Here is a 144,179-nt window from a genome sequence, read left to right on the forward strand (position 1 = left end):
ATACAGTTAAATAACTGCAGGAAAGGTTAGAATTAAATATAGGAAACTTGATCTAAATTAAACTCACAGTATTAATATACTTAGTATAAGCCATTAACTGAAAGATAATCTGCACAGGCTCGTTATTTAGGTGAAGTGTCATAGCAATAGAGATTTTACCCTCCTTAGAGAATCTTATAGGTTACCTACGATTTCAATTTGCAATGTGCAGTTCATGATCAAACTTTAAAATGTGTGTGCGTGAGGTAGGTGAATGAAGGAGGAAATGGGGAACTGGATTCCTGTACCTGGAAAGATCGAACAACTCCTAGGTTCATGGGTCTTATTATCAAGCTTAAGGGTTTACTTACCTTAACCTGAGCACCTTAGGAAGCAGTAAAGGACTTTAAGCTGCCAAGTGATGGGTCAGATGAATTTGGAAGATATTTCTACAGCAACTCCATTTCACAAAGTATGTTTTGTACACTCTTATAATTGGGGTCTGGAATATCCCCTGGAGGCCTATGTGTTAGGGCCTTTGTCCCCACCTTGGTGCTATTGAGGAGTGGTGGTACTTTAAGAGAGATGGCCCCTAGGAGGAGGCGTTCAGGTCATTGGAACGGGTGTATCCTGAGAGGGAGTTGTAGGACCCTGGTGGCTTTCTCTTTCTCTTTATGCTCTCTACCATTCAGGGAACTGTATTTCTCCATTACATGCTGCTGCCACGATGTGTCACTTCTACCACCAGAGGTTTAAAAGTTTCTACCCAATCACAGTCTTGAGCCTCCCATATTGTGAGTCAAAATCAACCTTTTCTCTTCATAAATTATCTCAGTTAACAGTGATACAAAGCTAACGAACACAAACACACACATACACACACAATGTGTGTGCACTTCGCCTCGTTTAACGTTCTCTAGGCTAAGTACTGTTTTGCAGCTTAGGACTTTCATCAACTGAGACATTAATTAACCAAGGCCAAAGAGCTAATAAAGCTGTGGCCAGGATGGAGCAGAATCAAGGTCTTTGTTTTATATTACCATCTGGGTGTGTTTACTGTAGTCAGATAAAACACACACACACAGTTGGCATGAGGCAAAAGTTGGAGGCAAAATAACAGATGAAAAGTAAGTTGTGTCCAGCAGGAGCTAGCACTAAATGATTATTGGATGTAGCTCTATATTTGTTGCTTTTTGTTTCCTTATTCTAAACCAGTTGTGCTGTTTGTTGTTGTTGTTGTTGTTGTTTGTGTGTTTTATTTTGCCAGTCCTGGGGCTTGATGAACTCAGGGTCTGGGTACTGTCCCTGAGCTTCTTGTGCTCAAGGCTAGCACTCTACCACTTGAGCCATAGCACTACTTCTGGCTTTTTCTGCTTATGTGGTACTGAGGAATTGAACCCAGGGTTTCATGCATGCTAGGTAAGCACACTACTGTTGTGCCAAGTCACGAGACCACCACAAAGAAGACCACCGAGACTCAGACATTACAAAATGCAAAAGCAAGGCAAGGCTTTATTTAAGCGAGCTGCAACTCGGGCCTCGTCCTACCCACTGACACAGTGGAGGTTAGGAGGGAGCCTCGAGCTGCGATTATACAGAGCTTATAAAGGCAAAAGACAAAGTTACAGCAATCAGGTGTTTAAGCAAGCAAAATTATGGGTATAATTCTGATTGTCTCAGGGCTCGAGGTATTCTAGGGGCAGTTAGAGTTAAGCGTTCCCAGTCAGAGTTATTAAGCTTGTCCTGGGTTTGCTCACAGGGCCTGCTTATTTTCAGGTTCACGTGGTAAAGTGGGGTTCACATGGTAAAGTGGGGCCTGACTTCAAAGTCTGGCACTTCACTGCCACTAAACCACATTCCCAACCCCAGTTATGCTGTTGTATCCAAGTTATTCTTCCTAATAGAAGTGGTTTTCAACCCATAGACCAAGACCTATGGGGTTCAAAGGTTATTGTGTGCAAGTAATCAAAATTCAATATGCATTTCATAATGGATATCAAAAGGACTATCCTCTGTTTTACAGACTCCAAAATCTTTAGAAATTATTTCCTATTCAAACATGCCTTTTTATAGTTTGAAGATGAAATGTTGCCTACAGACTCATGGGTTGAATGCTTGTTCAGCTGGTGCCACTATTTTGGGAGGTAGAGGAAACTAGGAGGTAGAGCTGACCTGGAGGTAGTGGTGTGCCTTTGAAAGTTTTATTTGGGCCAGGCCTCTTCCTGTTTCCTGTCCACCATGAGGTCAGTAGCCTTTGCCACATGCTTCCACTACTGCCATGTTATGCTTCATTACAGGGCCAGAACCAATGCAGCCAAGGTCTATGGATTGAGACTTCTGAAACTGTGAACTAAAATGACTCTTTCTCCTCTTCATTTATTTATGTCAAATATTTCATTACAGCAATTCAAAATCTGGCTAATAAATCTTCCATAGTTAAGGTTGTAAATTCCCAAGGATAGGCATGGGTTGTTGAGGCTGAGGGTGGTGATAGAGTTTAGGTGTTAAAGGCTTCGTGGGAACTGGATGCCAAGGGCTCATATCTGTAATCCTAGTTATTCAGGAGGCTGACCTTTTAAGGATCTTGGTTGAAAGCCAGGAAAGTTCATGAGACTCTTATTTCCAATTAACTACCAAAAAGCTAGAAGAGGACCTGTGGCTCAAAGCAGTGGAGTGCTAGACTTGAGCACAAAAGTTCAGGGGCAGTGACCAGACCCTGAGTTCAAGCCTCAAGACACCCCTTCCCCCAGTCTCCACATACCACCAGAGGCTCTGTAGGAAAGAAGGGATTCTAGTACCTTCATATGCATGTGCCACATCATCCTGAGTCAGGACAGGAGTAGATGAAGAGAGAGAAGTCAGAAAGAATTTTGTATTTTCCTACCAAGTAAAGCATTCTAGCTCCAAAGACTGGGGGTTATTTTTGGTCTTATGGTCAGAATTCAGATGACACCATAAGCTATCCAAACTGATGATTTCAAAATAATAGTATGTGGACAAAAATCCAGGGACTCACCTACATTTCACGTTGTAAGCAGGAAAGGAATGGTTGAAGCTCCACCTGGGGCCTGAGCTGGAGAAACAAGAAAAAGGAATGAGAGAGATGACTAAGTGCTCTGGGTATGGCAAAAGCCAGTGAACAATTGCAACTTTTATTCCCTCATTTGTGAAATAGAGCTAACACTGCTTTTGTTTAAATGAACAGATTTATGTACTCATTCCCAAAGTAGAAACTTTGTATCAGTAGTTACCACACTTTTATGTTTGTTTTTACTTCTTTTTTTAAAAGTATAGGTTGGGGCTGGGAATATGGCCTAGTGGCAAGAGTGTTTGCCTCTTATATGTGAAGCCCTGAGTTTATAGTGAAGCCCTGGGTTTGATTCCTCAGCACCATATATATAGAAAAGGCCAGAAGTGGTGCTGTGGCTCAAGTTAGCAGAGTGCTAGCCTTGAGCAAAAAGAAGCCAGGGACAGTGCTCAGGACCAAAGTCCAAGCCCCAGGACTGGCCAAAAAAAAAAAAAAAAAAAAAGTATAGGTTATAGGGATTAACTCAGGGATTAACTGGATGCCATCCCTGAGCCTCTCTGTGCTCAAGGCTTGCATTCTATCACTTGAGCCACAGCATCACTTCCAGTTTCTGAGTGGTTAATTGGAGATAAGAGTCTCATGGGGAATTTGCTGCCCAGGCAGGCTTCAAACCATGATCTTCATAGCTCAGCCTCCTGAGTAGCTAGGATTACAGGCATGAGCCACCAGTGCCTGAATATGTTTTTAGTTTTTGATCCAATATTCCCACTTCTAGGAACTTAAGCTAAAGCTATGCCTCCTCCAATATTGCACACACATGCACATAGGCATGTGTATATGTGTGTGTATTTTTCTTGAGACAGGTACTATGTTATTCAAAGTAGTCTCAAATTTCTGGCTCAAATAATCCTCCTGCCTCAGCTGCTTGAGTAGCTGGGACTATAAGCATGAGACATCATGTTGGGCTCTTATTAGTTTTTTATTGTTGTACAATACATTTTACCACAAGTTTTCTAGCTTATAAAAACAACCAGTTAGCCCACAGTTCTGTAGCTCGGAAGTCTAGCATGGTGTGGCTCAGTTCCTTGCTTAGGGTACTACAAAACTGAAATGAAGGTGTTAGTTGGACTAAGCTCCAGCTAGAGCACTAAGGAAGATGATCTAGTTGCTTCTGGTAGAAGGGTGAGCTTTGTTTCTTTTCTTGCTTTCACTATCTTTAGGCCTGTGTGTTCATTCTTTGCTATAAGACTCCTTCAACAATAAGCATAAGCTACAGTACCTAAAATCCTTGTGATTTGAATCTTCCCACTATTTCTGTGATCAGCTAATGAATGCTTGGGTTTTTTGTTTTTTTTTTTTTTTTCCAATCCTGAGGCTTGAACTCAGGAGCTAGGCACTGTCTTCTTTTTCTCAAGGCTAGCACTCTACCACTTGAGCCACAGTGCTACTTCTGGCTTTTTCTGTTTATGTGGTACTGAGGAATTGAACCCAGGGCTTCATGCATGCTGGGCAAGCACTCTACCACTAAGCCACATTCCCAGCCCAACACTTGGCTTTTGATGGGTGCTTATTATGTAATGAGTTTGGATCTGCTTTGGTCTCCGGTGTAATGGTGAGGTGTTGCAGTAGGGGCCTAATGGCGGATAATTAGATCATGGGAAGGGAATCTCCATCCTCCTGGAGTTTAATGCCGCCTCTCTGGTATAGTTAGGTCTCATGAGACTGGATTAATTCCTGGGCGAATGGATTGTTAGAAAGTAATTCTGGTTTCTCTGCTGGCTGTAGTTTATTTCCTCTCTTGCCATGTGGGCTTCTTTGTTCGGAATTGAGGCTGTATTCTCTTATGATATGATATCATCCACCAAGTTGTGATGTCATCTACCAAGTTGTGATGTAGCTTGTTGCTCTTTAATACATGACATGCTACTTGGACTTTCCAGCTACAAGAATCTAGAATGAAATAAAAATATCTCTCTCCTTCTCTTTTTAATACATTATCTAGCATCAGGCAACACAAAATGGCCTAAGGGCTTAGATGGGCCCATAAGCTAGTTTCTCTATCATAGGGCTGGTTTATTTGGAATCTCATTGCATATGCAAAATCCTTTCACAGCAGTAGCTAGATTACTCTTGAGTTCCTGGGAGAAGAGATGTGAATAACACATGGCAAGAATCTTGGGGCCATCTTAGAATTCTGACTGTCACCCCATAGGAAGGTGACTGGATGATTTGGGGTCTGGTCAGTACCATGAAGAACCATGCTGCAGTAATTAAGGGTGAAGGTGGCCTCTATGAACTCTCATGTTACACATTTTTAAGTAGAAAATTTTTCATGTAAAGAAGGGGAAGTAAAAGCCAGGTACTGGTGGCTCATATCTGTAATCCTAGCTACTTGGGAGGCTGAGACCTGAGGATCACCATTAAAAGCCAACCTGGGCAGGAAAGTCCATTAGACTCTTCTCCAACTAACCACCAGAAAACCAGAAGTGGAGCTATGTCTCAAAGTGGCAGAGCATGAGCCTTGAACACAAGACCCCAGGGACAATGCCCAGGCCCTGAGTTCAAGCCCCACAACTAGAAATTGATGCAAATTAAAATAACTATAATACTGTAAGAAATGAATATCATAATCTTTAATTAGTGCGCTTTTTAATCGATAGTAAAAAGCAACTTTGGAGCACAGTATACTAACTGCACATAAGTTAGAAGGCTATTATAAAGGCATAAAGAAAGGTAATCTTGAACCTAAACGTTTGTTTCTGGTGGTACTACTGTGTGTTAGATAAACTATGTTTTTGTGTAAATTGCAGGACAGAAAAAAAAAGAATAAATTTATAGATACTGGTCAGGACCAGGGTTTTTTACCACAGGAGATAGAGGATACAGATACAGAAAAGGAAGGCTTGAATGAGCCCTATGTTATTGGATTTTAAAATATATCTGGGAAAACTATTCATTTTTATGTAGATCAACATAAAAGGAAAACTAGTGTAAAAAGGTGTAAGGTATTTTATAATAAAACTGTAAAGGTGAAATATGCAAGGGACTGGGAATGTGGCTTAGTGGTAGAGTGCTTGTCTAGCGTGCACGAAGCCCTGGGTTCAATTCACCACACATATAGAAAAAGCAGGAAGTAGGGCTGTGGCTCAAGTGGTAGAGTGCCAGCCTTGAGCAAAAAGAGGCCAGGGACAGTGCTCAGGTCCTGAGTTCAAGCCCCAGGTTTGACAAAAGAAAAACAAAAAAGAAAAAGGAATACACGGGAAGATGTGGGGAGAACGAGAAAGTTTTGTGCCAGAAAACTCAAGGATTGATAAGGCACTTGAAAGGACACAGGAATCAAGTGAGAGTTTCCACTGGAAGTACCCGGATCTAGTGAGGGCAATGACGTCACTGAAGGGCTGGGGCCCCCCCCCCGGAAGTAAAGCGAAGTAAGGGAAAAACAGGGCTTTTCCGCATTAAAACTTTTTAACACAAATCGAATCATAAGGAGACAATTCCAGAACGCCATGCAGTCTGCAGGCCGACTGGCCTTGCACTTCAAACACGACGAAGTTTTTGTAAAGTGATGTGAAATCAAATGTATCAGATTAACCCATAGTAGATCCGGAACTGAATATAGGTGTGGATATACGTGACATTTTGGGACAGCAAAGGAAATACAAATATGTATATTGTAGCGGATGCTCTTCACAGTCCGTTTCCTTCAGTGTTTCGGTTGATTTGTACATTTTCAAACCAAACAACGAGGGTACAGAAAAAAATGAGCAAGTTTACTTCCTTTGGATGGCGGAGGCTCACGTGGACAGAGAACCACCCGCCTCAGAAGGCTCCCACGTTTTCCTCAAACAGGGGAATCGCAGGTGCTTCCCGGGTTCCCCAGCCTGGATCCGGCCTGGGCCCCGCCCCTCCGCGGACCACTAATTGCAGGCGCCGGGCGTACCCCGGGCGGGGCTGGCGCTGATAATAACCAATAGGAGACGAGGTGGGCGTGGTCTTATATGGGCGGGGCCTGGGCGGGGCCACTGGCTGGCTCGGGGCAGCTCCTAGGTTTCTCAGCCTTTTCTTGTCTCCTGCACCACTGCCCCAACCGGCCGCGGCAGAGTCTGAGTGTGAAGCTGTGGAAGGCAGCCGTCGCGGGGTAAGTTCCTGGCTGGCGATTCCTTCCGCGTTCCCTTTCTTTGCCATGCTTGGGGAGGGTGGTTGGGGCCTCGTTCTCCCGGAAAGCGACCTCCGGGCGCGCGTGCTCAAGGCTGCCGGTGCTCTCGGTTGGCTTGGTGCGGGCGCGAGGTTCCCGGGGCTGGGTCCCCCTCTCTCGGTTGTTGCGGGAGCTGCTGTGGATGGTAGCGGGGCATTTCCTCTCCCGACGTCGTGAGGATGCCGGCTTGAAGCCGATTCTGGCTGCTTGGTGTTTGCACCGTATCTGCAGCCGTTAGTTCCTCCTCCCGGGGTGTCCTCCTACTCCTGGGCCCCAGCGTCCGGTGCAGCCTCCGCACCCGTGGGCTTCCTACGCTGGGGAGGACAGGAATTGCTCGGGGAGCAAGCCAGGTTGGCTCACATTTGCAAGAAGCATCTGGATGAATGTGCTCGGAAAGTTTTAAGGTCTTTGTGGGCGTGATGTCTTTCCAAATAATCTGCTGCATTGTTCCTGCGCAAGAAGAGCAGAGCGATGTTGGAACTGCCCAGCAGAGGATGCATTCCTCCAGCTTGTGTAGTGAGGAAGCTTGGAAGCCTTGCAAATGGCCTTGGCTTAGCTGTTGGTGCTGCTAACTTTTGGGCTCCGGGTTAATTCAAGTAAAGTGAGACTGAATTTTCTAGGTTGCTTTAAAAAAATACTAGTAAGGGGCTTGAATTGAGGGCCTGGGTGCTTGCTGTCTCTTAGCTGCTTTGCTCAAGGCTGGCACTCTACCATTTGAGTCACAGCTCCACTTTCGGCTTTGTGCTGGCTAATTGGGAGATGAGAAGCTCACAATTTTTTTCTGCTCCGCCTGGTTTCGAACCAGGATGATTACAGGCATGAGCCATCAGCACCCCGCTAAGATTTCTTTAAAACTTGAACTTTCGGGCTGGGGGTATGGACTAGTGGCAAGAGAGCTTGCCTCGTATACATGAGGCCCTGGGTTCAATTCCCCAGCACCACATATATAGAAAAGGCCAGAAGTGGCGCTGTGACTCAAGTGGCAGAGTGCTAGCCTTGAGCAAAAAAGAAACCAGGGACAGTGCTCAGGCCCTGAGTCCAAGGACCAGGACTGGCAAAAAAAAACAACAAAAACACTTGAACTTCCTAAGTCTGTGCAGACTTTTTTTTTCAAACATTTTTTTGCACTCTGAAAAAAGAATAGGAAATAAGAAATGTTCATGAAAGGGCAGTAAGATTAATTACAGTTTAAGACTGCTGAAAAGAGAACACCAAGTAAACTGAAAGAATTTGTGAAGAATTATATAAGAGAAACTTGAGAAGCTTTCAGAAGTTCCAGCAGCAACTACTGAACTCAACTCCCTCTCTTTATAGCTGTACAAATAAGGTCAGATAATAATAATATTGTGTAACCATAGGAGATAATATATAGTAGAGAGGATGGGTAGCGTAACTGTATATCTTTTCTTGTTGTTGTTACAGGCCTAAAGTTTGAACTCAGGGGCTAGGTACTGTCCCTGACCTTTTGTGCTCAAGGCTAGCACTGCTTGAGCCATGCTGCAATTCTTGCTGTTTGGTGGTTAATTGTAGATAAGTGTCTCAGGGCCTTTCCTGCCTGACCTGCTTGGAACTGGAAACTGCAATTCTCAGATCTCAGCTTCCTGAGTTGCTAGGTTTACAGGCTTGAGTATGTGTGTATGAATATTGAGTATGGTACTCATGCTCTTGCTTAGCTTTTTCTTCTTAATGCTGGAACTTGAGTGGCATTTTAGCTTTGATTTTTTCCCCTGGATAATTGGAAATAACTGATTAACTGGAGATGCTAATTAAATGACTGTCGTTGATCTTGGATCCTCAGATCTCTGCCTCCTGAGTAGCTAGTGTAGTAGTCATGAGCCAATAGCACTCAGCTTAACCATATATCTTAAGTGTAAGGAGAATCTTTGAAGCTCTTAATTTGTGTAGATATTTCTGTTCAGAAGGTACTTAAAGATAAGCTGTGCTGCATCACTCCAGAAAAATTCCATGTTTACCCTCCCATGTGCTTTTGTGGTATGAGGAATTGAACCCAGGGCTTCCTCTGTACTAGACAATTGCCCTTTCTCTGAGCTACGCCCCCAAACCACATTTGTGTGTGCGTGTGTGCGCATGTGTGTGCACGCGCACGTGCTAGTTTTAGGGCTTGAACTCAAGTATTGGGCTCCTTAGCTTTTTCATTCAAGGCTTGTGTATTACCACTTGAGCCACAGCTCTACTTGTGGTTAATTGGAGATGAGAGTCTCAGACTTTATACTCTGGGCTGACTTTGAACTGTGACCCTTAGATCTCCCACTCTTGAGTAGGTAGCTAGGCTATCACCAGTATTTTTTTTTTTTTAATTACTATTATGTGGTACTAAGGAATTGGAACCCAGGGCCTCATGCATGCTAGGCAAGCACTCTGCCACTAAACTACAATCCCAGTCAGTATTTTTTTTTCCTAACCAGCCTTGGAAAGCCAGTATTTGGCTACAAAGCGGAAATATGTGATACCCTTCAGAGAAGCATTGGTTTGAATGCCCTGTAGCAGTGACTTAAGAAAGGCCAGGTTTCTTCTCAGAGGCTTGTTGCTTCTGTTGGGAAGTATGGTTGGATAGTGACACCTATTTCATAGGGTTGTGAGGATTAAATCAAGTCCTTTGTGTGCAAAATGTATAGCATTGACATCAAATATCCAGTAATGACAACTGATACTAGAATTGTGATCTTGCTGATAGTTCATACCTGTAATTCTAGCCATTCAGTAGGCTGAGATCTGTAGGAACAGGATTTGAAGCCACTCACTCCTGGCAGAAGAGTCCAAGAGATTTCATTTCCAGCAAAAAGCTGGGCTGAAAGTGTGACTCAAGTGGTAGAGCACCAGCCATGAGTAAGAAGGCCAAGCACATGCAAGTCCTTGAATTTAAGCCTTAGTACCAATACACACACACACACACACACACACACACACACACACTCCACCCCCACCATGAGCAACAAACCACCTAAAATTGTGTTTATAATGCGACAAAGAAAAGCGAGTCAGATTTAGTCTGATTTAAGAGTGTGAGCAAAACAGGCGGCCAGTGGGAAGTGATCTACAATCTGTTGCTGACCCTGGATTTTGGTCTGTTATAATCCCTTCCCTGATCTCATGCTGAGATGCTGCCCAAACACAGTTGGTCACAAAGAACACAGTCTCTGATTGGCTTGGCCTATCATTCTTCCTACTTCAGTAGAAAGATTTCTGAAAACTTAGTTGGAAGTTAAGGAATGTGTAGGAGGAGATCTCTAAGAGTTGGCTTACCAGAGATTGCAGCCCCAAATGACAGACGCTCGCCTATGCCAGTAGAGTTTACCAAACACCAACTCACCTGTTCTAGCCTTGGCTTGAACCTCTTCGCCTTTGCATGTCGTTCACCACCCTAGGCTTTCTGGTGCTTAGTGTAAGTCCATTTTTTTTTTTCTCAGCTAACATTAACTGAGGAAGGCTTATAGTCTTACTACTCAGGGTCTAATCTTAGTTTCTGGAAAGGAAAAGAGATGAATCAAGTAGTTCTTAACCTCCCTAGATTTTTAAATTTTTTTTGGCAGTACTAGGAATTAAACTCACGGCCTCATGCTTGATAGGCTAGTGAAATTCCACTTGAGTCATAACACCCAGCCAAACTTTTTTTTTTTTGAGATGGTATCTAGTGAACTTTTCTACTCAAGCCAGCTTTGAACCTCATTCTCCCAGACCTCGGCCTCCCAAGTAGCTCATATGAGCCACCAGCACCTAGCTGACTCTTTAAAATTGTTATCTTTAAGTAGTTGTACAAAGGGATGTCAACTCAATATATCAGTTTATGGGTGTAATACATCTTTGTGGTACTGAAGATTTAATTTAGGGTGAGGCAAGTACTATACTACTTGAGCCACATCCCAGCTTTATAAAGTATTTTCTCACAGTTCACACAGGGATGCAGATATATAGTGGATACTCATTTGTAGGAGATATTTTATTCTTGCAGTATATCTCAAAGCTAATGAGTGAAACCACGAGAAGGCAATTGAACATTTGCTCCAGTTGAGTGTGCATATACTCACTCAAAATTTGATAACAAGACTTATGGTAGAAAAGGTAGCCTAAAACTAGTGACAGAAGCCAGGTGCTGGTGGTTCATGCCTGTAATCTGAGCTACACAGGAGGTAGAGATCTAAGGATTTTGGTTGAAAGCCAGCCTCGTCAGGGAAGTCTGTGAGACTCTTATCTCCAGTAAATTACTGAGAAAGCTGGAACTGGCACTGTGGCTCAATTGGTAGAGCGCTAGCTTTAAGCACAAAGAAGCTCAGGGACAGCACCCAGGCCCTGAGCTCAAGCCCCAGGACTAGCAAAACAAGGGGGCTGGGAATATGGCCTAGTGGTAAAGTTCTCTCCTCGTATACATGAAGCCCTAGGTTCGATTCCCCAGCACCGCATATATAGAAAAAAGCCAGAAGTGGCGCTGTGGCTCAAGTGCTAGAGTGTTAGCCTTGAGCAAAAAGAAGCCAGAGGGGCTGGGGATATGGCCTAGTGGCAAGAGCGCTTGCCTCGTATACTTGAAGCCCTGGGTTCGATTCCCCAGCACCACATATACAGAAAATGGCCAGAAGTGGCGCTGTGACTCAAGTGGCAGAGTGCTAGCCTTGAGCAAAAAGAAGCCAGGGACAGTGCTCAGACCCTGAGTCCAAGGCCCAGGACTGGCAAAAAAAAAAAAAAAAAAAAAAAGAAGCCAGAGACAGTGTTCAGGCCCTCAGTTCAAGCCCCAGGACTGACAAAAAGACAACCCCCCCCCCCCCCCAAAAAAAAACCTAGGGACAGAAAACTAGAAAGTTAGTGAGGTGACATGAGGTTAAAAGTTAATGCCATGAGGGTCTAGTGTTGTACAGTTAATTTTTAAATGGATCTGTTATAAATCCATAAGCTTTTGCTGACATTTCAGAGGCTGCATGTGCATGTGTGTGTTCCCACATGGTAATTGTGGAAAATAGTGTCTTCTAAATAAGATGAATTACCAGGCATGTTTGTAAATGCCTGAGTTCCCATGCAGGAGGCTGAGGCAGGAGGATTGCCTGTTCATTTAACATTAATCATAGGTTAAAATGAACTGCTTAAAAATAGGAATTTAAGTAATCCCAGTGTTTCCTGGTATAAATGGGCCATCATTTATTTATTTCAGTAGTTTCAGGACCCCCTGGAATGAGAATCACATGGAGGGGGGCAGGCATGTTGGGGAAAGCTGCTTAATGGTTTCCTTTGGGGCTAATAAAATGTATTGGGCATGAGACAGAATGGTGGTTGCATACTTTGTGACTATGCTGAGTGTCCTTTAGGTCACTTCTAAGTGGTTTATTTTATGTTATGGGATTTCATGTTTTTTAAAAAAGCATGGGAAATCAGGAGTCAGTGTTCATACCTATAATCTCTCTTTTTTTTTTTTGCCAGTCCTGGGGCTTGGACTCCGGACCTGAGCGCTGTCCCTGGCTTCTTTTTTGCTCAAGGCCAGCACTCTACTACTTGAGCCACAGCGCCACTTTTGGCTGTTTTCTGTATACGTGGTGCTGGGGAATTGAACCCAAGGTTTCCTGTATAGGAGGCAAGCACTCTTGCCACTCAGCCATATCCCCAGCCCCATACCTATAATCTTAACTATTCAAGACTCTAAGTCCTGAGGATCGAATTTTGGGGCCTGCCTTGGCAGACATATCCAAGAGACTGTTATCTCCAGATAACCAGCAAAAAGGCTGAAAGTGGGAGAGCACCAGACTTTAGCAAAAAGGCTAAGCTTGTTCAAGCCCAGTTCCTGCACACATTAAAAAAATACATAGAAGAGCTTGAGAAAAAGTTCACAAACACTATTGTGTTCATTGCTGTATGGCATACTGTTTGTTGGAAAAGTAAATGAGTGCTCTTCTGAATATTTTAAAGATTTTTTCCCTTAAATTAGGCTTGTTGTTGTTGTTGTTATTTATAAAATATGCCCTGTCAGCCATAATCATTTCAATTCTCCTTAATTGAAATGAATGGAACATCTTTAATCGTCACATCTTCCTTGTGGGTTCTTTATTTTTAAAATGTTTTCACTGGTTTTGGATTGTGTATGCCCCAAGGTTGCAAGTATAAAGATGACAGCAGGGCTGGGAATATGGCCTAGTGGTAGAGTGCTCGCCTCACATACATGAAGCCCTGGGTTCGATTCCTCAGCACCACATATATAGAAAAAAGCCAGAAGTGGCACTGTGGCTCAAGTGGCAGAGTGCTAGCCTTGAGCAAAAAGAAGCCAGGGACAGTGCTCAGGCCCTTAGTTCAGGCCTCAGGACTGGCAAAAAACAAAAAACAAAACAAAGATGAGAGCACTTAGAGTCTGAGCTTGGGGTAGTCAGTCCCAGCCGGCTTGCACCACCTGTGTGGCCTTAGGCTAGGCACCCAATGTGCCTGGGTTTATGATCTGTTTGTGAGAATGGTAGAACTTGGCTTCCTAGCCTGTGGGTGGTTTTTTTGAGGGGGGGAGGGCTCTGAAAGCAGTTCTGTGGGACAAGATTGGTTACAGAACTTCCATGAGCCACTGTTATGTAACGAGTGTTTGGCTTTTCAGTTCAGCAGTCAGCAAAACAAAAACGAGTTTAGGAAGTTACCACTGGATGGTAAATGAATGATTAGATTTACTAATGTCTGTTTTTATAGACATTATCATGATCATAGTAACATTATGATTTAATTGATATCTTAGCTGTGAATTCAGTAAGGGCCAAGACTGAGTTGGCATTAAAGGTTTCCAGAGCCATTAGGGAGCTAAGAGGAGTATTGAGACAGGTACTGACATATATAAAGCATACAATGACTTTCAGTTTCTCTGTCTGGGGGAGCTTGTAACTACTCTGAATTTGGTTAACCGCCACACGTGAGGACTAATGTGTTTCATTTCCAAAGGGTCCATCTCTGGACTCCTGTGTTTCCTGTTAATTTAAGGAAGTCTTGGGCTTGTTGGAGCTGACATTCTGGGCCAGAGTGATTTGTGGTAGGTTCTGGACAGGTAGACTTGGGAAATTACTAAACACAAGCAAAATAAAAAACGCTGGGCACATAAGCCAGACATAGGGGGCTCGTGCCTGTAGTCCTAGCTACTCAGGTGGCTGAGATCTGAGGATCACAGTTCAGAGTTATCATGCGCAGAAAAATCTGTGAGACTTTTACCTCCAATTAACCAGAAAAAAGCTGAAAGTGGAGTTGTGACTCAAGTGACAAGCCTTGAGTGAAAAAGCTCAGGGCCAGTGCCCCAGCTGAGTTCAACAGCTTGCAGACCCTTTTGTGATTATGCAGGAACTGGGGCAAAGTGTAAATGTGTAGCACAGCGAACAAGGACAGAAAGTTGGAATGCAACATTTAGTGAGTATCTTTAACAGATATGCTATTTAACTCCCACCAGAGCCATTCAAGCCAGGCATTTCACTTACCTAAGTGGCCTCCTGTTAACTGGTTGCATTGTTAACTGGTGTGGTGATGCTGTTCAGGCCCAGGAGGAAGACCCCTAACCTCAGAGGTTCGCTGGAACTTTTCTAGGAAGGGGTGTGTAACTTTGACTTGACTCTCTCTTGTTGTGCCAAAGCTGTCTCCCAGCTTGTAACGTAATATGGCTGAGTGAGCTGACATTTACAGAGTGTACACTACAAGTAGATTATGGCCATTTTAAGTAATTGTCGTTTATCATATGACGCAGGTCTATAACCTTTTCCTGCTCCAGTGCACCCCAGGGGATGTGATGCCTTCCTTTAGGGGCTCACTGAGACAGTGGCAAATGAATAGCCAATATTTATTATAGGAAGAGGTACAGATCTAAGATAATATAGACTGAAAGCATACTTGGGTATCAAGGAATCAACCCAGCAGATATTTTGATTGCTGAATGAAAATTAAGGCCACTGATGAAGTAAGATTAATATGTACGGATCTAGGTCAGATGCTGGTGACTTACACCTGTAATCCTAGATGCTCAGGAGGCTGAGATCTGAGGATCCAGGTTTGAAGATAGCCCAGGAAGTAAAGCTTATGAGACTCTTACCTCTAAATGTCCAGCAAAAAGCCAGAGTGGATCTATGTCTCAAGAGTTAGAGCAGCAGCCTTGAGCAAAGTAGCTAAAGAACAGTGCCCAGGTCTTGAATTCAAGCCTTAGTACTGGCATAAAAAAAAAAAAGAAAGAAGGGAGAGAGGAAGGGAGGGGAAAGAAATTGCTGGTCTAGGGCTTAGAAGGTGGGGATACTTTGCTTTATTAAGGTGAGACTCACTTTGGGGACTGATGCGAGGGTCTTCAGTGGTAGCCCCTGATAGCACTCCCTAAATAATACCCAGGGAAAGACTAGAGAAGAAGGCATCTGTGTGAAGAGTTACAACTTTGAATCATCTTCTTTTTGTGTCTAGGAAAGTCCTTTCGGAGGTGATGTTTGCATAATTCGAAGGCGAAGGGACACCAGAAATGTCAGCCCTCAACTGGAAGCCCTTTGTCTATGGAGGGCTGGCCTCCATCACAGCCGAATGCGGTAAGGAGCCCGGGACCCTGAAGTTGACTTACTTGCCCCATGGGACAGCATTTGAAACCTAAGGTTGATGCTTGGTGCTTTGTTTCATTTTGTTGAGACAAGGTTTCCAAGTAGTCCAGGCTGTTTGGGAACTCATGATTGTCCTACTTCAGTCTCCCAAGTGCTGGGATTACTGGCATGAACAAGTGCAGAATATGAGCTTGTACAAACATTAACCTCAAAATTCAGAAACACTTTCTATGTTATGTTTTGAAGACCTAATAGGCATTTTGGCTACTTATTAGCAGCTTAGAGTTGAAAGTTCAGAGAGGGGAAAGTTGAGCCTGTTGATCTGCTCATGAATGCTGTTTGGATTACGTCTGGCTCTGTTTTCCTTATCCTTCCTCCACTTTGCCCTTTTCAATCCATTTGGCTGTAAAAAAAAAAGTTTGGGAAGCTCTAGCGTCTCCTGGAGCCAGATTAGATGAACTATACTTGTTCAGTCACTTTTTAACCTTGTGATTGTCTGTATTCTGCTGCTGATTTCATCATCATCAGAGGCTCATATCTGACCCTAGTTGTCCCTGTGTTTAATGCTCTGAATCATTTATTCCACACACATTGATTGAGCCAGGTACCAGTGGCTCATGTCTGTAGTCCTAGCTACTCAGAAGGCAGATCTGAGGATCAAGGTCTGAATCCAGCCTGGGCATATCTACCCATGCGACTCTTATTTCTGATTAACCAGTAAAAAGTCAGAAGTAGAGACGTGGCCCAAGTGGTAGTATGCTATCCTTGAGGGATAAAGCTAAGGAACAGTGCCTAGGTCCTGACTTCAAGCCCCAGTGTGTGTACACACACACTCACTTACAAACAAAGCACATGGATTGAGCAGCTCTGAGTCCTTTGCTGGGCTGGACATGTCATTTGTTCAGTTATCTTGTACCTCTCATAATCGCCTACCCACCAGCTTAGGTCCTCTCTGAGTTTTCAGTAAATTCACTGATGAATTTCAATGTATGATTCATCTTACTCACTGAATTAACATTGGCCTTATGAATCAAAGTTACCATCTGAAAGATAGGTTTTATATATTTGGCCCAACTGTTAGGTATGATATTAATTTACTTACATTATTCAATTTAGTTTTGAACTATACAACAGTCCTTCCATCTGGGTCTGATGGCACTCACCACTTGTAAGGCCAACATGGGGGAGGCTGAGGCAGGAGAATTGTGGATTTGGGCCCAGCCTGAGCTACATAGCAAGCCCCTGTCTCCAACTCAAACCAAAAGCATAACAAAAACACCACCACCCCTATTCCTTCTTAAGTGAGAATTCCTTCAAGAAATCAACTTGCTTACCTCTTTTTGGTTATATTGAACCCAATTTTAGTCTAAACATACATCATGAATATTAACTTTGGGATCATGAATATTAACTTTGGTGTTTACATGGATTTTCTATTTGTGTAATTGACTCTGTTTACCTACTTTCTGTAGTAATGCAGCCTCCTCAGATAATTTACAGGATAAGATGAGATAGATAAAAATCTAAGTCAAGAAAAAATGTGCTGGGAATATAGCTCAGTGGCAGACAGCTTGCTCAGCATATGTAAGGTCCTGGGTTTGACCCCTAGCCCTGCAAGGAAGGAGGCCGGGAAGGCAGGAGGGAGGGAGGAAAGGGCGAGAAAGACACATTTATGTTTTTTGTTTTGTTTTAATCTTTTTTTGTGTGTGTAAATGTCAGTCCTGAGGTTGAACTAAAGGCCTGAGCCCTATCCCTTAGTTTCTTTTTTGCTCAAACTTTTTGAGCAAAAAAACCCCCCAAAACCCAAAGCAAAACCCTGTGGCACATGAGCTACAGCTCCACTTCCAGCTTTTTGCGGCCTAATTGGAGATAAAGAGTCTCCAGGACTTTCCTGCCTGGGCTGGCTTGGAACAACCTCACAGATCTCAGCTTCCTGAGTAGCTAGGATTACAGAGATGAGCCACCAGCGCCCCACTATTAATCTTTTTTTAAGAGGAAAAAGACTGCATAGGGTGTGCCATTTCTTAATGCTTCCTCCTCCACAGTATAGCCTGAATAGCTCCCGAGTAATGCATCGTTATGGGTACTTAGTGAAGTTTCTTTAACCTTTAAAGGCACATTTCCAATTGATTTAACCAAGACACGACTTCAGATTCAAGGCCAGACAAATGATGCCAACTTCCGAGAAATTAGGTACCGAGGGATGCTGCATGCGCTGGTGCGGATTGGCCGGGAAGAGGGCCTGAAGGCCCTGTACTCCGGGTGAGTGAAGACTGTGTGCTTCTGTTTCTCTGCCGACCCTTTGAGGTGTATTGGAAAACAATAACAATAACAATATTGGTAGATTCCAACATTTTAATTTAAACTCTATTTTCTATATATGTTATGTAGCAATTGTTTTGGTGAAATGATGTGTTTATTATACTTGAGTGCAGACAACCATGCAAAAAATGGCATTTGTTTAAAACAGCCTGCTAATCGAGTTTTCACTCTTGGAAAGAAGAGCCCTTTCTCTTAGTTATTCTGAGTGATTGAGGTTTTGCCATAATGAAAATGCTATAGTGTACACTGAACTGCTTTTCTGACATTCAGCCTTGAGTGGACCATTGCTCTGTTGGGCTTTTTCCTGATTTTTTTTTTTTTTTTTGGCCAGTCCTGGGACTTGGACTCAGGGCCTGAGTACTGTCCCTGGCTTCTTTTTGCTCAAGGCTAGCACTCTGCCACTTGAGCCACAGCGCCACTTCTGGCCATTTTCTGTATATGTGGTGCTGGAGAATTGAACCCAGGGCCTCATGTATACAAGGCAAGCACTCTTGCCACTAGGCCATATCCCCAGCCCCTTTTTCCTGATTTTTTTTCTGGGACTTGGCTTGAACTCTTACTTGGCTTTTTTCCTTCAAGGCTGGCACTCTACCATTTGAGCAATAGCTCCATGTCTGGCTTTTTGCTAGCTAATTGGAGATGAGAGTTTCACAGACTTTCCTGCTGGGACTGGCTTTAAATCATGATCCTTAGATCTCAGAGTACTGGAGTAGCTAGGGTTACAAGCATGAGCCGAAGATTGCCCAGCTTCCTGACTCTGCCTTGAACTTATTTCAGTATTGTGCTATGAAAACTTTTAGGAAAAGAAAATACTAGATAGGGGTGCCCAAGGTATTGGAGACGAGCTCCCGAGCAATAGTAGGATTATTTTTGGTGCTTGTGCTAAACCTAGCCCAGGTGTGTTTTCCCAAGTGCTTTGTGCTGAGAAGGGATGTACTGAGAATCCATGCAAGTGTAGTTTGAATTGGGTGTGGTGGCTCACACCTGTCATCTCAGCTTCTCAGGAAGCAGAGGTAGGGAGAGAAGTAGGGAGGATCAAGATTCAGGCTTGCCTGGACAAGTGTGGAGACCCTGGACAGGAGGGAAAAACTGGGAGAGAGCAAGGAAAGAGATGACAATGTCCAAAAAGAAATGTACTCTTTTTCTGACTTATGTAACTGTAACCCCTCTGTACATGGCCTTTCTATTTGTTTATTTGGTTTTTGTTTTTGTTGCCAGTCCTGGGGCATGGACTCAGGGCCTGAGCACTTTCCCTGGCTTCTTTTTGCTCAAGGCTACCACTCTACCTCTTGAGCCACAGCGCCACTTCCAGCTTTTTTCTATATATGTGGTGCTGAGGAATCGAACCCAGGGCTTCATGTATACGAGGCGAGCACTTTACCACTAGGCCATATTCCCAGCCCCTACATCGCCTTTCTAATAACAATAAAATAGGGGGGAAAAAGTGAGACCCTATCCAAAAAAAATAGCTAAAGCTTTAAAAAGGGCTTGGGGGAATGGCTCAAGTGATAGATTACTATTAAGTATGAGCCCCTGAGTTCTGAACTTGTATCATCACAAAAGCCACGCCCCCCCAAAACAAACAAACAAACTGTGTGGTTGGATCATGTTGATCTCCTTGAGGATTTGAGTGACTTTTAGATGTTTTTTGTCCCCCTGAATGGTGGTTTGACAGGATCGCCCCTGCAATGCTCCGCCAGGCCTCCTATGGTACCATCAAGATTGGCACTTATCAGAGCTTGAAGAGGTTGTTCGTGGAACGCCCAGAAGGTGAGAATCTGTCTTCTACCTGGGAACAGCCTATGGCTGTTGATAATCCCCCCCTCCTTGATCTTGAACTCAGGGCTTGGGTGCTGTCTCTGAGCTTTTGAGCTCAAGTCTAGTGCTCTACCACTTGAGCCACAGCTCTACTTCTAGCTTTTTTTTCTTTCCTTTTCCTTTTTTGTTGGTTTATAGGAGATAAAGAGTCTTATGGACTTTCCTGCCTGGGCTGGCTTTGAAACATGATCCTCAGATTTCAACCTCTTGAATAGCTAGAATTACAGGCCTGAGCCACCTGTGCCTGGCTTGTTGATCTTTTCATTTCAGTGTTTTTGGGAGGGAATTTCTTCCTCTTGTAATCTTATCATGGCACAAGAGAATGTCTGGGTATAAAGTCTCAACAAATTGTGCTTGTGGGAAATCAGGTATCAGTCAGACTAGGTGATATGTTGTTACCTTTTTTTTTTCTGCCATTCCTGGGCCTTGGACTCAGCTTCTTGGACTCAGCTATCCCTGGCTTCTTTTTGCTCAAGGCTAGCACTCTGCCACTTGGGCCACAGAGCCACTTCTGGCCATTTTCTATATATGTGGTGCTGGGGAATCGAACTCAGGGCTTCATGTATACGAGGCAAGCACTCTTGCCACTAGGCCATATTCCCAGCCCCATGTTGTTACCTTTTAATCTAACATTTAAACATTTTTTAAAATCCTGTGTATTATCACCTGCTTTTTCAAGGAGGAGGAGGGGGAGGGGGAGGGGGAGGAATTAAGTACTTTCTTAGTGTTAAGATCTCTGTATTCTTTTTTTTTTTTTTTTTTTTTTGGCCAGTCCTGGGCCTTGGACTCAGAGCCTGAGCACCTTCCCTGGCTTCTTCCCGCTCAAGGCTAGCACTCTGCCACCTGAGCCACAGCACCCCTTCTGGCCGTTTTCCATATATGTGGTGCTGGGGAATCAAACCGAGAGCTTCATGTGTAGGAGGCAAGCACTCTTGCCACTAGGCCATATTCCCAGCCCAAGATCTTTGTATTCTTTTACTTTTATTGGTGCCCGTACTGGGGCTTGAACTCAGGGCCTCTTGCTGTCACTTGGCTTTTCCTGCTCATAGCTGGCGCTTGGCCACTTGAGCTATGCTTTCAGTTCCAAGAACTCTGTGTTCTAATACTCTATGGCTGGTTGGTTCTTGGGCTTTGATTTAATCCATGAAATTGCTTCTCTCTGTTCCCTTCAAATGAGATGGCTCACCAGTCCCTGTTACACAAGAGTGATGAACAAGAACATTGAAAGTACTTTGATGTATGTCAAACTAAATACATATCATGTACTTTAGAAATTTCCTGTGCCCAATACATCCTCATCATATTCTGGTTTCTCTTCAGACTGTATAAATCTTTCACCTTTTACCTATACATCCTCGTGTTATCTCCTGGGATTTTTTCTTACTCTCCCAACAAGTTTGCCTCATTTTAATCATGAAGCTCTGAAGAAACACAAAATTAAATTGGTACATAGTTCCTCACTTTGCATGATGATTCCAATTGAGTTTTAGATGTCAAGAAATTTGGCCAAGCAGAATCCCTTTATCAGCAGCATTCCTTTTTAAATTGCTTGATTCATAGAGCACACCTGTCTTCATTCTGAGGCGAATGAGTTGTGTGTTAATGAGGTACACAGGAAGAATTCCATGTGTATGAAAAATCAAATACTTTGTCTTTGTTTACAGATGAAACTCTGCTGATCAATGTCATATGTGGAATTCTTTCTGGAGTCATATCTTCAGCCATTGCCAATCCAACTGATGTGCTAAAAGTAAGCTGTGCTTAGCTATATCTTAGGGACACATCCCACATTTTCCTTCCCTTTCTCTTTCCTTTCCTTTTTTCTTTCTTTACTTCAAGCCAGGGTCTCATTTACCCAGGCCAGCCTTGAACTTTCAGTCTTTTTGAACTCTCTCTCAAGTAGTGGGATTATTGACTTATATCAGCATTCTGGTCCTACATCCAACATTTTCTTATTGGGAGCAGCATTCAGATAATGAAATCATGTACCTATAACATAGGTGAGTCTGTTCATAACTTATGCCATAATACAGTCTCTTAATTGTTTACTAAGTGGATTTCACACTGATACAGATGAGTCCAAAGTAGAATTCATTTTGGAGACAAGATTTTTAGCGATTGAGCGAAAAAGAAAATTTAAATGTGGATATATTTGAGTTTTTTGTTCTTAAAAATCCCCTTGTTTTATTGCTTCATTAAAGCCAGATGGGATAGCACAATGCCATGTCAGGCATGCTGGTAGTCTCAGCTACCTGGGAAATGGAGATTGGGAAGATTGTGATTCTAGGCAAACTAAGGCAAAAATTAGAATACTCCCTCTCAGCAAACATGCCAGGATGATGATAGATATTTGTAATCACAGATGTGCAGGAGGCATTGGTTGGAGGATCATAGTCCTGTGTAAAAATGCTAAGACCCTATCTGAAAAGTATTTAATGTGAAAAGAGCTGGAGGTATGGCTCAAGTGATAGAACATCTGCCTTGCAAACATGAGACCCTGAGTTCTAACCCCAGTATTGCCCCCTGCCACAACAGAAGATGGGTTACCAGCTGTGGAGATATACACCTGTAATCCCAGCTCTAGGGGAGGCAGAGACAGGAAGACTGTGAGCTGAAGTTCAACCCAGGCAAAGTTAGTAAGTCTCTGTCTAAGTAACAAAATATTAACAAAAGGCCTGGGGTAAGTTGAACTTACTGAGAATACTAGCAGTAACCTCCTTAAATCCTTTTTGGAATAAGACCAGGGAATAACTAGATTAAAAACTTCCATATGAATTACTTCCTGAGCTCTCTTATAGTACCCCTCCAACCACTACTATTTCACTAGTCTTCTATGTTTCTACTCTATTCAGTATGCTGGGCATTCCACAAGTGGAAAGAGACCACAGATTTATTTTATATTGCAGTAAAAGAACTAGAGGGAAAATAGCTGTACTTCTACTAACTTCTTAAATATATCTCGGGGCTTAAAGAAAGAAATGCCTTGTATTTTAGTTTATTTTCTCATATTAGGGTGGCACCACATAATTTCTTTAGAAGTGGTGATTATATTTTCTTTCTGATTATAAGGTGCTAATTTAGTGTGAAACTCCTTTTTATTTTTAGGAAAGTAAGGCACTGAGCACCTGTGGCTTGTACCTATAATCCTACCTACACAGGAGGCTGAGATCTGGGAACCACAGTTCTAAGTCTGCCAAGGCAGATACATCTGTGAGACTCTTATCTCCAAATAACCACCAAAAAGCTGGGAGTAGAGGTGTTGCAAATGGTAGGGCATCAGCTGTGAGTGGAAAAAGCCATGATAGAGTGTGAGGCCCAAAGATGAAGCCCCAGAACTGGAAAAAAAAAAAAAAAAGTTGGTAGGGTAAAGAGCTACATCAACCATGTATCGGTGGCTGTTTTTTTTTTTTTTTTTTTTTTTTTTTTTTTTTTTGGCCAGTCCTGGGCCTTGGACTCAGGGCCTGAGCACTGTCCCTGGCTTCTTTTTGCTCAAGGCTAGCACTCCGCCACTTGAGCCACAGCGCCGCTTCTGGCCGTTTTCTGTATATGTGGTGCTGGGGAATCGAACCTAGGGCCTCGTGTATCCGAGGCAGGCACTCTTGCCACTAGGCTATATCCCCAGCCCATTGGTGGCTGTTTTGATGGTCACTAGTAAGTTCAAGTGCATCAGAGTGTAACAGCATCACGTGGCTATCCTCGTGCCTGTATACCTTTTGGTCCAGTGGGTTGGAATTACTAATGGCTTGGAGCAAGTTCAGAACCATGTTTACTGGATGTATCTGAGTTCAGTAGATAACTAATTAATCACATCAAGCCTTCAGAATTTTCATCACTTTTTATTTCCTGTTTAGTAACCTAAAGTGAAATATATTGTTTTGTCTTTCCCAAAGCACCCCACCCCTCTCTCTCTCTCTCTCTTTCCCTTTTGTTCTAGTCTTGAGGCTTGAACTCTGGGCCTAGCACTGTCCCTAAGCTTTTTATGCTCATGGTTAGCTCTCTACACTTGAGCCACAGCTCCACTTCTGGGTTTTTTGGTGGTTAATTGGAGATAAGAGTCTCATGAACTTTTCTTCCCAGGCTGGTTTTGAACCTTGATCCTTAGATCTCAGCCTCCTGAGTAAATAGGATTACAGATATGAGCCACTAGAGCTTGGCTTCCAACCCCCATTTTTTTTTTTGAGACTTAGTAAAGGTGTATATAGCATTCTACTAGGTACTTTGTAGAAATTTCAGAGTTCCTAAGAACTAATGCTTTAGTCTACTGAGGACATTTTAAAGTAGCATTACAGCCATATTTATATCAAGTTTGTCCTAAGAGTTGTTAAGCGACAGCTAAAATGATTGTCAGAAGTGGGTGGTGGTGGTGGTGGTGGTGAGTGTACTGGCTTCCTTCTCATGTTGGTCTTTAAATAATCTCTAGATCCGGATGCAAGCACAGAGCAATAATCTCCAAGGAGGGATGATAGGCAACTTCATTCACATTTATCAGCAAGAAGGAACAAGAGGGTTATGGAAGGTAAGCTAGAAGGACAGATCCAACCCATTCACTTCTTAACTTTCCCTCTGTTTAAAATTTGTCCTATTTTTGTGTGTGTGTTGGGGGGGGGGTTGGTTGTGGGGCTTGAACTCTACTACTTTTTTTTTTTTTGCCAGTTCTGGGGCTTGAACTCAGGGCATGAGCATTGTCTCTGGCTTCTTTTTGCTCAAGACTAGTACTCTATCCCTTGAGCCACAGCACCACTTCTGGCCTTTTCTATATCTGTGGTGCTGAGGAATCGAATCCAGGGCTTCGTGTATATGAGGCAAGCACTTTTGCCACTAGGCCATATTCCCAGCCCCTGCTCTCCCACTTCGAGTCACAGCACCACTTCTGGTTTTCTGGTGGTGAATTGGAGATAAGAATCTCATTTGCTGCCTGGGCTGTCATTGAACTGTGATCCTCAGATCGCAGCCTACTGAGTAGCTAGGTTTACAGATATGAGCCACTAGAGCTTGGTGTGAGCCACTGGTGCCTGGCTATTATTTAAATCTTTATGGAGAATGTTTTGGGGTTCCAGTTCTGTTGAGTGATTGTTCAATATGGTTTTGGGGCTATTAAATGAAGTCAATTTTTAGTGCTGGTGTGGTGTGCTGTTTCTGGGTATGTTAGTGAGTCTGTAGCTCATAGAATAGATCCAGCATGTCATCCAGGATGACTCTTCAGTATGATAAGGGAACTAGAGCCTCTGAGAAGTGAATTGGTCCTGGTCAAGATTTGCCCCAAGACTACATAGTGCTAGAGTCAGAACTAGACCTTAGAGTTTTTGAGCTTTTTGAGTGTTCCCTGTGGGTTTTATTACTGTGTCACTCTACATTTCTATCTACTAACAGGAGCATATAAAACTTGGTTGTGGATGGGTGCTTGTGGCTCACTCCTGTAATCCTATCTACTCCAGAGGCTGAGATCCCAGGATCATGGTTCAAAGCCAGCCCAGGCAGGAAAGTCTATGAGACTCTTACCTTCAATTAACCACCATAAAACTGGAAGTAGTGCTGTGGCTCAAAGTGGTAGAGTGCTAGCCTTGAGCAAAAATTGCTCAGAGACAGCCCTTTGGCCCTGAGTTCAAGCTCTATGACTGACAAAAGAAACAAACCAACAATCAAAAGTCTTGGTTGTAATTTGTACAATGGAAACCTTTGAAGACTTGTGTTCTATAGAGCAGTGTCTCAGTCATCTCATTTTCCATGTTTTACCCAGGGCGTGTCCCTCACGGCACAGAGGGCTGCCATCGTTGTTGGTGTGGAGCTTCCGGTCTATGACATCACCAAGAAACATCTGATGCTCTCGGGTCTCATGGGAGACACTGTTTATACCCACTTTCTGTATGTTTATGGATTAAAAAATTATTATTAAATAGTTGTACAAAGGCATTATAATGCTGTAAGTCAGGTTATAAATACAGTGCTTTTTGGATAATGTCACCTCTTACTTGTTCTCTCCCATTTTCCCCCTGTGATCCCTACCTACAGGTTAGCATGAGTTTAGGGTGGAGATAAGAGTATAAATTTATAAAAAGGAGTTTATTATAAAAGTATTTGCATATTTGTAAAAATACACCAGTGATCAAACAAAATTTAAAGACCTTATCCCTCTGTAGGCATTGTTGATAGTTTGGCATACAGTATGTCTGCAGCAGTGTATTACCTATGTTTTTGTGGTACTGGGGTTTGAACCCATGGCCTTGCACTTGCTAAGCAGATGTTCTGCTGCTGAGCAATGGCTCTAACCCTTTTCTTTTTCTGCTGGTTATTTTTGAGATAGCATAGGCCTGAAAGGAGTACCTACTGCCTCAGCTTCCCAAGTGCTGAGATTAAAAGTGTGTACCACAATGCCTGGCTCAACTTTGTTTTTAACAGCTATAGATGATCAGACTGTATGAATTTATTATAGATTATTTTATCCATTAGTGGTGTATATGACTGCCATGTCATGTGTATATTTATTAAAGTGTGGAGGCTATTCTGATTGCTACCACTAGGGGGAACACTATTGGCATTAAGTGGGAGGAGGCATTGAGCAATGTATACAGGTAAATACCATGTTGCAATTTCAGCTATTCCAGAGGCAGAGGTAGGATGATCAGAGTCTGGAGCCGACCCAGGAAAAAGCAGGAGACCCTATTTGAAACACAAACTAAGTAAAAGGACTGATGGGCTGGAGGCATGGCTCAAGTAATATAAGCAAGCAAGCCAAGCAGTTTTGAAGCCTCAAGTTCAAGCCTCTGTCCCGATAGGGAGGACATGGCCTAGCCAGGGCAAGCATGAAAGGAAAGAGGAAGGAAGAAAGGGAGGGAGGGAGAGAGGGAGGGAGAAAAAAGTATGAGAGGAAGAAAGGGAAGGGGAAAAGGAAGAAAGGAAGGAAAGAAAAGATAGTCTAAGCTAAACTATAATGTTTGTTAAGATGGGTGAATTCATTGCATTTATGTTTATAATGTTTTCAAATTTATGGGGACATAATCCCATCATGAATAGAAAAGCATCTTTCCAGAGATAGTCTGAGTGCAGTTTTGCATTTGAAAAGTGTCTGTCCAGAGATAGTCTGAGTGCAGTTTTGCATTTGCCTTATCTGGAAAAATGTTTGCAGTGCTTCGCCTATGATTGGCTTAAACTTGGCTGCCTGTTACAAGAGCGTACTATCAGGTTATTTGTACATAAAATTATAGTCTATTCAGTTACGTACTGAGGCAGCTTTAGGCTCAATGCAATTTAGTTTAACAACACCTAGTGAGTTCTGTTGTAAAACAGAAAGTCCAGTTGATTTTGTGTTCGATCTGTAGGAACAATAGGAACTTGATCTGGCTAGCATTTCTCTGACCCCCTACTACTCCTACTCAGATATCAAATGTAATAGATCACCTTTGGAGGCTGCTCCTTCATCTTCCACTGAATGTTTTTACTTATTGATTGTTACTTTCTACATCAGAGGTGTTCTTAGCTGTAACGAGTTTATAAGCCAAATGGTCAGTACTACATTTAAGAAGTTTGCATTCCGTATTTAATTTCACATAGTTTGGCAAGGAGGCTGTTTTCTGCCTTTGGCAGTAGTAGTTTTGGCTAAGTAGTGGTTGACTTGTTTTTTTTTTTCAAATCCTGTCATCATAGCTCAAGCTTCACCTGTGGTCTTGTTGGGGCCCTGGCCTCAAACCCTGTGGATGTTGTGAGAACTCGAATGATGAATCAGAGAGTCCTTCGAGACGCCAGCTGCTCTGGCTACACTGGTACCTTGGATTGCTTGTTACAGGTGAGGATGGGCATGTCTGTACACGTCTGTGCAGAGTTGTAACTTGTATGCATATTAGTATTGTGACTTAAGTAATTGAGTTATGACAGCTAATAACTAAGATGAAGCCAGTAGCTGATGACTCATACTTAATTATCTTAACTACTCACACAGCTGACACCTGAGAATCATGGTTCGAAGCCAGCCTGGGCAGACAAATCTAGACTCTTATTTCCAATTAACTAGCAAAAAGCCAGAAATGATTAAGTAGATTTGATTACAGAAACTAATATTATCTAAATGATAGACAAAAAGGAGAAAAAAAAGCCATAAGTGAAGGTATAGCCTCAAGAAGTAGAGCCCCAGTTGTGAGCAAAAAAAGCTACTTGAGAGCTCAAACTTCTGAGTTCGAGCCCTACCTAGTACAAACAAACAATCGTTGAGTGCTATTCTAAAGCCCTTAGATACACATATGGCACCCATTTGGGCCACATTAGGGTGAGCTTTTTTGTTGTTGTTTGAGCTACAGACACAGGCCACCCCAACCTAGTTGAGGTTAACTTTGACAAACACAAAAATATAGTTGAATATTGAGAAATAAAAGCTCATTTTCTGTTTCCTCTGCTCTGAAGGGCAATAAAATAGTGATGTATTCTGTACATACAGAACTGTTTCCAAAATCCCCCTTCTGCATGTGAAGTGGGATTGGAGGTGAGTCAGTTGTGCAGACTCCTCTCTCAAAGGAGCACATTAAAGGTCTTCAGTAACTCTCCATTCCAATACTGGGGCTTCCTAGACAAACATTGCCCCCTGTCTTCTCATTGGATAGCCAACTTTTGGGAACTAGGGACCACCTCTTCCCATTCCCTGGCATGATGCTAGCACATCCGTATTCAAGGATTGCTTTAATAAAGCAAGAAATGGTTTATTATTTTTAAGGTGAAATAGGTTTGCTTCAATGTCATTAATGAAAAATGGTGGTCAACTAGGTAAAGACCTCAGTGCTGCTGTTGCTTCTGCCACAAATATCTTCTTTTTTCCACTTTTAAAAAATTACCATCACTTAGCTGAACAAAGAGAAGTTCATTTTGACATGAAACATGACCAGTATGACCATACATGACCATAAATGTGTACAATACAGACTCATCTCCTTTGTTACTTTCTTACCTCTCTTCCTCTATCTTATCTCCTTTATCCATCCAGTAATTTAGAAAGTAGACATTTCTGTTTTGTTTTGTTTTGTTTTTTTTGCCAGTCCTGGGCCTTGGACTCAGGGCCTGAGCACTGTCCCTGGCTTCTTTTTGCTCAAGGCTAGCACTCTGCCACTTGAGCCACAGCGCCCCTTCTGGCCGTTTTCTATATATGTGGTGCTGGGGAATTGAACCCAGGGCCTCATATATACGAGGCAAGCACTCTTGCCACTAGGCCATATCCCCAGCCCAGAAAGTAGACATTTCTGAATGATGTCTTTCAGGGGGGCAGATACTAGGGTTTGAACTTAAAGCCTTGGATAGCAAATACTCTACCACTTGAGCCACATTCCCTGTTCTCTGAATGAAATCTTTACTATCATCACACCTTTATTTCTGTTAAGAAGCTCCAATGGCATGGAAGCAAATGCGCCTATTGAGATTCAATCTAATTTCCTGTTCATTCAACATCATGTGAGGTTCTTTCTATCTCTTTATTTACTTGTGCTGATACTGGTCCATAAACTCCGGGCCTCATACTCTTTCTTGGCTTTTTTGCTCACTGCTGGCACTCTGCCACTTGAATCACAGCTGAACTTCCACCTGTTTGCTGGTTAATTGGAGGTAAGAGTTGGCTTGGGTTTGCCCGGGCTGAATCTGAGCAATGATTCTCAGATCTTAGCCCCCTGAGTAGCTAGCATGATAGGTATGGGTCACTGATGCTTGACTTTTTTTTTTTTTAAGTGTATATCCTACAAGGGGACTTCACTATGGTAATCTCACTTCCATATAATTTAATCAGATTGCTGGGCACCGGTGACTCATGCCTGTAATCCTAGCTAATTTAGGAGGCCGAGATCTGAGGATCACAATTCAAAGCCAGCCTGGGCAAGAAAGTCCATGAGATTCTTTATCTCCAATTAACCACCAGAAAACTGGAAGTGGTGTAGTTGCTCAAAGTGGAGGAGTACTAGCCTTGAGTAAAAAAAGCTCAGAGACAGCACCTAGGCTCTGAATTCAAGCCCCATGACCAACAGCAACAAAAAAATAATTTAATCAGATTAACCTCATCTGTTGCCCTCATTCCCTGTCTGTTGTTCAGTAGCCTTTAGTGAGTCACACATAGACACCAAGCATGGATATTATAGAGGGCAAATATTTCTGAAGGGTCCATCCACTCAACCACTGAGCCAAAACCCTAGCCAGGATTTAATTTTTAAGAAAGTAGTCTGACAGTATTTAGCATTCAATATAATTGGGAGGTTGAGCACTAAATCTTTTTCTCTTTTTTCCTTTTTAACAGACATGGAAGAATGAAGGATTTTTTGCCCTGTATAAAGGGTTTTGGCCAAATTGGCTGAGGCTTGGTCCCTGGAATATCATTGTATCCTTTTCTGTTGTAGTGGATTTGGAAAAAAAATATGTAGCAAAGAATACTGCTTATATAAACTATCAAATTATGAACTTAAAAGTTCTTATCCTTGTGACTTCTGACTCTTAAGCCAGTTTCTGTTTTAGGAAATATAAATGCTGGACACTATGACCTTAGTTTAATGATATAAATTATCAAAATGAATTACCTTTCAGCTAGGCATTGTGGGCTCACATTTATAATCCTAGCTACTCAGGAGGCTGAGAAAGGCTTGATTCAAGGTGAGCTTGAGCAGAAATGTTTACAAGATCTTATCTTGACAAACAAAAGCAAAAAGCAAGGCTGGATGTATGGCTCAAGTGGTAGAACACCAGTGGGTAGCAAGTGAGAGGTTCTGAGTTTAAACCCCAGTACTACCAAATAATAATAATTATTATAATAATTTGATAATTATTGAAAGGTAATAATGCAATAAAATATCTCACTGGCTTCTGCTGTATGAACTGCAGGAATTCATAATTTCAGAGAGACAAGGATTGACATTTCTAGCTGCTCGGGGGAAGGATGTGGTTAGACCCAAGAATATTTCCTGTAGAGACTGCCAGAAGATAACTACACAGGAATTAGCTGTGGGGTTGTTCGGCTGGCCTGAACTCTGCAGTCACAAGAAAGCCAGGGGCAGGAAAGGGCAGAATTAAGGAGAAATGTTAGGGGTGTGTGTGTGTGTGTGTGTGTGTGTGTGTGTGTGTGTGTGTGTGTGTGTGTGTGTGTTCCAGTCCCGGGGCTCGAATCAGGGCCTGGGCACTGTCCCTGAGCTTCTTTTGCTCAAGGCTAGCACTCTACCATTGAGCCACAGGTCCACTTAAAGCTCTTATGGTAGTTAATTGGAGATAAGAGCTTCATGGATTTTCCTGTTGGGCTGTCTTTGAGCTACAGTCATCAGATCTTAGCCTCCTGAGTAGCTAGGATTTCATGTGTGAGCCACTGGCACCTGGCTGGGCCATTTCTTTTTATCTCTTTCTCCCTCCAAAGCAAGGCTTACCAAGGAAGTTTTCTAGGGCTCACTGCTTTAGGAAAGTCTTTGCACCTCAGCATTGGCACAAAAAACAATCAAATCTCAGCTATGGTCTTTCTGTTCCAAAGTGACCTTGGACACATTTATGGGATGGTAGCTTGAGGTGGTTTAGTATGGGCTTCCTGAGTTTGATCAGGTCTGTGGCATAGGTCTGCCCATACATACCTGTGGGTATGCAAATTGGTAGTCTGCTTTTATACTTGGAGTTGAGAAGATCACACTTAATGAAGGGTTCATTTGGCAGCCTTAACCCGTAACTCCAGTTCTTTGTGACCTATGAGCAGCTGAAGAAACTGGACTTGTGACACAAGGACAAGGCCACCTGAGACGACCATCTGAAAGTGCAAACTTCTGCAGTAGTTGAGCTTTCTGTATTCCACTCTACTTCTTGCTTGGCTCATCACAGGTCTGGGATGGGAGCCACAGATGAAGACTGGGTTTGTTCAGATTGTTTTGTGTCGGCATCACATGCTCTTCACTAGTGCTAATGGCTTGAATGGTAACCTCCAAACACCAGTCCTTACCATTGAAGTGCCCTTTCACATCCAAGATCATACACAGACATACATATTTCTTGTTAAAGAACACTTGCAAAAAAGAATACAGGAGCTGTATGTTGTTTTCTTTCGGAAGAGTAGCTTCTGCTGCTACTTCTCTCAGGCTGTTCTGAGAAAGCACTGGAAACCATGTGATGCAGCCTTTGCGAGGATGTTGCTGTTTCTGAGCTGCTAGGAGCTCGTGCTGCTTGTCACCTGAAGATATTTCAGGCCGTGGAGACCTGGACTTTTTAATTCCAGGTACAGACAGTGCTGGAAGTAGATCCTCAGAGTTTTGCACTGCTTTAAAATTTCCTACTTCGTCAGGATCTCTCACTTATAGTAAGTGATTTTTAAGCCTTTACCTTTGTGAGGAATTGTTGAAATATGTTAACACCTAATCCAGGGTGATGTGATGTGTTGGCTGTAAAGGTACCAGTTGTATGTTGTTTATGTTGTTTTGGTGTATGTTGCTAGAAGGTATTTCAAGCTGTTTGACTTCTGTCTTAGGTAATGTTTTAGGAATTGATTGTATTATTCTTTTAAAAATTCTTCTTGTGCTAGCATTGGTTTCAGCTTATGGTCTTGAGCTTTTTGCTCAAGGCTGGTGCCCTACTACTTGAGTTACAGCTCTACTTCCAGCTTTTTGGTGATTAATTGGAGGTAAGAGTCTCATGGATTTCCATGCCTGGGCTGGATTTGAACCATGATCCACAGATCTCAGCCTCCTCAGTAGCTTGGATTACAGCTGTGAGCTACTAGTGCCACACCATTTTTTCTTTTCTTGAAAAAAAAAAGAATGTATTTGCATATATTATTTGTATGGAGGGGGAGTTTCCTTGTGACATTTCTATAGATGCTTCCAGTGGACTCCATCACCCTCACACCTTCCATCACTTTTAGCCCCTCCTTAGAAACAATTTTAACTGGATTCACTGTTTTCATATAGGTATAGTCTACTGTATCCATCCTCAGTCACCCTCCCCCTCTAGCTGGTACCCATCTCCAACACTTGTTTTATTTTCCTGTCATTTCTTTCAGTGTATATGAATTGTACCAAAGGGTTTAAAAAACAATTTTATACCCTTCTTTCCCTCTCTCTCCCTTCCTTCTTTCCTTCCTTCCTTCCTTTCCTTTCCCTCCCTCCCTCCCTCCCTCCCTCCCTCCCTCCCTCCCTCCCTCCCTCCCTCCCTCCCTCCCTTTCTCCCTCCCTTCCTTCCTTCCATGCTGGGGATTGAAACCAGGGCCTCATATAAGGAAAGCTCTTCTCCACTACTGAAGCTATAGCCCTAGCCTCAAACAATATCTTTTTATCTAGTTTCTGATAAGGTACATGCTTTTGTCCTTCTAATGATAGGAAAGATCGTTTTTCTTGCTTATCCTTTTCCTTCTTTCTTGTTTTCCTTACATTTTCAAAGTGAAAGATGGCTTTTAGAGCCCCAAGAACCTTCTCCCTGAAGAAGGCTGGTAGAGGACTAGATTCCCAGCCTACTCTTTCATGACTTGTGGTGCTGGGATGGAACTCAGTGCCTTATGCATTTCAGGCAAGCACTGTGGACTTTACCCTAGCCCCAGGTCTGCCTTTGAGAACCACACACTAACTTGAGCTCTAGGCAGGCTACTTCTGTATTATGTGCTATGCAAATTTCCAGTTTCCAATTTTCCATAATCTTGGGGATCATGCAGTTTTTCTCCCAATCATTTCCACTTTGTCTTCTTTGCTGATGTTTCCTTTGAAAAAGGACTTTGTGAAGCAGAATTTTATTTCTGAAAGTAAGACAAGAGTCTTGAAAAGACTAAGGCAAAAATCATTAAAAAGAGAGATCATTGGTAAAGGCTCTTTGGTGGCTCACAGGTGTTTAGACCAATAAATCCACATCTTCCTGGTGGACACTAGATGGCAGTAGAGCCCCTGAGCTCCTGCAGGTCTTGCTGCTGGCCCTGAACTACATGTTAAAAAAAAAGATCCTTTTTTTTTTCTTATCAGAACATTCCATTAAGCAATAGACTTTCTGTTGAGAATCTTTCATTTGTGAGTTCTTTTAATTAAAAGGATTTCTTCTTTTGAGCTACTTTCCTAAAATGTTGAAAATACTTTACTTTTTTAAAAGTATGTTTGTCACTTCTGAAATAGAAATAAATACATCTTAAAGATGGCTGGGGTCTGGGGGGCTGGGAATATGGCTTAGTGGTAGAGTGCTTGCCTAGCATGCACGAAGCCCTGGGTTCAATTCATCAGTGCCACATAAACAGAAAAAGCTAGAAGTGGTGCTGTGGCTCAAGTGGTAGAGTGCTAGCCTTGAACAAAAGAAGCTCAGGAACAGTGCTCAGGCCCTGAATTCAAGCCCCAGGACTGGCAAAAAAAAGAGAGCTGTATGAAGATGGGCAAATGTCAGACGATATTATCACTTTATTCAAATTATGGACAAAAAAATTTACTGTAAAACTTCAGCACATTTTAAGACAAAAATATGGTATAGATTTATTAAGTGCCTTATAGAACAGGATCTTAACCTGCCTTTTCTGCTTCCTGGAGTTAATGCAAGGCTGGAATTTTTGACCAGAAAACAACTTAAGGCATTGGGGAACTTGATCCTCTTGTTTTCTGGGTCTTGTTACACCCTTCTCTTCCTTTGGCTATGTGCTCAGATATGGCAAAGGGATTTCTAAATTTTGTTTCATTATTTTTCTTTTTGTTTTATTTTGTGTGTGTGTATGTGTGTGCATGCGTTCGCTTGCGTGCTGATACTGGGACTTGAACTCAGGGCATTTTTCTGGTTAATTGGAGATTAAGAATCTTGTGGACTTTTTTTTCCTGGGCTGGCTTTGAACCATGATTCTCTGATCTCAGCCATCTGAGTAGCTAGGGTTACAGGTGTAAGTCACCAATGTTCAGTAGTGTTTGTTTTGTTTTCACTTTATGACTAAGTTGAAGGAAATGTTTTGCTTCTTGGTTTCTTTATGAAGTTGTGAGCTCAAGGTGCTAAGCATTTCTGATCAGTAATACTAAAGAATGGCTCCTACTCATCTTTAACCATGTGCTAGAAGTGGTCTATGTTATGTAGAACATACCTTCTTTATATGCTTTTATACTTCATGCCCTTTATTTAAGCATTGTAGGAATATGTAGTGTAAACCTTATTTCCTTTATTTAATAAAAATGGAATACCATATAAAATGCAATGGCTGTGGTTATTTCTTTTTTTTTTGGTCCAAGACTGGGACTTGAACTTGGTACTTGATACGTTTACTCATTGGCTAGTGCTCTACCAATTGAGCCACATCTCCAACCCTTGGTTATTTCTTTCCTCCTCCTCCCCCTTTCCTCCCTCTCCTTCCCTGTTCACCGACATTTAGACAAAGGCAAACCCCAGAGAGTTCAGAAGGTGGGGTGGATGCAGTATGTGTGGGAGTGACTGGTCATTTCATCGCATGAAGAACTTGGTGGGATCGTCTTCCTCACTGCCAGGTACTTGTGAGACACACACACACCACACCCCCGCCTCTCCATCATACAAAACACGCTGTGGCTCCGTGGAGGCCAGTGAACTTGACTGTGACATGTGTTGGCAAGGCAGCACATTCACACCATTGATGCAGTGATAGCAGTGTTGTAAACTGTTACGTCCTCTTTGTCCTTCTTCCAAGGTAGGGCGGTGTTGGAGGAAAGAGCTTGGTTCCATGTCAGCCATGCGGGGACAGCTGTGAAGTAGCTGGCCCCCTACAAAGGTGCTCTGGAAGTGAGAGCAGGCTATTGCAGAGCTGAGAGAGGTGAGTCTCTCTGATTTCCCCACTGTCAGGATGGATCCCTGACTCCTCCTCCTTCCCTTTCTCTCTCATGACCTGGAACATTCCTACTCACTCATTCCCAAGACATTTGCCTATTTCCAGGGACTTAATCTAAGACACCGCTAGGTGAGGAGCCTAAAGAAGCAAAGGCATGACTGGTATGTGGAATGTTCAGGCATCAGGAGCAGAGAGTAGAGAGGTCACCATTGGTGCCTTTACAGCAACTAAACTAGGCTATAGTGTACTCTTCTCAAATTAGAACCTGTCAGAACATTTTTTAAATGTCTTTTCATTTCAATAACTTACTCTTTTTTTTAACTTGAGTTGTGCAGAGGGGTTTTGATTCAACAAGTCAGATTATGAGTACAATGCATCTTGATCAATGTCACCTCTTTCATTATTCTCCGTCAATTGACTTTTAAAAAACTACAATTAATGCAGCTGGACACCAGTGGCTTATGCCTGTAATGCTAGCTGCTCAGGAGGCTGAGATCTGAGGATCTCAGTTCAAAGCCAGCCTGGGCAGGAAAGTCTGTAAGACTTTCCAGTTAACCAGCAAAAAGCCAGAAGTGAGACTGTGGCACGAGTGGTAGAGATTTAGTCTTGAGTAAAAAACATCAAGACCCTGAGTTCTAGCACCTGTACTGGTGCAAGTACACAGACGCACACGTGCATGCGTGCACACACACCATATGAATGCATATTCTGAATCACTAATGTTACATAGTTGATAGTTGATTATTCTCCTAGGATTTCAGCTTCTACCCTTTTTCTTTATGCATATAAGACTATTTTAATCAAACTACTGAAAAACTAATAGATTATTTTAATATGTCAATGATCTGCAGATGAACTACTGGGTTTAGAGGCTTCTTGTACGATTCAAATTGTAGAGGACCAGTATGTGGCTAGGATGATCTAACCCCATTGAACCCCAAAGAAGCTGTGTAGCCATGGCCCATGTCATTTTCATGTTGCCTTCAGTGATTGACTTCTTTGGCAAAACAATGTCTTCCATGTCATTAATGGCATCTATTTCAATGTTACTGGTAACACATTGTTGTACGTTAAACTTCTGTTGGCATGTAACTTGCAAATCTACTTTTGTATACCCATAAACTTATGCCAGATTTTATTCTTGTTTCTACTTGGGCAACACAATATAATTATTTATATCAATGTTGGGGATCAACATTTTTTTTTAAACCAGGGCTTGAACTTAGGATCTTAGATGCTCTATTCATTTTCTTGCTCATGGATGATGCTCTAACTACCATTTGAGCCACACTTCCAGCCCAGCTTTTTTCTGGATAATTGGAAATAGAGTCTTACAAGCTTTTCTGCTAGCTTCCATCTGTCATCCTCCAAGTCTCAGGCTCTCGAGTGGCTCAGATTACTTGCATGGGGCACTGGCATCTGGCTGAGATCTGCAGTTTTTAAAACGAACATTGTGCATCATCACTCAACTTGCAGATTCTCTGAAGGAATACAAAGATCACTGGTCTCCTCTAGGATATCTAAGCTATCACCATGAGAGACAAAGATACAAATACAATGTCTTTGACTTGTAGGAGAGGTTTGGCTGGTCATTAACTTTTCTTTCAGCTCTAAATTCTATTCTTACAAGGTCAGAGTCCTCCTGGAGGAACATACCAAGCAGTGATGTGTGCTGTTTCTACTTTGAGATGACTTGTCAGATGACTGTCAATACTACTGGAAGGAGGCTTCTAGATGCTCTGATTTGGGGGTGGGGGGAACAGGGAGAGGCCTCATAACTTGCTGGCTCTGGCCCATGGCAATGTTTCTTTATAAGATATATGAGAAGAGGTCCTCAGAATCACTCAAGGGCTTCTCAGTGTAGTTGGCTCCTTATTTGTAGTCCTTCCCCCCCACCCCCAAACCCCTGGAAAAGCCCCTGTGGCTGTGCAGACTGAATCCTGGGGTGTATCATGGAAAAATAATTTGAGAGCAGCTGAGTATGCTGTTCTTGGGAAATTCTCAGTATGGTTCTGAAAGATGCTGTACAGTAGAGATGAAGTCCTTGGAGCCATGGAAGACCAACCTGTAGAATTCCAGAGAGTGAAAAATTCAAATAACTCAGGTGTTTCCCCTAGTTTCTCTTTTTCCTCTCCTCCTATTCATTTCTTCCTTTTCCTTTTCTTCCTCTTTCTCCATTCTTCAGTCATTGAAATCTAGGTTTGCAGGCCCTCACAGCCCCCAGTGAGGCAAGTTCTGGGATTATTTTATTCTGGGCACATTTCACACTTAGAGACACTGAGTTTAAATTGCCCACAGGCATGCGTGGAGGCACCCAGGGTGCTCATTCTTGGGTGGTGGGATTAGGGAAAATGAGGCTTGGTAAACGGCAGCCAGGAATTAAAAAACAACCAAACAAACCAAACAAAACTCAGCCTAAAGCAAATGCAGGAGACTGATCTTCACCCATCAACTTCCCTGAAGATTAAGAGACCAAGGTCATTTTAGTGGAAAATGAGGCAGGATAGCCTAGGGAAAATAAGGTAAATGGCATCCAAGAATTTAGAAACAGAATATTTAGGAACATAACACTATCTTCTTTTTTTTTTTTTTTTTTTTTGCCAGTCCTGGGCCTTGGACTCAGGGCCTGAGCACTTGTCCCTGGCTTCTTTTTGCTCAAGGCTAGCATCTGCCACTTGAGCCACAGCGCCACTTCTGGCCTTTTTCTATATATGTAGTGCCAGGGAATCGAACCCAGGGCTTCATATATACAAGGCAAGCACTCTTGCCACTAGACCATATTCCCCTATCTTCTTTGTTTTAACTCTTGGATTCCTTCTTAAGATGCAGTATTAGCACAAGGGGTGCGGGGAGAGCAAGAGCAGTTTTCTCCATCTGACCTTGCTTGCTGGCCCCAAACAATGTGCTTTAAAAACTGAGAAAGGACATCATACAAAAGCTAGTACCCTGGAGACGAAGATACTTGGGCACAAATCCTCTGGGCACAGTGTGCACATCTCAAAGGATACACATTTGTGGCAGGATGCATTCTATCTCAAGGAGAAACACCAGTTTAAAAAATATATGGCAGAACATTCTTTCCTAAAAGGGATGTCCAAATATAATAGTCATATACTTAAAGTACAGGTCAGCTTCAGAGACCCTGAGCCCAAATAGTAACAATAAGAGTGATAAGGAACAAAGATAAACACCCATGTGCATAACACCCCTCATCATATAAATACCCCTGCCGTCAAAGGGCCCAGGGTGTGTCTCCCTTTGAGAACGCCACACTCTGTTAGAATGTACCTTTCGGCTTGTCTGTTTGCTGCTTGCTTACTTACTCAATAAAGCTCTGCCAAGTTTTCTTACCATTATGATGTCCAGAAATTCTTATTCTGTGATTGAAGTCAAGGACCCTAAGTGAAGACACTCTGCTTTTAGAGGGAAACATCACAAACCCTCCCGTCTCCAGTGACAGTAGACCGTGCGGCCCACCTCCTAAATGCCTTTGGCAGCACAGACCAGGGGACTGGCAAATGTTGGGAATGGTCTGAGCCACTGGTCCCCTTCCTTCCCCTCCCCTCCCCAACTCTTCTCCTCCCCTCTCCTCTGGTCCCTGTCCCCCCTCCTTCCTTTCTTTTCTGTGCTGGGGGTTGGACTGAAGACTGCCTCACCCTTACTAAGTTAGTGTTCTACCACTTTGAACCATCCCCTTCCCCCTCTAGCTCTTTTGCTTTGACTTATTTTTTCAGATAAGGTCTTGTGCTAACTTTCCAAGCTTGGCCTTGGGTATATCCTCTTCCATCTAGCTGGGATTTCAGGAATGGAGACTGATGCCCGGCTTCTCCCTTTAGGCAGATCTAGTCTAGCAATAGTACTTAAGCACCTTTGGTAGATATTTGTAAGTTAAAATAATTTCCTAGGACCCAGTAGCATAGAAAACACATATTGCCAAGGCATGCTAACCTTGAAATAGAGCAGAAATCTCTATTTCCACTCAGGCCTAAGGGCTCTGAGCCAACAGGGCCTAGCCCTCACCCCAGAGGTGACTCAGAGCACAGGAATAGATACTGTGTGCATTTGGGTAGGTGTTAATAGAGTACTAAGTGTGAACATAAATATGCATGCTTTTAGGACATATTCAAGTTTTCAGCAGAATTGGAACTAAAATTTACTTTGATCTCTTAATTTTTAAGCAATTCTTTTTATTTTTTTCATTTACAATTTTGAATTATTGTAGAGGCGATATACAGAGGGATTACAGTTATATAAGTCAGCTAATAAGTACATTGCTTTTTGGACAATGTCACCCTAGCAATCTCTCTGTCTCTCTGTTTTTCCCTCCTATCCCAACCCACAAGTTGTATAGTTCATTTTTAACACGGTGTCTAGTGAGTATCACTGCTGTACTTGTTTACCCTTTGTCCCACCATTTCTGTGCCTCCCCCTACACTCCCAAAGATGAATAAATGAACAAATAAGACAAAAAAGAAAACAAAACAGCAAAAAAGAAAAAAAAGCTTATTGTTTCCATTTCTTGGAGTTTACTTCGATAATTATTATTTTGTATGGTCAGATGCACCTAGATATTGTGCCTTTATGTTCCTCTCCTAGGAAATAATTTTTTTCCAAATTTTTATTATCAAACTGATGTACAGAGAGGTTACAGTTTCATACGTTAGGCATTGGATACATTACTTGTACTGTTTGTTACCTCGTCCTTCATATCCCCACACCCTCCTCCCCCTTTCCCTTTCCCCCCATGAGGTGTTAAGTTCACTTACACCAAACAGTTTTGCAAGTATTGCTTTTGTAGTTGTTTTTTTTTTTAACCCTGTGTCTTTCAATTTTGGTATTCCCTTTCAATTTCCTAGTTCTAATACCAGTATACATGGTTTCCAATATACTCAGATGAGATTACAGAGATAGTGTAGGTACAACCACAGGAAGGTGATACAAGAACATCATCAATAATAGAAGCTACAGATACACATGGGAAGTTGAAAATAGTTACAACTGTGATATAACAATTGTTTCCATAACATGGAGTTCATTTCACTTAGCATCATCTTATGTGTTCATAAGGGTATAGCTATTGGGCTCTTGTGATCCTCTGCTGTGGCTTGCCTAAACCTGTACTAATTATCTAGGAAATTATTTTTAAAATACACATCCTAAAGTAATGAAGACTTTGTCCCACTGTTTTCTAATTTCTCTGCCAGAGGATAAGTACTGATAACCATGTGCTATGAATACTTGGAGACCTTTTTTTTTTTTGGCCAGTCTTAGAGCTTGGAGTCGGGGCCTGGACTCTGTCCCTGGTTTCTTTTTGCTCAAGGCTAGGACTCTACCACTTGAGCCACAGCACCACTTCTGGCTTTTTCTGTTTTATGTGGTGCTGAGGAATCGAACCCAGGGCTTCATATATGCAAGGCAAGCTCTCTACTACTAAGCTATATTCCTAGCCCCTTGGAGACCTTTTTATGTGTGAATGTTAAAAATAAAAAATGTGATTACACTAACATTGTTTACCAGCTTCCTTTTTTAAATCTTTATTGTCAGACTGATGTACAGAGAGGTTACAGTTTCATTCGTTAGGCACTGGGTACATTTCTTGTACTGTTTGTTACCTCCTCCCTCATTCCCCCCTTCCTTACTGCTTTTTTTTTTTGCCAGTCCTGGACCTTGGACTCAGGGCCTGAGCACTGTCCCTGGCTTCTTTTTGCTCAAGGCTGGCACTCTACCACTTGAGCCACAGCGCCATTTCTAGCCGTTTTCTATATATGTGATGCTGGGGAATCGAACCCAGGGCTTTATGTATACTAGGCAAGCACTCTTGCCACTAGGCCATATTCCCAGCCCCCAGCTTCCTTTTTTATATGCAAATGCATCTTCTTTATTTTGCCTACTTTAATGTGCAGACTTCAACTTAAATTTTGTACTTAATAGATGAGGGAGGGGATGGGGCTTGAAGTCCTTGTTTCCTGCTCAAGACATAACTGAAGAGAGGAAAACCCACTAGACATCAGCAGAGGGAGCCAGATGGGACCAGGCCAGTTGAGGCTGCTATAGGAGTCATGGGGATATTATGCAGAGAGCACAGGTTTCTATGGGAGAAGTGTCTTCATAGGGGGAGGGAAATATCATCAGGAAAAGTAGTGCCTGGTACCTTGGCTGACACTTCATCCATGCCCAGGCCATGCTTGATCATGTGCTTGATGTGATGGAGTGGGTCTGAATGTCCTCAAGGGAAACACTTGAACGAGCAACATGCTTCACACAGCATCTAATGAGCATGTAATTCACTAAAATACATAGTGAATTTTCTCTTATGTCAATACTTACATATTTTCTTCCTTTTCTCCACTCCAATTGCTGAGAGATAATGGAAACACATTGCACATACATATGCATGCTACACATATTTAGGAGTCCTAGTGCACTTTGGTCAGTATTGGTAGTGTATATATTAGGGTATCACTTCTGAAAGTTTCTTTTTGCCTCTAGGTAATCCATACAGTAATATAAGCAGAATCTATACAATGCTTCATTGCTGGGCAATTAACTCATTTTTCTCTGTACTGGGATTTGAATGTAGAACCTTGAGCTTCTTAGGCAGGTACTCTACCATTTGAGCAATGCTTTTCATCATTTTTTCTTCAGTTTTTTTTTTCTTTCCTTTTTTGTGCCAGTCCTGGGGCTTGAAAGCCTAGGTACTACTCTTGGGCTTTTTTTTTTTTTTCCCCCTTAAGCTAGTAGTCTATGCAACTGATCCACAGCTCTACTTCTGGCTTTTTGCTGGTTAACTGGAGATATGAGTCTCATGAACTTCCCTGATCTGGCTGCTTTTGAACCGTGATCTTTGGATCTCAGCCTCCTGAGTAGCTAGAATTACAACATAAGCCACCATGCTTGGCTTCTTTAGTTACTTTATAAATATTTTAGTTGTTTTTTAAATAGGTTCTTGTATTTATGTCTGGGCAGGAATGGACTGTATTTTTAGTAATTTACATTACCTGTATATCTGGCACACCATTGTGTCCATTTAAAAAAAATTGGTTGTGATGGGCCCTCACAAATATTTTGCCTTGAAAGGTATCAAACCATGATCCATCTTATTTCCACCTCTGTTGTAGCTAAGATGTACAGGCATGAATCACCATGCCTAGAAAATTTCGTTTCTTTTAAATAATTGCATAGTAGGGATCTGTGGCAGATTAAAAATGCTGTGATTTTTTTTTTTTTCTTTCTGCTTCTCCCATGGTGAGGTGGATCAAATTCCCTCCCCTTCCCATCTGGCTCCCAGAGACTTGTCACTCAATTCACGCTAGGGAGAGCAGGAGGAACTAGAGTCTCGGAGACCCTGTGAAGATGTGGCATTGACCAGTCCCCAGCTATCCAGCTGTAACCACTTGAATCATTCCAGCCATTGGCCTCACCCAATGGAGATTCCTGTCCCCCCAAAATCATGAAAAGTTATAATAAATAGTGGTTAAGATATGATTCTTGGACTCACTGTGATTTTGCAGACATAGATATCAGGAACCACGAATTACTGATCCAATTCTTCGACGTTGGATTTTTAGATATATCCGACATATGTCTGAATTTTTTTTGAGTGTTTCACAAACTAGTTTCTGACAAGAAAATTTTTGGATGTTGGAGATGTTATGCTTTTGGTGTTGATCTAAGCTGGGGGGATGGGGGGAGGAACTGTCTGTGTGAAATTCACTCCATCCATCAGCAAAGCCCCCTGTCGGCTGAATGACTTCCGGCAAGTTGTCAATAACCCGAACCACACGTAACAATAAAGTTATTGTTGTTGAGGCAGAGACTTCCGGTAGGGGCATTTCTATTTCCGTCTGAGCCAGTCTCCTTTACCTCCTTCTTCTGTATCTCAACCGGAAGTATTTGTATCCCGTTTAAAGACACGTCTGTTCTGGTTTAGGTCCCGCCCCCACGCCGTAGGAGCGTTTCCGGGGTCAGGGCACTCCGGCGCCCCGCCCCGCAGCTGCCGCGGCGCTGGAACCCTCGGTTCTCCCGGAAGTGGCCTGGGTCTCTCCGTCGGGGTCGCCTCCGCCGTGCTGCAGCTGCCGCGGGCCGCGGGGGCGATGGCGGGGGCGGGCGCGATGGCGGAGGCGGCGCTGCTCCCGCCGCCCGAGGCTGCGGCCGAGCGGGACGCTCGGGAAAAGCTGGCTCTCTGGGATCGGAGACTCGACAGTACGGCGCCTCTGACCGACCGGCAGACGGACTCGGTGCTAGAGCTGAAGGCGGCGGCGGAAAACCTGCCGGTGCCGTCCCAGGTGAGGTGATGGCTGAACCGGACGGGGGACCGGAGTCCCCGGGGGGTGACCCTCGCCGTCCTCCGCGCCAAGTCTTCGGCCGCTCCTCGGCGGCCACCGTGGCAGATCCGGGGCGGGAGGGGGTGGCGGGCGCTCAGGCCGCGGGTCCTCGTGACCCCCGCTGTCAGCCTCGCCCCGTGGGCCTCGCGACCCCACCTTGCCCGCGGAGGACGGCGGTGGCGTCCGGGAGCAGTGCCCGGCTGCGCCCGGCTCTCCGGGCTGCGCGGGACGGTTGGTCCCGAGCCTTGCTTGGGGCATCTTGCTCCACGGTCTCCCTCGTGTCTGCTGCTCACCGCATCTCCCTGTAAGGGCACGGAAGCCGGGGGTCTTGGCAGCGGGACGCTCTTCAGCGGGGTCCATTGCCCACCGTCATGATCTAGCTTCCTTGTCCCTGGGAGAACCTGGCGAGGTGGGGACCAAATCTCGGTCCTCAGTGGCACTTCCCTTCGTGGCGCTTCGAGCTCTCGAGATGGTCAACGTGTAGGTTATGGGAGGTCGTGTGTTTAACCTGTTTCAAAGCAATGAAAGTTGTTTGCCTTGCCATGTGGAATCAGGACATTATTAAATAATGTTTCTCGTCCTTTTTTTCATCCACTCTCCGCCGGGATGTTGTGTGTGTTTTTTGCACATGCGATTCAGTTCAACTAGTTAAATTGGCAGAAAGTCTGTTTTATGAGTTGTCAGATGTTTGCTAATCTTTCTGGTTTTGAGGGCCAGGTGTGGGAACATTATTTTATTATAAGCAAGGGTAGTGTTGATAATTGGAAGCATTCTTTTTATACGACCTAGAATTTAAGTCCAAATGCGGATTTAGAGGTTCGTGTTGACCTTTGTCTGCCCTCAAAACTTGAGGTGTAATTGGAAAGTTCTCTCGCCTTTACTGTTGTGTGTCTTCGCCTTTACTGTTGTATGCACTGCCATAAAAGCAGGTATTCTTCCTTGAGTGTGTCTGTTTACTTCTAGGATATTAACCAGGAAGTGTGTCTTAAGTAGTAAATCTTCTTCCTCCTGGCTCTTAAGGTCTTTAATGTTTTGGAAATAGAAGTTTTTTTTTTGTTTTGGTTTATTTGTGCTGAGGCTGGAGCCCAGGACCCTGTGCATGATAGGCAAGTATCTTAACGTTGAGCTACATTTCATTCTGTTTGTAATTGGTTCCGGTTATTGCTGTAGCAGGATGTCCTGCATTTATATCACATGGGGAAAGGGACTTATTCTATTTGTATTGATTACGTTGGGTTATTTAAGTTTTTATTCTCTTTGAGCTTGGAGTGAAGGAAATGGAATTTTGTTGTTTTCACCCCATTCTTATTTATGTAATGATCCCTATCATTAGTTACATGCACTTACTGAAAATATACATGCTCACTCTTAGCTAGGAATTACAGATAGAGGCAAAATGAGATACTAGCTTCATGGAGGGATATATTGTGAGGATTATGAAGATGTACTGAAAAGAACAAAGTACATTGAGTTATCCATGAGATAAGAAAAAAAGAAGAGATGAGGTATGCCTTTTTCAGGAAGACCTAAAAGAGGAGGAGAAGCCTTTCTAAGTAAGTTTAGAGTGAAAGCTGGTGATAGAGGGCAAGCATCCATCCTTGAAGGGACTAAAGAAGTCACATTCCAGCCAGAGGGAGAAGAGTTGCAAGGTCATGGATGGGGAATGTGCAAGATCAAGTCTTCAGTGAGGGGCTTCTGGTTCATGCAGCCTTGGTATTGTATTCCTGTGAGAAGGAAATATCTTGTTCTTTTCTGACTCTGGAGTCCGAGGGGACTATCCAGCACTTTATAGCTCTCATATCCTTTCAGTAATTGTGTCTGGTGAAGATTTTGGAATTAATTTTCTATCCCTTTTGTCACATTTTTGGTGTGGAAGATGAATGCCTCAGTTTTCATTTTGCTCACCAATACATTTCCAAAGACACTTTTCTGTAGTGTGTCACAGTTTGCATGACATAAATCACTTCCTGAATAATTGGAACTGGGCAGGTTAGTAAAATAGCAGGAGGGTAGCTCAGGCTGAGTAAATACCATAAAGCTAGTAACTTTAGAAAATAGTCTCCTTATTTATAAAGAACCAGTCCTTATCTTGTAAAGTTGTGGGGTTTTTTTTCCTTAAGAAGTTATACTTTTTTTTTTTAATATCAAAGACTTTTGGTAGACTAGCTTCTTGTATTCAGGGATTTTTTTTTTCCCCTTGCTGAGTTTAGTAATTCTTTTTAAAAATTTTAATTTTTTTCTCTTCAAATGGTTGTACAAGGGCTGGGAATATGGCCTAGTGGCAAGAGTGCTTGCCTCACATACATGAAGCCCTGGGTTCGATTCTCCAGCACCACATATATAGAAAACGGCCAGAAGCAGCTCTGTGGCTCAAGTGGCAGAGTGCTGGCCTTGAGCAAAAAGAAGCCGGGGACGGTGCTCAGGCCCTGAGCCCAAGCCATAGGACAGGCCAAAAAAAACAAAACAAAAAACCAAATCAAATGGTTGTACAAAGGCATTAGGCAGTGTATCTTGATCAGAGTCATCCCTTCCATCAGTCTCCCCCTCCAACTACCCCATTCCTCACCAGCAACATCAATTGAATTTAGTAATTCTTGATGAAATGCTAAAAACAATATGCCTTGAAATAACTTACTCTTACAGCTGTTGTTTTCTTGTGGGTGATGTGACCTTAGATGCAATATTTTGCTTCTGGAAGGCTTTATTTTCTCCTGTATAAAATGGGATCTATCTGATGGTGAGTTGTGAGAATTAAGTGTAGTATGTAAAATGCGCATGCCCAGCTGTTTCCTATGTTACAGCGCTGGTGTGCCTTTCTTCAAATGATGAATGCCTTAAAGGCCTACATGCCACTGCTGTGATCCCGATCCTGAACTGGTATAGACGTCACTCAGACCAACAGTGAGGTGCCTTAAAGAGGTTCTGATACTCCATATCTACTTCAATGATTTGCTTAAGGAAAGTAATATCAGGTTTCAATTAGGAAATGAATTGATCACGTAGATTGTAAAAGTGATTTTCTCCTGTTCAGAATTCTGCAAGAAGTAGAGCTTGGGAGAGGACGGTATTTTTGTCTTTGCCTGGACCTGCTGACTTGCAGAGCTTTGCTTGGATGGTTTCTTATAATTATTATTTAGTGTGTTACTGTCTCCCTTTGCATAAGCTCTACAGTAGCTCTGTAGCACTACTGAACAAGGTCTGTGCTCTTGTGTGTCTGTTAGTAACTGGTTGTTTCACTGGAAGTCAGGACAGTGGGAGTGAGCTGGAGGTAATGAGTCACCTCTTCTTCAGAACTAAAAGATCTTTGTCACTTTATTCCAACTCAGATCATCTTCAGCTGTCTTCAGGGGTACAGATATTTGTGTTACATAGTGAGAATTAGGGGCAGAGAGTGAGAACCTATGCATTATTAAAGCAGTCCCAAGCCAAGTCACAGGTATGTTTAGAGGTAGTCAGAAGTGGCATTAGGTGAAGTGGCATCAGGTGGTACCATAGTCTACTGTCTCATGATTGCTCAGGTGGGGTTCAGAAGAAGTTGAGGGGAGCAGACACAAGTCATTCACTGCTACCTGGCTGGTGGCCTACCCTGATCTTTTGGCTGCTCTTTTTGGGGCAGGTTCACATTTGCCACAGATGATAAGATGGCCTTGCTTTTCACAAATTGCTTCAATCTGTGGTAAATCCTGTTCTTCCTTGAGGTGATTGCAAAGAGATTGAAGGAGAGAATGGCTTAGATCAAAGGACAGAAATGAAATGCAAAGTTGGGGACTGGGTACCCAGATTTTGTCCTGCTTTTAAGTTGTTTCTTAAAAGGGAACATATTCTCTTATGTTATTAACAAGCATCCTATTTTGTTATTTTAAAATATCATATTTTGAAGTGTTTGCATGGTAGCTTCTTTTGTGCTTGATTTGAGGGAAATGGTTCTGTATTTGGAAGAATAAGGGAACAGGAAGCCTTCTCCTGTTTCTGGTATTTAAAGTTCTTATGATAGAAAAGTAACTAGTATTTGTGCTTGAAATAATCGAATTAACTGTTTGATAAATTCAAATGATTGTATTTACTCATAATATCTAGGTTGCAGAATATGCGAATTGGGTTATCTATAACCGCCTCCCAAGTATTGGGCGCGCGCGCATGCGCACGCGTGTGTGTGTGTGTGTGTGTGTGTGTTCTGGGGCTTGAACTCAGGGCTGCCCCTTAGCCTTTTTGCTCAAGGTTAGTGCTTTCCTGTTTGAGCTCCACTTCTGGATTTTTGCTGCTAATTGGAAAAAAAGAGTTTCTGCCTGGGCTTCCAACTGTGATCCTCAGATCTCAGCTTCCTGAGTAGCTGGGATTATAGGGATGAACTATCAGTGCCTGGCAAGAGATTGTATTTTTCCCTCTCCCCACAGTGACTCTTCTTCTGTGCTCTCTCTCAGATTGGCAGTTTGCTGCCTTTTTTTTCCAGTGGCCTATATGGCTTCTGTGTGTGCCCCGTTTTCCCAAGCACTTTCCCTCTTCCTGGACTGTACTGCCTTATACCCTCACTCACGGCAGCCAGTGGAGGTCCAGCTTCCTTAGATGCCATAGTTATTTTAAGCTGCCTGCTTATCCTGAAGCCTCAGTTCAGATGGATTTAAAAATATTTATGACTTTGTAGATTAATTAGCTTTTACTTGTTGTTAGGCTGCAACCAACACTTTTTAGCTCACTTCATCTTTTGGGAGTGTTTTTCAAATGTGAGCCTGATGTGCAATTCTTTTCCCCCTAGATGTTGCATAACCATGTCAATATAACTTCATAAATGAATTTTGCTATGACTTACAGAACTACATTTAAATTAAATTTAATATAAATTGTTTGGTTGTGGGGCTTGAACTCAGGGCCTGGGCACTGTCCCTTGAGCTTCTTTGTGCTCAAGGCTAGCGCTCTCCCACTTGAGCCACAGTGCCACTTCCAGTTTTTGAGTGGTTAATTGGAGATAAGAGTCTCATGGTGACTTTTCTGTCAGGGCTGTCTTTGAACCATGATCCTCAGATCTCAGCCTCCTGAGTAGCTAGGATTACCTGAGTGAGCTACTGGCACCTGGCTAAATTTTACTATTAATGCAATATTTTGACGTTAACCTAGTGATTAGTCTGTTCCCAATAAACAGTATACATTTGGATTTATAATGTGATAGTTAAATTGCTGAAAATAGGAATAATTACTAGGGCTGGGAATATGGCCTAGTGGCAAGAGTGCTTACCTCATATACATGAAGCCCTGGGTTTGATTCCTCAGTACCACATACATAGAAAACGGCCAGAAGTGGTGCTGTGGCTCAAGTGGCAGAGTGCTAGCCTTGAGCAAAAAGAAGCCAGGGACAGTAGTCAGGCATAGGACTGGCTAAACAAACAAACAAAAACCCATTACTAATAGCAGTGGCTCAAATTTATTGAGTAATTACTATGCAGAGGTTTTTTGGGTTTAGCGCTTTACATGCTGCATTGTCTCTGGTGGGCAATATCCCCTCTTTACAAAGACAGCTCCTTGTTAATTGGGGTGGTTCCACAGAGCAAGCGTAGATCCTGTTGAATGTCACACAGCTCCCTCTGTCCTGCAGAACTCACAGTGGCAGCACACAGTTGCTCTGACACTTTATACTCAACATAGATTCTCACTGGGTTTGAGAAACTTAATTCTTGATGGGGCCCAGTCCTTTTATACTTGGATTATGTTACTATTCAAGAAGAGTTTATACAAATAAGAGATGCCCTAATAAGACATATTTGCCTACAGCTTGGAGCGGAGAGAAAGTGTCAAGGACCTCTCTGATCACATTCTTTCTGTAGCTTTCTAGCACTTCCAAGAAGCTAGTTTTTTACATCTATTTTTTCTGCCTTGCTCTTCACAGTTATTTCATGATACAGATACTGTATATCAGATAAAGGGAAGATATTGAGGATTAGTAAAATTAAGTAATTTCCCACTTTTATACAGCTTGTAAGAGCAGTTTGCAAATCAGGTTGCCTCTAAGTGTACTTCACCATGCCTTAGATGTAGTCTTATTAGAACCCATATTTAAAAAAAAATCCCATATTAAGGGGTCATGTTTCTATATTAGTGGTGATGCATTTTGCATCTCCTGTGTTTCAGCTTTGAAGAGAGAATAGTCCTTTCAGATGAAACATCTGTATTTAGAGAAAGACAGAAAGCAGTTTCTTAAGGTCTTGGATTATGTCTTATATTAATTAACCTTAAATGCTATGAACTAAAGACAGAACTGGAATTGAACCTAAAACTGATAAGAACAGATACACTTGATCTTAGCCAAAAGTTTGAGAAGCAATGGAATTGAACCTAAAAAAGAAATCAGTTCTATTTTCCCTAGCATTTGCTCTGTCCTTTCTATTAGGTCTAAAAGCAGTTTGTATGTAGAACTTTATTCAGGTAAGTTAATACCTGAGCTATCTGGGCCAGCCTGACCAGGATCCTCTTGAGCACTTACTTGTTTGGCTGCTCTTGCAGAGAAGCACAGCTACTCATACACCTTTGAAAAACAGTCCTCCTTTGTAGGATGTTTGTCCTCTTCCACTAAATGCACAGTGTCTGGAATGACACTTGTGGCGTGGTGAGGGAGGAAGGGGGACTCTCCTAGCCAGCCAGATCAGCTGAATCAACCCTGATCAGTGGAGTGACAGATGTCACAGTCAGATTGCCTTCAAATCCCATGATACTCTTGTTTATGCTTCCTGTGTAGTGACACACATGGTTGACATGGGTGGAAGTGGGGGAGGAGGAATTACAAACTGTTTTTCCCCAGGCTGGCCTCAAAGGACAATCTTTCTGATCTCTACCTCCTAGGTAGTAACATTGCAGGTGTGAGCCACCATGTTCAGCTTCTGAGCTATGCTTACTAGTGGAGAACTGGAAAGTACTTAGAAGTGTAGTGATGTGAAAGTGAGGTCTTGTCCTTGGGGCTTTTCTGAAATTGATAGGAAGCTCGGAAATTCTTTCCATTCCGGTATAATTTCAAAATCTGTAGTGAGAGTGTAGGTGAGATGTGTAGTTGGAAATGATAGGAAAGGTAGACTTTGTTGGCTAATGTTTGGGTGTGGTTGGTCAGGCTTTTGTGTTAAGTCTTGGAAGTGCAAGCTACTTTTAACAGCTCATAGATTTTCCTTTTGCTAGTAGTTCACAAGAGATTCAAGAAAGAAAATGTGTGGATAAATACAGATTCACCAGCTAACTCAAAATCACACTTTGCTAGTCCCACAATGGGATGTTGGTGGTGCTCTCTTTGAGCTTTGCTCTAAGGCTGGTAATCTATGACTTCAGCCACAGCTCTACTTTCAGCTTTTTGGTGGTTAATTGGAGATAAGAGTCTCATCAACTTTCCTGCCCCAGACTGGCTTTGAACCTGGAACCTCAGTATCAGATTTGAGCCCCTAGCTAGTATTATAGGCCTGAGCCACCAGTATCGGGTTATGTTTACATTATAAGAGTAACATTTAACATGGAGAGGGCCTCATTAAATGTGTTAGTACTAATGACATTTATTAATCTCATATGATATCCTTTTATCTTTAAAAACAACTGAGGTGCATGCAAACCATCTTGAGTTAAATTCAGAGAACTTTGATGTTGCTTAAGTATCTGTCTTTTTTCAAGCTTCCAATGGATGACTTGTGCAGTTTACCATCCCAATTGCTGTTCACTGAGCCGGCTTCAGTAGTGCCTGAGTCTACAGAAGACATCCTTTTGAAGGGCTTCACTTCCTTAGAAATGGGAGATGAAAGAATCGAGACTGCACAGCAGGTAAATGAATGTACCTTTTCTTTTTTTTTTTTTGCTGGTCCTGGGGCTTGAACTCAGGGCTTAGTCACTATCCCTGTGCCTCTTTGTTTTAAGTCCATCTGATGCACACTCAGGCAATAAAAATAAAATATTCCAGGGTATATATTGTTAGATTGATTGTGTGTGTGTGTGGGGGGGGGGGGAACTTCACTCTTCCTAGGCAAATTTTCTGCCATTTGAGCCATGTCCCTCCAACTCCCAGCCCCTTTTGCTTTCTAGAATAACTGTGTACCTAATCTTATATAACAAAATCTTGATGAAAATTAAATGGGCTGATGCTTGTAGATGTGGCGTATGGCAACACACATTAAGTGCTCTCTAAATGATAGTCAAAGTGCATGGCAGACCTTCATTCATATCCTTGACACTGACTTCTGTCTTTTAAATTGTACATTTATTTTTATTATCTTGTACAGAGGGGTTTCAGTTCAACTTGTTTGTTTATACTTGATACCGACTTCTGTTCTAGAATTGAACAAGGTAATCTGTACCTGTTGTAATGGTAAAGGCCATGTTCTTTGTTCTTTTTATACAGGAAGGTTTCATTGTGACATTTCCACACATGTAAACAATAGACTGGGATCAACCTTACCTTCTCTCTTACTCTCCCCTCCTCCGTTTTAGAAACAATTTCAACCATAGCCATCCTCACTCACCCTCTTCATTAGCCCTCTCTTTTGTAGGTACCCAGCTTCCATCAGTGCTTGTTTTACTTGCCTGTCATTCTTTTTTGTTTTTTAAGTATGTGTTCTACCAAGGAATTTTATTGTTTCAGGTGTGTATATATTATATTGTACAAATCTGCAATACTGTTTTTTCTTTCTTCCCAAGCCCTCTGCTGATCAATAGCTGTCATTGAGATTCCTTATGCTATCTTCATACATAGTTGCAATGTATTTCAAAATCATTCACCCCCAATCTTTCTTTTCTCCCCTCAAGTGCCCCTTAATTTCTTAACATCCATATTCTTAAATGTCTAATAATATTTTTGAGTTTATACATATATATATATATATATATATTTTTTTTTTTGCCAGTCCTGGGCCTTGGACTCAGGGCCTGAGCACTGTCCCTGGCTTCCTTTTGCTCAAGGCTAGCACTCTGCCACTTGAGCCACAGCGCCACTTCTGGCCATTTTCTATATATGTGGTGCTGGGGAATCGAACCCAGGGCTTCATGTATACGAGGCAAGCACTCTTGCCACTAGGCCATATTCCCAGCCCCACTTTTATATTTCTTATTAGATAATAATTTCTTATTAGATAATCTATATTTATCTAAAGCCCTATTTTATTCGTATTGGTGGCAAATTAGTAAGTTGTGTTAGTCTGTTACTTGGGGAGAACATTTAGTTTTTAGATATTATTTCTTTCATGCTGTTCCTTATTTGTCTCTGGAAATGACCAATATTTTTAATATCCTTTTCTTAGCATATAGGTATTGTGTTTGTATTATATATGCTTAAACCTAATTATTGATGAGTGAACTTAAACAATACAACCTAGCTATCCTTTTGATTCATAGTTCAGCATGTAGTCGCTTTTCCTCTTTTTTTCAATTTGGTTGATAACATAGTACTTTTTTTTTTTTCCAGTTTTTCTCATGGTTTGCAAAGCTGCAAACTCAGATGGATCAGGATGAAGGAACTAAATATAGGTATGTGTGGCTCTTGTATTTGTTAGATATCTTAATTTTTAGTCATCTCAACATTTCTTATTCTCTATCTTTAAATAAAGTTGCAAAGAAGTTCTTTAACAGCGACATTTTCCTTTAAGAGTAGCCAGAGAAAGGATTTTGGTCATTATAATTGCCATTAGAATTTATGATATTATTTTTTCTTCTTAAAGGACTGAGTTCAGGTAGGTGTTTCACAAGCATCTTGAGAAGTGTTTGTTGGCTTTCTACAGAGAAATGTCTGCAAAAGACGGAGGATGGCATCTAGATTGGGTGTAACTGTGCATTCCATTGTGTGTTCTGATAACATGGGAAAAAGTGACCCTGTACAGTTTCTGGCTGATTTTGTGACTGTAGGTTCCACATTAATTTTCAACACTTATTGAAGCCTTTTATTGTGTAGACATTGTATTAGGCTCTTTGATATATATGATCTCCCTTAATCTCCATAGCATCTCTGTGAGGAGAGATATTACTAATTCCCATTTCACAAATGTGCACACTAAGGCCTGGAAATAAGTGAGCAGTTCATTATTTAGATTTAGGCAGAGCTGGAATTTGAGCTCTCATTTTCTAACTCAAATCCAGAATTCTTTCTACAACATGACATCATGTTTCAAAAATGGCAGTGATCTGTAGGATTGACCTTACTTGCTGCCTTGGGATGTTTTTGTGTTTCTGTCTTTGAAAGTTGAGCCAGTGATTTATTGCTTTGCATGGGAAAAGCCAGGTTAAGCCTTTAAAATTACTTCCTTTTATTGCTTACATTATTGAGACAATTAATGAGGTAAATTTTGCTGTATTTCTGAGTAGAATCAGCTTTTGTTAAGGAGATCACACTTTCCTTCTGAAATTCAAGCATTTTTGGAAAAACGATGTTTTATTGTTTGTTGACTATGGTTATACTGGGGGAAAATATTATTGCCAATCCCCTTTTGGTTCTGTTTTCTAGACAGATGAGGGATTACTTGTCTGGGTTTCAGGAGCAGTGTGATGCTATACTGACTGAAGTGAACAGTGCCCTGCAGCACCTGGAGTCACTGCAGGAGCAGTATCTTTTTGTGTCCAATAAAACAGGAACTCTCCATGAGGCTTGTGAACAGCTCCTAAAAGAACAGGTAACTGGGAATAAGGGAGAGGGCAGCGGTTATGTTGACCATTGTGTTTTTGAGTAGATGAATATAATTTAGTAATTTTCTTAATTTATAGATGTTGAACATTACTGTGCATGAGACCTGTGCTAATAAGCATTTAGGTGGCTACAAAGCTATCTCACTTTCATTAATAATAAGCCTATGTAAACAGGCACAGGCAAGCTTTTCAGTTTTTATTGTTAGGTCTCAGTACAGTTTCGGAGTGTAGTAGATGATGTTCTGATTTGCTCTGCTCACTCTACTAGTGATATTTTTCAGACACTCAGGATGACTGTAGCAGATCATCTGATAAGTGTTATACCTAAACTCATGACTTAGAGCCAGAGCATTAAAGTTACTATATTTATCTTAGGATTGCTTCTATATCTATTTTTATGTGTTTTTAAAAATATAAATGTCTGGGCTGGGAATATGGCCTAGTGGCAAGAGTGCTTGCCTCCTATACATGAAGCCCTGGGTTCGATTCCCCAGCACCATATATATAAAAAATTGCCCGAAGTGGCGCTGTGGCTCAAGTGGCAGAGTGCTAGCCTTGAGCAAAAAGAAGCCAGGGACAGTGCTCAGGCCCCGAGTCCAAGCCCCAGGACTGGCAAAAATAAATAAATAAAAAAAAATATATATATATGTCTAAAAAAAGTAATTTAGGGTTGAAAATGGTCTTATATATTCTTATAATAATTGATTTTTCTCTTTTAAAAATGCAAGTCGGAACTTGTTGATCTGGCTGAAAACATTCAGCAAAAACTTTCCTATTTCAATGAATTGGAAACTATTAACACAGTAAGTGATTTTTTACTTTTTTATGAAGTTATTTTTATTTTGTATTACCTCCTTTTAGTACAGTCTTCTAACTTTTAAATTGACTTGAGTAATATTTTAACTTAATAAGAGACATTTGTAGCCAAGGATTATATATTACCTGTTATACAATTTTCATTATTATTTAAGTAATATTTTTTAAATTGTATTATTATTAAAATATCTTTGTTGGTTATCCCTTCCAGCATCTTTTCTGTAAGCTGTGAACATTATGAGAAGAAATACTCAATTTTAAATCTTTCTGTGATTATGCTGCTATAATAGTAGTTATAGCATTAAAATATTCTCATATTTTAATTTGAAGAAACATAATCCCGATAAAGTATCCATAATTCCAAATAATGGCTAGTACAGGCTGCTGTGTAAATTATATTTCTATATGTTCCTGACTCAAAAGTTATAGTAATTATATGTAAAGTATGTTATTAAAATAATTATTACTACTGTTTAATAAATACAGTAATAAAACTAACAACCAGTTAGCATGGAGTGCAGTGGAGATGGATTTACTGATATGATACTTGTATATCAAGACAATTGTCTAGTAATATTTGGCTTTTTTTTTTGTAGTTCTGGGGATTCAACCCAGACCTTCGTTTTAGGCAGGTGCTTTATAGTGGAACCACTTCCTTCCCACTGCCAACCATAACCTTGATTTTCATATGTGAATGCTAAACATAATATGAGCACTATAAGTATTCAAAAGTGGAATAATCATAAACTCTAAGTTGTAGAAAGTAGGGCTGGGGGGCTGGGAATATGGCTTAGTGGTAAAGTGCTCGTCTTGTATACATGAAGCCCTGGGTTCGAGTCCTCAGAACCACGTACGTATAAAAATCCAGAAGTGGTGCTGTGGATCAAGTGATAGAGTACTAGCCTTGAGCAAGAAGAAGCCAGGGACAGTGCTCAGGCCCTGAGTTCAAGCCCCAGGACTGGCAAAAAACCCCAAACCAGACAAAGTAGGGATAGGTATTTGATGTATTATTTCTACTTAAGTGTAGTTTGTAATAAAAATATTTGCTGGTTCATACAGGATTCCATTAAAATTTATTAGGTATAAACTGAATTATATCAGTATTGCTATTTATTCTTTATTATTATACATGGACTTCACTTGAAGATAATTTTGATGAGTTTTAAAATGTATTGTTAAAATATTAGTACACTATATTAGATCTAAAGGAAATAAGTTAATTCTAATTCATGATTTCAACTTTTACCTTTTTTGTCAATAACTTTTTTTTCCGTATGAAGAAACTGAATTCTCCTACGTTATCTGTGAATAGTGAAGGATTTATACCTATGCTGGCCAAACTAGATGATTGTATAATGTATATCTCATCTCATGTAAGTTTTTTTGGGGGGGGTAGTACGGGGATTTGAACTCAGGGCTTTGTGATCACTAGACGGGTGTTATAACACTTGAAACATGCATGCGATTTTAAGAAATCTTAACATTCCTGTTTCATAACTTCTACTATAAAATAGTAATTCTTTTCTCTGGGGGAAAAAATGGCCATCCCTTCTATCCATGGCTTCTGCATCTGTGGATTCAACCACAGACTGAACTATGTGGAAGACTTAGGAAAAAATAAACTGAGTATGCACTTTTTTGTTATTGTTGTCCCCTCAACAATAAGTGTGCCCAACTGTTCATAGCATTCACATTGTATTAGGTATTGCATGAAATCTACAGATGTTCATCTGAAGTATGTGAGAGGGCACACATAGATTATATGGAAGATATACCATTTTATGTAAGGGACTTGAGCATCCACAGTTTTGATAACCCTGAGGGTTCTGCAACTAACCCTTTTAGGGTTGAATACTCAACATGTAGTATTTGTCACCTGTTGGACAACAGCAGCAATAAGGCCTTTGCTATCAGGAATGGTATTAAAAGTGCTTTCAAATAGTCTATGGTGAGCTCAAACAGTATAAATCTTTAGAAAGACCAAGTCAAAGCCCAACAAAATAAGCACCAGGAAATGAGTACTTGTAAGAGGTGGGGGTGGGGCCAGTGGTAGAGGGGTGGATGAGGGGAGGAATGAGAGGAGATGTAGTCAAGAATTCACTGTTCACACTACAGAATTAAGAATAAGGGAAAGGGTGGATTGAAGTGGGGGTAAAATGTTGAAGGGGCAACAAGATGCATTGTATTCATGAATTGCTTTGTTAAATGGCAAAAAAATTTAATATGTACTCTATTAAATTGAGAAAAGTGAGGGAAAGGATGGGTTGGGAGGGATGAGTTGGAATGTTGAAAGGGATAGGACCTATTGTGTGAGTCTCCAGGTCTGTGGGTTACTGAAAATATATTTTGCTCAAGACTGCAAATAATGGTATTTATGGGAACAGAGGATTTGGCTGTGACTAAATTCTTACTGTAATCATCTCAATCAGCTCATGAGTTATAAAAACTTACATCTACTTATTTTGAATAATTGTATAAAAGATTTTCAGTTCTACAAATTAGATCACTCACACTGCGTCTTTACCAGTGTCTCCCCCATCTTTTCCAGTCCCATTCTTACCTTCAGGCTATGGATTTCAGCTTTTACATAATGTCCATTGAACATAATGATTGCATTTGCTCACTCTTCCACTGTCCCTTCCCATGCTATTCCCTCTCTCCAGTCTGCTTGTTGTTCCCTTCCCTCAGAATCCTAAACATGTTTCATCTTCCTGCTATTCATTTCGCATAAACCTTTATTTTGAACTTCATATATTGCTTTATATAAAGGATTGCTTTTTGGAATTTTTTTTTTTTTTTTTTTGGCCAGTCCTAGGCTGTGAACTCAGGGCCTGAGCACTGTCCCTGGTTTCCTTTTTGCTCAAGGCTATCACTCTGCCCCTTGAGCCACAGCGCCACTTCTGGCCATTTTCCGTATATGTGGTGCTGAGGAATCAAACCCAGGGCCTCATGTATACGAGGCAAGCACTCTTGCCACTAGGCCATATTCCCAGCCCCTTTTTGGAATTTTTGAAATTGTCATTATAAAGGCAATGGACAGGGGTTACAGTTATATAAGTCAGGTAAAGACTGTATTTCATTTTGGACAATGTTACCTCTTCCCTAGTTCTCTCCCAGTTTTCCCTCCCATCCCCTTTAAAGCTTGTTTATTTGGTCAACATTTTATTTCTTCTTTGTCAATTTTTCTCTTTGTTTTGCAGCCTAATTTTAAAGATTATCCTGTATACTTACTGAAGTTTAAACAATGTCTTTCTAAAGCTTTGCACCTCATGAAGACATACACTGTGAATACGCTACAGACTCTCACAAATCAGTTGCTAAAAAGGGTGAGTTACTCTCAAGAGCAGCTCGTGTTTTTGATCCACTTATCTACAGTAGAAAACAACCTAGTTACAGTATATGCTAGGTAAAAAATTAACAGGCCCTTAGGAAGGTTAGAAGATAAGAGTAGAGTTAGCTAGGATAGTCATTGAGTTGTAGTTCTTTTCTACGAAAATAAAACTAAACAAAGGATATATTTTATTTTTTAAGAATACTTTCTAAAGACCTGTAGATTTTTTTTTTGCCAGTGCTGGGGTTTGGGCACTGTTCCTGAGTTTCTTTTTGCTCAAGGCTATAGCACTCTACCACCTGAACCACAGCACCACTTCTGGCTTTTTCTGTTTTTGTGGTACTAAGGAATAAAATCCAGGACTTTATGCATGCTGGGCAAGCACTCTACCACTACGCCATATTCTCAGCCCCTTGTAGTGTGTTCTTGATCTTAAAATTCAAAGCCAGTGATTTTGGTTTGCATTTTTCTATTCTCATTGCTCTTAAATGACATTGATAGCTAAATTATCAGTAAGTTTAGGAAACTGATTTATAATAAATGTAAGTACTTTCTCTGCTAGCGCTTTATTGTTGAACTTTACTGAAGATTTGTGAGTATATTATGGTAATTTGTAGGTGTACTGTACCTCAGAAAGGTTAAGTAATTTGTCCAATCTTACATGCAATAAATAGCCGTATGAATTCTAATTTAGGTCTGTTAACTGCCAAATCAAGTAACATAGAATAAATCTTAAATATAAAGGGAGAGACATGGGCTGGGGATATAGCCTAGTGGCAAGAGTGCCTGCCTCATATACACGAGGCCCTAGGTTCGATTCCCCAGCACCACATATACAGAAAACGGCCAGAAGCGGCGCTGTGGCTCAAGTGGCAGAGTGCTAGCCTTGAGCGGGAAGAAGCCAGGGACAGTTCTCAGGCCCTGAGTCCAAGGCCCAGGACTGGCAAAAAAAAAAAAAAAAAAAAAAAGGGAGAGACATGACAGTTCTTAATTATTTCTCATTTGTAGCAATAAAATTATGTAATTTGTCTTTGAGATTTTTCTAAGCTTTTAGTTAGTCCAGAGGCCATATAGTAGATAATATGAAATGTTTATTATTACATTTTCTGAATCTTGCTTTGTTTGCTAATTATGCTCCTCAATGTTTCTTTAGGATCCTTCATCTGTACATAATGCAGACAATGCCTTTACACTGTTTTATGTGAAATTTCGAGCTGCTGCCCCCAAAGTCAGAGTAAGTCCATTGGCATAAATAAAATATTGCCATGAAATATTCTCAACCAGCCCTTTGGAAGTCCTTTGCTTATCTCAGGGATGTGAACAGGAATGAAAAGAAGGCATTATTTCACATTTCAATGTTTATCATAGAGATGTAGAGATGTCCACAGAAGAGGAAACATCTTGTTGTTCCTGTCATGCTTAGGAAGGTTTCTTGATGCAAGTGAATCTTTAATTTATAATGGAGAGGGTTGATAAGGATATTTTATATAGAAAACATTGCAGGGAAGCTGCAGAGCCAAAAAAAAAAGGTGTTTGGGAAGAATCCATGTATTTGTTGTGACAGGAATGCAGGATGTTAATAGGTGTGATGAAAAGGCAGGAAAGGTGACAGAGCAATCAGATCCAAGCCTGGGTCTGTAAAGTATAAAAACAAGTAGTTTGTCTTTAAGATACCTTCTGTGTTTAAGATCCTAAGTGTGATATCTACCCATCTTTTTTTTCCTTCCTTCCTTCCTTCCTTCCTTCCTCCCTCCCTCCCTCCCTCCCTCCCTCCCTCCCTCCCTCCCTCCCTCCCTCCCTTCCTTTTCCTTTGTCCTGAACTCAAGGAGCCTTTTCAAGCTCAAGGATAGCACCCTGCCTCTTGAGCCATAGCTCTACTTCTGGCTTTTTGGTGGTTAATTGGAGTTAATAGTCTCATGGGCTTTCTTCCCTGGCCTAGCTTTGAACCATGATCCTCAGATCTTAGCTTCTTGAATAACTAGGATTACAGGTGTAAGCTTCCAGCACCCAGTTGGAAAAATATTTTAAGTGAAATGTAAAAATAGTAAGCAGATATTCCATCCCCCCCCCAAAAAAAAGTAGAAAAACATTGTTGGAAAAATTTTAGAGAGAGAAAAACTGAGGACTTAAAACTTAATTTTCTAAACTCTGAATAGCAAAAACAAAGGCTGAAATGGAGATGTTTGTACAATTAAAAAGATTAACATTTTTAGTGTGTTGTATTTATCAGTCAGTATAAGAAGATGAATATTAATAAATGACCAAATTACAGAATATGTGAAAAATGCATTTAAGGTTTAGTTTTTTTCTTTTGTCTGTCAGAAATAGGCAAATGAGGGAATATGGCCTAGTGGCAAGAGTGCTTGCCTCATATACATGAAGCACTGGGTTCGATTCCCCAGCACCACATATATAGAAAACGGCCTGAAGTGGCGCTGTGGCTCAAGTGGCAGAGTGCTAGCCTTGAGCAAAAAGAAGCCAGGGACAGTGCTCAGACCCTGAGTTCAAGGCCCAGGACCGGCAAAAAAAAAAAAAAAGAAAAGTTAGTGATTTTGGGGTCTGGGGATATGGCCTAGTGGCAAGAGTGCTTGCCTCTTACACATGAAGCCCTGGGTTCGATTCCTCAGCGCCACGTATATAGAAAACGGCCGGAAGTGGCACTGACAGAGTACTAGCCTTAAGCAAAAAGAAGCCAGGGACAGTCAGTGCTGAAGCCCTGAGTTCAAGCCCCACGACTGGCAAAAAAATTAAAAAAAAATCAGAAATAGGCAAATGAAAGTATAATATAGTAGGGCTTGAAGGATTTGATGAGAGGCAGTACTCCTGATGGTGATGTAAATGAATTTTAGCAGCACACATCAAAGCCCGTAAAGGACATCTCTCCTGACCCGTATTGGGACCTTCACTACCAGTGTTCGAACAGAAGGAAGTATGATCTCAGGGAGGCGAACTAGAGCTTGTCAAGGCTTAATCAGCAGTGATAGAACTTGAACTCCTTGGTTTCACTCCATACACCTAACCAGTTTTGAGGATTCTTTAGAAACACCTTAAATTTCTAAACAGTAGAATTGTTGACTTACAGTCCATCACTCAGTATGATAATATATAGCCAACTTCACATAATGTTTTACATGCTATGTATAATGATTGCGATATGGAAGATTATTTAATGATGGTAATGTTATTTTTTAAAAGGTAAGAATATAAAACTGAGTATATAGTATAATTCTAATTTATTTATTTTTGCTCAAGGCTAGCACTCTGCCAACTTGAGCCACGGAGCCACTTCTGGCCTTTTCTATATATGTGGGGCTGAGGAATTGAACCTAGGGCTTCATGTATACCAGGCAAGCATTCTTGCCACTAGGCTATATTTCCAGTCCTCAATTCTAGTTTTTAAAAATAAATATAAAAACTGCTGGTATGAAATATTAAGTGTCATACCTTTTAAATACATAGGTGATTTTTATGGCTTTAACCTTTTGAGCCACAACTCCATTCTGGATTTTTAAGGGTTAATCGGAGGTAAGACTCTCACAGGGTCTTTTCTTCCTGGGCTGGCTTTGAATCGTGATCCTCAGATCACAGCTTCCTGAGTAACTAGGATTACAAGCATGAGCCACTGGCACCTGGCATAGTTTTAAACTTTTTAATATTTATATTTTTTAAGTGAATATGTGACACAGTTATAGTCAGAAAGTAATGAAAAGTACAGTTGAAATAGATAGGTTTGTATTTTTCTTTATTCTGCAGACTCTTATTGAACAGATAGAACAACGATCTGAAAAAATACCTGAGTGAGTACCTAGATTCCACATTATCTTGTATTTTTGCAAACCTGGTTATGTTCCCAATATTTTCTGAGTAGTTTCCTTCAAGCTTGTTCTTATATCTTATAACCTGTTTTGAGGAGCAAGGTTTCAGACTTGACTTAGCAAATTTAAATGGTGGCATTATTTCACATAGCAGAGGAGTTCCCTTTCATTTGGGCAGACATGAGGTCTTTTCTGTGTGTGTGTGTGTGTGTGTGTGTGTGTGTGTGTGTATGTGTATGTGTGTGTGTGTGTGTGTGTGTGTGTGTGTGTGTGTGTGTGTACATGTGCCTGCATGCCTATACTGGGCTTGAATGTAAAGCTCATGCTCTAGCTTGGTGTTGTTTTGCTCAAGGCTGGTGCTCTGCCACTCTGTATACAACTTCACTTCTGTCTTTTTCTGGTTAATTTGAGATAAGAGTCTCTTGAACTTTTTTACTCAGGCTGGCTTCAAACCTTGATTCTTAGGTCTTAGTCTTCTGAGTAGCTAGGATTACAAGCATGAATCACTAGCACCTGGCAAGGTCTCTATTTGTGCAAAAAAAAAAAAAAGGAAAACAAATACAGCTCATTTTGTTCTTTTAAAATTATACTTGTTGAGTGCTGGTGGCTCACACCTGTAATCTTATCTACACAAGGAGGGTGAGATCTGAGGATCGCAGTTCAAAGCCAGCCCTGGCAGGAAAGTCTCTGAGATTTTTTTATATTCAATTAATGACCAGAAAACCAGAAATGGAGCTGTGACTCAAAGTGATAGAGTGCTAGCCTTGAGCAAAAGAGCTCATGTACAATGCCCAGACTGAGTTCAAGCCCTACAACCCACCAAAAATAGAATAATTATAATTAACTAAAGATTTTTAAAAATCTTGTCAATGACTCTCAAAAACAAGTCGTACCATCACTTCATTATGGTGCTGCTTTACATCTATATTTCTAACCACTTAATGTGGGCTATAAGAGATGACCATTATTGCATTAGAGGCTTGGCAACCTATTCTTTTATGCTAGTCCCAGGGCTTGAACTCAGAACCTTGCACTCTCATTTGGGTTTCTTCCTAACGGTTAGTACTCTACCACTTGAGTCATTCTTTCAGTTCAGCTTTTTGTTCATTAATTGGAATAGAGTCTTTGGACTATTTTTTTTTTTTGGACTTTTTAACTTAGACCCACTTCAGATCATCATCTTCCTGATCTATAAATAGCTAGGATTGCAAGTGGGAGCCACTGGTTGTTTAGCCCTATTCTGGTATTTAAAATCAGATTTAATTTACATATCTAAAATCAAAAGTTCCCACCATAATTTTATTTTATTTACCTTCCACCAGATACCAGCACCTGCTAAATGATATCCACCAGTGTTACCTTGATCAACGGGAACTCCTTTTGGGTCCTAGTATTGCATGTACTGTCACAGAATTAACTAGCCAGAACAACAGAGATCATTGTGCCTTGGTAAGTTTCTACCTATTTTATTTTAACGTTGTCTTTCTTAGATCTATTTTTGTGTCTTACCTGATTTGCCTATCTCTTGTAGTAAAGTTTTGCTCAATTGGATTGTGTCCTTGATATTTCTGAGAAGTTGCCTCAAAACTAATTTTGTACCACATAATTTATTTTAGGAACATGCCTTTAGTTTCCATATCAACAAATTAATTTTGTTTATCAGGTATGGCAAACTAGTTTACCCTACTCAACTCTGCAAAGTATTTTCATTTCATTTTATTTTAATTATTTTTTGTGCCAGTCTTGAGGCTTGAACTTGGGGCTTGGGTGGTATCCCTGACCTTTCTTTTTTTTTTTTTTTTGCCAGTCCTGGGCTTGGACTCAGGGCCTGAGCACTGTCCCTGGCTTCTTTTTGCTCAAGGCTAGCACTCTGCCACTTTATCCACAGTGCCACTTCTGGCTGTTTTTTATATATGTGGTGCTGGGGAATCGAACCCAGGGCTTCATGTATACAAGGCAAGCACTCTTGCCACTAGGCCATATTCCTAGCCTCCCTGAGCTTTTGTACTCAAAGCTTGTGCTCTGCCACTGGAGCTATTGCTCTACTTCTGGAACTGGAAAGAAGAGTCTCAGGGACTTTCATATCCGGACTGGTTTTGAACCATGATCCTCAGATTTCTGCCTCTTGAGTGAGTAGCTAGGATTAGCATAGTTTTTGATGGGGAAATACCTGCTGGTTTAGTGTGATTGTAATTCATACTCTAGAAAAATACATAAAGGAGAGTCTTTTTTTGTGTACCCTTCTAACTAGAAAATTAATTTGTGTTCATTATTAAAAGTTTAGAAAATAAAGCATTAAGAAAATTAAGGGCGGGCTGGGGATATAGCCTAGTGGCAAGAGTGCCTGCCTCGGATACACGAGGCCCTAGGTTCGATTCCCCAGCACCACATATACAGAAAACGGCCAGAAGCGGCGCTGTGGCTCAAGTGGCAGAGTGCTAGCCTTGAGCGGGAAGAAGCCAGGGACAGTGCTCAGGCCCTGAGTCCAAGGCCCAGGACTGGCCAAAAAAAAAAAAAAGAAAATTAAGGGCTCGGGATGTAGCTAGAATGGGAAAGTGCCTTTTAGCAAGGCCTTATGCTCAAATTTTAATATCCCCTCAGTTCACCTACCAAAAAAGGGAAGATTACCTATAATCCCAGTTTGCAGTTGTCCATTAAAAACCAACAGTTTTCTGTTGTTTGATAAGTTGTTTTTTAAGTACTTGTGCATGTATACACATCTCTGGAGTTATCACAACAAAACCTCTTTTTCATGTATGCTAATAAAACATGAAAAATAAATGCATGTGCATGATCCCTTTGCAAGTGAAGTGTAGAATTTATTTAATAAGTTCTGGAAATGTGTGTGTTGACTGTAGGTGGTGTGTGTTTGTTTATTGCAGGTTCGCAGTGGCTGTGCCTTTATGGTCCATGTTTGCCAGGATGAGCACCAACTTTATAATGAATTTTTTACAAAGCCGACATCAAAATTAGAGTAGGTGGTACATGGAATCTAGCTCTTGTTAAGATTTATTCCACAATTAACTTCAGTGTGTTAACTTTTCTGTGTATGTGAACAGAGTATTGTCAGGTGGGAGAATGATTCTTTCTTGAATTAAATGTGCAGTTGAACGGCCAACATGTTTTCATGTTCTCTATAGTACAATTGTGGAGACAGTTGCAATTGTGAAATGACAGCAAGAATTCTCTTCAGGGAACTAAGCCCTGAGAGTCTCCACCAAGTCAGTCATTACTTCTCCTTTAAAAATCTGTGATTCTGATATGAAGGACACTAAAACATAGATATTGTTGAATAATGCTTTTCTTAATTTTCTCTAAATGTCTTTCAGATTCACTGTCAGACACTTGATTTCTCCATGCTGGCTATTTTAACTCTTCTAAAATTCTAGGATTATAATGAGGAAGAGAAAAATGTGTTTTATGGTTTTGGTTTGGGCAATCACTTGGTGAAATACTGTGCATAGAAGAGTACTGTTGACCATATGACAGATATTGACAGCCTAAATTTTCTTTTCAAATATTTCAAGTTTCTCTGTCTTTAGTATAGGTCAGGGTACTTTGAGTTTTGTATATATAAACATATTTTGTATATTTAAAACATGTCTGTGTTCTTTTTCCCCCCCTGGGGGAAAATACCATTTGATTTGCAATGAAGTAGAATGTAAAAGGCAATCAGATCAAGAGAAATAATTTTTCTTTTGAAAAGAAAAGCTGGGCACTGGTGGCTCAGGCCTGTAATCCTAGCTAGCTAATCAGGAGACTGAGATCTGAGGATTGAGGTTTGAAGCCAGCCAGCATAGGAAAGTCCATGAGACTCTTGTCTCTACTTAAATACAGAAAAGGCCAAAGGTAGAGAGCTGTGGCTCAGCTAGGTAGAGCATAGCCTTGAGCATTAAAGCTCAGGGATAGTGCTCAGGCCCAGAATTCAAGCTCCAGGACTAGAAAAAAGAAAAAAAGACATAGTTATTGATCAGATAAATAAAAGCTGTAATAGATTGACTTTTGGTTGGGGGTAGCTAATTTAAATTAGCTGCTGTAGGTAGCCTATAGATTTTGAGCTTTTAAAGCAAAAACAGTTCATAGAATTACTCTTTTCCTTTCACTTCTCATTCTGTGATATTCTAGATAATATTTTTCAGTATGTGTTTATTATTTTGTCAAGAAGAAATCAATAAAGCTTTTAAAGTTAGAAAAATCCTGAAAAGATTACTGTTCATAATCATATTTTATTTCATTTTAGTGAGCTTTTGGAGAAACTGTGTGTGTCATTGTATGATGTCTTCAGGCCATTGATCATTCACGTTATTCATTTAGAGACTTTATCAGAACTTTGTGGGATTCTTAAAAATGAAGTTCTTGAGGATCACGTACAGAATAATGGTAAATACAGAGAAGTGATCATTTTAAGGATATTTAAAATTATATCTATGGCAATGTGGATTTGAAAAATATTAGATTATTATTTTATCTCTCACCCTATATCTAAATATTTACTATTTTTGAATTGTTTGGTGGTACTGAAAATTGAACCCAGAGCTTTGCTTTTTCCAGACAACTATCTTATCACTTTAGCTGCAGTCCCTAACCCTTTTGCATTTATTTTGTTTTTGAGATATGGTCTCCCTAACTGTTTCCAGAACTGGCATTGTATTCTCAAACCTCTTGCCTATGTCTGATCTTTCTTCCTATGTGTCTTGCATAGCTGGGATGACAAGCTCATGCCACCATACCTAGTTTCAGACTCACTATTCATATTGATAAAAGTACTTTTGAATGCAGGGCCTGGGTTCTGCTGTTCCTGTGCCTCTCTGTGCTCAAGGCTAGTGCTCTACCACTTGAGCCATAGTGCCACATTGGACTTTTTCTGTTTATGTGGTACTGAGGAATTGAACCTGGGGCTTCATGTATGCCAGGCAAGCACACTACCACTAAGCCATAGTCCCAGCCTGATAAAAATACTTTACTATAGAGTCTCAGGAAGAAAGGTTAAGAGTCAGTTTATTTCCTTTGGATTAAGTTAATTCTTTTGCAGTACTGAGTTTGAAACTAGTGCCTTGAACATGCTAGAGAAACATTTTGTCACTTGAGTACATGCCTAGCCTTTTCATTTTTATTTTGTTTTTGAGGTGTGGTCTTGCTACATTTGCTCAGGCTAGCTTCAGACTCCTAAATATTCGTGCTTTTTCCTGCTTAGTAACTGGTTTTAGAGGCATGCACCACTATGCCCTGCTTATTCCCAATTTTAAAATTAAGGTTTTTAAAGTCATCAAGTCGTGCAGGAATAGCATGCAGCTATAATCTGCAGCAAAAGTAATTTATGCTGTTTCTGAACAATTTAGTAATACCTTTGCTTATTTAGACATAGTTTCATAAATTAAAGAAATGAATGCTTGCACTTTTTTTTTTATTAGCTGAACAACTGGGAGCATTTGCAGCTGGAGTAAAGCAAATGTTGGAAGATGTACAAGAACGGCTTGTGTACCGAACACATATCTACATTCAGACTGATATCACAGGCTACAAACCAGCTCCTGGAGACCTGGCGTATCCCGATAAGCTAGTCATGATGGAGGTAGAGTTTGCCAACTCCATCTGCTTTCTGTCTCCACATAGCTTTTCTGTTTTATATTAGTTAAAATAGGATTTTTTTCTTTTAAATTCTCCATGCCATAGTACTCATAGGAAATAAAACTTTTTTTAAAAAGTCATTTTTTTTTTGTCTTTAAGTTACATTTTCTATTCGGTTCTTTCCTCTTTGCCAGGACATATTCATTCTGTGTGTGTGTGGGGGGGGTGGTGCACGTGCATATGCACGTACATGTGTGCATGCGTTTGTGTGCATGGGTATGGGTGTGTGTGTGGGAGTGCACGTGGGTGTGGGTGCATGGTACTATGGATTTTTGACCCAGGGCTTCTTGCCAGGGCCTTATCCTTGGCAAGTGCTGTACTTAAGGGACATCTTCCAGGTTTTTGTTTATATTTTGCTTTTGAGATAGGGGCTTGTTAACTTTGCCTGCTGAGTAGCTGATATTACAGATAAACACTACCATGCCAAGCTTTATTCTTACTTTATAAATTGAATTGCTATGTCCTGCAAATTTTCTTTGTAAGTTGTATAGAAGAAGGAGCCATAACATAAGAAGCCACTATAGTTGATGTTTACATTCAGCCTACATTTAAATTTCCTTAGTTGTTCTTCAGATGTCTTTTGTAAGGAGACTAAAAAGTATATAAAGAAGTGAAATCCACAAAAGATAGCTGTGTTGCATTTGTTTTTCTGGTCTGTCTGATCTTTTTCAATCAAATTAAGATTATTTCTCCTCCTTTGATTTTTATTTTCATGTCACTGAGTTTTTAGAAGAAACCAGACCACTTTTATTGTAAAATGTACCACATTATAGAAATCTTTTTGGTAAGAATGCTAATAAAAATCTGTGTGTGCTTTCTACTTTATTACATCAAAGGCACATAATGTGAGGTTGTTTTACTAATTGGTAAGGTGATGATTATGAAAGTGAATTTTCCCCGTTGTAATTAATAAATACTTATGGTGTGATGCTTTGCTTTTATGTTAGTTCCTTAATGTCTTTCAGCTAGTTCTTATTGCCAAGCACTGCTGAAAACTAATGTTCCTTGTGGTTTCTCTTTGCAGCAAATTGCACAGAGTTTGAAGGATGAACAAAAGAAGGTACCTTCAGAAGCTTCATTTTCAGATATTCAGTTAGAAGAAGCAGAGTCTAACAGTCTAAAAAAATCTGGTATGTTATATGATGTTTTAACTTCCAGCATTTATTCCTTCAGTTAAAAAACATTGAAGACTTGGGTCCCTAGCACGAAAAACAGCTTATGCTTTTGAGGAGTCATTGGTTATGGGGGGAACTTGAACCCCTGGATATCATTCAGTGTGACTGAAAACTTGATTGGATGCACAGGAAGCCCTTAAACCACATGTGGTCTTTGGGGAGTGCAAATTAGGAAGATGTGCTGTGAGTAAAGGCAGGTAAGGCCAGTGTGAGGTGTGGCGTTTGAAAGCTGGAGGCAAAGAAGTCAGATTAAGATCTTAGAATAGCAGGTAGGAAGGCATGCAGGAATGGAAGATTATGGCTGCTTTGGGAACATCCAGTGGCTTGGTGTGTTTGGGCCCAGGTTATATGTGGGGATGGGAAGGAACAGGTAGAGCAGGCCAGCTGTAGTATGTGTTGTATGAGGGTGTGAGCTTTGGGTCTAGCTAGTATAATGTATCATGTATAATGTATAATGATTGCAATATCAGATTTGCATTCTGTGAACATATTAGTGGCTAGGACTGGGGCAAAATATGAATAGACAGATATGTGGGATAGTTTGCATTTTGCAAGGAGAAAGGAGTAATTACTAGAGTAATTTTGATACTACACTAGATAATTTGAGAGACTTCTTATCAAGCCATAGTTGGGCGTATGGTGTAAGCCTGTCACCTCAGTTATTATAGGAAGCCTAAAATAGGCAGATTGTCCTCCAAGTAGGAATCTAGGAAGGTTAAAAAATAACCAGCACAGGGACCAGGAGTTTGGCCTAGTGGTAGAGTCCTTTTCTAGCATGTATGACACTCAGTTCCTCAGTACCACATAGATAGGAAAAGTTGGAAGTGACCCTGTGGCTCAGCTGGTAGAGGGCCAACCTTGAGCAAAAGCAGCTCAGGGACAGTGCCCAGGCCTTGGGGCCAGGGCTGGCACCAAAAAAAAAAAAAAAAGAGTTGTGGGAGAAGCTCTGTTGGTGTGGCTCTCATCTTAGAAGAGTGATGCAGGACAGACTTACCTTTATTTTTTTTGGCCAGTCCTGGGGCTTGGACTCAGGGCCTGAGCACTGTCCCTGGCTTCTTTTTGCTCAAGGCTAGCACTCTGCCACTTGAGCCACAGCGCCACTTCTGGCCATTTTCTGTATATGTGGTGCTGGGGAATCGAACCCAGGGCCTCATGTATATGAGGCAGGCACTCTTGCCACTAGGCCATATCCCCAGCCCATACTTACCTTTGATAACACTTGAGGAAGTAACTTTTTTTTTTTTTTTGCTTTGAAAGTTTTTCTTTTTTTCTTTTTTTTTTTTTTTTTTACTGACGTACAGAGAGGTTACAGTATCATACGTTGGGCATTGGATACATTTCTTGTACTGTTTGTTGCCTTGTCCCTCATGCCCCCCTCCCTCCCCCCCCTTTCCCTCCCCCCCCAGGTGTTCAGTTCACTTACACCAAACAGTTTTGCAAGTATTGCTTTTGTAGTTATTTCTCTTTTTTTACCCTGTGTCTCTCGAATTTGGTATTCCCTTTGAATTTCCTACTTCCAATACCAGTAAACACGGTTTCCAATATACTCAGATAAGATTACAGAGATAGTGTAGGTACAAACATAGGAAGGTGATACAAAACATCAATAATAGAAACTACACATACACATAGGACGTTGAAAGTAGTTACAACTGTGATATATCACTTGTTTCCATAACATGGAGTTCATGTCACTTAGCATCATCTTATGTGTTTCTAAGTGTATAGCTATTGGGCCTTGTGATGCTCTGCTATGGCTTGCCTAAACCTGTACTAATTATTCCCAATAAGGGAGGCCATAGAGTCCATGTTTCTTTGGGTCTGGCTCACTTCACTTAGTATAACTTTTTCCAAGTCCTTCCATTTCCTTACAAATGGAACAATGTCATTCTTTCTGATAGAGGCATAAAATTCCATTGTGTAAATGTACCACATTTTCCTGATCCATTCATCTATGGAGGGGCATCTGGGTTGGTTCCAGCTTCTCGCTATGACAAATTGTGCTGCGATGAACATTGTTGTGCTGGTGGCATTACTGTGATTTTGTTTGTGGGCTTTTGGATAGATACCCAACAGTGGGGCTGCTGGGTCATAGGGGAGTTCTATATTGAGCCTTCTGAGGAATCTCCATACTGCTTGCCAGAGTGGCTGAACCAGTTTACATTCCCACCAACAATGAAGTAGGGTTCCCTTTTGGCCACATCCCCTCCAACAATTGTTATTATTAGTTTTCTTGATATATGACATTCTTGCTGGGGTGAGATGGAATCTCAATGTTGTTTTGATTTGCATTTCCTTTATGGCCAGTGATGTAGAGCATTTTTTCATATGTCTATTGGCCATTCTCATTTCCTCATCAGAGAAGTTTCTTTGCAAGTCTTTAGCCCACTTGATGAGGGGGCTATTGGTTCTTTGCGGTTTTGTTTTGGAAGAAGGTAATTTTTTTAGTTCTGCATATATTTTAGAGATGAGGCCTTTGTCTGTTGAATGTCTGGTAAAGATCTTCTCCCAGTCTGTGGGCTTTCTGCTTATCTTGAGAGCTATGTCCTTTGCCGTGCAGAAGCTCTGGAGTTTGATGCAGTCCCATTTGTCCAACCTTTCTTTGATTTGTAGCCTTTCAGGGTCTTTGTTAAGGAAGTTCTGTCCTGTGCCAAGGAGCCCAAGTGTTTCTCCTACTCCTTCCTTTAGTGTCTTCAGGGTGCCTGTTTTGATTTCAAGGTCTTTAATCCATTTGGAATTGATTTTGGTGCAGGGTGATATATAAGGATCTAGTTTTAGTTTGTTGCATGTGTTGAGCCAGTTTTGCCAGCACCACTTGTTAAAGAGGCTATCTTTCTTCCATACTATTGTTTTAGCTCCTTTATCAAAGATTAAGTAGGCATAGTTCTGTGGGTTTAATTCTGGGTCTTCAATTCTGTTCCATTGGTCTTCAGGCCTGTTCCGGTGCCAATACCAAGCTGTTTTTATTACTATAGCTTTATAATACAGCTTGAAGTTGGGTATTGTAATTCCTCCAGCACTGTTCTTTCTGCTTAGGAGTGTTTTTGCTATTCTAGGTCTTTTATTGTTCCATATGAATTTCTGGATTGCTTCCTCTATTTCATTAAAGAATGGTGTTGGGATATTAATGGGTATTGCATTGAATTTGTAGATAGCCTTTGGCAATATTGCCATTTTGATTATATTAATCCTCCCAATCCAGGAGCATGGGAGGTTTTTCCATTTTCTTAGTTCTGACTTAATTTCATTTTTCAAGCTTTTAAAGTTCTCTTCAAAGAGGTCTTTCACTTCTTTGGTTAAGGTTATTCCTAGGTATTTTATGTTTTTGGGGGCTATTGCAAAAGGAGTTGCTTTCCTGATTTCAGCCTTGGTCTTCGGGTTGTTAGCATAGAGAAAGGCCGTTGATTTTTGAAGGTTTATTTTATATCCTGCAACTTTGCCAAAGTTTTGTATCAGCTCTAGTAGCTTGGGGGTAGAGTCTATGGGATTGAGGAAGTAACTTTGAGACTTGTATTTTCTTCCCTGAACTCCTGTCACCATTTCACTAGTACCATACACTGTTTAGATGGCCATATATGTCTTGTAACTTTCAACTCAACAGTTGTTTAACTGTTGTATTTTTTTCATTGTTTTATTTATGGCAGTTAATTTTTTCACTGTTAAACAAGCAGGCTTCTGGTTTCCCGTTACTCAGCCACATTTGTTTCATTGGACTTTTGGGGGCACATTTTTGGCTCTTTATTTTGAAGGAGGCATTCTGCAAATAGTAAAATCCTTAGCAAAATATACTCTCCTAAATATTCTCCCCCTTTTTGTGGCATTGGTATTGGAGTTTGAGTTAATGGCCTAGTGCTTGCTAGGAGGTACTCTACCACTTAATCTAGTTCTTGTTTGCCTTTTTTTTTTTTTTTTTTTGGCTGGTCCTGGGGCTTAAACTCGGGGCCTGGGCACTGTCCCTGAGCCTCTCTGCTCTCTGGTCTCAAGGCTAGCACTCTACCTCTTGAGCCACAGTGCCACTTCTGGCTTTTCTGTTTATGTGGTACTGAGGAATTGAACCCAGAGCTTCATGCATGCTAGGCAAGCACTCTACCACTAAGCCACACTCCCAGCTCTCCTCTCCCCTTTTATTAGAGGGATTTTTTTTTTTTGCCTGTGTTATCTGTATCTCCACACTTAGGTTTTTATTGATTGAGGTGGGCTTTTATGAATCTTTTTTTGGTGGCACTAGGGCTTGAACCTGGTCCTCATGCTTGTAAGGCAGGTGTTCTACTACTTGATCTTCTTTTTGCTTGTGGTATTTTCAAGGTAGAGTCTCATTTTATGCTGGGACTGGCCTGAGTTGTAATCCTCCTATTTATGTTTCCATGTTTTGCTACCATGCCTAGCCATTGTATTTTTCTGTAGTTAGAATTACTTGCAGGCCATTGATTAAGAGGGACTGCCATGACTTTTTATGCTTGGCTGGCCTCCAGCTGCAGTCCCCTGATTTCTGCCTCCCAAGTAGCTGGGATTATAGGCTTGAGCCCCTGGACCTGACTTCTAAATAGTCTTTGTTCCAGTTTGTTTCTGTATTTTTTCTTTAGTAAAGTTCATGCAAAGTAGATCTTAAAGTGAGGCATTGTTATGGAGGAAATATAAAATTCTACATGTTGCATGCCTTTATAGTTTTCCAAGCTATAAAGTAAAAGTGCTAAGACTCAGCCTTTCCCTCCTTCTCTCCCTACAAAGCCATGTCATAAAACTCCTAGCTGTTTGAGCTACACCCAGCCCTTTTTGCTTTATTTATTTTTTATAAGGTCTTGTGTTTTTTGTCCAGGGTCAGTATTGGTCTTACCTAAGCCTTCTTGAAGCTTGGGACCAAAGATGTGTACCTAGTGCCTTGCTTTTTGGTTGGGATAGAGTCTTGTTAACTCTTTGGCATGGCTGGCCTTGAACCTCTGTCTGTTGCTCTGTTTCCCAAACAGATGTCATTACAGGCTTATATCACTATCTCCTTATATCTCCTTTGCTTTGTCTCCTTGTCATTCTCCTACTTCTATGGCTCTTACTTCCTCCTACCTCACCAAATAGAGACCAGCCTCCTAGAATCTGGCTGTATTCTATTATATATACATATATATATATATATGTGTGTGTGTGTGTGTATATATATACATATGCTGTTTATCGAATCTGTAAACATTCGCATTTTGCATAAAAAACAAGTGCACTAAACATATGTGAGACACACACATACTCTCTCTCTGAGACTCTCTTAAGAGTTTTTATTTCCTTTGTTAAATCTTACCTTATCACTGGTTTAAATTTCTTAGGATATTCTTGACTAAAGATGAAGAAGGAGAAAACATACCTTTGAGCTATTGATAGCTAATGAGAATAAGTTTATAGTTACCATGTAAATTATTTTATGACAGACTTCTGCATGCATGAATTATATGTTTTCTTTCTTTTTTTTTCCTCTTGGCTTTTAGCTTCAACAGAATCCCTCAATCCTAGATCACAGACCACGATTTCTCCAGCAGATCTGCATGGGATGTGGTATCCTACAGTTCGAAGAACTCTTGTCTGTCTCTCCAAATTATACAGATGTATAGATGTAAGTGTGCACATCCTTTTACCTTTACTGTGAATTACTTTTTCATCTGGAATACTTAAAAATTTTAATTTACTAAGATCTTGATTCAGTGTTTTGTTTGCTATTCTTAGAATCAGTTTTAGATAAAACAAGATTTATCTAAATTAGAGATTCTTTATCTTGAGCATTCTGTAGATCCCTATAATCCACTAATGGTGGACTTTGGAGAGTTTCTGAACACCCTAGAATTATGGGTTATGTTAATATTTTTGAGAAGACTATTAGTTTCCATCAATTTGTTAATTTTTTAAATTGTTATAAAGGTAATGTACAGAGGAGTCACAGGTAAGTCAGGGAAGAGTATATTTCTTTTGGACAATTTCACCACTTCCCTCACTCACATTTTTTTCCTCCTATACTTCCCTCTTCTTAGTGTATAATTCATTTTCAACATAGTGTCCAGTGAGTACAGTAAGTTTCCATCAATTCTTCTTTTTTTTTTTGGCCTGTACTGGGGATTGAACTCAGGGCCTGGGGTCTGTCCCTGATCCTCTGTGCTCAGGGCCAGCACTCTACTCCTTGAGCCACAGGGTCATTTCTGGTTTTTTTTTTTGAGTAGTTTATTAGAGATAAGAGTCTCACAGAAAGTCCTGCATGATCTGGCTTCAATCCATGATCCTCCTGAGTAGTTAAGATTACAGATGTGAGCCATTGGTGCCTGGCTCCATCAATTCTTTTTTTTTTTTTGCCAGTCTTGGGGCTTGATCTCAGGGCCTGAGCACTGTCCTTGGCTTCTTTTTGCTCAAGGCTAGCACTCTACCACTTGAGCCACAGTGCCACTTCTGGCTTTTTCTATATATGTGGTGCTGAAGAGTTGAACCCAGGCCTTCATGTATGCAAGGCAAGCACTCAACCACTAGGCCATATATTCCCAGCCCTCCATCAATTCTTTTTTTTTTTTTTGGCCAGTCCTGGGCCTTGGACTCAGGGCCTGAGCACTGTCCCTGGCTTCTTCCCGCTCAAGGCTAGCACTCTGCCACTTGAGCCACAGAGCCGCTTCTGGCCGTTTTCTGTATATGTGGTGCTGGGGAATCGAACCTAGGGCCTCGTGTATCCGAGGCAGGCACTCTTGCCACTAGGCTATATCCCCAGCCCTCCATCAATTCTTAATGAGCCCATTACCATAAATAGGTTTAAAGCTAGTGATGCATTTGTCTGCTATAGTTTGTAGATGAGAAAAAGATGCAGAAAGGTTAAGCAATCCATCCATCATTTTTTATGAAATTCAGATGCAGTAATGTAGAGTGTGTTGTTTGTGATGAGTTCTCTGTATATAGTCTGGGCTGGTCTCAAATTTGTGATACTTCAGTTTCAGCCTTCTTCTGAAGGCTGAAATTGTAAGCAATGCACCACCCCTTCCTCTTTTCTGTAAAGTAGTTTTGCTCTCACTTTGAATCAGCATCCTTAATTGTTTTAAGATTAATATATGTCTAGCAAGTAACTTGCTGAGGGTACTTTTTTAAAGCCCCATCTTAAACTGTACATTGATTTCAGGGAATAGAGTAATTTTAGGACTCTGGTCTAATGATATGGTTGTCATTCTCTGCAACAGTACATCTGTTTACAGATTTTCTTTTTTTTTTTCAAATTTTTATTATCAAACTGATGTACAGAGAGGTTACAGTTTCATACGTTAGGCATTGGATACATTACTTGTACTGTTTGTTACCTTGTCCTCATACCCTCCTCCCTCCTCCCCCTTTCCCTTTCCCCTCCGAGGTGTTCAGTTCACTTTCACCAAACAGTTTTGCAAATATTGCTTTTGTAGTTGTTTGTCTTTTTTTTTACCCTGTGTCTCTCAATTTTGGTATTCCCTTTCAATTTCCTAGTTCTAATACCAGTATACATGGTTTCCAATATACTCAGATAAGATTACAGAGATAGTGTAGGTACAACCACTGGAAGGTGATACAAGAACATCATCAATAATAGAAGCTACAGATACAGATGGGACATTGAAAGTAGTTACAACTGTGATATAACAATCGTTTCCATAACATGGAGTTCATTTCACTTAGCATCATCTTATGTGTTCATAAGGGTATAGCTATTGGGCTCTTGTGATGCTCTGCTATGACTTGCCTAAACCTGTACTAATTATTCCCAATAAGGGAGACCATAGAGTCCATGTTTCTTTGGGTCCGGCTCACTTCACTTAGTATAATTTTTTCCAAGTCCTTCCATTTCCTGTGTACAGATTTTCTAGGGATGGTATGTTTATAAACAAAACTGGTTTACTTACTGATCAAAGGTGAGGAAGGCAAACCCCGAAAAATTACCTCAGAGCTGTAAGCTAGCAGGAGACCATGATAGGTTACGGCAGAGCAGTAAGTCAGTATCAGTAGCAGACAGCCTTAATCCCTCTTTCCTACATTGGCCTCTAGAGGGAGAAGCAGTACAAAAAGAGAGTAACATCCAGTAGAGGTCAGGACTAGACCAATGTCTTGTACATAGGCATCCCCATCAATTCAATCTCATAGAACAGAGACTGAGACAGAAGCAAGGGGACTGATGAGAATCGTGGTCTGCACAACATGCTACACCTTGGGAAGACAAAAGAAATGACAAAACTAACTTGAGATTCCTACTTCACATGCTTGTATAACCTAGTTTCCTTTTTCCTCTTGATTATGTAAAAATTTCACCACCTCCGTTAGAATTCTTTGTGTTTATACACAATATTGTAACATCTATTTTGCTATTATTTTATTGGCTAGCCTCCCATCATTGAACATTTGTATTTCTTCTCTCTTTTTTCCCTCCCTCCCTCCCTTCCTCCCTCCTTCCCTCCCTCTCTCCCTCCTTTCTTGCTTGCTTACTTTCATGGTACTATAATGAAGATCTCTGTGCTTGAATCTTACAACTCACAGTATTGGTTAATTACCTGGGATAAAGTTTTTGTTTTTGTCAATCATAGGGCTTGATATTGGGCCTGGGTGTGGTCCCTGAGTTCTTTTGCTTAAGGCTATAGTGCTCTACCATTTTGTGCCACAGTGCCACTCCAGTTTTCTGGTGGTTAATTGGAGATACTTCTTACCAACTTTCCTGCTCCAGCAGCTAGGATTACAGGCATGAGCCACCAACACCCAACTTGGGATAAAGTTTTGAACAGTATTTACTTAAGATTTATTTTATTTTTTTCTTTATTGTCAAAGTGAAGTACAGAGGGGTTACAGTTTCATATGTAAGTCAGTGAGTACATTTCTTGTTCACCTTGTACCTCCTCCCTCGTTTTTCCTCTACCTCCCCCCTCCCCCTTAAGATTTCTTTTATAGTTTTTCTTTTCTTTTTCTGGTCAGGGTCAGTTGTGGTGCTTGGTGCTGTCCCTGAGCTCTTCAGCTCAAGGCTAGCTCTCTACCACTTGAGCCACAGTGCTACTTCCTGTTTTCTGGTGGTTAATTGGAGATGAGTCTCCCGGACTTTCCTGCCCATGTTGGCTTTGAACCACAATTGTCATATCTCAGCCTCCTGAGTAGCTAGGATTATAGGTATAAACCATTGGTGCCTCACTTTTTATAGTTTTAAAGCTTTAAAACATATCCCCATAAGTGAGATTATGCTGGAGTCAGAACCCTGCTTGCTTGTTAACCTCTGCCCTACTCAGCATCTAGCTCAGTGTGTGTGGCATGGAATAGTGCTAGTACATATTTATTGAAGAAGCATATGACGAGTTCTAGAACTGTGTGCATGGTTTTAAAACCATGTGTTGGTCTAGAAAGATTGCACAGGAATAGAAAACTCTAGGAGAAATGGAACCAGTAATAGATTAATCCAGTGATGAAAGCAAATAACATTGTGGCCTTCAGGGCCTAGGGGATTTCCTTTTAATTGTTTTTAATTGCCACAATTGTTTTGTGATGCTAATGATTTTTTTTTTTTAATTCCACCAGAGGGCTGTGTTCCAAGGATTATCACAGGAAGCATTGTCTGCCTGCATTCAGTCCTTACTGGGAGCATCAGAGTCTATCACCAAAAACAAGGTTTGATGAAATGTTAGGAGAAACTTTATTACCTATAATAATACTGCACAATATATTCTTTATATACATGAGAATGTAAAGCCAGTTTGGCAGTGAGATTTGTTTAACATGATTGGATTTTGAGGTCCTTTGAGAGAAACTAGCATTTCATTGTAGTGCTCAATAAAGACTACTGTATCAAAAGTGCTAACGTATCAAAAATGGTACTTGCATCATAAATTCTATAGGGTGAAGGATTCTAGATAACTGCCTTAGCAATTGGGGAAATGGTACTATGGTATCCTTGTAATATCAAGAGAAGTATTTTTAAGGAAACAGCAATTTAATCATCCCTTTAATATTGTTTTAAGTAGTTCAATGGCCTTATCTGGAGGAAATCAGCCTGTCAGTTCTGAGCACAGGCAGCTGTAACCCTTAAGTTGTATGAGTGCAAGTATTTCCCATGACTGCATGGCTTACCGTTTTTTAGTCAGGATGGGTTTAGAAGTGGGAAGCTTCTGGTATGTGCTGCTTTCATGGCCTTGTCAGGAAGTAGAACATGATCAGCAGTGTTGCTCTGCTTACCTCTCCACTTAAAACTCCTGTTGCCTATAGGAAAAGAGCCATGGGCTTTTTAACAGACTCATTTTCACTGTTGCTTGGAGTGTTCAAACCCTGTAACTTACATATTTGCAAACTTGGGTTTCAACTTTAAGTCTTAGACAAGTTAAAAAAAGTCTTATCAGAAGAATTTGACATTTTGTTGCTAGAAAAGCTTTCCCTTTGTGTGTGACCACTCAATTTCTCTATTTGTAGAATGGAGAATTGAGTGAAATTTTGATATAGGGACTAGAAGAGGATAGAGAATAAAGTTATAGATGAACAAGTTTTAATTAGTACTCATGGAATAACTAAGGATTATTGTTGATTAATAACATGTTTTATAAATATGTTCCTGTTTGATTTGATCCTGTGATTTCTATTTTTCTGTCTTACAATTTAGACTCAGATTGATGGACAACTTTTCTTAATTAAGCATCTTTTGATTCTTCGTGAACAAATTGCTCCATTTCACACTGAATTCACCATTAAGGAAATTTCCCTGGACCTCAAGAAAACTAGAGGTACTTGTTCTGGCTGACACAGTTGGTTGTTTGACCTATCCAAGTGTGTCAGCACAGGTTATAGGTTTATTTTATGTTCATCTGCAATTTTTTTTTGCATGCTTTGCTTGCTAAGTATGTTATTTCTTCATACTAAATTGACTTGTCAGTATCCTAATTACTTCTAACTAGCTTTATTTTCTTGGTGAGGGAAGCTATATCTGAGCATTTTAAGTTCTGATACAGGATTACCTCCCTTAGGTTCATTCACATTTTATTATAACCAGTTAGAAAATGAAAAGTCAGTCTAATAGTTACCTACTAAAAAGGTAATATGTATCAGCTAATTGGAATGATTTTTATTTGAGTTTATTAACTTGCTTGTAAAAGTTCCTGAAGCTAGATAAAACAGAAGAAATGCTTGAGACAGGTTTTGTTCTTGTTTGTCACTTCCTGGCTCTTACGTAAATATTAGATAAATATTTTAGCATTCCTACTCTACCTTCCTAGATAAAAGGAGCACAATGAAGGTGTCATGATACTTTTACTGATAATCAAAATCATTAAGCATGACAATATATGCTATGTGTTAATATGCTTAAGTTAGTTTCTTTAAATTTTAGGGAAGTAAATTAAGGAACTATCATTAGATTAGCTAGTTAAGTTGTCATGAAATGGAAATATGTATCAGTTACCTTGGGGAAAATGATTTATCCATTCTAATGATTTGTCTCCGAATAAGCAAGAGATGATTTCTAAAAGATCAAAGTAGTTACTTTTTAAGATACTGATCTTAAGTTAAGGATATACTATAAACATCACTTATTTCCCTTAATTCCTTATATATTTTTGTAAATGTTAATTATTTCCAAGAGATTTAAGCTCTTTTGTCCTAAGCCAGTTCGTTTATGTGATAAGTTAACTTCTGTCTTATATGTTGGCACAGTTGAGAGACCCAGATTATTTTCTGTGGTCTTTGACTCAGAGCAACTCAAATACGTAATTTCCAAAGATAGCAGTTTAGTTTCCTAATTACTATGTTTATTATGAGGGTAGAATTAAAAAAAAATTTGAGAGTATACTTAAGTCAGTGTTTTATTGTGACCTTCTGATAGGTCATATAAAAACAGCTTGTCTTCCCACTGCTCTTTCTGTCTGCCACACCGGATAAGCCCGTGTGCCTTATTCATATACTTTGCTATTTTTTCCTAACACGAGCCAGATATTTTGACTTTTGCCTTTAAGGAATGCATGATTTTTTAACAAGCATATTTGTATCTAAGCCTTCCATCTCCCAGCTTTTCAGATTAATTTCCTTCCTATTTATTTTTTTCAGTGTGAGTTCTGGGAATGGTGGGAAATTTCTGATGGAATATATCAGGGTGGATATATTTTCTTTTTCTTTCTTTTCTTTGTGTCAGTACTGGGTCTTGAATTCAGGATTTTCTGTTCTTGCTTGGCTTTTTCATTTAAGGCTGATGCTCTATCACTTGAGCCATACCTCCACATCTGCCTTTTTGCTGATTAATTGGAGATAATTCTTTTGATTTGTCTGCCTTTGAACTGTGATCCTCAAATCTCGTGTGTGTGTGTGTGTGTGTGTGTGTGTAGCACGTGTGCATAGGTTTTGGGGCTTGAACTCAGTTGCTTAGGTTTTTTTGTTGTTGTTGAATGTTGGCACTCTACCACTTGAGTCATAACCTTCAGTTCTGGAAAGTAACCTTCAGTATTTTGATATCAATACTGGGATTTGAACTCAGGGCCTTTGCGCTCAGTTGGCTTTTCTGTTCAAGGCAGATACTCTATCAGTTGAAGCCACACCTCCACTCCCATCTTTTTTTCTTTTTACTTTTTATTTTTTGTCCATCCTGGGGCTTGAACTCAGGGCCAGGGTTCTGTCCCTGAGCTCCTTTGCTCAAGGCTAGTGCTCTGCCACTTGAGCTACGTCACTTCCAATTTACTGGTAGCTAAGAGTTTCACAGACTTTCCTGCCTGAGCTGGTTTTGAACTGTGATCCTCAGATCTCAGCCTCCTGAGTAGCTAGGATTACAGGCATGAGCCATCAGAGCCACTCTTTTTTTTTTCTTCCTAATTTGTAAGTTGTTGCCACTTGATTTAAATGTAGGTTTACTGAGGTGTGAGACAATGAGATAGCCTAAGATTTTGGCAGTTTGTTTTTCCCTAAATATTATGAAGCTGTGTAAAGCCACCATATGGTGATATGATTCTATTTATTGCAAAAGGAATCTTTCAGGTATCTTATAGAAAAGACAACAAAGAGCCATTTGTTAAAGATTTGCTCTTAATTACTGAATAGATAGATGTTCTTTTTCATTTCATTAAGACCCAGGTCAAGGCAGTATTACTGTGGCATGTGTGTGCAGTTCCTTTGTATAATTACTTAAAGATTAAAAGAAATTCAGAATGAGTATTAGAAACATTTCATGCTTTGCTTTCTCTGGTTTGGCACAGCTTAAGCAAAGCAACAGTCTGTTTTAAACTATACTTAATACTTGCTATCTTCACTTTTAATCCTCTAACCTCTTGACTAACAGTATATCTTATTGCATTTGAACATCAATGAGACCTCAGTTAATACTTTGCATAGATTCTAGTTAGTCTGGAGGTTGAGGGGTAAATATGTCCTTTTGGTGTTTTCTTCTTGGCTGACACATTTGTTTATTCACTCTGCTTCAAGTGGATAAATTTCTGTGTCAGCCAATACCTTAATAAAGAAGCTGGGTAAGTATGTGTATAATAAAAAAAATATTTAACATCTAAAATTATACAGTGTATCATTTTTCTTCTTTTATAAATGGATAATTGAGATGAATAGCATTTTGTAATTCTAACTTCTGGAAAATAACTGTGTGGGGACGGTGGCCATCACTTGTGTGCATCTCGCCCCGGGCCGGCCCTGGACGTGACGTACTGAAGATGAATGCCTTCTGCTTTATGGCAGTAGAGAGCTTGCACATGTTACACAGGACTTCTCTGTTGAAACTGTACATGTTCACTGGATGAGTAATTTTGTTTCACAGATGCAGCATTTAAAATCCTGAATCCTATGACTGTTCCAAGATTTTTTAGGCTGAATAGCAACAATGCCTTGATAGAGTTCTTGTTGGAGGTGAGAAGGAGTCTGTTTCATTGGTGGTGGGTACTAATCCACATTCTTTACATGTCCATAATTTCTTGGCATGTAAAAAAAAAAAAAGGAAATTGTCATCTTTTTTTTTTTTTCAGGGTACTCCTGAGATAAGAGAACATTATCTTGATTCTAAGAAAGATGTAGACCGGCACTTGAAATCCGCCTGTGAGCAGTTTATTCAGCAACAGACCAAGCTGTTTGTAGAGCCTCTGGAGGAGTTCATGACAAAGGTACAGATTGAGGTGTCTCCTTACAAAGACATTTGCATTCTTTCCTACCTTTACTTTTGACTTGCACTCTGGTGAAAACTCCAGCCTAAGGAGACAATAAGCCCATGCTTTAGTGACTGTTTAGGAAATCACTGTTTCCTGTCATGGAAGTTTTCGATTTGCAGACTTTTAGGTATGCTGTAGAGTTTTTAGATGTTGAGGGGGAAGAGTGCAAATACTGCAGAGGTATCCTTGTGCTTTTCCGCTGTGAGTTACCTGCCTGTGGGCAGGGACTCAGCACTGTCTGCTAACTTCCCCTGCTACTGGGCCTGCATGGCAGCAACCACAATCTGCACATCCAAATTTTCTACTACTTAAATGGGAGATATTTCTTACTCTAAATGCTAATTGGTTCTTTCCTTTTTTTTCTGGATAATTGAGAATTGAAGATTTTCTGTTGACATGTTAACTGCTAAATACACACATTAAATATAAGCAGATACTACAGTTAGACTTCCATTGCTTGAGCAAAAATCTACTGACTGGCAAATGCCAGCAAAGAGAAAGACAGACCATGGCCATTTTGACATTCTTGCTTCAGCCTAATTATTTAAAAAAATAAAACAGATGTCATTACTCAGGCTTTAAAGATGTTTTAAAAGTCTTCAAGTTAACTTTCATTAAGTGTCTTTTGTTTACATCAGACTAACATTAGAGTGTATCATGTAAAAATAAAGTGATGGTAGTATTTTCTCTCAAGTTGGATGAGTCTTAACTGATTAACTGGCCAAGTAGGATGTGCCTGGAACAACAAAGACACAAATGTGCAGAGTGTTCACTAAGAATTGTTGCTGATCATTAGCTAGTGTTACTACCTGTGGTACAGACACAAAAGATGCCAGTGAAAAAGAACAAAAACAAGTTGGAAGCCAAATATCACATATTTTTACTCATCTATGGAAGCTAGATCTAAGATATACATATTCATGGATTTGTACATCAAATATATGTACAGTATATACATATAGACATGTATGTACATACACACAAATATATGTGTATATATGGCATGACATATTTGATATGTATATATGTATGATTAAGAAGATGAGGAAAGAGGGATAAAGGAAGATGGAGTGTGAATAATTTCTAAATACAGTGCAACTATTTATGAAGATAGAATAAGGAGCCTCAGTGGAAGCTGTTGACCAATAGGGTATTAGGTGGGGCAGGGGAAGAGAAAGCAATAGAGAGGGTTATTCTCAGCCTCTCGGGGTTTCACTGTGGTATTTCAGATATACATGTATTATGTGTGTCTAATACTTAGTATAATACTAGTGTGTTTGGACACAAAAAACAGTGATAGAAAAGTAAAATGTTCTGATGGAGAAGGCATCATCAGGAGGAGGAAGGGCTAATGAAGAGTGTAAATGAGAATATTTTCTAAGTAGCTTATTTGCATGTGTGAAATGAAAAATGAAACAGTGAAACTCATTGAAACTGTTTTAGGAAGGAGAAGTGGGATAAGAGACTGACAAGGTAGGTGAGGTGATAGGATACATTGTTTATATATCTGGAAATGTCAAGGAAGTCCTTCTTGCACAACTAATGTATGCTAATTAAAAAAGGAAAAGTAAAAAAGATGAGGCTAATTGAAGAAAGCTTTCCCTTGAGAACAGTCATTTCTTCTTCTTGATTTCATTCTCAGGAGAGATTATCTCTCTAGATCTGGGAAAAATTTGAAGAAAATACTTCTTACTCCTTGAGGTTTGACTTAAAGATAAGTAAATTAAATAGTAAATAGAGGTGAACATACAGGTCTACATTACTTTAAAAACAGACAGCCTAAAATTTTGTATGTCGTTATGAAATGGGTTTAAATTCTGAAATAATCAAGTGGAATAGTAGATAGCCATTGTGTTAAAATTGTCAGAAAGGGAGCTGGGAATGTGGCCTAGTGGTAGAGAGCTTGCCTAACATGCATGAAGCCCTGGGTTCGATTCCTCAGCACCACATGCACAGAAAAAGCTAGAAGTAGCACTGTGGCTCAAGAGGTAGACTGCTAGCCTGAGCAAAAAGAAGCCAGGGACAGTGCTTAGGTCCTAAATTCTAAACTCCAGGACTGCCCCCCCTCCAAAAAAAAGTCAGAAAAATGTCCAGAAGATAGGTTTAAATAGGAAAAATGTTTAGAGAATACCATGTTCCTATTTTTGTAAATGAGCACATGTGAATATTTTTATACTAGAAATAATTTGGGATGATATACCCTAAAGCGTGAATATGTTTTTTTCTTAGGGACACCCAACTGATTTATAGTCATTTGCGATTTGTTTTCAAAAGCTTTATCTCACAGTGACAAAGACATGGAGAAAAATTGAGTGAGGGCAAGGGCAATTACTTGGCAAGTCCAAGAGTAGTCCAGGAGAGGAATTAGAAAGGAGAAACAGAAGGCATGAGAGAAGGCCAGAGAGACCTGAGTCAGCATTATACTTGTCTAAATACTTATTTGACCCTTTTCATAAGAAAGCTAAAGAATTGATGCTTGGGTTTTTCTAGTGATACTACTGATAAAGTTCAGTCCATGTCTGTCCCTTGGAGAAAAATACTTGCTACAGCTTCTCTCTCTCACTTTCCCCAGTTGCCTCCCAGTCCCTTTCCAGTCATACTGTCTCAGGAGCAGGTACTCTTCTATTGGTTTTCCCTGTTCCTGCTGTGGAATAAAAAGAGATGAGAAGATACATTCCCAAGGCTCTGTCTAGTCAAGACAGTTGTTATTGGCCAAGAGTGCTTTTGGTAGTATTTGAAAATAATGTGTGTGTGCACATATGTATGCATGCTTTTTTGCTTTTTTGGAAACAGGGTCTGTCTCTGTAACCAGGCTGACCTTGAACTGTCAGTCCTACTCTCTCAGCCTCTCAAATGCAGGGAGTCTAGGTGTGTATCACTACCCTAAGCTTTTTGTTTGTTTTAACGACACTCTGCCTGTGTTATGATTAAAAAAAAATTCTTAGAGTATGGACCAGAGTTTTTGTTCAGCTCTGGGTGACATATTTCTGATATAGTATAGTAATAATTTGGTATCAATGTAACAGTGCACTTAAGAAAGACTTCCCTAGTCTGAAGTGTTTCTGCACAATGCCTTTGTAGGATTTTGGCATGGTGTTTGCAGGATAATATGTATGTTGAATGACAGAAGTCATGCTAAAATTTTTTACTAGTCATAAAAGATGGTAAGACATGTTGCATTTTTGTTAGAGTTGCACACTCAAGTATATCAGCATATTTTAATAGGTTGAAACGGTATTATATATCCCTTAACATTGCATTTGTCACTGTTGAATGAAGCTTTTCTCTGTTTCTTCTATTAGGTTTCAGCATTAAAAACCATGGCCAGTCAAGGAGGCCCCAAGTATACTCTTTCCCAGCAGCCTTGGGCACAACCAGGTATTCAGATTTTCTTCTTGGGGCTTGCTTTTTTAAGATTGCTGTTCGTTTGCATTGATATGGCCCTTGCTTTGACAGCTTGGAGTTGACTTCTTACTCTGAGATGCTAGATTGGAGTTGGCAGGTTTTACTAGGCTAGCACTACTTGTATCTCAACAAGCTTTCCAGGAAAGGAAGAATTAAAAACAAAATTTAAGTAGTTAAAAATAAAATGTGGCTAGAATTAAGGGAACATTTTTGAGTCATTTGGTTTCTGTACAGTACTATTCATTGGGATAGAGCATGTGTGGAAATACTGTTATTTGACAGTGAAATTATGAGATACTATATGTTTTCAAGTAAATGAAAATATGTTGGGTCACTTTTCTTCCACATTTTCTTAAACTTACATTGTTGGTTGACATTTTGGAGTGTGTGCAAAAAATTGTAGAACTGAGTTATTGGTGAGACTTAGCAGGCAGTATCATCTGATTATTTTTGGTACACTTCGTGGCATTTCATGTAGCTATTCAACCAAAACAAATCATTTTGTTAAGTTGATATTTCTGTCCATCTCCTAATGTATATTAAATTTAGAAATGGTAATGGTGACAACGTGATGAAAGAACGGTGTTGTCAAAGTGACGTACAGAGGGGTTACAGTTCATATGTAAGGCAGTGCATACATTTCTTATCCAACTTGTTACCTCCTCCCTCATCCTTTTTTTTTTTTTTTTTTCTTAGTGAGACAGGATCATGTTATGTTATGTAGCCCAGGCTGGCCTCAAACCCTTAATCTTCCTACCTCAGCCTCTGGGGATTATAGGTGTGTACGTCCACACTTGGCTTAAGAAGGGTATTTTAATTATGGATGCGTCATGTTCAGGATGGAGGGTAACTTTTTTGCTGTGAGCTATGAGTGACATTCTGGCTTTCATCCATGAAAACTGGCTGTTTCAGATATCTAATCAACTTTCTAGTATGGTTACTATACCATATTGAATGCATGGTAATGTCTGGTAGATGTTTTCTTTGGGCTAAAGGACTGAAATCATCTTAAACCTCCAGAATTTTCATTCATGAATGTCTTAGGTTAATTTGAATATGAATCACAAAATTAATAACTGTGTATCTCTTAGGAAGATGTGTAAATGTAGAAAGTTCTCATTGAAAGGAAGACAAGAAGGTTTTTTTGTTTTTTGTTGTTTTTTTCTGGTCCTGGGGCTTGAACTAAGGGCCTGGGCTCTGTCCTTGAACCTCTTTGTGCTTAAGGCTAGTGCTGTACTACCTGAGCCACAATGCTACTTCTGGCTTTTTCTGAGTAGTTTATTGAAGAAAAGAGTTTCACGGACTTTTGTGCCTGGGGCTGGCTTTGAACTATGATCCTTACATTTCAGCCTCCTGAGTATCTATCTAGGATTACAGGTGAGAGCCATAGGTGCCGGCTAAGACAAAAGTTTTATTTCAAATATTTCTTTTTTAACAAACAGAGCACACTGGATAACTATTGCATTGTGTCAGGAGACAAATGGGTCTTTTACTGAGAGTAGTGGACATGCTAATTGTAGGCTGCTGCTCTGTTAACCACCTGATTCTTCAGTCTAGAAGCAGATTTGTCAGTTGTTAATGATTCTTCGCAGTCTAGAAGCAGACTTTTTAGTTCCTGTTGCAGCAAAGCTCTTGGAAAAATTCTCATCATCTTTGAATTTATTGGTGCATTTGGCTTAAGTTTTTGGTTGCTTATGTAGGGCTTATTTAAAAATAGGATCAGATTTGTATTTTGAATGTTTATGTAAATGAAATTCTTTAAGGGCAGTAAATCTTCCTTAAAATAGATAAAAACAGCCAACAAGCATAGGCATATTTAGTACATTTATGCCCAGGAACTTGATGCATAATTAATGTAAATTTTTTCCCCCTTTGTGAAAAGATTATTTCTTTCTAAATAAGGACTGTCACCTTCTCAGGTAGAGTCCTAATAGTGCTCGAAGTGCTTAGATATTGTGCACCTCATCATCACTAAAATTGTTAGTAAAGCGAGAGTACATAAAAGGATAGTGACAAGCCAGATTGGACTAGGCCTTGCTGTGTTGTTATTTAACTCACTTGATTCTTTAAAGTGAGATCTCAGAGAATGCAATGCCAGTTCAGTTTATCGTGTAGTTTGTCTTCTGTCACTTTAGCCGCATGGAGGTGAGTTGTTTTTCATGATTTCTAATGCATGAAGTCCACTTAACTGCCAAAGATTTGTGGGCTATTTGAGGTGGGAACATGGAGGATAGTGTTAAGAACTGTCTTAAGACCCACCCCTCCCCACTCCTCCCACCTCCCTAGAGCTTGGGGATTGTTAGCATGATCAATTCCCAGGAAAGTGAGTTATATGTTAGGATGCCAATTTGTTAATTCAGTCTAGGGTATATGTCTTTTTTAGTTAATGGTGGGCTTTGTATTCACTAGCCAGTACACTTTGTGATTTTTAAGCTCTCTGAAATGTGGTTTAGTGATCCCTGAAGTATGTTAGTGATGATAATGGAACCAGAACCCAGGGGCAAGTATCTTGAGGGGCTTCCTTTATTTAATGAAAAGTAAGGAGTTGTTGAGTTATTTTTTTGGAAGCACTGGCACTTTTTAAATCTTGTTTTACCACCATCATCCTCCAAATTTTTTTATATGACATGAAATTTGAACTGTGAAAGATATAAAATGAAAGAATTTATTCTCCATCTACAACCACTATTTTAGTTTCCTTTTCCCATTTGTTAATGTGCATACTAGCCTGGTGCTAGTAGCTCACTGTGTAATCTTAGCCACTCCGGAGGTTCAGACATGGAGATCACTCAGTGAAGCCTAACAAATCTGAGAGACTCCAATCTCTGATTAGCCAGTAAAAAGTGGAAGTAGAAGCATGGCTCAGGTGGTAGAGCATCAACTTTGAGTAAAAGAGTGCAAGGCTCTGATTTCAAGACCCAGTATAGGCACAAAAAAAGAAAATAAAATGGTTTACCCAAATGAGTGAGGGAGGAGAGCAGTTAAGGGTAGCACTTTGCTACCTTAGCCCTAAGGATTGTATGTTGTAGAAACTTGAATGTTTATAGAGCTTGTGATTAAACCGCATAAACAAGAATTTTAAAAGAAGTTCTTTGGGGAAATACAGACTTTTGCTATTTTTCTCTTAAGTCACCTTTATTCTTTTCTCTTTTGTGACACTAACAAGGGCAATTTCTTTGCAGCTAAAGTTGGTGAACTTGGGACAACTGCCTATAAAACATTAAAGACAAAGCTGCCACTGATATGGAGAAGCATGTCACTGTACCTGTCCAACAAAGAGACCGAGTTCATCCTGTTCAAGCCTGTTAAGGTGAGTAGAATGATTGTTTATCGGAATGTTGGACTTTGAGTGGCTTTTCTCATCTACCATTTCCTTTCCCCATAGACAGTGAAAATGTTGGGGAGCTGCAAATGAATAATTACTGTGATTCTTGAAAGACCTCTGAGCCTTAAGCTGTCGGATTATCTCTTTTCCCTTCACTGTTCACTTTGTCTTGTTTGTTAACTTTGAAAATAGAAATAGATAAATCAGCAAAAACTCAGACCTCCCTCAAATGGTGTATGGCCCCATATTGGACTACAGCACTTCAGGAATGAGGCCCCAGTTTCCTAGTCAGTATTAGAAATAAATGGCTTCCAGCAGCTACCGAGGAATTAACTATCAGAGAGAATTTAAGACTTACAACTTCCAGTTCGTGTTAAGCTCACATCATTACTCAAGGCACTGGCAGATTTTTAAAGTACATATTTATATGTTTTGAAACATTATTAGTTTTTTGTGTGTAAGAAATTGCCGAAACTCTTACTGATCTCTGGGGATACAGGTTTTACAAGAGTTTATTTAGTTTTTCTAGAATATATTATCTATATATCAGATTGTGCTAGCATGTGTTAGGTTATATGCAAATTCTGTATCTTTGGTAACCTCACTAAAAACACATTTCCTCTACCTATTTTTGGACAAATCATTATGATTAACACTTGATGTTTAAGATGTATGTGTTTTCTCCATGACTTATAATCTCCTGCCCTTCCTTCTAAGAATAACATTCAGCAAGTCTTCCAGAAGTTCCACACCTTGTTAAAGGAAGAGTTCAGCCCCGAAGACATAGATGTCATTGCTTGTCCTTCCATGGAACAGGTAATCAACATTCTGAAGATCTTGTGTTTCCAGCCTCTGTGGTTATTTCATTGAGTGGATAATATTTAGAGCAACTGTTTTTAGATTTCATTTTAAAAGGAAACTGAACTATTTTATTTGGATGAGCAGGAATTTGAACTTTGAATTGCTATTTCCAGCCTTAGGGGATGGCTTTTGAGTTTTCAGCCGCATTTTAAGTTTCTGACAGTGAAAATTACTATGTTTAAATTGAATGGCCTGTTTGTGAAGGACCCAAATACTGGCAGTTAATTTGCAATTATGTTTGGGATACACATGGTTATAGAAGCTATTTGAGGGATTAGGATAGATACTAGAAGTGGTTTTCTTTGTTTGTTTTCCTCCCTCAAATTAAATAAAAACCGAATATGAAGCCCAGTTGTTAGCTGTTATTCCTTATTTAATCCAGTCAGCAAATATGAACGGAGTACTTGCTGTATATTAGGAGTAGAGAATATTTGAGAATATTTACTTCGAATTGCTAAGCTTAGTGTAGAAGTGTAGTACACGGCAAGAGTTTTGGATGGAGAGGTATGGTTAGAGAGAATGTAATGGAAATGAGTAGATATTGGGAAGGTAATTTGGGCAGTCCTCTTCCCAATAAATCTGTTAAGGATATTTACTGTAATGGGAAAATGAAAGCTAGAAGGAGAAATGGAATCTTTCATTCTTGAGATAAAGTTGAATATCATACTTCATCTTTTTGGCTTTTAGTGTATTTATAGAATTGTGCAATCATCACCACTTTGGTCTTCCATCATTCTCAAATGGCATTCCTTCTCCAGGAGCAGGTTCTCCATTCTTTCTCTCTCCTGCTCATTTCCTTTTTGTCTCTGGATTTGCTTTTTCAGCGTCTAGATATTTCTTTAAATGGAATAGCTTTCCTCCCTCCCTCCCTCCCTCCCTCCCTCCCTCCCTCCCTCCCTTCCCTCTATGTGGGGCTTAAACTCAGGGCCTGGGCGCTGTCCCTGACCCTCTTTATGCTCAAGGCTAGCACTTTGCCACTTGAGCTCCACTTCTGCTTTTTGAGTGATTAATTGGAGATAGGAATCTCATGGGAACTTTTCTGCCCAGGCTGGCTTTGAACCGCAGTTCTCAGATCTCAGCTTCCTGAGTAGCTAGGATTATAGGTGCGAGCCACCTGCTCCTTTTACCTACATGTTCTGGCATGCATGGTTCAGAACATTTTTTCTTTTCTTTTCTTTTTTTTTCCCAGTTGGTTGTGAGGTTTGAACTCACAAACTGTGCCCTTTCCCTAAGCTCATTTGCTCAAGGCTAGCACTCTTACTTTGAGCCACAGTACCATTTCTGGCTTTCTGGTGATTGATTGGAGATACGCTCTCATGGATTTTCCTGCCTGGGCTGGTTTTGAACTGTAATTCTCAGATCTAAGCCTCTTGAGTAGCTAGGATGCAGGTGTGAACCACCAGTGCCCAGCTAACATCATTCTTTTTGATGGCTGTGTATATTCCTTTGCATGAATAGATAGGGGGCTGTATTTTAAAAAGTAGATGTCGATCTAGAGCTGTACTACAGTCAGTACTTTTGGGGGAGACAAGTGAGATTTAAACTCAGGTCCTTGTATTTGTTAGGTAGGTTTCCTACCACTTGAGCCACCCAAGACCATTTTGCTTTAGGTATTTTGGAGATGGGGGTCAGGGATCTGCCTCTTAAGAGGAAAGGATTATAGGTGACAGTCTCTTAGCCTTGGAGCTTAGTATATGTCATTTGAAGTGACTATTTTCTTTTTTTTTTTTTTCCCTTGACAGTCCTGGGCCTTGGACTTAGGGCCTGAGCACCGTCCCTGGCTTCTTTTTGCTCAAGGCTAGCACTCTGCCACTTGAGTCACAGCGCCACTTATGGTTGTTTTCTATATATGTGGTGCTGGGGAATTGAACCCAGGGCTTCATGTATACAAGGCAAGCACTCTTGCCACTAGGCCATATTCCCAGCCCCTGAAGTAACTGTTTTCTATTCGATTTTACCCTCCATATTTAATGAGGCTTGTTTTCATTATTTAGATATTTTCCTCTATTTTGATATATTACTTTTTGCATAAAATATTTATGTGTTTTCCAAATCAGGATTATAGAGCAAAGTAAATTTATAGAAGCCTTGCTTTACTTTCCAGTCTCCTCCAGCCTTTGCCCTCTCCATACATAACTATTTTTGAGTTATTGCGCTCTCTCTCTCTCTCTCTCTCTCTCTCTCTCTCTCTCTCTCTCTCAAATAAGGGAAACAAAAGGTTGCATGTTCATGGGCCGATCAAGAACAAGCATAATGCCTTGGGGACAGAATGTGGCTGGAAGCTCAGGAATGGTCAGGGTGGAGCTTTTGGTAGGCCTGTGGGGTTTTGGTGGTTGGGAAAGGAGGAACACAAGTGTATGTGCACAGATGGGAGGTGGTGGGTGTGAGGGGAGCTCATGGAAGTGCTCGAGGACACATCTGGGAGCTAAATAAGCAGGGTCATTGTGGACAGTGAGAGGCTTGAAAAGGAAGACTCAATCCAGGAGATTGTTCAATTTGCTTGTCTAGTTTTCCTTTTTTCTGCAGTCACAGTGGGTTGTAGTTATGAGGATGTGGAGTTTCAGGATCCTAAGCATCAGTTGTTACTTACCTTGTTTTCCATCACTGTAACAATACGAGAAGTAATCAACTTATAAAGAGAAAAGGTTTATTTTGGCTCATGGTTTGAGGTTCTTAATCTGTGGCTTATTGGCCTTGTGGCTTTTAGGCCTGTGGTGAGGCTGCACATAGCGGGGACGTGTAGTGCAGCAAAACTGCTCACCGCATGGCCAAGAAGCTCAAGAAAGGAGGAGGACATGGCATGTTCTGTGACCCAAAGACCTTCCTGTGGCTCCACCTCTTACCACCTCCCAGGAGCACTGTGGTGGAGAAGAAGCCTTGAGCACATGGGCCTTTTCAGGATATTCCAGGTCCAATATGTTGCATCAGTATATAGCAGTGCAAAATTTGGAGTCTTAAGTTCATTTTGTTCTAATTTCAGACTTGAAGGGGAAAATGCAGGGATGGCATAAGGAACGCACAAATATCCTTCACCCTACCTACAATGTGACCAGTTTGCTTTAATCTTCACTTCCCTTCCTTCTCCCTAGCTCATATGAGAGAGCATGTTGGGCAACACTGTAGAGTATTCCTAAGAGAGAGAAAAATGTTTCCTTACCTTCTTCCTACTCCTATACAGTTATCAGGGCAGGTATTTAATGTTAGTACTGTTGTCTGATCTATAGTTCATATTCAGTTCCAGAGTCCCAGTCACATTGTTTGTGGATCCTTTCTCCAGTCCAGTCACTGGCTGTTGTCAGGGGTCACATCTCTGTGCTACATAGATTTTTTTTTTTTGCCAGTCCTGGGGCTTGAACTCAGGACCTGAGCACTGTCCCTGGCTTCTTTTTGCTCAAGGCTAGAGCACTCTACCACTTGAGCCACAGCGCCACTTTTGGCCTTTTCTATATATGTGGTGCTGGAGAATTGAACCTGGGGCTTCATGTATATGAGGCGAGCGCTTTACCACTAGGCTATATTCCCAGCCCCAGATTTTTTTTTTTTTTTTTTTTTTTTTTGGCCAGTCCTGGGCTTGGACTCAGGGTCTGAGCACTGTCCCTGGCTTCTTTTTGCTCAAGGCTAGCACTCTGTCCCTTGAGCCACAGCGCCACTTCTGGCCGTTTTCTATATATGTGGTGCTGGGGAATCGAACCCAGGGCTTCATGTATATGAGGCAAGCAATCTTGCCACTAGGCCATATTCCCAGCCCCAGATTTTTTTTTATCATTTGTAACATTGGTGTAATGTGTCATCAGTCCCTGGACTTTAAGTGACTTTTGGGCCTGGGTTCAGTGATAGGGAGTAGCTCCTTCTGGGCCTAGTGTCTGCAAACATTTATCTTGATCCCAGCATTTGTGAGGTTGAGGGAGGAGGATCGTGGATTTGACACCAGCTGCACCACGTAACAGGACCTTTATTAAAACAAAACCAAACAAATGCCATAAAAACAACTTGTTGTTCCTTGCCACCGCCCCCCCCCCCCCCCCCTGCTTTTCTATCTCTAGCCAGCTTTTCTCTTGGTGCTGTTCCACGGAAGAACTAACACAGCTATTCACATTTCACATTGCTTTACAGGTGACCTTCCTGCTGTCCGTGACTCATTAAGCAGGCCTGTTGGGCTGGGCTGGGCCGGGCCGGGCCGGGCTGGGTGTCAGCGGTGTGTCCTATGAGCCAGGGCTGAGGAGTCTTGCAGCCTGCAGGATGCCGAGGAAGGCTACATGGGAATCTTGAGAACCACCTGGGCATGCTGCTCTGTGCGGCCGGCAGAAGGAAACAAAGCGAAGTGGAGAGATTGGTGTTACCTTTCACAGACACCATATGCCAAAGATTTGTTGGTGAGTGGTGGTAACCATTCTATGGCAGCAGTCACCAGAGCAGATGCTTCTGTAGTAGCCATGGGGGGAATGTTTTCTCACAAAAGTTGTGCAATAAAAATAGGTTACAAGAAGTAGTGCAAATAACTTTATGGAAATACAGCTACCTGGAAAGCTGCTAATGCTTGAGACACTGCAACATTTTTAACCATTGAGCATTCCACAGTGACTATTTTTGTACTTCCAGAAATCTTACTTGTACACTCTATTTTATGTCATGTTTCTTCTACCATTTTGAAGTTTAGTTACTTCTGATAAGGCATCTTCCTTGCTCTCCTGGGAATTCAGGGTGTCATCTTTATCTGGGAGAGGCAGAGGCATCTGTAGCCTGTGCCCCTTGAACTGCTGGGGTGCAGAGCGTTCAGAGCGGAGAGGTGTAGCCGCCACAGACACAGGTGGGGTTGGCATCTTCAGGGCAGATCTTCAGGGTACCGTAGTCTGTAGGTGTGTGGGGGGGATTACCAATTAAGGTGTCTTGAATTTGGGACATCAAAGAGAAAGACACTAGTGAGCAGCAGGTTTCATGAATGAAGTGTAGTTGCTCCTCTTCTGCACACTGTCTTCAGTTGCAGGTGCCCTTTTCAAAAGCAAACCCTTTCCCGTGTATCCCTTGGCCTGCCCATCTGCTGCTGTGGCAGCCACAGCAGAACACATTCCCCCACAAATGGAAGGATGACAAACACTGCCCACACTGTATCCATAGGGATCACAAATTATGAGCATCTATAAATTTTCCTACAAGTTCTTCAAATTCAGAATTGGATTGCTTTTTGCCTCTGATATAGTAAATGTAGCCCTTTTTTTGGTTCACAAAGAATTGTGAGTCATTAAGAATTCTCAGGCAGTGGGGTATTGCCAAGCGTTCTGGAATGGATGGAGCCAGTGACCTCGTGGTCAGGGGGTGACTAGCATGCTCCTAGGCCCGAGTGCTGGCTCTCTCACACAGAGCTCCTGAGGCCTGTCACTTTGTAGTGGGTCACTTGATTTTCAACCCAGTTTGAATTGGTGGTGGACGTTGTTTGATAGAGTTATTACTCTCTATTTGGAGAAGGTAAAAGGTCCATATTCTTTGCCATAAATGAATTAGGAAAATTGTATTTACTTAATTAACATTTACCGTTTTAAATACGTACTGAATGAAATAAACTGTAAAATATCCAGTTTTGTGTATTATATGTATATTAGGTTTTCCAATAGCCTTTCCAAAGAAATGAAGGCATGATTATTGTACAGTACTGTGACTGATTTGTTTGCTGTACAAAGCTGAACATGTTCTTTGGGATACAAGTATGTAATGGCACTTGTTCTTGTGGTTTGATCTTTCGTTTCAGAAACACTCATACCTTACAAAGTGCTGGGTAGGTAAAAGTGATCCAACTCGTTTGCTAAATGGATATTTGTTTAAATCTGTACAGTTTCACGTGTTTACTTATACAAAGAATGTACATACTTTGAAATAATTAATTTAAAATGCTTTATATTATTTGGCTAGAAATTGCTGTTTTTAATAAATGAATTTTTTAAAAAATACAGTTTTTTCCCTTCTGACTTTGTCCTTATGGATCTGATATTTATGTGAATCCTTCTTCAACTTTTTTTCTTTTTAGTAATGGGATTTGAATTCAGGGCATCTTGCTTGCTTAGGTGGCTCTCTACCACTTGACCATGCCTCCAGCCTGGCTCTTTGCTAATTATTTTGGAGCTTATTCCCATCCCCCAGGACTAATAGGAACTTTTGAGTTTTTTTATAGTTGGGAGCAGGTTAGAGCTGCCAATAAATTCTCATAAAGGAGATTCTCTCGCAGAACAAGGTAATGGTGGGGGACAGCTGGGGAACAAAGTATTTGTCCAACACGCCTCTAAATGCCATATTCTTATTTTTTTATTGTTATAAAAGTGATGCACTGAGAGGTTATAGTTACAGAAAAAAGGTAATGACTACATTTCTTTTTGGATAATGTCACCCTTTCCTTTGCTCCCAGTATTGCCCACCCATCCCCATCTACAAGTTGTATAGTTCATTTTTAACTTTATGTATAGTGAGTACAACTACTGCATTTGTTTACCCTTTGTCCCTCCATTTCTGTGCCCCCCCCCTTTGCCTTCCCAAAGGCAGATAAATAAGACAAAATAAAACAAGAAAACCTCATTTCCATTTCCTGGAGTTCATTTCAATAAAATTACTTTATATGCTCAGATGCACATAGGTATTATGCCTTTGTGTTCTTCTAAGAGTATCCTCCTTTGGTCTCACTGTGTGTGAATGCTTAAAGACCTGTGTAATTTACTATGTCCTAGTGTATTTTAGATTTAGCTTTTCTATACAAGAGAAACATGCTGTTTGTGTCTCAGAGCTTGGCTTACTTCACAATGTGATTTGTTCTAGGTTGATCCATTTCCCTGTAACTGACATAGTAATCTTTCTAATGGCTGTGTAAAATTCCATTGTATGTATAGGTACCACATATTTTTGGATCCACTCATCTATTGTAGGGCATCTGGGCTGTTTCTGCAACTTGGCTATTGTGAGTAGTGCAGCAGTGAACATGGATGTGCAAGTGTCTTTATGATATCCTGGTTTATGATGCTCTTGGTAGATGCCCAGGAGTGGTATGTCTGGGCCGTAAGGAAGATAAATGTTTTTTGAGGAACTTCTAGACTGCTGTTCAGAGTAGTTGTACTAGTTTACATTTCTACCAGCCATGCAATAGGGTTCTCCCCCGCCCCCACCCATGCCAAAATTTGTTGATTGAGTTCACAATGGAATCTTAGGGTTGTTTTGATTTGCATTTCCTTTACAAATGCTATATTCAGTTGTTGGTTTTTTTGTTGTTGTTGTTATTGTTGGTCATGGGGTTTGAACACAGTGCCTGGGTTCTGAGTGCCTCAACTTTTTCACTGAAGGCCATTGCTCTATCACTTGGAGCTACAGTGCCACCTCTGGTTTACTGGTGGTTAATTGGAGGTAAGTGTCTCATGGATCTTCCTGTCCCAGCCGGATACAAACCATATCCTCAGATGTCATCCTCCTGAGTAGCTAGGATTACAAGCATGGGCCACAAGTACTTGGCCAAATGCCATAGTCTTAAGTGTCTCTTCTAGATGCCTTGCTTGTAGTATCTGCACATCTTTGCCTCTTGAAATTCCCAGCATGCCTTGTACCTCTGGCTCCTCTCCACTGTAGCTCAGCTCAGTGCCTTCCCTTGCTTCCAGTATTGAAATCTTAGCTCTGACATTTCAGAGCATGACCTTATTGGAAATAGAGTCTTTGCAGTAGTAATTACTTAGCATGAGATCATACCAGAGTCGAGTGGGCCCTATTCCAATACAGCTTGTGTGCTTGTAAGAAGGGTGATTGGACACACACACACACACACACACACACACACACACACACACGTGCACACACATGGCCCTGTGGAATTTTTGGAAGGTGGAGTTTTGGGGAGGTGGAGAGTGAGTGGAACAGTTCCTTTCAGCACCTTTAGTGGGAGCTGCCTACACCTTGGCCTTATATTCCCTTCAGGACTGTGGGGTCTGTTGTCATCTAAGTTGTGTTTTCATCACAATCACCTTCTTAGCAAACTTAACACAGCTGCATTTTGCAGTTGGTTGACCCTATTCATTATTTCCTTTCAGGACTGAAGCACTGTTAGCAACAAAATATTTAAACAAATGCCTCTGCATTGTATAATTAGTAATAAAGAGAATAATAATTTTAGATTATGGTGAAAGGAGCAATATCAGGGAGAAAAAAATTGGCTGGCTGGTAACTGTGTGAACCAATTCTACACATAGCTTTGAATTTTTTTGTTTTGTACTTAATCCTTATTGTAGCCATATATGCTCTGTTCTACAATTGTCCCTATGTTATAGATAAGGAAACTGAGTCATAGAGGACTCAGGCAGTGTGACTCAAACTCAGGGCTGTCTGGTTTTAGGACACACATATCTTTGATTTCACAGCAGACATATTCCAATTGTTGTATGTAGTGAGGAGGCCATGGGGGCTGGGGAGGGGAAGTGTCAGGGTAGGGTCTGAGAGATGGCCGCAGGCTTAGATGACCTGTTGGGGGCTGAGAGCGACTCAAGCTATCTTTGGTGCATGTGAACTATTCCAGCCAGCATTCTGTTGCTGTGACTAAAAGGCCAGAGTTAGTCAGCTTATAATGAAGATTGATTGTTGGGTCATAGTTTTATAGCTTTCAGTGCCTGGTTGCCTGACCCACACTCCTTTGGACCTGTGGCAGGCAGAATGTCATGATAAGGGAGTGTGTGGTGGAGAAAGGCCACTCACTTCATGGTGGTACTGAAGCACATAGGGTGGGGAAGAGTCCCACTGTGCCCTTAAGGGGCACACTGCCAATGACCTAACTTCCTCCCACTAGGCTCTACCTCCTAAAGGGTCTACCACCTCCCATTATTGTCACAGGCTGGTAACCAAGGCTTCAACACATGTCCTTTAAGATACCATAGTAGTAAGAAAAAGGGTCTATATGCACATGGAATATAGCTGTAGAACTGGGCACTAAAATTTTTTTTTTGGTCTTTTTTTGTACTGGGGATAGAACCTAGGATATTGCACTTGCTGGGCAAGCATTTTGCCACTGAGCTACATCCCAGCCCACAGCACTAACACTGATGTTGGTGTGTAAAGGATGTGACTTTAGTAGTTGTGTGTTTCACTTATGCCTTGTTTTGCAATGAACTGCTGTACTTTAGTGACTGGCTTGTTCTGGGATTGCTTTATGCATGAAATTATTCAAATTCTGGCATGGTAGGTACTATTTTAGATCCATTACAGATGTGGAAACAAGCATAAAGCTGCTTGCCCAAGGACACACAGCCAACAAGAGGCAGAGCTAGTCAGCCTGTGTCACAGCAGTGGCCGTGAGAAGCAACAGGCTAGGGGCTGATATGTGTCATTACTGAAATGAAATGGGCCTACAAAGTGTTTAGGGACCATCAAATCCTCCCCACTCACCAATGAGGTATGGTGGTCCTATAGTAGATGTGACTGCAAAGCTGCTCTCCCAGCCTTCCCACGCTAGTTCTCCCAGAGCTTCTCATTTGGTAGCCTGGGTGATGATGAGACATTGACTGAAGGTGTTAGCAAGCAGTGGGAGCTTACCGGAGGAGAAGGCCACAAGGACCTCACTTGGGTGTCACTGTTTTCTGCAAGGACTAGCTAATTGTCAGGCTCAACTAAAAAGGGGGTTCCAAGACTGTCTTGGTTGAGGCTGAGGTTAAGATTCTCTTGGGAAATGGGCTTTGTCAGGAATATACAAAAAATACCTTGTGGGAGCCTGTCCAATTTGAGTCCACTGTTTCTAGAAACTCCCTTCCATGCCTCGCATCCACTGAAGCTGTGTGTACAAGATAAACTTTCCCATTTTGCTACATTGGATTGGGCCAAAGTCAATTGATTCAAACTGAGTGAACCAGAGACCAAGAGGTTCTTCCAAGAATGATCACGAGACTTAAGGCAAGTGAACTGAGATGTGCAGAAAACCCTTCTTCAGAATGAGCTGGGTACAGCAGGACAGAAGGTTCCCTTCCCTTCCCTCTCTTCCCTCCCCCACCCAGCTCATCAGGCTTTCCAGACTGTGATTCTGAGGCTCATGGCAGTGCATTTGGATCCATGTTCTGTCCAGGCTACAAATTTCCTGCTTTGGTTTACCCACTGACGATGGCCCAGTGACCAAAGGTCCCTACGATTGACCCATGGCTCCCTTTGGGCTGCAGGTTGGCTCCTGGGTTGGGAAGTAGATCGGGCTGGGTTCTCTTTTCCTCTGATGTGACAGGAGTGGGTAGATGAAGGGGGGTGAGGGGGTGGGGTTGGGGACTGGGGGTTGGTCTGTGATAAGGTCAGGTTGGTGAGAGCCTCTGGGGCATTGCTGAAGCACAGAAAATCCAGCAGCTGAGCTGTTTCTACCTATGCCCTTGACCAAAGATGAGGCACTATGTTCTGGGCTTTTGCGCAGATGCTTGGAAGCCAGGAGGAATAGCTTGACTTCAGCAGCATCTTAGTAAAATAAGGGCAGTAGTATTTGGGATGGGCTTTGAGCCTTTGAGATGCATTGGGGGCTGAGAGCCATTAAAAAGAAAGCAACCAGGGCTGGGGATATGGCCTAGTGGCAAGAGTGCTTGCCTCCTATACATGAGGCCCTGGGTTCAATTCCCCAGCACCACATACACAGAAAATGGCCAGAAGTGGCGCTGTGGCTCAAGTGGCAGAGTGCTAGCTTTGAGCAAAAGGAAGCCAGGGACAGTGCTCAGGCCCTGAGTCCAAGCCCCAGGACTGGCCAAAAAATAAAAATAAAAAAATAATAATAATAAAAAGAAAACAACCGAAGTAAAACATGTCACAAGAGTGATACTTTGTAACCAGATAGGTTTGAATACCAATATTCATTGCCACATACTAGTGTGTGTGTGTGATCCTGGGCAAGTCATTTGCTGTTTCCTTAATAAAGTACTATGTCACATAGCCATGTGACTTGTATGGTATTGAGCATAAGCTCACTTGGCTTAAGGTATGTCCATGGGTGATGGTACTGAGTATGATGATGAGAAAGACCTAAGAGAATGATACATCCCAACTCACCTAAGAGATATATGTTGAGCAAGGAGCTACCCCCATGAGCTGCCGAGGTGTGAAGGAAGGAGAAAAACTCACCAACTGGTTTCTACTGGCTGGACACTTATAGAAATTGCTATATGCATAGATGTATTCAACACTCACAGCTCTACTGTGGTAGGTTGTATTCTGGGCCCATTTTTCTAGATGTAGAAGAAAAGTGCTGGTGGATACAAAAGAACTGCATATTGCCAGGAACAGGTGGCTCATACCTGTAATCCTAGCTACTCAGGAAGCTGAGATCTGAGGATCAAGGTTGGAAGCCAGCTTGGGCAGGACTCTTTGCTGTGTTTTTTTTTTTTTTTGCCAGTCCTGGGACTTGAACTCAGGGCCTGAGCACTGTCCCTGGGTTTTTGCTCCCAGGGCTAGCACTCTACCACTTGAGCCACAGCTCCCCTTCTGACTTTTTCTATATATGTGGTGCTGAGGAATCGAATCCAGGGCTTCATGTATGCGAAGCGAGCACTTTACCACTAGGCCATATTCCCAGCCCATGGGCAGGACTCTTACCTCCAATTAACCACACAAAAGCTAGAATTGGAGGTGTGGCTCAAGTGGTAGAGTGCTAGTCTTTAGCGAAAAAGTTAGGGGACAGTGCCCATGCCCTGAGTTCAGGCCCTAGTATTGGCATAAAAACAAACCCCAAACATTCTACACAGCAGTGACTAGGAGAACAAGCAGGTATTGCCATGTATTTGTTACCAAAAGGACAACATGCCTTGGAAGCATGACTACCAAGTCTTGTCTTCCCAGAGAAGATTATGTTAGCCTCCTAAAACTTTTCTTTTTTCCATAAAGGTGTTTTGACATGTCTCAAAGTACAAATGAATCTTAAAGATGTAAATAGGTCTTTGGGTTTTCCCCAGAGCTCCTGAGATTTCCCCATTCCCAAGCTATTTAGAAGATGTTGCATAAGGCCTGGAATAATTTGATGACTACTCTAAAATCAGCTTTTAAATTTTTTCTTCTTTGAATACATGGTATACATTAGTAATGTCATGGAATTCTGTATGAACGTTTGCAAATCAGGAATGGTCAAAAATTTCAGGATCCTACTTATTTTTCCAAGAAGGATCTGGATCTTCCGAACTTCTTGGCCAAGTTCTACCTCCAGAACTGCTTTCGCCTTCATGTCATTCAGCATGTCGAAGTCTATGAACTGTGGGATTCATAGAAGGCCAAGTGAAGCTCCATGTTGTCTGGACACCAACCCCTCCAGCCTTGGCCCCAGGGGCCCAGTGTCCAGGATACAGGAATGTCCGCCATTGAGGGAAAGTGTGTTCCCTCAGCCCTGCACCTGTTGTCTTCCTGATGCTCTCTCAAACACATCCCATTAGCCTGAATCTATACCACATGGACTGTGGTGATGTGGGCTGAGGAGCCTCACTCCAAACCAGAGAAGGAGCCATTCCTTGTACTCTGCTGTGGCCTGCCTACCAAAGCCTGAGTTCTCTGTGGAGTGTCAGGCTTCTTGCTCATGGTTTTCTACTTGAGGGCCAGGCCACCGGCCTATCAGGGCTAGGACATCTCTCAGGGTCTCACTCCCATCCCGTGCTCCTTGAAGTGGTGAGTCTGGGCTCTGTTGGGATGGGGGCCTTTCCCCAGTGGGGCCATCTGTATATTACCTTCAGACTTGTGTGTGGCCTGGTGAGACTGATGGTCATGGAGAGAGAAATAAGAAAGGATAATACCAATAGGCTCTGTTTCTATGAGGTTTTGATGAGGCTTCCATGCAATGTCTTTACACTCTACGTGGTGCCCTAGGACCAGGCCTGCTGCCCTGAGCATGTGGGCAAAGGCTAGCTACTGAGCTATCTTCCAGTTCCGAAGGCAGAGGCCACACTGCAAACCTCCCACTACAAAGTCTTGCTTGGGCTTTGGGAGATTAAAATGACTAACCACTGAGTTGGCCTCAGATGTGTGAATCTCAATATAGAGACATAAGACATTGGAAAAAACAATGCATCATGACACTGCCACATGCTAACAACCAATGGTAATAGACACTAATGATGGCGAGGCAGAAAATCCAGAAAAAGAATAAAAAATTATAAGAATGATTGGCAGAAAGTATGTTATTTACCAGGAAATGGATAGATCTGGAGATCATTATGTTGAATGAGATAAGCCAAATTCAACAAGCCAAATATCACACATTCTGCCTCATTTGTGGAGTACAGACCCAAAATAATGATGATGATGATGATGGCGACGATGATGATAGGAATGGTAATGCGTCATATGTGTAGGGGGGAATGAATGGGGGAGGGAAGGGAGGGGAAGGGATACTGAGAGGTAAAAAGGATTTCCAAATGAATGCAACATGACAATAGCCAAAATGCTGTTTAAGAAAGGAGGGGAGGCTGGGGATATAGCCTAGTGGCAAGAGTGCCTGCATCGGATACACGAGGCCCTAGGTTCGATTCCCCAGCACCACATATACAGAAAACGGCCAGAAGCGGCACTGTGGCTCAAGTGGCAGAGTGCTAGCCTTGAGCGGGAAGAAGCCAGGGACAGTGCTCAGGCCCTGAGTCCAAGGCCAAGGACTGGCCAAAAAAAAAAAAAAAAAAAAGGAGGGGAGAAGGAAGAGGGAGGGGAGAAGTAGGAATGTGGTAGAAGGGGTGAATTTGTTCAAGGTACATTGTGTGTATGTGTGGAAAAATCACAATGAAAAAAAATCATCATGCAAGCTATACTACATAACACAAAAACTAGTGTCCTTCGTAAAGAGATGGATGGTAAGCTCAGACAACTGGCAGCTACCTCCCAGGAAGTGAGGGGTGAATGTGAGAGGTCATGATCTTTCCTGGGGCCCTCATTGCCTGGTCTGAGATGACTCTGTGGTCACTTCCTCATCCTTTTCATTCTAACATTCACATTGATGTGACTTCATCCATGTCACTCCATGGCTATCACTTCTTTTATTCGCTCCAGCCTCTCAGGGCCTCACCATCAGAGTCTCAGCTCATGCCACCTTTTCTGGGCTCCATTATCCCTTTTCTGGCACTGTACTGAGGAAACTTACTACAGTCCAAAGCCAGGACCCCAGGCTCTTGTGCTCTCTCCAGCTCCAGCTGCCTTCTCTTTACTGGTGTGGCAAGACCACGAGTGGATAACTTAGCAGTGTAGTGCTGCCCCCCAGTTGGAGAGGGCAGCTTCTTGGGGAAGTGTGGGGTGGTCATGGATTTTGGAATGCTACTATTAAGTCTGTAAAGTGGCAACACTACCAGTAAAGAAACCTGGGGTTACCAGCTGGCCAGGGCTGCTTAGAACTTTCTGACTTTGGCTCTCAGAGTTCCATGTCCTGGAAAACTCCTCGGTCATCCTAAAACCTACCCCTTCCCTGCTTTTCCACGCAAATAGCATTCATGCAGCTTAATTTGGCCAGGCCTACAGCCTCCATCTGTTTCACCTCCCAGGAGACTCGTCCATCTGTCTGCCTCCCCTGAGGTTGGGCCTTTCGGCCTCTCTGTTTGGAATGAAGTCTCTGTTGTAGGAATGGAGTCTTTCATATCAAATGGGGAAGAGACCCTGGATCACAACAGGGTCTGGATCAGGTCTCTTCCTTGTCTCTGGTCCTCAGGAAGACCCTAATGAGACCTCCTTCCTCCCCTACTACAATCAGAACTTCAGAGAATCCTGACTCACTATTTGTTAGCATGACCCCTTAACAGACATCCCTATCTTAATCATGCTTTCCCCTATCTTCCCCACCCTGGGTAGAACACATGTAAGTTCCAGGTGGCCATTTGTTTGGGGATAAAGGTGTTTGAGGAGGAGAAAAGACAAACTCCCCCTTGTTCTCACTCTGCTTTCCAACAGGACTATCCTGAGTGTCACGTGAGGTCAAAACATGTTTGCCTCTTTATCTATCTATTTATTTATTTATTTTCATCTGGCTCATAGTGACTCGAGGCCATTTTGCTCTGTGCTCAACTTTATGGTGCTAGGAAGCTCCATGGGTGCATGTGTCTAGGGATAAGTAGCAGGTTTTTGGTACAGAGTGTATCCCGAGATCTTGGCATAGCCAATACACACTATATGTGGGGGGTGGGGGGTGGAGTCCTTACCTTGTACCTTGTGCCCAGGTTTAAATAAATGCACTGCTTTTTGTGGACAAAGTGGAATGTGATCGTGTCCTGTCTCCTTATCTCTACTTGGATGTACTGGTTGAGTTTCAAGGTGATGGGCCGAACAGGTGGTGCATGAGAGTGGATGCCTAGGTTCCACCAGTTCCAGGCCTTCTGGCGCTTGCCTTCCAGGAAGTAGTATCCCAGATTGATGCTCAAGGTGGACCTAGACAGAGAAAGTGGGGCAGATAACTGCACTGCAGAGCCCTGGCCTTGGTTTCAACCATCCTTCATCAGAGTGGGGCTCTGGTCCCCCTCCTTCCTCACACATTTCCCTTTTCTCCTGAGCCCACAGAAAGACCCTTAATATCTTGGAATATGGAAGAGATTCCAGCAAGGAAGGCCTAGCAGAGACCAGGTGCTGCCTTCAGTTCTGGCTCTATCTTCACACAGCCTCTCAGAGCCTGGCCTCTCGTCAGTTCCACATGCTTTCTGTCTCTGGTCTTGGTGCTCTGAACAGTGGATCTGTCTGCTATCTGTCCCCACTCTGCCTTTCTATCTGTCCTTGCTTGGCCTTTCAACTCATCACATTCCTTTTGCTCTGACTTCTGCTATGCAAGTCTCACCAGCAGCCCCTACACTTGGTGTCATGGGGGCTGTCATGGCTCCAGGGAATGGAATGAAGGAAGGAATGATGCAGAGACCTAGGCTGGTTATGAGAGGATAGGTTTAGGGGAACCTAGATTACCCAGTCTACTGTGCCATGCCTGCACACTCGGGCTATCTAGGACCTGGTGGGTTTGGCTCAGAGGCAGTAGGGTTGGCTCTGAGCTGATTAGATGGCCTGGTCACTCTCCAGTCTCAAATCTTCCCAGAACTTTCTCTTGCCTAAACTAAGTGCAGCCTCTTAATCTCCTTCACCTTTGGGCTCCTACCTCTTCTATCTCATTCCTCTTGAGCTAAACAAGAGGCTGTCTGTACAATGCTGAATTACACACCTGGGCTTCGAAGCCTAGACTCTCTTGGACCAAAGCCTACTCTAACCATTAGCAAGATGTGTGATCTTGGACCAGTTACTTAACCTCCAGCCGCATAACAAAATGTTTAGAAATTGCTTTTGGGACTGTGGATTCTGACTGCAACACCCAAGTCTCCAAAGCCCTTGCTAACCTCCCATTGAGACCCCTGCAACAGGGAGAAGCTGGGGCATTGGAGGGAATTCTCACAAGATTTCACTTGCAAGGTGTTGGGGTCCATCTTCCCCCCTAGATGGAAGGGGCCTGATGCACCTCCCCCAGCTGGGGAATGCGGCCCTTCCATCCTCTCTACATTGGAATCCGGAGAAACCGGTTGGGCAAAGAGACCCCCGACTTAGCTGGCAGCCAGCCTGGCGCCTACCAGCCCCGCCCTGGTTTGGCGCGCTCAGAGTGATGTAGCCCCTTGGAGGTCAAGTGACCAGCCCCTTGGAGGTCACCTGACAGTTCATGGCCTATGGGAATCCTGGCCAACCCCCTTCCCCTGATCATCTCCCCTTGTCCCTCTCTCAATAAAGTTAGTTCGCTCTCAGAAGCTGACTCCGTGGTCTATGTACGTTAGCTCCCAAGATAGGATAGCGGTCACATTGCCACGCGGGTCGCGCGCACGCAGGACGGAGCCGCCCCTACGTCTCACCCTGACAGACCTGCAGGCCGAGGGTTAGGGGAGAGGACGATACGAGGGTAATAAGAGAGAAAATAAGCATTTGAGCCGGAGCAGAGAAAGCAGACCCAACAGCAAGGGGTGCTTAGGAGGGGAAGTCAGCAGTTGATGGTCCCATCATCATTGCTCTCTCACGCCTGGGGAGGCCAAGTTGCCATGGCAAACTTGTGGATCTCTAAGCACAGGGCCTGTCTTGGTAGTCGATCCTGGTACTTCTCCTTTTTCTAACTTGCATGACTCAAGAGCCAGGGAAGGAGGAAGGCAGGGGTGGGAAGGGGCTGAAGATCACTTCCTCCATGGCTTTTCTGAAGCCAGGCATTACAGGGACTCGGGACTCCAGCTTACCAGACATTCCCGTTTCTGTCGTAGAATGTTGCATGGCCAGAGTTGTTGACGAGGGCCCGGATCATTGCATTTTTACTGTCTTCCAGAACAATGTATGTGAACATTGCAGCCCTTGTACAGGAAATGAGCATGGCCAGGTTGCCTGATGGATAGCTGGAAGACGGTTAAGGCAGAAGCATTCCCTTTGGACATTCTGTCTCCCCAAAAGGACATAGTCCTCAGTCATATCCCACACCCCAGCCCCCAATCACACACTTGTATGTGCCAATATGAACATCTCCCCTGCTCCAGAGGATACTGGATCTGGCCTGTCCCATCAGGAAAGAGAACTTTGAAGATGTTCTCATTGGGGTAGAGAAGTAATTTCCCATCACCTTGATGCATCTGGGAAGAAAAGAGACTGATTGGAATACACTGAAAGTATGTGTGGAATGGTAACAATGAAATATGCCTCTGTATGATATAAGCTAATAAAAATAAAAATAACCTAAAGCAAGCTACTTCTCTACTCACACATGTTTGTTCAGCTTTGTTTAAATCAATCAATTAATGATGATTGAATTTGTTTCTTTGGGTTTGGTTTTTGAATTTTCTTTTTTTCTCTATATTTTTAATTAGCATTAATTAGTTGTACAAAAGGGTTTCATTTTGATATGCCCATATATGCGTATTATGTACTTTGATCAGGCTTGCCTCCTCCATCCCTTCCCCTTGTCTCCCTTCTCCCACCTCTTCAGAGTTTTAATTTCAGTAATGGCCACTAACATGGTATCAATGTCCTATGTCCTTTTTTCTCTCCCTAGAGAATCTAAAACATTTCTACTTTCCTGGATTTGTGTTACCTTCCTTTCTTTGAAAGCTGTGTAGTTGAATAAGCAGCATGTTCACATGGCTGGAGAAAGTTCTTCACTGGCAAGTAAGTCAGATGAGCAATGAGACAAGTCAGGTGTCACACACTTGGGAAGAGAGCAACCTGGGGCAGCCTCCCGAGTAGCTAGGATTGAGGGTGGGAACCACCGGCACCAGGTGGCTCAGAATGGCTTTGCTTAGTAATACGTATTAAAGCTTCAAGACATGGGTCTTCTCATAGCTCAATAGCTCATTTCATTTTAGCATTGAATAATAAGTCTATTGTGTGGATATACTGCAGTTTATTCACTGTGTATTTGCTCCTAATAGAGGAGGAACATATATGTATTTTCTTGATTTTACTCTTTCTATATAGGTTAAGAGGCAAAAGAATCTTAATAACTCCTAGTAAAAACCACGATCAACCCGCCAATAACCCTCACACATTAGGCCTCCATACATTAGATGTTTTTCTAATTTGGGTTCTGGTGTGTGTGCCTCATCGGAGCCAAGAGAAAAAGAAGAAAAGTAACAAGTTGTGCAAAGGGAGAGCTCCTCACCCTGCCATCTTTACCTTCATCATCTTCTGCATCCACTCTGTATCTAGTTCTAATTTTTTCTGAAGCTCCGCATTCCTTTTTTTCATCGCCAGCTTCTCCTTCTGTTTGGCTTCAAACTCCATGGTTGGTTCATGGGATAGAATATATGTATAAGTAGTTAAGTCCTTCCCCTTGTGACCTGCCAACGATCAAATGATTGTGTTCAACTCAGTGATTGGGTCAGGATGGGACTTTTAGGGAAGAGGATCTCTCAAGGTGCCAAAGGCAGCTAGAAGGTTTGGGGAATTAGAAGAAAAAAGGCTGCCAAGTAGGAAGAGGAGCAAGGCCTTGGAAGAAAGAAAGGCCGGGCTGAAATTCCAGGTTAGTCTGGAATTTTTCATTCATTCATTAATTCACTCACTTGAAAGGACCCCATGTGTGCCAGCTCAGTGCTAGGTGGTGAGGAGTAGCCAGGTCAGACATGGAGACTTGAGGGGTGATGTGACCATGTCCTAACCCCAGAGCAAAATGTGGAACCTTCACCAAATAAGAGGTGTGGCTGAAATAAAGGCTCAATGGAGGGATGGGCTAATGAAGCAAATCCACCCTTGCCGTGTTGACTTACTCAAAATATAAACGTAAAGGGCAAGGCTTGGGTCCTTTAAAAATGTCTGATGTCTGGGCCTCAAACTACATCTAGGATTTATTGTTACATGTCATTGTCAGTTTTGGAAATTTCTGAAGAGGCCGAGTGAAAATCATAGAATCTTTCAAAACTTTCAGGCCCATGCATGTAATCTCAGAGCTTGAGTGGTAGAGGCAAGAGCAATTCAAGGCCAGTCTGGACTATATGAACTATCCCCCGCAAATGTGTTTTTATGTATACATATATTCATCAATCTTTTGATGTACATTTAACTCAAAGCAGTTTTTTCCCCCTCAAAGTTATCTCCTTCCCTCCCTTCCTTCCTTCCTTCCTTCCTTCCTTCCTTCCTTCCTTCCTTCCTTCCTTCCTTCCTTCCTTCCTTCCATCCTTCCTCTTTTCTAATGGAGTTTAATCTCACAGCCATGCATTTACTAGGGAAGAGCTCAACCTACCACTTAAAAAACACCCAAACCCTTCTTTCTTTAGTTTGCTTTTCAGATAGGGTCTCTCATTTTTGCCTGGGATGGCCTTGAATTGATATCTTTCTACCATAGCCTCCCAATTAACTGGTGTGCAACACCATGCTTGATTCCAAAAACTATTTTTTTATTGAAATTAATAAAAAAGGCATACAACTTAGTGTTTCATAGCAACACTTCCTCTCTCTCTCTCTGTCTCTCTGTATGTGTGTGTGTGAGAGAGAGACAGAGAGAGAGAGAGTGAGAGAGAGAGAGAGCACTTGAACTCAGGGGCTGTGTGCTTCCTAGACAGGCTATCTACCAATTGAGCCACATATCTAGCCTCTTTTGCTCTGGTTATTTTTCTTTTCTTTTCTTTCTTTCTTTTTCTTTCTTTTTTTTTTTTTTTGCCACTCCTGGGGCTTGAACTCAGGGCCTAAGCACTGTCTGTGGCTTCCTTTTGCTCAAGGCTAGCAATGTACCACTTCAGCCACAGCGCCACTTCTGGCTTTTTCTGTTTGTGTGGTGCTGAGGAATCAAACCCAGGGCTTCATGCATGCTAGGCAAGCACTCTACTGCTAAGCCAAACTCCCAGCCCCGCTCTGGTTATTTTTGAGATAAGGTCTCACTTTGTGTCTGGGTCAGTTTAGATCCTGTTTTTGCTTCCCTGTTTAGGGTGGCAGGCAATTACTAGCACATTTAGTTATTGGTTGGGATGCGGGGGTCTTGCTAACTTTTCCCCTGGGCTGGCCTAGAACCACAGTCCTCCTGATCTCTGTTTCCTGAGTAGCTAGGATTACAGGTGTAAATCACCAGTGCCTAACTGCAATACTTTCTTTTTTTTGAGCGGTGACATTGGGTTGAATTCAAGGCCTTGCAATTGCTAGTCAGTTGCTCTATCATTTGAGCCACACTTCCAGCTCTGTGATACTTCTCTTATATTCCATTTTTGTCCAACTTTATAACAAGTGAAGTAAATTTTTTTCAGTGTTGGGGATGGAACCCAGGGAGTTCACTATTTCCTGCTTATTCTCAGCCCTACCCCTACCATGGGACAAACCCACTGAGGTGTGTCTAGGTTAGGTCTGTCTTGTCTGATATTGTGTTGCTTGCAGCTAGGATTTTCCTAGCCCCAACGGGACTTGAGTGAGCAGTCCTTAGCAGCTAGATGCCCACAAGAGAGCAGACATTGCGGGACCGTGGGGACCAGTGCTTACCCTCATGAGACCAGTCTGAGTCTCTGTACTCAACAGATTTCTTCATCCTAAAAGGAAAGTGAGTCATCTTTAAAAGTCAAGACTTAATTCATGTTATGTGTCATGTTTTGTGGTGTGGCTAGAGCTTGCAGTCTCTTATGTGGAGGAAGCAGAATGGATGGTTTTTGCTGTCTGAGCAGGATTCCGGTCCAACCAGTGCTCAGGGATAAAGGGATGGCATGCAGTGTTCTTCAGTGTGTCCCACCAGGGCTCCAACTGATCTTCAGCCTGGGCATACAGGTTGACCCCAAACCCTTCCTAATGAATGCAATCAGAGTCATCTTAGGGCCAGGAAAAGATGGTGTGTGTGTGTGTGTGTGTGTGTGTGTGTGTGTGTGTGTGTGTGTGTGAAGGAGTCAAGCCAAGGAGAATTAAGCTGGTGTGGTTTGATTTCCTATGCCTTGTCCATGTCCCTAGGATGTTTCCATTCCAAAATAGCTTGGGAAAATGGCATCATCTGTGAACCAGACAGAGTTATCTGAAACCTCTTTGCACAAAACAGGAAACTTATAAGTAGCCTCACTTAAAAAGCTTATCCTGAAAGCCACACTCAAGTTTCTAGACTGTCAAAGTGATCAAGTTCTTTATCCCTTTCACATCAATACACCAAGTGAGTCATCCTGGCATTTCAACCTTCTATTGTTTTTTTCCTCAGTAATAACAGTCTCCGGGGCAGCTGTGTTTCCTGGCTCTCAGAGCAGAGTCGCTTAGAAAGGGAAGGCACCAGAAAGTGAATGTTTCAGCTGTAATTGGACTTGAGAAAGAGGACTTTGCTATGATAAATTTTAAATGCTTAGTACACATTCCTTCAGGAGAGCACAATAATTTAATCATGAGCAACTTCTAGAGTAAATATCTTTTGCTTGAAAGGGCTATACTATTGCACCTAGCAGAGATCAGTGGGTTGCTATTTGTTCCCAGAAAACAGAGGTGTGGTTCAAGTGGTAGAGCACCATCCTTGAATAAAAAGGCTAAAGAACAGTGCCAAGGCCCTGACTTCAAGCTCCAGAACCAGCACATAATACACACACACACACACACACACACACACACACACACACACACACACACGTAAGGACTAGGGGTAGGGTAGGGGGCTTGTCTTTGGAATGACAGACAGATATCCAGTGCAGGTAAGAGTTAGCTAGAAGCACCCAGGGTCTTTTGGGAAGGACTTGGGGTCTCTCCCTTGGTGTTTTGCCCACCATTGCAAATGCGTAGAATCCCTACCTGTTTTCCCCTTAGTGGCAGAGGCTGTGGGGTGCACACACCTGTGCCCTGAACTGGTGTGATGTGGTGCCAGGAATTCACTGTGATAGCTGAGATGGGAAGGAAGGGGAGGAGGCAGCACTCAGGTGGCAATGTTGGCTTACTAGGATGTCACTTGGTATTTGTATTGGCTAATCCACATTATGTTTTGCTCCAGGGAGTTCTCTGAAGAGTGTGTGTGTGTGTGTGTGTGTGTGTGTGTGTGTATTTGGCCTTCCTCCTCCCTGGAGAAACTCAGTGGGGATCTGTTGCTCATGACTACCAAGTCACAGTGGAAGTGGCTGGCATGTTGTTGGATCTCTTGCTGACTTGGTAAATGTCTGAACTCACCACAGTGATTATGTCTGTCACCCACACTCTGTGTTAGTTGCCATTGCTGGAGAATCCACTACACACCCTTAAGGACCGCCCCCTCCCCCCCACACAAAGTTTCTGATAACATCTTCTATACCACAGTCTAGATACTTGGGACCTGATGTCTTGCCAGCTACAAATGCCTGGTCCCAGCAATCGCTTTCCAATAAACTTGTACTTCTCCACTTCATAGCTTAGCACTCTGGCCCCTCAAGTCAGTGAAATGCATAGCTCTCCCTCCTTTAGTACATGGCAAAAAAACACCAGCCTGCCTGGGAGAAAGCTAGGGGGAGCTTGATGGCCAGATACTCTTGTCTCTTTTTTGAATACAGGCTGAGCTTTGTTCCTTTTGCACAAGTTTGCTCTTCTTCCAAGGCTTTTCCTGCCCTAGATCTGCAGCCTCTGCCACCTTTGTTTCCTCCTTGTGCCTCCCATGTTCTGATGTCCTTGCTCTTGGTTTCAGCCCTGGCCCCAATAGCTGGATTATTCTGTCTCATCTGTGCCCTTGAGCTTGTCCTGAGCCTGCTCCTTGGCTCAGGGGACATGCCTGGCTCTGTGTCTTCTCAGTTGTTATTTCCACATTACCAGTGCTGGTCTCTGGTCTCCCAGAGCTCATGGCCCCAGCTTTTGTTAACTTACTTTTTCTGCTTTGTTCTGCCTTCACCATCCATTTGCTTATTCAGAGAACTGTCAGTGAAATCTTCCACTTCACTAGGAGATAACACATCACTGATTCTGCTAACCTTTGACTTATGAGTGTTGTTTAAAAACTGCAAAAGAACCACAAAAGGAAATAACAGCAAGTGGAAAAGGAATGATTTAATATGACTGCCAAGACATATTATGTCTGGTTTGGAAGTTAAATGCAATCACCACCACCCCCCCCCCCCAAGGTTCCTGGGTTAAGGGCTTGGTCCTAGGTGGTACTATTAGAGGTGTGGAACCTTTTAAAGGTGGGTCTTAGTGGGAAGTCCTTAGATCATAAGACACATGCTCTCCAAGGGGATTCTGGGATCACAGTCTTCCTCTTTCTGCTTCCTGGCTCCAGATGGGACAGCTTGCTCTGACATGTGTTCCTGCCATGATGTGCCACTCTTACCAGAGGCCCCAAACCAATGGGACATGCACTTCAACAGCTATGAGCCCAAGCAAGCTTCTCCTTAGTTCATAAGTATCCTGTTCAGGTATTTTATTATAGTGATGCCAAACAGGCTAACTCCCAACCTATTGTGAGATGCCAATGTCTGTGCTCCAGATGTCACTTCCGTAGCCCTAGGACCCAGGCATCTAAGGACAGTGTGGTACAGCAGAGGGAAAGGACTTTCTCTGTGCCATCTGTGTACCATCCTTTGTCCTGTGGCCTTTAGGGCAGTACATCTTGTATTTGGAGTTTCACAACAGATTTCATGACTGGCTTTTATGAATGACTGTCCTTTACTTCTTACCTGTGGGGGGCTCAATTCCAGTCTATAATAGTTACCTGAGAGACAAGACATGGAACATATTCTATCACTTGTTTTTTCTTTCTCAATTTCATCTCACTCACCTAAAACCATCCTTGCTAATTGTTCACTAAAAGCTCCTAGGCTTATACAGGAAAAGCAACTAATTTCTGTTATATTTGGGGGACAGGAAGTATTGACTACCTGGCAGTAGCAATAAAATGATTTCCTGGGGTATCCTATATTTCCAATGCTTCAACTATGTGCTAAGGATTCTGTTCTCTATTGAGCTGTGTTCCCCTTTCCTAGCTTCATTAGGTTAAAGCTTTGATCCCTAGTATCTTAGCTGGTGATCTTGTATGGAGATAGAGTCTTTACAGAGGGAAAGTTAAAATGGGGTCATTAGATTGGGCCTTCATCCAAAGTGACTGGTGTCCTTGTAAAAGAGGAAGCACAGGGAGGGAAGATGGTGTGATGACATGACCGACGTGACACGGGGAGAGGACGCCATGCACACACCAAGGATAGAGGCTGAAACAGATCCTCCCCTCACAGCCCTCAGGAGGAACCAAGACTCCCAGCACTTTGATTTTGGACTTTCAGCCTTCAGAACTGAGTCAATACATTTCTGCTGTTTAAGCCACTCTGTTTCTGGCACTTTGTCACAGTGTCCCAGCAGACTAACACAGATTCCTAATCAAGATCTCCAGCCAAAAACTTCCTGCAAGGATCTCGATGGCGTATTCCCAGTTTCCGGTGGATTGCATCTGGATGGCCTGCAGGCATTTCAAACTCAGTATGCCCGATTGGAACTTGCTTGTCCTCCTACAAGCGTGTCCATCAGTACTGAGGATAACCTGGACCTGTGTCATGGCAAGGGTTTTGGGCATGGGTCTAGCAGCCAGATGTCTTCATTCGCTCATCTGTACTGCTGCTTCCTCAGCCCTTCTTAGTCTCCCTACTCCCATCCATCATCCATGAGGTTACCAAGGTGACCTTTAAAAGATGCAAAAAGGATCCTGTCACTCATGAAAAAATTCAATCAATATTGTGGGGGACTTTAGCTGGACCCATGTTTCATACTGTTTCCCCAAATAAAGTCCAAATTATATATATATACATATATATATGTATATATATACATATATATGTATATATATACACATATATTGTCAGAAGTGAATTACAAAATATTTTTTATAAATATCAAACATTTTTATTTTGTTTTGTTTTTGTTTTTTTTTTTGGCCAGTCCTGGGGCTTGGACTCAGGGCCTGAGCACTGTCCCTGGCTTCTTTTTGCTCAAGGCTAGCACTCTGCCACTTGAGCCACAGCGCCACTTCTGGCCATTTTCTGTATATGTGGTGCTGGGGAATCGAACCCAGGGCCTCATGTATATGAGGCAGGCACTCTTGCCACTAGGCCATATCCCCAGCAAATATCAAACATTTTAATAGACATTAAGCAATACTTAGTAAAAAGAGAAAAAAAGTAATTAACAGGACTATCCCAAAACGACAATACCATGAAAAAAACGTGGGATACATGACACAAACTGAAAAAAAGAGGTTACAACATAGATGTCAGATAGGAAGTTCTTGCTGGATCATAGTTTGAGGCCAGACAAAGCAGGACAGTTTATGAGACTCTTATCTCCAATTAATCACTAAAAAGCTGGAGGTGGTGCTGTAACTCAAGTAGTAGAGCACCAGCCTAGAGAGAAAAAGCTATGAGACAGTACCCAGACCCTGAGTTCAAGCCCAGTACCAACACACACACACACACACACACACGTACACACACACACACACACACAATTCTTTCTATTCTAAAGGAGAAATACAATTACATAATGCTATTGGAGACAATGGAATACTATGAATTTTTAAAATAGGTAGTAAAGGAAAAGTAAGCTAAAGACTAGAATGCGTATTATGACACCAGTTGCATGTTTGTGCATGTATGACAATTTCTAGAAGCACCCTAAAGAGCTGCACAGTTATTTCTAGGTAGTAAGGTGGTAGAGCCTTGAAAGACTCATTTCAATGGCCCTTTCCTTTTAGCATTTTGATATTTAAAAAGTCTGAGCTTCAAGATTCAAAAACTAGGTTGACTCAAGATATCTAAGCAAAAAAATAAAGACAAATCTAGTTTGTTCACACTTCTGCCTAAAATCCTTTCATGATAGAGCCCTGGGCTGGTGTGGTGCTGGGTTGGGAGCTTCCTGCTCAGACCACTAGCCCCATAGAACTTTCTAGAATGCTGCAAAACATGAAGCTATGGGAGGAAGTGTCCCCTGTGAGTGCCGCTTGCTCCAATATTTGGAGGTGAGTGTCTCAAATCTCTATCCAACTTACTTCATCACTGTTCTCATCACTCTTCTTCCTGTCTTCAGGCCCATTCCAGAAGCTTCTTTGAGCAAGAGACCCCCAGGCTTCCCGTTCTTTGGGAGATGCATCAAAAGGGAACAGGACAAGGACAAAGAAGGAGTAAAAGAAAAGAAGGAAGAGTTTAATTTATGATAGTACTCTTTTTTTTTTTGAAAAAAATGTTAATGAGACCAAATACATTTGTCAGATTACCTAAACTTCAACTTTGGGGATCCTAACAAAATAGGAATTTCAGCTGCTGACTGAAAGCAGCAAGGGTATGTTTCTTCTTCTTTTTTTTAAATTTAAATTATTTATATATTTCACCTGAAGTGGTTGTGAAAAGGAATTTCAATCTTGATCAGTGTCAGTCTGACAAGGTGCTGCTTGAGTGAGCTGTGGCTGAAGTAAGGGAGAAAGGATAAGCAGAAAACCGGAGAAGAGCAGTGCATGCCCAGCAGGGGAATAGGTCAGAGCAGATAGCGATGTTAGACAGGCTGACACAATGCAGGGTCACAAGAAGCCTGGAGTGGAGCATGCAGGAAGGCAGCAAGTGAGTTCATATTGTAGAGGAAGAGCAGGGGCCGCCTCTTGCAAGGACCTCACAGGCTGAAGGAAGAACTCTGGATTTTATTCTAAATTCCAGGAAATATGGACTGGGTGTGGTGATACATACTGGTAATCTTAATTACCTCAGAGGTGGAGACAGGAAGATGGAGGTTCAAGGTTAGCCAAGGCAAAAGGTTAGCAACCGAGCTTGTGGTTCCAGCTAGTCAGAAGGTGGGGGTGGCAGGATCATGGTGCGAGACCAGACCAGATAAAAGCGCTAGACCATATCTGAAAAATCACTAAAGCATCCTTGTTATACATTTTGGGGTGGACAGGGGACACAAAGATCTATCTATACCTACATCTACATCTATATCTTTTATTTTTGTTGGCCATAGGGCTTGAACTCTGGGCCTGGGTGCTGTCCCTGAGCTCTTCAGCTCAAGGCTAGTGCTCTATTACTTGAGCCACAGTGCCACTTTTGGTTTTCTGGTGGTTAACTGGAGATAAGAGTCTCATGGACTTTCCTGCCCTGGCTGGCTTTGAACCGCCATCCTCTGATCTCAGCCTCCTGAGTAGCTGGGATTACAGGCATGAACCACCAGTGACTGGGCTACATCTATATCTGTAGCTATATAGCTATATCTATGTCTCTATAGAGTTTGAGATAGATATAACTCTGATATTTATGTGACATATACACATATGCATACACAGGTACCTATGTACACTCATGATAAATATATACATGTGAGCTAGCTATACATTATATACCACATATACTACATATGCACATACACACAAGTGGTACAGACATATATATCATGCATACATATATGTTGCATGTACATATCTCATGTGTATATATATTTCACATGTACATTTGTGACAAAGATTCTTTCATAAGCCATTAGGTGAAATCTAATTACCTTCAGCAAGAACCTCATGAGGTCTCTTCAGTCTCTACATCAGTTTTGTTGTTGATGATGGACCTGACTTTTGCAGGGCTTTTGTTTTGTGAGACAGCGTTCTACACATTGGGTTGTACCACCATAAAGATTCTCTCCTGCCTTTCCTCCCCATAGGACTCAACAAACTCTCCTTAAGAAATCTTTGAGGACAGAGCTCCAACTGTGTGTGTGTGTGTGTGTGTGTGTGTGTGTGTGTGTGTGTGTGTGTGTGAGAGAGAGGGGGGGGGGGGAGAGGGAGAGGGAGAGGGAGAGGGAGAGGGAGAGGGAGAGGGAGAGGGAGAGGGAGAAGGAGAGGGAGAGGGAGAGATAATGTATCCCATCAGATCCCATTTCCCAGACCTCAGGAACTCAGCAGCAGACTGGACTTTCTTCAGATATGGGGCCTCTATACTGGAGCTTTTGAATAGGAAGACAGACCTCTAGTCCTATTATAGGTGACTACAGAAATAGTCATCTTCTATTTCCTGTTTTATCCTCCTCACATGTCCCTATGTCCCCTCCAGGGCTTAGGACAAATGGAGCAGAAGGAAGGATCCATCACTAGGGTGACTTCCCCGCCCAGGACCCTCTGCACAGAGCGGGGATCCTGAAAGATTCTGCTGGGCTCTCACCGGTAGGTCTCTCTGGTGACATTTCACTGGTGTCACGCACTGAAGAAGAATAGAAAAAATGATTATTAATGTGTGCAGTAGGATGGACTAGCCTAGAACATTTAATCCCGAAGGGAATTGATTTACGCTTTCCAGTGGGTTTGTGAGGGACAAGGCTGGTCAAGGGAAGGAAGGGACTGAAGCTCAAGGACACCTCTGGCCTGTATAGGGAACCTTTCTTTATCTCCTCTTGGCGTTGGTAACTTCCTCTGGGACTGCAATAATCTGGCACTTCTCTGGTCACCCTGGGGCTGGTGTGGACCCCAGGAAAGACCTTACAGTGCGTTTACCCCTGTACAAATGGTAAAACAACAAAACACTTAAGTTTAACATTTCTAGACCAATAAGGCTATATTGATTTCTGTACAATGCCAACTCAACCTGGATACAATGCCAAGTCAACACAGAAAATTTCTATTGTATTAGTGGCTTATGTAGCTTGTGGTTGAGTGAGGTACCTGGCATCAAATGACTTCCTTTCCCTGTGCCTCTCCATCCTGGCTAACAGAGGAAGATCTAATATAAATCACCAACTCATCTTTCCCTGTGAACTCTGGTATGTCCATCCAAATCTTTTAGAATCTGATTGTGTTATCTCCATAATCCAATAGCTTCCGGTCATCGATGAGTCTAAGCATTAGTTCTACACCTGCATAGAAATCAGTCTTAAAAACCTTGTACTGAGCAGAGCTCTGTATCGCTCTTCTGGAAACTAAAGATGGATTCACTAAATAGAGTCTCTGGATGGTATTCAGTCAGTCATTGTCCCATCACTTTACATTCACATTTATCACATGGTACCCTCTTCTCCAGAAGCATCAGGAAGCCTTAAAAAAGAAACACCTTGCAGAATTTGTTTCTATGGGGTTACCATGGTTGTCTATCTAATAACCTTATTAGAAGTGACCTAACATGATCTGTCCTACACTTGGTTTCATGAAGTTATTTTGTTTTTATTATTTATCTCATATTGGTTCCACAGACTAGTTTCCCAGTTTCTTCCTCAAAACCCAGGAAGATAAGCTCTTCTCATTGTTTTGGGGCATACTGAATATAAATCACAAGATAGTAGTTACCATCCTCAACTGAGTATTTTTCACCAATCTTTAGTTTCTGCTACACTTGATCTATTTTTGTGATTCTTTTTCCCATCTCAAGCTAAATTTCTCTTACAGAGAAGTAAGAATTAAGCTTGAGTAACTAGACTACTCCTGAATCATTGATCAAGATTGCACTAACAGTAGTTCTCTCTGCCTTAGAACTCAGGGCCTGGGTACTGTCCCTGAGCATTTTTGCTCAAGGCTAATATTCTGCCACTTGAGCCACAGCTCTACTTCTGGCTTTCTAGTGGCTAATTGGGGTTAAGTGTCTCATGGACTTTCCTGCCAGAGTTGGCTTTGAACTGCATTCCTCAAATCTCAATCTCCTGAGTAGGTAGGATTATAGATGTGAGCTACCAGTACCCAGCAAAATCACCAGTGCCTGGCACCTTCTTTATGCTGTATGATTGGGCCTCTATCTTTTGTTGTTGCTTGTATTATTATTTTTTAATTAATTTTATTTATTTATTAATTGAACACAAATTTTTTGACACGGTATTGTGCAAAAAGGGTACAGTTACATAGTAGGGCAGTGTGTACATTTCTTGTGATATCTTACACCCTGTTTTTCCCTTCCCTTCTCTAGGTCAGGTAGACATATATACAATATACAATGTATCAAGAACATATACAGTAGCCACGTGGCCACACCCAAGAAAGTTCGCCTAGGGCTTTAAATGTAATTTCGATATTAGACAATATGTCGACAGTAGTCTTATATGAACATACATACATAGCTTTTGAGCTATTGTATTCCCCCGAGAGGTCAATTTTTGACCTTTATATGTTGAGTAATTGTTTGGTTTTGGTTACATACTGTTGGGTCACTGTCCCAATCCTGTGGGGAATACTATTTGACAAGCAGTTTTTGGTTTCACAGACTTGGTCTCTACTGTCTCTCTGTCTCCCTTTGTTAACAGTCATATATCAGGGAGATCATGCCCCTTTGTTTTCTTTGTTCTAGGCTTGTCTCGCTCAACATTATTTGTTCGAGTTCTGACCATTTTCCTGTGAATAACAATATTTCACCATTCCTAATTGCTATGTAGTATTCCATTGTGTATAAGTACCATATGTTTTGGATCCATTCGTCTGTGGAGGGGTATCTGGGTTGTTTCCATATTTTGGCTATTGTGAATTGTGCTGCGATAAACATGGAAGTACAAATGTCTTTTTGATATCTTGGGGTTTGCTGTTTAGGATAGATGCCTAGGAGTGGTATGGCTGGGTCATAGGGTAGGTCTATATTGAGCTTTTTGAGAAACCTCCATACTGTTCTCCAAAGTGGTTGTACTAATTTGCACTCCCACCAACAATGGAGAAGGGTTCCTCTTTCCCCGCACCCCCTCCAGCATTTGTTGTTGCCTGAGTTCAGGGTATAGGCCATTCTAACTGGGGTGAGGTGGTATCTCAGGGTTGTTTTTATTTGCATTTCCTTTACTACCAGGGATGTTGAGCATTTCCTCATGTGTTTCTTTGCCATTTTTATATCTTCTCTTGTGAAGTCTCTCTTTAGCTCCTTTGCCCATTTCCTAATAGGTTTATTGGGCTTGGAGGGGCTTAGTTTTTTGAGTTCTCTGTAGATGACAGATATCAGGCCTTTGTCTGTTGTTGTGCTGGTAAATATCCTTTCCCATATGGTTGGCTGTCTTTCTATTTTGGTGGCTATGTCCTTAGCTGTGCAGAAACTTTTTAATTTGTAGTAGTCCCATTTGTCGAGTCTTTCCCCTATTTGTTGTGTCCCTGGGACTATATTCAGGAAGTTCCTTCCTGTGCCTATAAGTTCTAGCGTCTTTCCTACTCTGTCCTTCAGTAGTTTCAAGGATTCAGGTCTGATATTGAGGTGCGTGATCCATTTTGAGTTGATCTTGGTGCATGGTGATAGGCTTGGGTCTACTTTGAGTTTTCTGCATATGGCTACCCAGTTCTCCCAGCACCAGTAGTTGAAGAGGCTATGTTTTTTCCATTGTATGTTTCTAGCTCCTTTGTCGAATATCAGTTGGCTGTAAGAGTGCGGTTTTATTTCTGGATCTTCAGTTCTAATCCATTGGTCTTCCGATCTGTTTTTATACCAATACCAGGCTGTTTTTGTTATGATGGCCCTGTAGTAGAGCTTGAAGTCTGGTATTGTGATACCTCGTGCACTGCTTTTTTTTGCCTAGAATTGCTTTGGCTATTCTAGGATTTTTGCTGTTCCATATGAATTTATGGATTGGTTTCTCTATTTCAGTGAAGAATGTGGCTGGGATTTTGATAGGGATTGCATTGAATTTGTATAACAATTTGGGCAATATGGCCATTTTCACTATATTGATTCTGCCTACCCATGAGCATGGGAGGTCTTTCCATCTCCTTGTGTCTTCTTTGATTTCCCTTATTACATATTTATAGTTTTCATTAAATAGGTCCGTCACGTCCTTGGTTAAGTTGATCCCTAGGTACTTTATTCTTTTTTTTGGCTACTGTAAATGGAATTGTTTCCATAATTTCCTTTTCTGTTTGTATATTGCTGCTGTACAGAAAAGCTGCTGACTTTTGTGGATTGATTTTGTATCCTGCCACTTTGCCAAATTGGTTTATTAGGTGTAGGAGTTTGGGGACTGAGTTTTTTGGGTCCTTCAGATATAGGATCATGTTGTCTGCGAATAGGGATAGCTTGATTTCTTCCTTGCCAATGTGGATCCCTTTGATGTCCTCCTCTTGCCTTATTGCTATGGCTAGGGATTCCAGCACTATGTTGAAAAGAAGTGGGGAGAGTGGGCATCCTTGTCTTGTTCCTGAGTTTAGGGGGAATGATTTAAGTTTCTCTCCATTTAATATGATATTAGCAGTTGGTCTGTTGTATATGGCTTTTATTGTTTTGAGGAATGTTCCATCTATTCCTGTTCTCTCCAAAGCTTTTAATAGGTATGGATGTTGTATTTTGTCGAAGGCTTTTTGGGCATCGACTGAGATAACAATGTAATTCTTAATTTTAGATCTGTTTATGTGGTGAATTACGTTGATTGATTTACGGATGTTGAACCATCCTTGTGACTGTGGGAAGAAGTCATGATGTATGATTTTCTTGATCAGTTTCTGGATCCTGTTAGTTAATATTTTATTAAGGAGCTTTGAGTCTGTGTTCATTAGTGATATTGGTCTGTAGTTCTCTTTTTTGTTGTGTCTTTGCCTGGTTTGGGAATGAGTATGATATTAGCTTCGTAGAATGAGTTTGGGATTTCTCCACCTGTTTCTATTTTGTGGAAGAGTTTGAGGAGTATTGGTATTAGCTCATCACTAAAGGTTTTGTAGAATTCGTTGGTGAATCCATCTGGGCCTGGGCTTTTCTTTGTTGGGAGGTTCTTGATTACCTCCTGTATCTCACCAAAAGTTATTGGTTTGTTTAGTTGATTTATTTCTTCTTGGTTCAGTTTGGGCAGTTTGTACTTCTCTAAGAATTGATCCATTTCTGTAAAATTATTGTTTTTTGCTGAGTAGAGGTTTTGGAAATAGCTCCTTATGATTGTTTGAATATCGTGTGTACTTGTTGTAATTTTTCCAGTGGAGTCCTTGATTTTACATATATGAGTCTCTTCTTTTTTTTGTAAGTCTTGCGAGGGGTCTGTCAAGTTTATTTATTTTCTCAAAGAACCAGCTTTTAGTCTTATTTATTTGTTGAATGGTCTTTCTATTTTCAATCAGATTTATCTCTTCTTTAATCTTTGTGATTTCTCTCCTCCTAGTCGTTTTAGATTCTGTCATTTCTTGTTTCTCCAGTTGTTTTAGTTTCATTGTGAGGTTATTCACCTGCTCTGCTTTCATTCTTTTAATGTGAATGCTGAGGGCAATGATCTTGCCCCTCAGTACTGCCTTAGCTGTATCCCACAGGTTTCTTTGTGATGTGTTTTCATTGTCACTGTGGCTTATGAATTCGTTGATTTCATCTTTAATTTGGTCTGTGGCCCAAGTGTTGGATAGCAGCATGGGGTTTAGCCTCCAAGAGTGTGTATAGCCTCTGTGGTATCCTTTGTTATTGAGGGTTACCTTTAATCCACTGTGATCAGATATAATACATGGGATGACGTCAATACTTTTGTATTTGCTGATGTTCTTTGTGTGGGCTATGACGTGGTCTATTTTGGAATATGATCCATGGGCTGCTGAAAACAAGGTGTGTTGGGTCTCTGTAGGGTGGAAGGTTCTATATAGGTCTGTTAGATCCATTTGGGAAATGGTGTTATTTAGGTCCTCAGCTCCCTTACTAATCCTCTGGGTGTTGGATCTGTCTCTTGGGGAGAAAGGGGTATTAAAGTCACCCACTATGATTGTGTTTGGGTATATCTTGTTCTGTAATTCTGTGAGAATTTGCTTGACATATGTAGGGCCTCTTTTGTTCGGTGAGTATACATTTATCACAGTGATGTCTTGATTCTGGATTTTTCCTTGTATTACTATGTAGTGTCCTTCTTTGTCTTTTTGAGTTGACTTTAATGAGAAGTCCAGCTTGTCTGAGATCAGAATGGCTACACCTGCTGTTTTGGTAGGTGTGTTTGCTTGGTAGATCTTGCTCCATCCTTTCATTCGGAGCCTGTTTTTGTCTCTTGCTGTAAGGTGGGTCTCTTTTAGGCAGCAGATGTCAACCTTTTGTTTGCGGATCCATCCTGCCAGTCTGCTCCTCTTTATCAGAGAGTTTAAACCATTTATATTTAAAGAGATCAAGGATAAGAGTGTTTTTTCTCCTTCCATTTTCTTGTTGGGCTGTTTTTTTCCTCTTTTTTTTATATTTTTTTTTCTCAAATTTTTATTATCACACTGACGTACAGAGAGGTTACAGTATCATACGTTGGGCATTGGATACATTTCTTGTACTGTTTGTTGCCTTGTCCCTCATGCCCCCCCCTTTCCCTACCCCCCCAGGTGTTCAGTTCACTTACACCAAACAGTTTTGCAAGTATTGCTTTTGTAGTTATTTCTCTTTTTTTACCCTGTGTCTCTCGAATTTTTTTTTCTTGTCTTTAGTGTGCTGTTCTTTCTGTTGGGCTTTGGCTGTTGTAGTTTCTTTCTGTTTCTGTCTGTGTGTCTTGTACGATCTCTGTTGGGAGGGGCTCCCCTCTTAGAATTCGCTGTAGGGCTGGTTTTTTATTCACATACTCCTTTAGCTCCTCTTTGGTGTGGAAAGATCTGGTTTTCCCTTCGAATGTGAACTCCAATTTCGCTGGATATTTGATCCGAGGTTGCATATTGTTAGCCTGAAGTACTTGGATGGTGTTCTTCCACTCACTTCCTTGCTTGGTAAGTTTGCGTGGATAGGTCTGCAGTTACTCGAATCCTCTTCCCATTGTAGAAAATTTCTTTCTTCGCTTTGGCTGAATTCAGAATTTGCTCTTTAATCTTGAGATCTGAAGTCTTGAATATTATGTGCCTTGGGGTGGCTTTTCTGGGGTCTGGCCTGCCAGGTGTCCTATAGGCTTCGGTTACCTGGATGGGGTCCCTTGTGAGATTGGGGAAGTTTTCTGCAATAACTTTATTGAGAACATGTTTAAGCCCTCTGCTCTGGTATTCGGCTCCTTCTTCTATTCCAATTATGCGCAGATTATATCTCTTGTCTTTGTTCATTAGTTTCTGGATTAGTCTGCCCTGAAGTTTCACCGTTTCTTGGAGTGTGGTCATTTTCTGGTTGTTGTCGGCTGCTTCATCATCCAGGCGAGAGATTCTGGATTCCATATGGTCAACTCTGTGTTGTGGATTCAATTGTGGAGTTTATGGATGTCAGAGAGCTATTTATGGTTGTCAGATTAGCTCTGATCGTGGAAATTTCTTCCTTTAAAGAGCTGTATTTTAAATCTATTTTTTCATGCATTTCAATTCTCAGGATGTTAAGGTCTTCTTTAAAGGAGGCTTGCATTGTATCCATTTTTGCTTCCATTTCTTTCTTGGCTTCCTGGGTGCCCTTCAAGATTTCTGCTCTAAACGCCTGGAATTGTTTTCTGATTTCATTCCTGACGCTTTCCATCATTCCTGTTAACATGGCCTCATTTGCTTTTTTATTCTCCATCTCCTCTTCAGTCGTGCTGCTTTTTGGAGCTGGCGAGTTGGCTTGCTCTTTGATGAACTGTGTTATGTTTCTTTGTGATTTGCGCATCTGGAAATCTGTGGATGGCTTCTCAGGTTTGGTTTATAGCTCTGCCCTCCCTCCTGTGTAGGCGCATCTACCCGAGCAGGTGCTGCCGCTGTGGCCCTGCCCACCTGTGCAGGGTATGCCTACCAGAGCAGGTGCTGTCGCCGGGGGCCCCGCCCACCTGTGCGCTGTGCACCTGCTACAACAGGTGCTGGCGCTGTGACCCTGTCCACTTTAGCGGAGTACGACTCCCAGAGCGAGCCCCGGGTTGTTTGGTTGTGTTTGCACCCTCCCGCGAGTTCGTTGTGGGGGGCGGTATGTGTGGGGCGCCGCAGTGGGATCAACTGTCTGGGTCCGAATTGGCACCCTCAGACCTTCCCTCCACTGCGAGGGGAGCGCGTGTTCAGGCCCAGGTGTCCCTGCTGTGCTGGTATTGCCCACCAGCGCCTGTGATTTTAGTTGTAAGAGTCTTCGAGCACTGCTGGCTGTCCCCCGCCCCCTGTTGGGAAGGGGGCAGGGCCGATTCGGCCAGGTAAGGTCCTGTGTGGCCTTGGGGTTGCTCCACCTTTCCCCTGCTAAACTGAGTTCCCAGCGCCTGATGGGAGCTTCCCACCTGATTTGGGGGTTCTTTGTTCCCTCGGGTGGGGACGGGGAGGGAGGGAGATCTAGCTTCTTTGTAGGGCTTGGGTCTCTGATAGCTGGTCTCCTGTTGGGGGAGGGGGGTAATGGGGGACTCACTGGTCCTGGATTGTGTGTGTGTCCCGCGCAGCTGTTGGTCCTTCAGGGGTGGCAAAGTGTTGTGGTGGTGTCCCCGGCTCCCCACTTCTGCCGCGCTGGGTTCCCCAGCCACCGTCTGTCCGATCCTGGTGTGGACCCGAACTTCTCATGGCCGCTGTCGTATGTCTTGGTTCGCCCCCTCCCTAGTGACTGTGGGGTCCTGCTGTCTGGATTCTGCGCTCCCAGCAGCCTGTCTGCCGATCGCCAGGTTCCCCTTTCCCAGCCTGGCCCTGTTGTTGCTTGTATTATTAATGCCATTTCCAATCTAATTATTATTTTTTGGTTGGGATGTTTATCCTGAAATTTGGCTTTCCTGACAGTGTTCTTCACAATCAAAACTATTTTCCTATAGTCATTATTGGCAACATCCTCATCTTCGGTAATTTCAAGATTCAAGTCCAAAAAAAAAGGAGACTCTATATATATGCCCCCATTTTCACTTTGGGGTGCTTTCTAGCTCTCTATTCTCTCTTGCCAGGTGGTGGAAAGGATCACTTCTTCCTGTTGTGTATTTTACCCACATTTTTATGCATAGAGTTTCTGGGTACATATTTCCATCTCCATCCCCCTTCTCTAAGGTTGTTTCTCTGGAGTAGGATATGCCCTGTTACTGTTCAACATTCTGGATCTTGAAGCAGATGGAGGGTCCAACACCAATTTCAAAAGTATGTAACTAATATTTATAGTTGCTTACTACACACCAGGCACTAACTCTTGAAGATTTCTGTTAGCATGTGTGTAAAGATGGGTGTTAGGATTTCTGGCTTTCTTTGTTTATGACCCTGCTCTGTGCCTGGATGGATAGACACTTGGAGCCATAAATAGCCTCTGGCCTTCTGACACGCCTCTTCATACAGACCACAAGGCATTCTGTACCTTTAACATTTTTTCCCATGTCAGATCTGCCATCCTTTGGAGTAATAGGTTTCAAGGATTTATCTGAGTAGTTTTGCCTCTATATTGGATTCAAAGTACAGTCTGTAGAAAGGGCTTTTTTTTTTAATGTAAAACACTGTTTCTGACCCCCTGGGGATGAATGATAGGTATGTTGAAAAAAAAATACTGTGGAACTAGGAATCTGGTTCCTATGAAATTCATTATTCCAAGCTAAAGATTTTCGGTTCTCCATGTTTGGTATTTCCTATAATCTTCCAGAGAATTTTAGGCTGACTCCCATGGAGATTTTAATAAGGATCAGGAATTGGCCTATATATACATTCCTGATGATGGAGACCGGCGATGGAGCACCTCTCTCTCACCTCTACTGTCTCTTGTCAGTCGTTCGTGAGCTCTGTTTTGTGCATGGCTTCTGTTGTGCTCACTGTTTCCCTAGCATGTGGGTGGGGGGAAGCATATTCTTGTCTGCATCAGCCCCATTAGAGAATCCCTGGTGATTTGTTGTAGAGGGGTGGCCTGTGTCTTCCTACATGAGGTGCTTCCGCGAGTCCCTTTCCCTTCCTTATTGACTTGACTTTGAGCTTCTCCCCCTTTTGGGAACGCCTTGCTTCCTGCTTTCCTCTGGCACCATCTCTGTCACCTCATGGAAGAGTTCAAACTCTTTAACTAACTCCTTAAGCCTGTGTCAGCTGGTGTTTGGAGCCCCTTTCCTAGAAGGTGGAAACTCCTCTCAGTGCTCCCTGCTCATCTGGGGCTTTTGTCAGTATATGGGCTCTGACAGAGCAGAGAGTCAGAGCTTGTTCAAATTCTGTATACAGAGTGGGTGACAGAAGGCATGACTAGCTTGTTCTGCCTTCTTTTAGCCTGGCCACAGGATCTGACTTCCTCACTGATGAGCCCACCTCTACCAAAAGAACCTATTTTACTCTCACTTTGTTTAGCTATCTTGGCCTTCTTTAGCTTTCTTGGCTATCTAGCACATTAATATATTCCTGGCACTTGGCAGTGACCCAGGACCCTTGAGCTGCTGAGCCTGTCCACCCTTGTCACATTGTCATACTCACTCCATTTCACAGGCTAGATATAATAATCATGTACCCAATGCCATCAAAACTCTCCAGAAAGATAGATTTGGACCCACCAGCAAAAAAGTAAAGACATCCCTACCAATGGATTTTAGGGAATGGCTTGCCTTTCCTTGTTACTTCCATCTCGGCTATAATGACTATAGTGGATGAGAGCAAAAGCTTCCCCTTGTCCTCTGGCATAAACTGACAGTAGACACATAAAATAGATAGGACACATAAAGAGCCAGGACACAAATTTTATGATGCTTGGAGGAAATTCAGTTTGTGCACCTTTTTTCTATAGGGGGCAGAAGGGGAAAATTCAGATCAATTTCAGGGGACTAGTAAATGCTTTTAGGGGCGCTCAGTGGATTTGGAGAACATACAACGTCTCTGCCTGAAGAATGAGTTTGGTCAACAAAGACTCAGGGAAGGGCCAGAGATATATAACTATTTGTGTAATATAAGCTTAACTATCAAAAGGATGGTAAAAAAGAAAAGCTCACAAAACAATGGTGCTATCACTACATCTCTCTGGGGTGGGCACAGAGTGCTGTACAGAGTCTTTCCTTCTCATCTTCTTCCCATCTACCCTACCTCTCCCTCTTTTCTCAAGGTTGATAGGAAATGTAGTCAGTAAATAACTTCCAGAGTCTTGCTTATGGCTATTTAGACACATACTCACATTTCCCAGCGATCACTGACTTCGAAATGGTTCCAGTTTTTGGAGTTCCATGAAGAAAATACATGTGGACGAGAGCCCCAAATAAAAACCCATTTAGCGTGTGAATACTCATAATCTGCCTCATGTGTCCTGTGCTCTGCTTCATTTTCCTTTCTTACATGTTTTCTGGCTATTAATTTTATTTGTCCACATTTGAGGTTCAAAATGTAACAAGCAAAGAGAGGAGCAGTAGGTGAAGTCACAGGGAATCGGATTTATTGCTGCCATGACTACAGATGGGAATAAATCTGTGAATCAGTGATAGATTGATCCCACTGAGGCTGGACTTACATGCTTAATAATGGTGAGAATTTCTGTTTAGCTTTTCATCTCCAGGACCTTATAAGGAGGGGGCTTTGGGCTTTATTGGGTAGAAAATTAAGTCCCTAAATGCAATCTTGTCCAAGTTTGTGCTGCATGGCTCCTAGTTGTGGCTACACAAGTTCGCTGTATGGATTTATTTTTGGTGGGAGGGGGGGTCTGGCTCTGCATCTGGCTTTGTTTCAAATTCATGCTGAGACCAGTCTGAGGGAGTCGAATCCCCTTGTTGTTCTCCCCATGAGTGTCTAAATATGACTTAGAACCCAGGGAACCACGCTGCAATCTGGGAAAGGGGTAAACAGAGCCTGTGTTCATAGAACAAGGATAGGAAGACTCACAAAAATAAAGAAGAGACAGGCCAGACTGAGGAAGATACCTTTGTGCCAACACTTTGCTGAGTCCTTTTTTTTCTGAGGTGAGATTGGTGGTGGAGTTAACTTCTTACTCACATATGATTTAGGATGGCTGGCCCAGAAAACAGGTCTGTCAATCCCTCATTACCCCCTTTCTCCCCTCACCCCATGAAACATTATAAAGCCATTGAGACCTCTGCCACAGTATCTTAGCCAGGGGATTCAGGCAGGATGCAGCCTTTCTTACCAGACTTCTTGTACACCCATGTTGTCTGACTGGCCTGGCTTCTTAGGGAGTGAGATTGTGTTATCCCGGAGGGCCGAACATCCAGAGTAGAATCCATGTCAGAAAATTCCACATCAGGCAGAGAAATTTGGTGAGATGTTTTAGAATGGAGCATAAATTCCTGAGAGGTGCTGTCACCTGCGATGCTATCAGAACAGAGCACAAGAGTTGGTTAATTTCTGGACAGAAGCCAGGTCAGGGACACAGGTCTATGACACACTGGGAGTTTTAGGAGGTAATGGTTGTTCTCTGGTTCCAGCAGACTTCAGCTAGTCCCAGGTGGCTGAAGCCACAAGACTAGATGAGACAGACTTGTGGATAATGGAGAATAGACCCATGTGACACTCTGGGAACAGAATCACAAATTGCCAACTGCTACATTACTAAAAATTAACAATCTGTGGTTTTCTCTCAAAGCCTACTGGACCAGGCTTCTATCACTGAGAGTGAAATATTCATGGACATTCCTCCTCTTCCTGGCCCACAACTCTGATTGTCCTGGTGGCTTGTTCTGTTTCATCATTACAACAGGCAGAATAGAAAAACCACTGATGTAGATAGATATCACCAAAGTTTAAAGGCAAGCACTAGGTCTGTCCCTGAGAGTGGCATACCATGAAGACTGCTAAAATCACATACTCATATTTCCAGAGCTGGTACACCAAAGGAAATTGCCTACCTATTCCACAGATATTTCATTGATTGTCTAGGTTAGGTCAAGCTCCCTGTCTTGGGATTTTACCTGAATGAGAATTTAGAGCTTGGTAATATGCTTGACCATATTTTTTCCTTGGATAGGCTGCAACCTCTCTGTGGTCATCCAATAAAACACAGCGAGAAAGCACTAGTCTTGAGCCCTTTGCTATTCCCCAGTGAGGCTTTCCAAACCCAGATGGTTCTGGCCTTGCATCTCTGGAACACCCCCTGTGAACAACTACGTGGCAGAACTGAACAAGGTTGTAGCTTCCAGAGGTCCATCATGCAACCCCCCTTTCCTTGGGGAACCTGCTCCTTGAGACTTACTTTACTCCCTTCTAATCTTTGAGTTTCAAAAGTTTCTGAAACATCAGCCCTAAGTATGTTCCCACCTGACTTATCCCAAAAGAAAAATATTACCTTGGTGCGATTCTGGATGGGTGTGCCTTGAATTCTATTGGAAGAAAAAAAAACACACAGAAAAACATCATTGGCAAAGAGAAAAGAAGTTCCTTTTATTTAGAAAAGTCTTGCAAGGAGTCTGAAGCTTATTTTTAATTAAAAATAATTTTTTTTTACTGGTGTTATAAGGATGATGTACGAAGGGGTTACAGTTACCTAAGTCCGGTAATGAGTATCTTTCTTTTTGGACAATGTCCTGCTTCTCTCCTTGTCTCTGGTTTCTCCCTTCCATCCCCACCCACAAGTTGTGTAGTTCATTTTCAACATACTGTCTAGTGAGTACCACTGCTGAATTTGTTCACCATTTGTCCCTCCATTTTCCCCCTTACCTCCCTTTCAAAGGCAGATAAACAAACAAGATAAAAAAAGAAAGAAAACAGAAACAACAACAAAGAAAAATCCTCTTGTTTCCATTTCCTGGGATTCTGAGATTTAGATGGTATAAAACTGGAGAGGACTCGAGAAGATAACTTTCAGGAAATAATGGCTTCTGGATATTTGAGTTTGCACTGCTAATTTCTTAGGTAATCACTAATACATCTTTCTGTCATGAGGTGAAGGACATCCGTTTAGCAGAGGTGGCTGAAAGTGTAAATATATTGAGATTTATTTTTTAATTTTAAGGAGACTAGTTGTGTTATTTAATCACCTGAATTGTCTGCCTTGAGTGACATTATATCAGGAATTTTATGTGCAGTTGGCAGAAAATACTCCATCAATTCAAGTAATAAAGAACAGCCCAGAGAAAGCAGTAAAAAAATAAGAACCCAAACTTGAATTTAAAAGTTAAATATTTAATACACATCTCTGTCGTTTCATACTTGGGGCTAAATCTTAGTAAGAATATCACTTTTTTGGTAAAGTGATATCTAAAACATAATTAACAAGATTAAATGGTGAAATTACAATACTTATCTATGAAGGCAAAATACAAACTGTGTATATAACATGTTTTAAATAGTAAAGACAAGAAAAAACTACCAAACAAAACATACACTGATCAAATATCCATATCATAAGGGCAGGAGGACTGAAAAACATTTCCTAAAATGTCTGTTTTGTCTGTATTTGGATGTGAGTAGGCTGGGGGAGGTTTTTCTACCTTTCGCTTTTTCAGATTCCTCATTTTTTAAGTAATTAAATAGATTCTTTTCTTTTAAAATTAAAGTATGCACAAACTTACTAAGAAAGCAGAAAGAAAGGATGAATGAAGGAAGTGAGGAAGGACAAAGTGATGAGAGGAGAGATAATAATATAATGTAAATAATACAAACTGGAGCCTGTCCAGCTTGTATTATTTTTTGTGATCTTGAACTAATTTCTTACTCATTCTGTAAAACAAGGCTCTTCATTTATGAAATGGGCTGAGGAACAATGATTGGAGGACATTAAAGCAAGTAGCCCTAGTGAAATGCATACTAACCACTATGCTATTGAATTGTATTTGCTGACATTTTGGGGATAGATAGATAGATACATAGTGATACAGGGGTGGTGGGGGTGCTTGGTCCTGGGCCTTTTCATCCCCTTTATCAGTTGCCAACTCCAGGTCATAAATGGACAACCTTCCCTGTATGAAAACTCAGCTCTCTTCCAACCATGCCTTGTAAGAATATCTGTGGAACATTTCTTCTTAGATACCTAGAACTTGTACATTTCCTACTGGCTATAAGAGTTGGAATGCCAATTCTTGTATGGAAGAACTAGCAGGGGGAAAGAAAAAAAATCAAATCCAGCATATTGTTTATGAAAATACTAGTAGGTAAAAAAATGTATGAATCCAAGTCATTATACTGTTGATGTCTCTGTAGCTTTACTCACTACAGAACAGAATCTGTTATAAGGAAAGTTTTGGATTACTTCTTTAAAGAGTCCCATCATGCACCCCTTTTAACTCAGTAAGATGGGCTGTAGTTCTTCTTTTTGGGGGGCTTGAACTCTGGACCTGGGCACTGTCCCTGAGTTCTTTAGCTCCACACTAGTGCTCTATTACTTTGAGACACAGTACCATGTCGGGTTTTCTGGTGGGTAATTGGAGAAAAGAGTCTCACAGACTTCCTGGCTTTTTTTTTTTTTTTTTTTTTGCCAGTCCTGGGGCTTGGACTCAGGGCCTGAGCACTGTCCCTGGCTTATTTTTGCTCAAGGCTAGCACTCTACCACTCGAGCCACAGCACCACTTCTGGCCATTTTCTATATATGTGGTGCTGGGGAATCAAACCCAGTGTTTCATGTATACGAGGCAAACGCTCTTGCCACTAGGCCATATTCCCAGCCCCCCAGGTTGGCTTTGAACAGATCTCAGTCTCCTGAATAGGTAGAATTACAGGTGTGAACCAAGAAGTCACCAAGAAAGGTGATTTTTATGTATGAGGAATGAAATCATAGAGAAGGGAGGTGACATGCCATCATGCACACACACACACACACACACACACACACACACACACACACACACACGATGCATCTTCTGACCACGACACCATGACATATAGGAAATATATCCAGTGTGCTATATCCAATCAGTATTTGTAACCTCCTCATGTGGTCAGTCAGAAGGGACTCTTGGTCTTCATTGGCACTGGATGCTGGATTTCTACTCCAGGTCCACATATAAATTTGTTGGAGTCCTCCAAAAACCAGTGAGGGGAGGGGATCATGCCTTTAAAGAAGTGATGTTCTTTAAACAAATAATGTTGGCCTGATTTAACATAATTCATTCAGAGCCATGGGAATCTCTGAAGTTGACAGTCATAGTGTAGATGAGTGAAAGGTACAGATCCCTCCCATACCCTTTTTTTTTTTCAAATTTTTATTATCAAACTGATGTACAGAGAGGTTACAGTTTCATACGTTAGGCATTGGATACATTACTTGTACTGTTTGTTACCTCGTCCCTCATGTGTCTTCGCTTATTTTTGGTTATGTCCCCTTCACAAAGTAGGGAAATACATTCAGGCAAGTGTGCTCATTCGTAAGTCATCGGCAGGGGGAACAATAATATATAATACTGATAATAGCCAGCATTTACATAGGCTTAAAATGCTTTGTGCCTGGCATAACTCATATGCCATGCATAGCTCATGCTATGTGCCTGGTAGAGCTTTATACAATTTAACCCCTTTAACAATCACATGTATCATGCTAGAATTAATTCCAGTGAAGATAATCAAGACACAGAAAGATTAAGTGGCTTATCCTACTTCATGACACTAGGAAGTGAGAGGCACCTGGCATTCAAACCTAGGCAGACAAGCTTCTGAGAAAGAAAAATGTGCTCATTGAGGGAAAATCCTCTGTGCTACTACACAAACAAATACATGTCAACTGTAATCTCCCTTCACTGATTCTATGGTAGACATTACTAGTTGATAGCAGTACTCTTTCTTGCTGAGCCCTGATAGGGTCTCTGAGCCATCATTGACCTTCTGTAATTAGCCCATCTGAGTGAGAGATGGGAAGCCCATTGTCATTTCTAGAGCCTAGTTTGTAAGTGCCAATTGAGTCATAAAGATTTTTTTTAAAGTAAATGTGTGTTTATGTGTCTGGCTTTATAAATTGGATTTGAGGGGCTGGGAATATGGCGTAGTGACAAGAGAGCTTGCCTCGTATACATGAAGCCCTGGGTTCGAGTCCCCAGAACCACATATATAAAAAATGGCCAGAAGTGGTGCTGTGGCTCAAGTGGCAGAGTGCTAGCCTTGAGCAAAAAGAAGCCAGGGACAGTGCTCAGGCCCTGAGTCCAAGGCCCAGGACTGGCAAAAAAAAATTAAATAAATAAAAATAAATAAATTGGATTTGATCATGATTTAGTTTGCATGTACTGAACAAATGTTATGGTCAGGAAGACACTCTTCTAAGCACTGAGGTTCAACACAAGGGACACCCAGAGTGATAGCTTAAAGATGTGAAGAGAATATTCGACATCAAGTAATCTTGATATAAATTCTTCTGAAAAGCTGAGAATTCTTTCATAAACCCTTTTCTACCTTGTTTTGCACAATCTGGCTTAGTACTTTGGGTTTGCATAGCTCAAGGCACTCTTCCCTGTGCCTTTAAAGTCTTAGCATTCACCTCCAGTTTTTTTTTTTTTTTTTCCGGTTCCTTTCCAGTTTTTGCTAGCAGGTCATTTATTTTCACAGCTTTTGCTTTATACACAGTTTCATTCACTTGGCAGCATTATATTTGTCCTAGTCTAGCAGGGTAATATATTTACAAAGATACAGCACACAGAAGGGACATGTTAAGAATACTTGATTCATACTGTGCAGAAGAAAAGCCCTGAATGCTATTTTTCAGTATTACAATTACAGTTGGTACTTGACCAGCAGGGATACTAGATCCCAAGAGGGAGCTTAACAGTAGAGGCACACAGAGAAGAGTTTCTGCAGCAATACAGCAATTACCTCTGCCATGTAACAACTAAGCTTCTGCGAAGGTAGCAGGAATGGAGGATGGTACATCTAATTCAATGGAGGAGGATGTAAAGGTAAAGTCCTCGTGTGATGGCTGATAATACTCGGCTTTGGGGATATAGGTTGCATATAATCAGATTATTAAGAATTTAAAATTCGGGCTGGGAATATGGCCTAGTGGCAAGAGTGCTTGTCTCATATACATGAAGCCCTGGGTTCAATTCTCCAGCACCACATATATAGAAAACAGCCAGAAGTGGCGCTGTGGCTCAAGTGGCAGAGTGCTAGCCTTGAGCAAAAAGAAGTCAGAGACAGCGCTCAGGCCCTGAGTTCAAGACCCAGGACTGAGAAAAAAAAAAAGAATTTAAAATTCAAGCTGCCCAGGATGGTTGTAAGTTGAAAGCAGAACTTCATCAAGAAATAAAGAATTTTTTTCTGCTCTTGCCACTAGGCCATATTCCCAGCCCCTAAAATATTATTTTTTGACAAAAAGTGGAATACGGGCTGGAAGTGTGGCTCAGCAGCAAAGTACCTGCATAGTAAGTGCAAAGTTCTGAGTTCAAACTCAGGACTTTTTTGGTGCTACCAAAAAAGAAAAAAAAGTTTAAGTTCTCATTCTGGTAACCAAGAAAAGACTGAAAATCTCAGTCTGTAAATTACATATATGAATGCGACTAGTCAACACAACACACACACACACTCTCACTCTGGGGAGACTATAACAAGTGTGAAAAGAGATTGTCATCTCTAAGTGGTATTGACTTTTTCCTCCTCCTCCTCCTCTTCCCCCTCCCCCTCCTCCTCCCCCCTCCCCCTCCTCCTCCCCCTTCCCCCTCCCCTCCCCCTCCTCCTCCCCCTCCCCCTCCTCCATGTAGTTTATAAAACATCCACAAAGAACATGTATGACTTGTTCAATAAGGGGAAAAAAAAAGACTCGGGCTTCTTATGTCCCTCTTTGCTGTCTCCTCTTTGCTCACAATGCTTTGGGATCTGACCAGAGGGACTGTGAACAGAATGTGATCCTGTCAGTCTTCCTGCCTGTCAGAACCATGGATAAAGCTAGAGAGCTGGGATTTCCCGGTTATCTCCTGTTTGTTCCTTCTTCCTGGGAACCATGTGAACTACCATCCTTTGGTAGATGGTATTGCTTCACTTCCACATGCTCTTCTTCACACAGATACTTTCCCTTCCACACTTTCTCTGACACACTCTCTCTTCTCAGAATACTTACCCCTCTTAATAACCTTTTCAATGTTGTCTTCTTCTGTTTTCTCTTCCTTCTTCACATGTTTACTTTTGAATGGATACTTGCTTCCTTGCAGATGCTTTCCCTCCTCCAGATTCTCTTCCTTTCCCAGACCCTCTTTCTCCTCTCCATCCACTTTCTCCTTTACGTGTTTTTTTCCCCCTTTCAGATGCTGTTTCTTTCCCACATGCTTTTTCTTCTTCCGAGACTCTTCCTCCTCTTCAAAGTCTTCATCCTTCAGAACTTCTATGATCTTCAGCTGCTCCATGCTCCTTAGAGGCTCTCTGTTTCTAAGAGCATCTTCTTCCTCAAGATACTCTTCCTCTTCAAGAGATTCTTCATCTTCAAGAAGCTTTTTGTTGTCAAGAACTTCAAGAAGATCTTCATCTCTAAAAGCAGCTTTTACCTCACGAAGCCCTTCATCTCCAAGAAGTTCTTCATCTCCTAGAGATTCGTCATCTCCTAGAGATTCGTCATCCCCTAGAGATTCATCATCTCCAAGAGATCCTAGAGAGTCATCTTCGAGAGATCCTAGATCATTTAGAGACTCGTCGTCCTCATAAGCATCTTCCTCCTTGAGTTGTTCTTCATCTCCAAGAGTTTTTTCCTCCCCCAGAGGCTCTTCATCCTCAAGAGAACCTTTGAGATGCCCTTCTTCCTTGAGATGCTCTTCATCAGAAAGAGGCTCTTTCTTCTCCAGGCATTCCTCATTTTCAGTAGGTAAAGACTCATCCTGCAGATGGTCTTCATTAAGCTCGCCTTCAATATTCTCTCCTTTTGAGAAGAGGTTCTCTCTGGAAGGTCGGGGAGTTGTGGAAGGAGGAGAAAATGACATTTCTGGTGGCAGATGATTTTTATCAGATGTGTTGGAGAAGCATTAAGCAGATGAGGCCTTCCAGCAACAGGCAAGTAACTTTACCAATCCTGGTAACCAAGAGAAGAATAACATCCCATGAGTCAGTGACAGCCAAAAGAAAAGTGATTTGCACCCATTTGTGTTCTAGAAGGGTGAGGATGGTACACGGTATCTTTAAAAGGATAAGAAACCCCAAAGAGTTCTATAGCTCTTGGTAGGCCCTTCCATAGCTGGTTGAGGAGACCATAGTGAGAGGTAAAGACTTTGAAATTATTGGACAATCTGAAATAAATTCGGAGGGCCAGAAAGTGATCAGTGTTCCATAATACCATGAGAGAACATTTGCATGTGTTTAAGCACTATTTATTGCTACAATAAAGACAAGTTCTCCAGTTCTGTTGTGATGTGGGTAGGAAAAAGTAATGCAAACAGAACCTGCCTTGTGTTAGGTGGCCTCACAAAATGTGAATGTGGAAAAATAATAGTCAACTACGGGAACTGGTAAAGAGAAAAGAGACACCTCACAGATATAGATTGGTAAGTTTGTGAGGTTGATGGTAGGAACTAAGCAGACGTGCTAGGGCCAGCAGAGAGTGACCCTGCAGAGAGATGAGGAGAGCTATACAAGAAAAGGCAGAGTATTAAAGGCCGTTATTAAACACTTTTTTGATAGGGGGTGTCAAAAGACTAAATTTTAACACATTTATTTACAGACCAAGTTAGCTTTGACTTTGTCATTTATGAGTCTCCATTTTACAAAATAGAATGAGAACTCCTACCAGGCCATTGCACAATAGTGGGTTTTACAAGACAAGATGAAGGAAATAGAACAATTGGGGAAAAGTGATTGATTGACATCAGTTTGTTTCAAGTTATGTTAATGTTTAGAGCACAACAGATGTCCACATTCTGACTCATGTATCCTGGAATCTGTGTTTTTAGGAAAAGCGAAATAATTTAAAGATATAACTCCTTTGTTAAAAGTTCAGTTCAGTTATGTAGCATTGAGTATGAGTGAGTCCCTTCTAGTTGTTCTGTTGTGCTGGGTACTAGTGCGGAATCTCAGTCCACAATGGCCTCCTCTCATTTTTGTTTGGTACTGGTGACCAGGAAAGTTATGCTTACACCATTTCTGAGAACAAGAAGGTTTTGGCCATCTGCTAGGCTGTTAAGAAACCACAGGTACTGGCAGCTTGGTTGTCACTGGCTTGCTCTTTGGTTTGCTGTTTTATGGCACTGTGCTGTGCTGTGCAGTGCGTGTGTGCATGCATGCATTTTCAGATTGGCTTCCTCAAATACTTTTTGGAGGACATGAGACATAAACAACACACGATGGTGCTGGAGGTAGCTGTCTTTGGGACAAAGGATATGCTATGGGGAAGCCTTGAGACCTAATTCTATCTTTCTATCAGAAAGCATTCCCATTTCATTAATTTATTCAATATGCTAATTTTGGTAGTACTGAGGTTTGAACTCAGGGTCTCAGGCTTGCTAGCCTGTACCAGATGAGCCATGCGCTCAGCCTTCTTTTGTTGTTATTTTAGTGGAAAGGGTCACTTTTTTTTTGTTGTTGTTGTTCCAGGGCTAGTCCTCCTATCTGTTCTTCCTACCTACATATCCTGTGTAACTGGGATTACAGGCATGTGCCACCATCCCCAGCCACTTCTTCCATTTAAAGGAAGCTGATCCAGTGTTCTCTGTCTTAAAACTAAACAATCTAGCCATGATTGCTGTCCACTTCTGTCCTTATATATCTGATGGTTTCTCCATAAACCCAGAGTCAGGGGTGGTGAAAGCCATCAGAGAGGATGATGACTTCTTTTCTTTTCTTTCTTTCTTTGTTTCTTTTCTTTTCTTTCTTTTTTTTTGGTCAGTCATGTGGCTTGAACTCTGGGCCTGGGCACTGTCCCTGGGCTCTTTAGCTCAAGGCTAGTGCTCTACCTCTTGAGCTACCACTCCACTTCTGGTTTTCTGGTTGTGAATTGGAGATAAGAGTCTCACAGACTTTCCTTCTCAGGCTGGCTTTGAACCTTGATTCTCAAGTCTCAGCCTCCTGAATAGCTAGGATTACAGAGCCACTGGTGCCCAGCAAAGATTTCTTGCTTGACCAAACTTTAGCCAGTATTCTAAGCTTTCTTTCAGATCCATCCACACACATCCTTGTAAAATCCAGCACAGCAAAAACATGGCTATGTTGGTTTAGCAAGAACCTCCTTCTGACTAGAGATGTGATTATCACCAATATCTGACTAGGTTTCTCATCCTCCGCCATCTCTCAGGTGAGGTCTGAATTCCCTGGCCTGTCTTCAGCAAGAGTCCTGTCAGGTGGGCTTCTCCAGATTGCCCTTGGTTCCCAGTGTTTCACAAATTTCTATTTTCTAAGTTTTCTATTTACTGATCTTACTCTGTGGCATGCACAGAAATTCCCACTGGCTTATGTGTAGTCAGGATTGGCTCCATTCTATACTGAGGTCTCTTGTTTTCCTATGGCAATAGTGCTGAATAAAATGGTTTTTTTTTTTTTTTGCCAATCCTGGGGCTTGAACTCAGGGCCTGAGCACTGTCCCTGGCTTCTTTTTGCTCAAGGCTAGCACTCTGCCTCTTGAGCCACAGCGCCATTTCTGGCCGTTTTCTGTATATGTGGTGCCGGGGAATTGAACCCAGGGCTTCATGTATACGAGGCAAGCACTCTTGCCACTAGGCCATATTTCCAGCCCCAAGTTTTTTTTTAAAAAAAATGATTTCATGGCCGTTCTAGTTTTGGTTTTCTTGAAGTGTGGGTCTGTCTGGTCCTACCAAGGATGAGTGGAAAGCACACATGGGCACATGTATTCTGTTCAAGCCTTATACTTCAGGATTTCCTTCCTTTCAGGATTTTCAGCTGCTTACAAAATCAGCAGGCCTCCTGGACAGACATGATTATGTTCATCAACAGCACGTTGTCATTTGGGGTTACAATTCTTTTTTCCCCCCCTATTTTCTCATCAGGTCTTCTATACACTTTAAAAAAGATTAAAAAAAAAAAGAGGTTTAAGCAGCTGCATTCTCATTTCAAAGGTTAGAAAAGAAACTACATCCTGAGCACCTTGCCTTGTAATCTCCTGGAAATTTGGAAGGAAAAGCCCATAGGCAGAAATAATTAGTAACCGCATCCTGAAGCTCAGTGCCTGAGGCAAACATCCTTATGCTAGTCTGTGATTCAGATCTTGATGCATTTTGATGATGGTTTCTGACAGATTACAGGTTAATTTCTGTGGTTACAACAGGACAAGCAACTTATTACTGGATGACCGTAGCTCTCTAAGCTCTAGGGTAGGCTCACTTCCCAAGATGGTGGCTTTCATGGTACCAGGCCAGCTGACATTTTGATCCTGTTTATATAGTGATTTTCCTAAATTTAGAATCTGCAGAATTCACAAGGAATAGAAATTTCTGGCTTCTCTTAGATCTAGGAGATGATCCTAGTCTGGCTTTCTCATATGGAAACATTGATGTTGAATCAAGTCTGTATTTTTTGAATGAGATGCATTCCCTCTCTTTTTCTGTCTTAGTGTGTGATTATTCAGTTAGGAGCCTGGCTTATCATTACAAATGATCTTTTGTTTTATTCTACTTTATTTTATTTTTATAGCAGCAAAATGATTTTATTTGCTCCCATGTTTCTCCCTAAAGCGGAAAACAGAAGACAGAACAAGTGTACTGACTCTTCTCTCCCTTTGCCTATTCATCTTGACAGTTCTCTTTCTAGCCCCATTTGGTGGTGGTAAGTGAAATGTTCACACAAGTCACCATCCATGGACACAGCAGAGTTTTGAGTACTTAATAGGCACTCAGTGAAACCTGCTGACTGAATAAATGAATAGCAAAGAGAGTAGTAGTCACGAGCCATATGTTTTGCCTAGCTTATTTACTGGTTATATGCACACAATACTTAATGAAGGAGGTAAAACTTTATGTCAAGGTCAATACACACTACAAGACCTTCCACATTGTGCATAGTAAATGAGCGGCTGATGGATTTCCTCACAGTGAAGTTTATTTGTAGGTCCCATTTTTTATTCTAAGGTGGACATTCTTTGTTGAAATAAATGAGGAGACATAAATAGCTAAGACAAACCAAACAGAATACTCCCTCTGCAAATGGCTGATTTAATGGCAAGACTGAAAAAACAAAGAATAACCTCTGCTTTCCAGCTAAGTGACCTAAGGGACTCTGTTCAGGTTGAAGTGTTTTAAAATTATTTTGTGGGTAAGGGTCTCTCTTCTGGATTCCAGGAACAAAGGTGATACTGCTCCTGAGGTGTTCCTTTGTGTCCCTTGATATTGTGGCTTTACTCACTGGCCAAAAGGCTGGGGTCTTTGGAAAGCAACTGATGGCAAAAAGACTTGAGTTTGGGTGGAATTAAAGTCCTTTGTGGGGAGGAAAGGATGAGGCAACAGGATTCTCCTTAAGGATGAGCAAGTTTACTTTCTACAACTCTCTTGTAGGCCTAAGAGGCAGCACTGGACTGAAAGCACAGTGACAGACAGGGTCGCAGTTTGCTGGCCTGGTTGCCACAGATGTCCTCTGCCTTCTTGACCTCCAGAACTGATGGTGGGGAAACAGCCAAGGACTTCACATAACCCCTAGGGTCTTGGCATAAGAGATTGCTCTTTGTCTCTGTCTGTCCCCAGGACCCATTTCCCTAGATCTTTGCCAGGATCAATGGCTCCCCAATGCCATCTTGATGAGGTGTGCTTCTACTTCCCCATTTACTTTCACATGACCAACTTCTGATCCCCTTTACTCTGCCCTACTCTTTCCTCTTCTCCCAGAGCACTTCCAGCCCTTCTAGCATACTAAGGGTATTATTCATTTGTAATGTGGGTTGTTTGTATCCTCTGGAGAGAATGTAATTTTTCCCATTGGGCAGGGATCTTTGCTTCATTCACTGGTGTAACCCAGGTGGCTGACTCTGGGATGGGCAGAAGTGGGTAATAATACTTATTGGATGAATGCATGGCTCATGATTCTTCTGAGTTCTTCCACTAGTGTCTAGATACTTTGGTTTTCAGGCTTTTCCTATTGTCTTGGCTGACCTCTGCATGTGCTGTAGTGTGCTGAGGGCTCCCTAACACACATGGCCAGGAACAAACTTTGACCCTGGACCCAACTCTGCCATCTCTTGACTCCTAGAACCTGCTCGGACAAGGCACAAGACTCCTTACTTGGTGCATTGAGATGTCTCAATTTCTCCTTCTTGTCTGACTACATATATCTATATGTATCTCTCTCTATATATATATCAGAGATATCTGTATCTATAGATATATATAGAGATATATCTATATCTATATCTATATCTATATCT

General features: G+C 41.6%; 2 protein-coding genes and 1 long non-coding RNA gene across 4 annotated transcripts; 2 read left to right on the top strand and 1 right to left on the bottom strand.

The window, feature by feature from the left end:
- The first annotated feature begins 7,006 nt into the window (after window positions 1-7,006).
- Slc25a30 (solute carrier family 25 member 30) lies at window positions 7,007-32,448 on the top strand. Its single transcript, XM_048341348.1, has 10 exons — window positions 7,007-7,145; window positions 15,597-15,715; window positions 17,839-17,986; window positions 19,722-19,816; window positions 21,529-21,614; window positions 24,285-24,380; window positions 25,602-25,726; window positions 27,506-27,644; window positions 30,120-30,200; window positions 31,527-32,448. The coding sequence occupies exons 2-10, from the start codon at window positions 15,652-15,654 to the stop codon at window positions 31,566-31,568; spliced, it is 876 nt and encodes a 291-aa protein (XP_048197305.1). The 5' UTR covers window positions 7,007-7,145; window positions 15,597-15,651; the 3' UTR covers window positions 31,569-32,448.
- Window positions 13,108-48,089, bottom strand: LOC125348260. The gene is made up of 4 exons (XR_007210339.1): window positions 47,679-48,089; window positions 47,462-47,471; window positions 18,299-18,305; window positions 13,108-13,118 (listed from the first exon to the last, which is right to left on the bottom strand). It is a non-coding gene; the product is annotated as an uncharacterized LOC125348260 (long non-coding RNA).
- Cog3 (component of oligomeric golgi complex 3) lies at window positions 43,555-96,957 on the top strand. Of its 2 annotated transcripts, XM_048341347.1 has the most exons (23): window positions 43,556-43,870; window positions 51,545-51,691; window positions 53,325-53,386; window positions 54,357-54,522; window positions 55,264-55,338; window positions 56,632-56,724; window positions 58,552-58,677; window positions 59,836-59,916; window positions 62,436-62,479; window positions 63,820-63,946; window positions 65,380-65,471; window positions 66,738-66,877; window positions 67,909-68,069; window positions 69,150-69,255; window positions 74,772-74,896; window positions 78,826-78,915; window positions 79,898-80,018; window positions 83,039-83,127; window positions 83,244-83,378; window positions 86,726-86,801; window positions 90,011-90,138; window positions 90,871-90,969; window positions 95,128-96,957. In XM_048341347.1, exons 1-23 carry the CDS (start codon window positions 43,679-43,681, stop codon window positions 95,155-95,157), a joined length of 2,505 nt encoding a protein of 834 aa, XP_048197304.1. In that variant the 5' UTR covers window positions 43,556-43,678; the 3' UTR covers window positions 95,158-96,957. The 2 variants fall into 2 exon arrangements, with proteins under 2 accessions (XP_048197303.1, XP_048197304.1); XM_048341346.1 differs by lacking the exon at window positions 95,128-96,957 and having other exon boundaries at window positions 43,555-43,870; window positions 90,871-91,896.
- Window positions 96,958-144,179: the final 47,222 nt, after the last annotated feature.

This window comes from Perognathus longimembris, chromosome 3 (assembly GCF_023159225.1).
Source record: "Perognathus longimembris pacificus isolate PPM17 chromosome 3, ASM2315922v1, whole genome shotgun sequence".
NCBI classification, from domain to species: Eukaryota; Metazoa; Chordata; class Mammalia; order Rodentia; family Heteromyidae; genus Perognathus; species Perognathus longimembris.

Coding starts and splice junctions, on each gene's coding strand:
- Slc25a30 (XM_048341348.1), top strand. CDS start 15,652: ATGTCAGCCCTCAACTGGAAGCCCTTTGTCTATGGAGGGCTGGCCTCC. Junction 19,817..21,528: donor GTTCGTGGAACGCCCAGAAG/GTGAGAATCTGT, acceptor CTTTGTTTACAG/ATGAAACTCTGCTGATCAAT. Junction 21,615..24,284: donor ATCCAACTGATGTGCTAAAA/GTAAGCTGTGCT, acceptor AATAATCTCTAG/ATCCGGATGCAAGCACAGAG.
- Cog3 (XM_048341346.1), top strand. CDS start 43,679: ATGGCGGGGGCGGGCGCGATGGCGGAGGCGGCGCTGCTCCCGCCGCCC. Junction 56,725..58,551: donor TAATGTATATCTCATCTCAT/GTAAGTTTTTTT, acceptor TTTGTTTTGCAG/CCTAATTTTAAAGATTATCC. Junction 74,897..78,825: donor AATTATACAGATGTATAGAT/GTAAGTGTGCAC, acceptor TAATTCCACCAG/AGGGCTGTGTTCCAAGGATT.